General features: G+C 37.9%; 4 protein-coding genes across 5 annotated transcripts; 2 read left to right on the top strand and 2 right to left on the bottom strand.

Moving 5' to 3' along the window:
- Positions 1 to 8666: 8666 nt before the first annotated feature.
- LOC149156997 (uncharacterized) lies at positions 8667 to 14966 on the bottom strand. The gene is made up of 2 exons (XM_089444937.1): positions 14907 to 14966; positions 8667 to 9304 (listed from the first exon to the last, which is right to left on the bottom strand). The coding sequence occupies exons 1-2, from the start codon at positions 14926 to 14928 to the stop codon at positions 8667 to 8669; spliced, it is 660 nt and encodes a 219-aa protein (XP_089301063.1). The 5' UTR covers positions 14929 to 14966.
- Positions 14967 to 15435: 469 nt separating this feature from the next.
- On the top strand, positions 15436 to 18934 carry LOC149156996 (protein INAPERTURATE POLLEN 1 homolog). 2 transcript variants are annotated; one of them, XM_089445500.1, is made up of 2 exons: positions 15436 to 16725; positions 17200 to 18934. In XM_089445500.1, exon 1 carries the CDS (start codon positions 15888 to 15890, stop codon positions 16353 to 16355), a length of 468 nt encoding a protein of 155 aa, XP_089301626.1. In that variant the 5' UTR covers positions 15436 to 15887; the 3' UTR covers positions 16356 to 16725; positions 17200 to 18934. The 2 variants fall into 2 exon arrangements, with proteins under 2 accessions (XP_089301626.1, XP_089301625.1); XM_089445499.1 differs by having other exon boundaries at positions 17195 to 18934.
- Positions 18935 to 40799: 21865 nt separating this feature from the next.
- LOC149156995 (uncharacterized) lies at positions 40800 to 43139 on the bottom strand. Its single transcript, XM_089444936.1, has 3 exons — positions 42570 to 43139; positions 42005 to 42314; positions 40800 to 41614 (listed from the first exon to the last, which is right to left on the bottom strand). The coding sequence occupies exons 1-3, from the start codon at positions 43137 to 43139 to the stop codon at positions 40800 to 40802; spliced, it is 1695 nt and encodes a 564-aa protein (XP_089301062.1).
- An 18986-nt stretch (positions 43140 to 62125) lies between these two features.
- LOC149156994 (uncharacterized) lies at positions 62126 to 121598 on the top strand. The gene is made up of 5 exons (XM_089445498.1): positions 62126 to 62558; positions 120300 to 120401; positions 120591 to 120701; positions 120805 to 120918; positions 121034 to 121598. The coding sequence occupies exons 1-5, from the start codon at positions 62433 to 62435 to the stop codon at positions 121436 to 121438; spliced, it is 858 nt and encodes a 285-aa protein (XP_089301624.1). The 5' UTR covers positions 62126 to 62432; the 3' UTR covers positions 121439 to 121598.
- Positions 121599 to 144179: the final 22581 nt, after the last annotated feature.

Raw genomic sequence — 144179 nt, 5'->3', positions numbered from 1 at the left:
AAAATGTAGAACATCGAAAATTCAAAATATCAACCTTCTAATTTAAAAATGCAAAACAATAAAAACCTCACTACAAAAAAATTAAAATTAAAATAAAAAGAAGAAAATATGAAGAAAACGACCACTTCAAAAATTATTAAATTTACAAAATAATTATTTACATTTCATATATTAAAAAAAAAAAAATCTTTTAAAAAAGGGGCCTGGTGTAGAATTACCACTTTTTTAAATCAACATCAAAAACACTACCATTCTAAAACGCAATGTACATAAAAAAACTTATAGTGCCAAAAACTATGCTCTAAAAAACACGTGTGTTTTGCATCAACACTTTTCAAAATTGGGTCACTTTTTTGCTCTCTACAAAACGGGTAACAGTATGAGTTCCCGTTTCAAAGTTTACATTGTTTGAAAAACATCAGTAAAAAATTGGGCAAAAGAATGGATTGCCTAGAGACAGAAAGCAGTGGAATGGAAGGGGGCTTGGCCACTCTTTGGAATTCTTAGGTACTCCAGCTTATATCTGCTGAAGCTGGTAGATCTCACATCTCAATAGAATTCCAAATGGTAGGGAATCCAAACACCTATATCTGCACAAATGTCTATGGCCCTCAGAAACTAGAGGCAAAATTGCTAATGCTTAGAAGTCTATCCAACTTGCAACAGAGATATCCCCAAGCAAAAGCAATTTTCGGAGGAGATTTTAATATGATCACCTCGCTCACGGAAAAAAAGGAGGCATCAGAATGCTCAATCGGGATGCTAAAGCTTTCAAAGACTTTATCAAATCAGCCAAGCTTGTAGACATCTTCCCCAAGAGCGGGGCATTCACATGGAACAATAAAAGGGGAGGTGATAGGCAAATTGCCTCTAGACTGGACAGGTTCTTAGTGATAGAAACCATCCTTCTAGAAGGGATTACTGTGGACTCGAACATACTACCAAGTGGAGGTTCGGACCACTGGCCCATAATAATGAATGCGGCCATCCTTGGTACCCCAAGGAATAAACCCTTCAGATTTGAAAAGTTTTGGCTCAGTCATCCAGAGTTCACATCGAAAATAAAACAATGGTGGAGCGAACCAATTGATATAAGAGGAACCAAGATGTACATTCTCCAAGCTAAACTTAAACATATCAAAACCAGGTTAAAATCCTAGAATCAAGAAGTCTTTGGCAACATATTTAAAGAAAAGAAGGTGCTGGAGGAGAAATTGGAACAGATTCACAAGGAATGGATCCAGGGGAATATAAATCAAGAAACAATGAACACAGAACAGATACTTATGCAGAATTGGCAGGCTAGATGCCAACAGGAGAAAACTCTGTGGAAGCAAAAATCTAGAATTCAGTGGCTTAAGGAAGGTGAAAAGAACACAAAATTCTTTCATCGATCGGCCATTGATCACAGGAGTGCTAATAAAATATTAAGAATAAAGGATGAACAGGGGACCTCTTTTCAAACCCATCATGAAATATCAGCCCTCCTCATAAACCATTTTAGCCAAATTGCTTTGGAACCTAGCATTAACAGAGAGGATGCTATCAGGGATTTAATGACTTCTATTCCCAAGCTTATCACAGAGGATCAAAACAAGTCTCTAAATCGAGCGATCACCTTGGAAGAAGTGGAAGAAGCAGTGAGGGATATGCCCAATGGTAAGGCACTAGGACCGAATGGTTTCACCATCGACTTTTACAAAGCCTGTTGGGAAATAATCAAAACAGAGGTTTGGGAAGTGGTGGAAGACTCCCGACGCTCCTCATCCATCCTAAAATCCCTCAACTCCACCTTCATAACCCTTATACCAAAGGAGGAGGAAGAAAACACACCGTCGAAGTTTCGCCCAATTGCATTATGCAATGTTCTGTAAAAGATCATATCTAAAGTCATAGCTAACAGATTAAAGCCAATTCTTCCAGGGATCATTTCGGAAGAACAATCTAGCTATGTAGAAGGTAGACAGATTATGGATAACATATTGCTAGCTCAAGAGATGATTCATACTCTCCAAACTCAGAAAAAAGTTGGCATGCTAATGCAGCTGGACCTTTCAAAGGCTTATGATAGATTTAGCTGGAACTACTTGGAAGTTATTCTAGATTCCTTTGGCTTTGCGAAGAGATGGATAACATGGATCCTAGCCCTGATTAAGTCCACTAGATTCTCCATCCTGGTTAACGGAGCTCCCACAGCCTAGTTTACACCTACTAGAGGTATACGGCAAGGGGATCCCCTGTCCCCCTTTCTGTTTGTAATACTAATGGAAGGTCTAAGCTGGCTTATCAGAAAGGCTAAAGAGGATAGCTTAATTCAGGGACTCCAACCCTTGCCCTCATGCCCTGCAACCACTCATCAGCAGTTTGTCGATGATACTATGCTGCATGGCACGCCTTCAGTCAAATAAGCTCTTGGTTTCAAAAGCATTCTCAATCGCTTCAGCCTTGTTTCAGGTATGGAATTCAACCTCTCTAAATCTTCAATATTCTTTTTTAACATGCACCTAGTAGTCCAGAAAAATCTATCTAAGGTCCTCGGGTTCAAGAGGTGTAACCTCCCTTCTAGATACCTAAGTATTCCGCTAACAGACAAACCTTGGCAAAAAATTCATTGGGAGAAAATTCTTGCCAATCTAGAGAAGCGATGTCAACATTAGACCCGTAGAACTCTTAACTTTGTAGGCTGCCTAGTCCTTACCAAATCTGTCCTCCAGGCCATTCCTCAATTCATGCTTTCTATTCTCCAGGCACCTAAAGGTGTGCTTCAGAGAATTTGACTCATCCAAAAAGCTTTCTTGTGGTTAGGGAACTCAGTTAAACATAAGTGCTCCTTAATGGCATGGGAGAAAATTTGCAAACCCAAGCACCTTGGTGGGTTAAGCCATCAGTACCCTTATACCGTCAACCGAGCTTGTGGAGCCAAGTTATGGTGGAGATGGGTTAAAGAACCGAACATTCCCTAGGCCAAACATTGGAAAGCCAAGTATGCAGATCATTATAGCCCTCAGAATCTGATCAGGATGCAGGAACCTCCAGAAGGATCTCCAATCTGGAACCTAGCAAGAGCTAATCGAGGCATAATTCAGGAACAGAGTTTTTGGGAAGTTCGTAATGGACAGACTGCTCTGTTCTGGGAGGATGCTTGGCAGCAATTACCTAAGCTTGAAAGCCCAGATTTCCTCACCATTCAGAGAAGATACCAGGAACAAGGGAAGATAACCGTGAATCATTACTGGAAGCCTAACACTACTAATCAAGCATGGAAACAATGGATCTTCAACGACACATTGCAACCAGAAGAGAGGGACAACAATATGATGGCTTTGCAAACAGAGCTGGCTAAAAGGAAAATAAGAAACGCTCATGATGCAAATCAACTGCGTTGGGGCAAGCTCGAGGGGGGTACCTTCTCCCTCAAAGAAGCAAGAGCCTGTATAGAAGAAAGAGACCAAGGGGAAAAATTCAATTGGTATAACAGAGTATGGGATGCTGAACTATGGCCGAAGATTAAAACCTTTCTATGGCTCTTGATGCACCGAAGAACTCTTACCTGGGAAAACCTATGGAAAAAAGGGTTCATAGGCCCCTCACACTGCCCCCTGTGTGAAAATGAGGAGGAATCAATGAATCACCTCCTCAATATTTGTAACTGGACAGAAAGCCTTTGGAACTAGATGGAAACCATCTTCAAGAGTACGGACAGGAACAAAGACTCAATACAGGAAAGCATAACAAATTGGCGAAGTAATTTTTCCAAATCCCAAACAGTCAATACATTATGGAAATTGATCCCTGGTTTCATAGTGTGGTTGGTATGGAAAGAACGAAACAGAAGAGTGTTTCAAAATGAAGCTAAAACCATAGAGTTTATCAGAGCCACCATACTGCAAAACATGAGGGAAACGACTCTTACTAGATGGAAAGCAGAACAAAACAAGGATCTATCGGTGACTGACTTACAAATTTTGCAGACGTTTGGAATTGAGGCAGGTACCGACTCCAGTTCATCTGAACTGCGACAACAACAAGGCCCCTCCACGAATGCTTGGCTACTACCACCAATAGGCTTTCACAAACTGAACTTTGACGGGGCCTCTCGAGGCAATCCTGGACCGGCAGGTATAGGAGGTGTCCTCCGAAATTACAAAGGTGACATTCAACATATTTTCAGTCAATCTATGGGAGAAGCCACCAACAATGAGACGAAATTCGTGGCTTTAGAGCAAGGGCTCCGAATATTAATTTGCCTGGGAACAGGAGCTACAGTGGTAGAAGGGGATTCTCTTTTGGCAATCAATGCTGCAAGGAAACTGCAGATGGGTTCAAAATTGGATAAGGTAACAAAGCATTGGAGGTTGGCCAAGGTCACAGAGCTCATAGCAGAGCACCTCTCAAGCCTCGACGGAATCATTCTGCAAGCAGTAAGAAGAACGGCAAATGCAGTGGCTGATTGTCTGGCCAACTACGGGATCAATCACCACATTACTTACCCGGACACCTGTTGGCATGATGTCACATGCACAAAACTTCGGGATAAGTGTTTACATCTTTCGAGAAAAGACATTCGTTACAGGGAGGAGGGGTGTAGTAGTACGACAGGACACACCTTAATAACAAATGAAGATAGCCATTAAGGCTCACCTCCTAGATCATTATACCCCGAAATGGATTGGGGAGGGCAGGCACCATCACCCGCAGCGGAAGATGAAGGAAATCCTGCAAAAGAATGATTGTCAGAGAACTCTAGGCCCAGCGGATGACACGTGGCCCATGACAAGAAACCTCAAGCATGACAAATCCGTTGCTTCGGATCGTAGGCAGGGGAAGGCACGCCGGAAAAGAAAGAGGAGTAATGCTGCCAAAATCCGGAGATCCACGCAAACCTCGCTCAACCTATACGCTCATCCCTCCACTATAACTATAATGTCTTACCAAAGAGCTCTTGCATCTTATGCTCCTCGCCCGACTCTTCGTCCTGAGCGCTCTGCATTGTTCTTTGTCTGTTTCTCCGAATTGTTTCCATCACCCATTTTCACCTACAACAACACTATGTCAATTGGGGGTTGTCGCAATGAGTCAGCGAACAGAGAGCTGAAAAAAACTAGGGAGGCATATGAAACTTTAGTCTCGGCCAAAGGGAAGAAGATAATTGATGAGATGGAAGCCGAAGTAAATGAGGAACAGGAGAGGCTAGACATGCAATCAATTGAGGAGGAAATTGAGTGGATTTCAGATCCAGGAACCTTGGCCACTAGAGCCACACAGTTTGTTAGGACACAGAGTGAGGCTTGGCGAATGAAAACCATGCTGGCCAAAGCTCTCGTCAAGCAGGGGGAAGCCATGAAAGAAGCATACTATGCCACAACGCTGGCATTGGCTAAAAACTCTGCAAGACTTGATGCTTTGGAAATTTGCCTGAAGTCGCTTACAGAGGAAATCAAAATGTTGTCAGAGGATCTGGGGGCCTTCACCAGGCTCTTTAAACTCTCTATCCAACGAGGTATGAACATTGTTGTTGATATTCCAGCAGAAGATACCAACGCTCTTGTGGGGCAATGCCAGAATGCCCAGAAAGCTCCAAAATCGGAACATGTTAATGCAGCAGCTGGCCCTAGTGCCACCTTCAAAGATTATGTGGAACTTGAGCTGTAGAGATGTCTGCGCACTCTGCTCTGCGCCCGCCAGCCTATGAAGACTTCTTGTTTGAATTTTGATCCTGTTCTGAGTCTCAGGTCTTCCTAGTCACTCTTTAGTTTTGTCTTTTGGTTCAGGCAGCCCTGCGTGGTTAGCCCCTTCAAGTTTTTCGTACTATATGGAAAGTTCAGTTAGTGTTGTTTTGTCTGTGTCTTGGTCAAGCCTGTCTTCTCAGTTTGCAGGCCAGTTCTCTTATAGTGTTCAGTACAACTTTTGATCGACCAAGCGAAAAGCGGAATGGTCTGTCTGGTCATATAGACCTTTGTATTTTATGTAACTTTGTGAAATAATATACTTTTACTGACTTACAAAAAAAAAAAATACAATATAATTGTTATTATTTTTTTATAATTTTATATTATTAAATTTTTTAAATAATATATTGATAATCTAATATTATTATGAGCTATTGTTATTATTAATTAATATATATTAGGAGTTTATATAATTATTATAATATTTATACAGTGATATATATAAATAATCTAGTTGTTAATATTTATATAGTTATTAATAATCTTAAATACCGATAATAATTATTAATGTAGTTGAATATGTAGTTGTGTATATACTTAAGCCATATCAATGGCGGTGCTAGTAAATATAACTGCCTTTCATAAAATATTACTAGCATTTGCACCTGATGTTGCAAAGAAAACGCCGTAAGGCAAGCCAATAGAAAATGAACTAGTAGCTTGAAGTGTCTTGTAAAATCAATGCAATCTCTGCACAACATTATAATGTTTCAAAATGATATATTTACAATGTTCAAGATCATTTAGTCAACATTTATTACCACGAAAAATAACAATATAAAGGCCTGGAAAATAGGCTTTTGATCACCCTATGAGGACACAAATAATAATGTTGAAGGTACATTTGAGATAATTTCACAAAATGGCTACTTAAGATGCAATATCCACTTGCAAAAATTAAATTAACATGAATAAGCATAGAGGAAGAGTGGGTTATGTAGATGGACAAATTGAGAAGAAGCCCAAGATCATAAAATGAAGGAGAAATAAACTTCAAATAAAAATGTTAAATTGACCCTGATTTTCTAAATACGACCATGACCATAAACAACAATGGTGTGATACACTCCATTCCTAGATCTCAACTATAATATTCTATACAGAACCTTTGTGCCCATTTTCACTGAAGAAAAAACCATTACATATAATAAGGTGACAATAAGACAAAGATATGATAGATATGAAATGGGAAATAACCAATAATTGGCGACAAGACTGAAATAGCTATGATATTAAATTTGACAAATAAACTTCTAACTATAATAACAGTTCGATGAATGGAAAAGGAGCTCTACAAAATCTAGAAATAGATGTTGACTTATGAACTTCCATTTAATAAAAATATCCTATTTACGTTAAGAACTTGTAAAAGTACGGAATCAAGTTGTAGGTGGAAATTACCTGCATTGCTTCCCCCTCCTTATCACTAGATTTTGGGCCTTTCATTGGTCCTTCTTCACCAAAAATCTTTCCCTCATCCATAACAATTTTCTGATTTGTTTCTTTCTTTGTTCTCACTTTAGCCTTTGCTAATAGATACAAAACAACAGTTGGCATTTTTACTGTAGAAGTTGTTTTTGGAGGTGCTGTAGGATGAGGATACTCAAATAATGAGGGCACGCCGTGTGAAAGAAACTTAAATTTTGGCTAAAGAACCTTTGTGCCCATTTTCGTTGAAGAAAAAACCATTACATATAATAAGGTGGCAATAAGACAAAGATATCATAGATATGAAATGGGAAATAAGCAATAGGTTGTGACAAGACTAAAATAGCTATGATATGAAATTTGACAAATAACCTTCTAACTATAATAACAGGTCAATTAAAGTTAAAGAAGCTCTACAACAGGTAGAAAGAGATCTTGACTTACGAACAACCATTTAATAAAAAATTACCATTTATGTTAAGAACTTGTAAAAATATGGAATCAAGTTGCAGGTGGAAATTACCTGCATTGCTTCCCCTCCTTATCACGAGATTTTGGGCCACTTTTTTGGGATTTTTACCCCGAAAAACTTCATGTCCATTTGAATCTGTTCAAAAAATGTAAAAATACAGAAGATGATCTAAACATGATACTATCATTTAATATTCGGTGTGCACCCTGCATTTAATTTCAGTCTCCTTTTATAGTATGGGTATTAACCTATTTGTGATAACATAGTTTCTTGAGCTCTCCCAACCGCGTTTTAAATTTATTTCTTTTGTTTCCAAGCACGCATCTTGCTACCTGAGTTGTCTCATCTTCATGGGATTTCCCAATTGTTTATTGCAAAAAGTATGAATGACACAAAATTCTGGAGCAACTTTAAGAAGATATTTCATAACAGTAACATTATTACTTCAAAATGAATGTCTGTCAGTAGTTAGTGGCTTCTGAGATTTATTATATTTGACATGAAATACATCTACGATGTACAATAAGAATTCAAAAGGCTAGAATACCAACACTATGCGAGCCCTATTATGACCAGCGTTTGCAACAAATCTTTAGGGCACCTCGTAAAAGTAACAAAATTTGATCTCTATTATAGTAAGATTACAGGATTAATTTCCTTGATGATTTGATTGGTCTTAGCTGAGAACCATGGATGAAATTTTAAATGTTGACGATTTAGAAAACTGCGAATCGAGTTGGATAAACATATATTCTATATAATGAAAGCGATTTAACAACGGTAGTTCCCTTTTAGCATATTATATATAACACTTATATTTCATCTTCGGTAGTTCCCTTTTAGCACATTATATATAACACCTACATTTCATCTTTGTCATATGCTCGTCGGTCCTAGGTTAGTGGTCATTCAATACACTTCTTCAAGTATAACGATAAGTATTCTCTTACATTGAGAATGTCTGAAGATCGTTTGAGACGAAACGGTAATGGATCTCGCAATTATCAAAACATTCCTTTTTCTCCATCTTGGAATGATCATGAAAAGAAGTGGACGGAAATGGAGGGCGCGACCCCTCTTTTCCATTGTTCATAATCTGCATAAATGGAAAGGAAATCGCCACAAATAAGAACCAGATATGAGATAAATAAAAAAAACACCATCTCTTGTGGACTAAGACGTGTACCCACGTCACAAGTTGCCTCAAAATCAATCACAACTAAGTATTGAAAATCTTGGAGTTGAAGTTCTTGGGTATTCCCTTGAGGATGCAGTTTGAAAGGTAGTTGCAGTTCTGGGGCATTCCCTTGAGGTTGCAGTTTAAAAGGTACATTCTGAAGACTGCTTCCTGGTGGCACCATGTAGTCCCAATTCCTTTGACTAATAAGTCCCTGCTTCAATGTATGTGCTGGGTACGTATGAAAACTGAAAGCTTGTGGAAAGTACACAGGGGCATCTGGTACACTCAAAGATATTGCCTTTATATAACCTTCATTGAAAGGTAGTACATATCCATGGGGATTTAGTACACTGTCAGAATCTGGTATGCCACATGAAAACAAATCTCTCTCACTCTTTATTGCTGTGCAAACTCCAGCAGTGCCATAAAAGTTAAAACCTGCAATTCTATTTGGTGACCACATTATAGGAACCTCGTGGTTCCTTATAATTTGTTCTGCATTATCATGGAGAAAAAGTTAGAACACATCAGCCAGAAAAACAATTATTTAATATTGTATATTCCTAAGTCTAACCTAGTGACCTATCATATCTTTATGTTTAGGCTTGTAGATGGGAGTTTGGGTATCACATCCTTTTGATTTTTGTTAGTCTGCTTCTGTGGGCTGTTTTGCATTCTCAACTTTGGATTTTGAAGGTGTTTTTTTGGCAATTCTGGCTTTCCTCAGAGTGGTACTCGGTCTGGCAATTAGAGAACTCTGGGCTTGTCTCTTACTCAAGCCTGGAAAACTTTGACTTATCCTTTTATATTTGTTTTCTCAAGGGATTCCTTTTGGATGTTTGCCATGTATACTCCATTAGGGAAATTATGGGAGCTTTGGGATATGGATTACCAGGAAGTTCCGTAAATGCACAAAGAAGTTCCGTAAATGCATAAAGTTTTGTGAAGGCATGAAGACTTCATTAACAACAATAGGACATCTATATTCTTGGTAACATCTAAGGCCCATGAAAAATGAGCACCAATGAATTAGAATAAAATGGCTATTAGATAAAAATAAAAACAATACAATGCCAGAATCTCACAAAAGAAATAATAAAAAGAATTTGACTCTTGCAACACTTGCCAACTTCTGTTTGCCATTTTGACTGTAAATGAAGATTATAGAAGTGCTCAGAACCACTTATGTTGCATGCTTCAAGACATCCTAAATTAAAACCTAGGTTAACAAAGAAAATCCTCCATAAGCTGCATACATATGATAAGTCAGTGCTCCAAGTACTCTGGATGTAACAAATTTAAGGATGTTCAATTTGAACTGGTGATTTTTGGAAAATTTTTAAAGTCGTGAGTGATCTAATTATAAATTACAATTTACTTGCATCAAAGCAAAGCAAACAAATTAAACAAAACTGAAAACCTGCAGCATTGTACATTGGATGCAAAGAGGTACACCTTAAAAATCAAATAACTACAAAGCTTTAAACAGTCTACAGTAAAACGGCATGCATCTTAAGCTCCACTGGCCAGAGCTAGCCACAGACTTGACAATACAACCTACTATCCATCACGAGTTGACATAAGAAAATAAGTGATATAAATATACGTCGTGTGAAAAGCCTCCCATCAAAATTGGGAACAAAAACTGTAACTTAATTTGATAAAAATTAACTTCTGAAATATAGGCTCAATCTTAACAGTTATTGTCTCAAGCAGAGCAATCAATCTGCTAACTTATGCAAAAACAAGCAGAACTTTTGAGAGTGCACACCGTGAAAACTTTGGTTGGTAGAATGAGGGTATTAGCGCATAAGACACAAAATAGTCATTATTTGCAATTATTTACCCACCAGACATGATCATAATCAGGAATCTCTAAATTTGCTAAGGCTCCTCACCTGAAAAGCGATTATACATGACATAAAAATGACTTGAAGTATGAGATGATGGCACGAGTCCGGACACTACTAATAATGTTCAAGCAACCCTGTGGAAGTAAGTGTGATTGACAGTTTCAGAATAGGGCAATCACAGAAAGAAACAGCAGCAGCAGTACTAAAATCAAATTACCAAATGTGCCTCAAATTATGGACAAGGAGGCTGCTCTTTCACTCTATAGGGGACAGGGCAACTAGGGTAAAGTGCAATTTCAACTAAAGGAGGATCTGGTTATGATGGGTACCTGATACATTTGCTTTCTAATCCTAACGTACTCATCCTAGTCTACAATATATCATGTATTTTTTAAATGTATTATATTAAATTGCATTAGCAGATTTTGATGTTGAACAATGGATGTATGTCAAACCATGCACCAGGCCTCAACTTCTCCAATGGCAGGAAGCAGACTGGGCAAGGTGAAAGTCTGGGTGATTTTGACCAAAATATGCCCATGTCATAGCAGTAGCTTAGCCAAAGGAAGTGCATCAGGTTAATGGTTTGCCCTTGAGCAATGTTGCTCAAAGCAGGGATGAAGCGGGTCTGTTTTTTGGAAGCAAAGCGTCGGAAGTGTTATTTTCCAAAAATCGTCAGAAGCGAAGCGTCTTGTGTGTGTGTGTGTATATATATTATATATTTGCATTTATATTAAAAAAACATCCAAAATGCCAAATTAGTTGTAGAAGATATGAAAACATGCATATTTGTACATAAATCAAGATAAATATGGCATCCATTGTACATCAATGATTAATTATTTAAGAATCAACCATCTAGAATCTAGATTCCTCTCCTCTTGTCTAGTTTTTGCCTCTAGTTCAATTCTCTAGGGATATTAGTCAACACTGCCCAATTTTGATCAAACGTCTTAATCCAAGCCTTATAATATGGTAGAGAAAGCTTAACGTGCGTGATCAATGATTTTGACTTGAGTGAAGGGTACACTTTTGCTAAGGCCATGGCAAAGGGGTTCAACAATCAACACCAAACACTGGGATACATATAGGGCTTGGTGCTCTTGATTAAATGCCAATCACCTATCCTCATACATGATATAATCTAATGAAATGCCACAATCCCGTTGATCCTGAAATCCCGAAAACTGTTAAGTCTGCTAAATTTTGAATGGGTTATGAAATTCTATTTTCTCCATATGAAGTCTGATGAGGTTGGAAACACTCTCAAACATAGTGAGTCATTTCATGGTAATGTTAAAAATTTCTAATCAAGTTTAAAAGGAGGCAATTACAAAAAGAGCTATTATATTAGTAGACATGTATCTAATCCCATGTCAATAACACTATATCATGGGGCCAAATGCCTGGAAGAAAAACAACTACACTTTGGCAATGTACGAAGACCATACTAAGGCAGCAAACTGCACACCTATTTTTCAAGCATGTTTGAGTGAATTTCAAACTACTAACACCCACTGAATATGACAGAAACAACAAAATTCTATGACATCTTTGGAAATGCATTACGGCCATTAATAAACACCAATTTGAAAAGGGGCACAGCCTTCATCTTCTAAATTCCAACACATGAAAAAATATAAGTGGCCAATAGGACCTTATACGACTGTAGTGTGATTGCTAAGAATGTATGGCCATCAACATTTGACGATAGAAGATGATCAATTCTTATATTTTTAGCATAGAATAGACTCATCCATCGCTCCATTAATAAATTGTCCTTTCAGCTTTGAGGCATGCATGAGATTCCAGAGTAGAAAGTACTTTGGCTAGATGGTAGAAACAACAAAAGAAAGTTACTCAATGACAAGCTAAAAAGTTCATCAAGCATATCAACAAAATGCATCGATGGGTGGAAGTGGGCATTGCAGAAGACTCAGAAGTATAAGGAATCTCTTGATAAGCAACGAGTCAACCACAATATTAAGCCAAAGGAAAAGAATGGATGAAGGGATAGAATTTTAAATTGAAAACAAACTAATATGGACTATTTCAAATTCTGAAGCAAAGTGGTAAAAGTGCCTTCAAATTGGATCTATCACAATACATAGTCATTCTTCCATTTTGTTCAGTGTGGATAAACTAATTGTTTTGAACCATCAATGTTAGATGTATCAACCTTTCGAGAAAGACACCATTCTACAAGTCAAGGAGAATGAACCAAGAACAACATGCAATAAATACACTAGATTTGAAGACAAGGACAACTCCATTGAACTAGCAAGTGGTTTCTCGAAGACCAACTCAAGTCTCAAAAGCAATTCCCTCATTTGGTGGACCAGATGATGGAGGAACACTATCCTCAAAAACGAGAGGTTTGATCTCTACCTGATTGACGTGAACAAGTTCACCAGCTGACCTCAACAGTGAGCTGACATAACCATGCCTTCCTTCACCCCTCCCCTTTAAGAATAGACATTTGCAATTAGAAATTCCCATTGACCAATGAACATAATAGTAAGAAACATTGTCTACTATCTTCTCCCTCTTTTCGTATTTTTGGATTGAATGTTATCTATAACAGTGACGATAATCCCTTTGTACTCTTAATCGCAACTACTCTGATTAATCTTGATTGGAATATCTCACATCCGTTCAAAAGAGGCAGGGGAACTAAATGTGGTTGCATATTCTCTCATCTTCAACCTCCCTGTTCTCTTCACCCCCCGAAGATGTCATTATTAGGAATGATATCTAAAAAGCTCCATTCTAATTTTTAGGTTGCCCATTTTAGGCTTCTTGGTCTTATGTTGACTTCACACTTCGAGAAGATCCTTCAAATTCATGCTAGCCATATAGTTCATCTCGATGATCCTCAACGTCAGGGCATGTTCTCAAAAGCAGAAAGCAAAGACTGTCCATCACATTTCTTGTGAGGAATGGGTATGTAAGCTTTTGACCCTTATGGAAGGCAGAGACTGAAGAGAATTTTATCTTTTTTAAGTGCTCAATCTATTATATCAGGACGCAATATGATTTCCCTTCCAAGGATTTGAGGGAGTTTCCATCCATGTTTTACAAATACTTCGATTGGAGATGTTTCAATTTGCTCCTCAAAGAGGTGGTCACCTTGAAAACTCTCTTGAGTACAATGAAAACTGCATATATTATTTTTTTACTCCCTACAATGAACGATGATTGCATGGCCGCTGCTACTACAGATATTACACTGATATTCATGACAACAGTCGTAGAACCACTAGACATTGCCCTTTCACAATAATTACCCAGAAGTAAACCTGTATTTGGAGACCCAATCTGTAGAGAGGAATAGGCCCCACTCAGTTTCCATTCCGTCGTAGAGGACCATGCTGTGATCATATTACCTCCTCCGCGTCTTCTTGGAGGAATTTTCAATTGAGGCAATTCAACTCATTGGAAAAAACAGACTTCCTGTGGCCTTTATATGGTAAGAACTAGTTACCTAGCTCTAAATAGACATAGTGGTTCTAAAGAAGTTTCACTGTTTAAAGAAATCATGATGAAATTCCATGGCTACGCACAGTCATCCTAGAGCAATACTAAGAGGGCTGACCTCCTAGGAATGAGTGCTATTTTCTTTTCATTTGATTATGATTTTGCCCTGAGGGCTTAAACATAATACTATGTTTATTTTAGGCACACACATTCTCACCACGTCTTCGGACCCAACCACTTACAAATTTCAGATCATCACGCTGTAGAGTCTAGTGATGCTCAGCATACAACACAGCCAGTGGGATGCGGTCATTCTGGTTCCTCTGCAGACCATGATCCAGGCTACATATTTCGTCAATTTGTACCAAATTTTGATTTCTGATAAAACGACATGATGACTGAACTTGTGGGTGGCTGATACTCCCTCAGCATAAGAGGAAGCCTAATTATTTAAAATGCCCGTCAAACGAAAAAATAGCAAAAGCATTTCTGCATGATCTACAAGGGGCAAAATCAGAGAACATGACACTCCAAACATCAATCAGAGCCCATAAATTAAAAACAAGGGTTTTCAATATCTAGTCATTTCTTCTTGAATTGAATAGTAATAAAAACGCCTGCTCTGATTTTTCAGAACTGTAGACCCAACCCAGATTGTTTTATATTCAATTCAAGGCACCGCACCATTTTTCATGTATCAAACTTTAATTATGAGACTAACCCACTTGAAAAAAACGCATACTCAATTAATTGAGTAAATTACTGACCTCTCGGAGCTTGATCAATCATGGCTGCAGAAATTGTGATCGTTGATGCATTCGCTCCCTCGGTCTGCAACAATTTTTTGGTATTCGATTTTCCACAAATAACCTAATTGTAGTTCTTAAAAAAAAAAAACTATTAATAAAAAAAAACAACGAACCCAAATTTATTATTGATTGACATATCACATCCTAAGAATTAAAAAAACTATATAGCATATGATACATGATCACTGCGGATAGAAAGATTGTTGATTGATCATTGAGAAATTGGTATCACCACCCCAAGATATGCGATAATTTTTTGGTATTTAATTTTCCACAAATAACCTAATTGCAATTATAACCAAAAAACGATTATTATTATTATTAGATAGACATATCTCATCCTAAGTGTTTAGGCAGAATTGACGAGACATAATTACTAAGAGTACATCTATTCACATCAGAAGAATGCATTGTATTATAGTTCAAAAAAAAGCAGAAGAATGCATTGTATTATAGTTCAAAAAAAAGCAGGATACCAAACTTGAAAGCTTCGTAAACAGTAACTCCCAGGGAACCCCGGATAAGCCCCTTTTCCATATATTTCCGAACATGCAGATATGGTTTCCATAGGTGAAAAAGCATCTCCATATGTGAAAAAGCATCGTCTCGGAAGTAGCCATTCTTTAACGGATTGGTCACTGCTCCAACCAGAATAGTGGGGATGTTGAGCATCATCCCGTCGATGCGCACTACTCCGGACATTGAGTTTTGGAGTTCCCTACCCAGGCATAGGGTAAATGAACATTCTTCCTTCGCAAGAGATTGGTATGGAATCCACATCTCATACAGAAACCTTCCACGGTAACATCATCGCCTTAGATTCTTAAAGTGCAGAGATTTTTGGAGAAGAACCCCAACCAGAATCTTGCGTTTAACAGCCTTGAACTCAAACCCTACCCATAATTAACCCACTTGATCATTTTTAGATCCGTTTGCACCATGTTGTGCAGGGAAGGTTTGGAGGCGCAAGTGGAAGCACTACGTCTCCATTTCGAATCCCACTACGACGCCCTTGACCGCGCAGCAAGGCAGGACGTGCTGCAAGTCCTGACGCCCGCCTGGAGAACACCTCTGGAGAAACCCTACCTCTGGATTGGGGATTGGCACCCCGCGCTCTTCATCAATCTCTTCCACGGCCTCGTCGCGCATTACCTGGACCGCCTCAGTCTCGAACCTGCGACGTCGGAGAAGAATTATTACCGCAGGGCCGGGCTGGCTTACGCGTCGGAGGACTTGCTGAACAAGGTTGAGAACATCAAAATGGTGCTGCGCACCATGGTTCCTGCCCTTTTTCACAGAATGCGCCGCAGCTCGCCCTGGGAGGCCCCACTGCGAAAGACTGGTTGCTGGCCCTGCACCGAGACCGCCAAGAAAGTTCCCCGGGATCCAGAGTCCCCGGGAAATTGAATAAAATAGTGCAAAGAAAATGAATCATGGTCAAAGTCAAAATTACTGAGTTCATTGAGCGCCACTACAGATGAGGATTAATATGAGGGAAAGTTAATTGACTCTATACAAATAAAAAGCCATATGTTTTATCTAAGATGAGGAGACCTGTAAATATTTTTTTCCTCCTGATTCTCCGCCGGACTCTGATTCTGTAGTTTATCAATAAATAAAGTACATATATATCTGGCCATATATCGATCTAAAGATGATCTGTTTATTTTTTGAGAAGTAGCGACAGGATCTTTAGCGTCGGTAGCCTGATCAGCTTGAATTCTAGTCCAGATCTGCTCATCGACGGCCGCGGCGTGGGGCGTGGGGTTATTTTCGCGTAAGTTCCTTTGTTCCCCTTAAGATTTAGAATTTAACACATTGTATTTGGTCGATTTATATTGTAGAATATCAGATCAGGAGATGAAATCTGTTGTTTGATCTTGCTGATAAGGGCATCGGGTTAATTTATCTTTTTTTATTCAGCAAGCTTTTCTGGGTTTTAGGGATCTGCTCTTTTGAAGCTGTTGACCTTTGAAAGTGGAATTATGCGATTCCTGTGTGTTTCACGATCTAGTTTTATTGTCTTGAGTTGGCCGTGTAATTAAAAAAATAAACAGATCTTTAGATCGATATATGGCCAGGCCATGTGGGAGCCAGGATTGATTCCATCGGGGGTTTTCCACGGGAATTTTGCCGAGAAAAGTAGTTTGTAGGGAAATGTTAATGAATTCAGAATGATCTGTTTATTTTTTGAGAAGTAGCGAGAGGATCTTTAGCGTCGGTAGCCTGATCAGTTTGAATTCCAGCCCAGATCTGCTCATCGACGGCCGCGGCGTGGGGCGTGGGGCGTGGGGCGTGGGGTTATTTTCGCGTAAGTTCCTTTGTTCCCCTTAAGATTTAGAATTTAACACATTGTATTTGGTCGATTTATATTGTAGAATATCAGATCAGGAGATGAAATCTGTTGTTTGATCTTGCTGATAAGGGCATCGGGTTAATTTATCTTTTTTTATTCAGCAAGCTTTTCTGGGTTTTAGGGATCTGCTCTTTTGAAGCTGTTGATCTTTGAAAGTGGAATTATGCGATTCCTGTGTGTTTCACGATCTAGTTTTATTGTCTTGAGTTGGCCGTGTAATTAAAAAAATAAACAGATCTTTAGATCGATATATGGCCAGGCCGTGTAGGAGCCAGGATTGATTCCATCGGGGGTTTTCCACGGGAATTTTGCCGAGAAAAGTAGTTTGTAGGAAATGTTAATGAATTCAGAATTTATGAACCCAATTCATGAAAATTTTAAGACATAATGTCCCCCTTTTTTTAAATTTCATTTTAACTGTTGCGGAATTTCAAGTTGACATGATTTTGTATGTGCAATCAAGCAACATCATTTGATTGCAGGGGAATTTATGTCGGGACATCTAGCTTGGGAACATAAATAAATGAGATTAAGCTCTGCATTGTATGGTTTGTTATGGTTCATTTTTGATGTTGTGTGTGGTTTATTTATCCTAATTGCTATGTAGTTTATTGCCTAATAAGGGAAATGAGTCGATGTCTATACGGACAGCGCAAGGATGCCGTTTTAAAAAGGATTCTGATAAATAACTAGCATTATTTTTACAAACCTTAATGCAGACCAAGGCCTACTAATATGAGCCACTTATAAAATATTATTACAAAGCCATAAGGAGTCCAGTCCAGGTGAAGGAGATGCTCAACTTTCATGTCTAATACTGACTTGAGTTGAGTTTGGCCAAATATAATATTAAAAAAATTATAACAGAACACAAGCAATTACAATCAGATTTCTAGACCATGGCTTTTCCATTGGGCACATTTCGTCTAGCCTGAGACAGTATTTTATTATATCAATGAAATGGATTGCTCAATCTGTGAACTTGCCTACGAGCAGTCCAACCTGTGCCTTATATGAAAGGTCAGGACTATTGTCAAGAGTAGCCACAGTTTGGAAACTATAGGAAATTTTAAGGGAGTTTTGGGCATAGAGCATGAAATATTAATATGACTGAAGGACAGTTGTATCTTCTATGACCTGCCACATCTTTTTGCCATTGTTATTTTGCTGCATATTTTCTTGATTCCACGTGGTTGATTTTGACTTGGTTTGCTTCAGCTGTGTGTCTCAACAGGTTTCAAACTGTAGAGATACTACACTATCAAGGAGAGATGGCAATGAAGTTAAGGGAATGCTATACTCCTGACACACCATAGGGAATGAATAGTATAAAAGATGATCACCTCATTAGGTTTTATGGGTTCGTAGGGTTAATTTAGTCATATAAGCTGTACCAGGTTAGATCCATTTTAAACATGGATTTATCAAGTGTCAAGATGGATGAAATCTTTAGAGGTGTAACCTTTTTAAATTTAATGAAAAGTTTTGTAACTCAAGGGATTTGATCCTTCTGAACAGTGGAACACTTGACAAACTCAGCACTAAGATGGATATAGGCTAAAACATTGGTAGGATTATGTACAAATATGAAAGTAAAGAAATCAATTCAAAAGCTTTCAAGATTATCAGATATCAGATCAATATGTCGGAAATATGGCCTCTTTATAGATGATCCCGTAGTAAGGAAAAGGAAAGCTAAAAAGGTGCTCAAGAATTTGTCTAGGCATAAACAAGCACATTATAGTAAGCCAAATAAGGAAAAGGAAAGCTAAAAAGGTGCTCAAGAATTTGTCCAGCCATAAACGAGGAAGTTATAGTAAGTCAAATAAAGCATATAGGAGACAATTACCACACAAGACAGGAGAGTACAAAGAACTCACTATTTTTCATTTGCAAATATTCATCTACAATCCCATAAGAAACACATGAGATAGAGTTGTCTGGATATGTGGCCAAAAGGGTCATCTAGTGAATAAATGCCCCGAAGGAGAAGAATCCAAAATGCACAAAAGAAAGAAATCTCAAGAAAAAACTCAGAAAACACAATAGACATAACCACAGTCGTCACATCTAATTCATCATAATGCAACATATGCCAATCATCCTACCACAATACCAACCAATGTCCACATGCACCATTTCCAATTAAAGAAGTTCATCTTCTATACTGTGGGTGTTATAATGATAACGCTAAAACATCAAGTTTTAGTTCATAATTTTCCTTTGATCTTGAACAAGAAGTTCTATTTATTGAATGTGATTGCGAAGATCCTAATCTCTGTAATTGTAACAATGAAGATACAAAATTTCATTCTTCAAAATCCACAAACAAAGAAGAAGCAAAAGGTCCTCCAAAACTAAAAATATGTATGGCCCATGAAGATGATGATGACGAGGCAAAGCTTCTAGCAGGAATTAAATCTATACCTAAAGGGGAAATGAAGAAAAATCTTATGGATACTTCACTGAAGACAATGCTATAAAGTCCCATTCTATCACTTCTTCAAATTTAGGGAAACCAGATGACATAAAGCCTTTGTTTGCAGATGCCTCTTTTGAACGAAACACTAAGTCTTTTATTAGACAAAACATGGGAGAAAAAACGAGGACACTTAAAGTGATATATACAATGAACTCAATTTGCTGAAAAATGAAATTGTTGAGTTGAAAAAGATAATTTCAGAAAGAAAGGTAAAGAATGTTGAAGAAGTCTGAACTGCCAAAGACTTTGAAACATAATCTCTCTACTTAGACCAAAAATCCAAATGTTGAAATCTATGAGGCTAATGATTTATCAGGTTTAAACTCTATGAGAGTTCTCACCATCCAACATCAACAATTTCATGTTATGATTAATCTTGTCATTTAAGGGCATAAGTTTTCCTTGAAACATTAATTGATAGTGGATTTGACCCAAAAAAAAAGAAGAAATTGAACAAATAAGAAATACCTGCTAGGTCTTGGCAAAAGTCAAACAAGGGAATTATTGGGAGTGGAGATAAGCAGTTGAACCTCCAATATGAGGTACCAAAAGCAACCCTTTGCTTTAAGGATTACTACATAAATATGAAATTTGCAGTATCGAATGTCCCTATTGACTGCTTACTGGGAACACCATTCTTAGCGACCGTTGAGCCGCATGGATCTATTATATTGAAAAATGGAAAAGCAAGGTATTTCATAACAATCCTTGCAAACAATAATCAACCCCTCAGGATCACTCCTCCATTTATCTTTTCACCAATGATAAGACTCGAAAGTATATTTTAACTCCTAAATGACAATATCTCTACCCACCCATAATCAATAAGACTACAAAATAATCAACGAAATTCATAATAAAAAAGACTACAAAATAATCAACAAAACTACAAAATACCAACGGTATATAAGTTAAAATATAAAATCTTATCATAACAATAATAAAATAAAAACGTCCGCTTGGGGTAGCTCAAGTGATGATGGCCGTGGAAATGAAGTCTCATTGAACCAGAGATCTTGGGTTCGAATCTTGTGCTACCTTCTCCCCGTAGTGTGGTGAATAATGGACATGTAAACATGAAAATCGGAGAGTCCTCACAAACTTAACAAAAAAATTAATAAAATAAAAACGAGAAAATATAAAAAATGAGAAATTGATAATATTAATATCCTTCTTATATATGAAAATATGTGATAAATAATCAAATATTTACATTTGCATTCTTATTATTATATCTCTTTTACCATCCTTACATATCGACCTACATAACTCAAATCTTTTACAATTTTTAAGTGAATTCACATATATTTTATATATTTATACAATATATATACATCAAAGGTTCTTTTACTTATGGAAAACAAGTTATATTGTAATTGATTTATATATATATATATAAAATATGTGATAAATAATCAAATATTTACATTTGCATTCTTATTATTATATCTCTTTTACCATCCTTACACATCGACCTACATAACTCAAATCTTTTACAATTTTTAAGTGAATTCACATATATTTTATATATTTATACAATATATATACATCAAAGGTTTCTTTTACTTATGGAAAACAAGTTATATTGTAATTGATTTATATATATATATATATATAAAAGTATTTTTCACTTTTTGAGAACATGTTATATTGTAATTGATTACTAGTCGAATTGTATTTTTCTATTTTTGGAAGCTAGTTAAATTATAATTTTTCTATTTTTGGAAGCAAGTTAAATTATAATTGATTGCAATTCAAATTGAGTTGATTTCATTTAATAAAAAAATATTTTTTTTAAAGTAATTTAAATATTAAATGAAATAATTTGGAAATTAAAAATGATTTATTTTATTTTATTTTATTTATCCGTTAAGCTTGGAGGGTTTTCTTTTTTCCATTCATTTATAAGAAAATTTACACCACATAGATTAGCTAGGTGACCTCAACTTTCTCATTAGGAAACCAAGTTTGTTGGCCACCTATCCGCATTGTATGCCATCCAAAAACAAAAAGTTTCAGTCTTTCTATCCAAGCTATATATGTTTCTGTTTCATGACCATACTCTACATTTCTACTTATACATATTCTTTCATAAAGAAAAGTAAAAGTTATCTGCATTTAAAACAAAATTAAAAAAGTGAGATTATCTAGTCATTATGTTCCTTTGAGGCCAATTCCACTAGCGCAGGGTCTTTGACATTTGATCCAAGCATCTCAGACAGTTCCAAGATACATGGGATGTGTCTCTCAATTCTACCCAGCCTGATATCTTGCTTGTGGAGTTGAAACTAAACTTTCTGGAATTCTTGTTTGTAGCTTGGCATGCCTTGGACAAAAACAACCATGCCCACCAAGATCTGTTCCATAGCCTTGCCAGCAGGGTTTTCATCAACCAATAAAGGTATAAGGTCTGCTTAAATTGCGTTATCCTGCCTCTAGTGTTACCAGGGTCCGGGACAAGGGTCCTCCAGTCGTCCATGTCCTCCTCTGTCTCATTGCCCTGCTTAACTTCCTCTTCCCATTCCTCTAAAATTTTCCGAATACCTTCATCAGTGCCCTCGCGATATGCCTCGACAGCCTCACTGATAAGCCTTTCCATCGATTTTCTCCCCCTGCGAGGCTCAGACGTGCTCAGTTCCTTTTCGTTTCTGGGCACCTGGGCCTGTCTTCCATGACCACGGCTTTTCGCAGGTCGAGCCATGATGGAGATGCCCAAAACCTGTTCAGAGCAGCAATTCGTTAACCAAAAACAATTCAACATGGTATGACAATGCTCCCGTCCCTAAGTTGAATTACCATTGATAACCGCCCCACCTTGCTCCTCCCCTTTCCCTTTGGTATTGCTGCCAAGGCCTTCGTGGTCATAGGTCCATTTCTCAGGAGGGGCCGACCTACAGCCTCCAGCAATGAGCCCCCGTCGCCACACCCATCTCCTCACGACCACAGATAGGTTCTCTTCCCCTCCGAAGTCCAAGCTGGTGAGAACTGTCGCTTGGGAGCGTTAGGTCAGCCATGGTTTGCAGACCCTTTCCCTTCTGCTCAAGACAGAAGCGTATAGCCTTTGGTATTTTCTTTCCCGACTTACCACCTGTGAGTCCTAGCAGTTCCATCTCTGCAATAGTTATATCTATTTCCCAACAGCTTCATTAGCATCAACAGCAAGGGGGCGCTGCTATGCAGTAGATTAACTGACACCTGTGCCCCTCTTCACCAGGCTCACGACCTCTACCCGCAAGACCCCTACAGGCATCCCCGCTCAGCCCTTAGCTCACAGTTCCCAAGATCCCCATGCGAGACAGTAAGAGTTCGAAATAGAGGGAAATTGAAATAATACCCGACAGTAGCAGAATATAGACGCAGAACTGAGTCAACACAACCAGGGGCCAACCCCAATTCCACTAGTAATTCTCAACTTCACAATTAACATTCTTAATTTCCCCTCGCTCCCTCCAGTAGAAACCCAAACAGATCAACATTACAAGGGAAGAGAGGAACCAGAAAACGTACCCGTGGATACTTGCAGGCCGTCGACAAGCTTGAGGCTAAGAATGACGTCACCCGACCCTTGTAGTGCACTAGCTCCCCATCCATGAACAAACTTAACAAGATCACCCAGCTGTCTACCCTTTCTTCTGTTAAAACCTTCTCCTTCACCACTCTCGCTGCCACCTTTCCCACCTCCCTTGCTTGCAATCATGCCAAGTGCCACCGCACCCATCACCTCGAACGTTTGGGGGGTAATGGTACAGTACTCAAGCATACTCTGCATTAATCCCCATTTGTTGTCATTTCAATTAGTTTGTACATTTTTTAAAACAGTGTATAAAGTTTATTAAAGTTTCATTTCATTTTTTTAATATGTAAACCTTTATGTAATCAATAATCAATAATGATATGAACTATGAAACCAGATTCGTCCTATAGGCCCCACGAATCCCGAATCCATCGTGTCCGACACGATTGTCTCGAGATTCATGTCCAAAAACTACGACACGTCGTGTCCTATTTTGACACATCGAATCCGACTGCGTGTCACGATTTTGGCAGCGTGTCTTGTTTTCCAGGACTCGTTAGGCGGCAAAAGTGACCTGCGTGGGTATGAAAAGGCCGCATTTGGTCATTACCGCCACACATATTTTCATTTGGAAAGCGTTTTGGCAGCTTAATGATCAAGTCTAGGCCCTAGTATTGATATGCTATTCATGGTAATGTTAAATTTTTGAAGTAAAAGTGACATTCTCCTTAATCTTCATTTTCATCCTTTTACTTAAATTTTTAACATTACCATGAAATGACTCAGGATGTTTGAGAGTGGTTCCGGCCTCATTGGATTTCATATGGAGAAAGTAGAATTTTAGATTTCATTCAAAATCCAACAGACTTATCAGTTTTTTAGGATTTTAGGATTGGGGGATTGCAATGTTTCCATTGAATTTTGTCATGTATTAGGGTATGGAACTCGTATTTAATCAAGAGCATCAATCCCTCTATGTACCTTGATGTTAGTGACATTGGTTGTCGAACTCCTGTATCATGACCTTCCTAAAAATGTACGCATCACTCAAACAAAATCTTGACTTGACATGTTATGCTTGTTCTATCTTATGTTAATGCTTAAAGGGTGATATTAATGACAAAGATCCCTATACAGATACAGAGGTAATGACAAAGATACCTCTGGATATTAATGCTTAGAGGGTGATATTAATGACAAAGATCCTGATTTTCCAACAAGACTAAAAAATTAGACATTTCTCGTGGTGGCAAGAGGGCCAAGCATAAGAAATAGATAATAGATTGACAAGTATTTGAATTTTGTATGTACTATGCATGCTAATAGCTATAGATGAAGATCTATATTTGAAATCAATAAATTTGTATCATTAATTAAAATTTGTGTAAGAAATATCTAATTTTTAATATATATATATATATATATATATATATATATATTCTAATAAAATAATATATAACGAATCTTACGTGTCTTGTTCCGGGGGGTCAACGTGTCCGAATCCGACACCACGAATCTCGAATCCTACGAATCCCGAATCCCCGTGTCAGGTGACTTAGGATATGAAGGAAAAATATGCAAGACAACTTTATAAGCATAATTTGTTAATATAACAATTATAATTAATATAGCGACATTGTAATAATTATATTAAATTTAAAACAATTTCGAGTAATAATTAAATCAATAATACTCTATAATTAAGGAAACTCAAAAAATTTATGTAATTAATAATTATTTTTCCATGTAGGTCACCATTTTTTTTGCGTATTAGGTATTGTGAGTCTTGAGATGACTAGCACACATATCTTGTAACTTGAGTAACCAGGTCCAGAGGCTTCTAAGCCTTCAAAATCACAGATCACCACTGGCCTAGGCTACAACAATCCTTAACATGGCTGCATTTTTACCCATGGGGTTTCAAACCGGTAATCTTTTCACCAGGGAGTACCTTAACAAAACACCACATCACTATCTATTCTTCACCTATGAACTTGTAGGTGACAATTTTAATTAATTGAATGTTCCATGTTTTTTAATATAATAACTCTATATTAAACCACCCTATAATTATTTTCATATGGATTATTTTGTTATCAATTTCTTTTTGCATAAAAAAGAAGCTAGTTGTTTTTAGTGAAAATTTTTGGAGGTTTTTCTAGTCTAATTTCTCTAAAATCCAGCAAGACTTTATTGAAATCACAAGCTTGATGGGTAACCCCTGCACAATCGAAGTTCCCTAGGAATTTTTCAGGGTGTTGAATCCATATATACAATCCAAAAACCATTTTAAATAACACAAGTCAAGATTTCACTTCAAATTTTTCTGCCAAATTATAATACCAGAAAATCCAAAAATTCACACTAAAAACAAATATTAAACAACAATACAATATATTACACTTTATTATTTTTTCCAATATACATTTAACATATATTTAATATTTTAAAATACAAATAATATAAACCTAATAATAATTTTTTTTTTACTTAATTTGACATCAATTTAACATTTTAAAACTCAAACCAATGTAAATCTAATTGATTTTATTACTAATGATCTATATATATCATCTTATTAATATCAAAATTTATATATATCATCTTATTAATATCAAAATATCACCTATGGCTTTAGACCATTAAATTTTAATGTATAAGTTATAATTAGAAAGAATATATAATATTGATGTTTCACTTTTTATTTTTATTTTTTATAATTATAAAATCCATACTGTTTAAAATAGGTTCATTCTTTTGTATGTATAATATCATATGATCAACCTCAGCTCTTTAGAATCATTAATCCTTTTATTTTGTTTACCTTTGTACAACTTAAAATTTATTTGGTAGATTTACTGTGTCATTAATATCATGTCATCCACCTACATTGTCGTTAAATCCTGTTTTCAGATTTATTGCCATGTCATCCACTTACATAGTTGTTAATTCCTTCCTAAACTGTTTTATCTATTATTCTAATGTTTGAAATAAACCGTTAATTTTGTCTCTTCTTCAACATTAACTTGCGATTAAATTGTTAATTGTGATTTTTCTCATCTATTTGGTTTACACAAGCCACTGTGGATAAACTTGTTTAATGTTTATGTGCCGGGCTCATATATATTTAAATAATATGTCTAAGCCTTACATATATAATATATTCTAGTTCATCATAACTTTTATTATTTTAGTAATTTATGTTTGAGTAAGATATAGTTTACATTGTGAGTAATAAGTGTCGTATTTAGTGTAATTTTCATGAAATAATTTTAGATATAAAATTGTTTAAATGTGGGTTAATGATTTAAAAATGTTTATGAATTTATGGTTTGTATTAAACAAACAATACATATGGTTTGGTATTATATAAAGTTTTCTATGAGTTCACGGTCACTAAAATATAATTTTGGCTTTTTTAAACAACATTATTTTTACTCATGTATCAACATATTTCGTTAATCCGAAATACTAATCATAAAAAAGATATAGGCTGTTAATCTAAAAGATAATAATCATAAAAAGGTATAGAGTGTTAATGCAAAATAATGATCATAAAAGATATAGAGTGTTATGTATGGAAAACAAATATGAGACAAATAAAACAAGGATTCACTAAGGGTTATATTTAAGGAAATTGAAGCATGAATTTATGAGGGGCTTGTTGCTGCAAAATCAAGTAGGTCTTGGAGAGGGAAACACTAGAAGGTATAAAATAGACATATAAGCAACAATGGGGTAGTGGCGCACTACCCCCACAGCCAAAACCCTTTACTCTTTATGGACTTTCATCGATGGGAGGAGTTCTGGTAGGAAAGATATCACTTATAATAGGTAGGTATTCTGGGGTTGAATAGGGCCGAAGTTTGAGTCTATTTGTGGTTGGTTGTAGGGTTGAAATAGGGGAAAGTTGCGGCTGGTTGCAAGGCCAAACTGAGGTTCGTTGTGGCTTGTAACAGTGCCAAAATGTACCTAGATTAGGTTGAGAAAGATGTTGCAATAGGGGTGAGTTTCTTCCACTAATTCTCCAAAAAATTCTTCAAAGAATGATAAAAAATAAAGCTCCGAGAAAAGCCCTAACTTGAATAAGAAACACTTTTAGAGATTAATCCTTTCTCTTTCTTAACTCCTTGGTTCAAGAGATATGGATCTTTATTCTCTGATGCTTAACAAGTTTGAATTGCTCTGTCTTCCTTGACCAAATCCTGTGATAAAATCCATTGAAACCTCCTCCCAATGTTGACTTGGAATGGATAAAGGTTGTAACAGGCCAAGGGTCTTAATTGTCTCAACTTTATTTTATAGGCAAACCAAACATTCCATCACAAACTTTTGAATATTATATTTAAGGCCATCCCAAAAAAATTCCTTCTTAACCCTGTGGTAAGTTTTCAAAAATCCTGAGTGCGCTCCTACGAGAGAGGTGTGCAATTCTAGAAGAATCTTTTGTTTGAGTTGGGAATTCTTACATAGGTATAAGCGATATTTGTACCATAATGAATCATTATTCTAGCTAAATGTATCAGATATACTAGGATCTTGCTGCAACTGTTGAATGAGTGCCCACACTTCTTCGTCATTCTTCCATTCATCCCATGCTTCGATTATCCAATTTGGTTGGATAATAGAAATGGCACAAAGTAATGCTTCCACATCCTCATCCTTTATTGAGAGTTCATCTGCAACAACATTTTTCTTCCCTTTTTTGTATATGATTTCAAATTCATAACCCAACATCTTTGTGACCCATTTTTTCTGTTCTTTCTAAAGATAATATTTGTTTTAAAAACTATTTGAGACTATCATGATCTATTTTTACCTTGAAGTGCCTTCCCGTTACGTAAGGTCGCCATTTCTTAAGTGCATGTAGTATTGCCAACATTTCCTTCTAATAAATAACTTTGTGTAAATACTTTTCTTTGATTGGACGACTTTCAAAAGCAATGGGTCTTCCTTCTTGCATTAAAACAACATCAATTCCATTTCCTAAGGCATCACATTCCACAATAAAGGTTTTTGTGAAGTTTGGCGTAGCTAAGACCGGTTCTTGGCACATTTCCTCTTTAAGATGACCAAAGGCCTTAGTTGCTTATGGAGTCCAAGAAAATGCATCTTTCTTCAGTAATGTCGTTAGAGGTGTTTCTATTCTCCCATAATTCTTAGAAAACTTGCAATAATACTTTGTCAACTCGAGAAATCCTCACAGATGCTTTATGGATGTGGGGATTTTCATTCCTTAATGGCTATAACATTGTTAGAGTCGACCTTAATACCCTCATGAGATACAATATGACCCAGATATTCCACCTCCTATACTCCAAAGAAACATTTGAAGGATTTTGCATATAATTGTTTCTCCTCCAATAACTGGAGAACCTTGTCAACATATTGAACATGATATCATAAAAAAATACTAACATAAATTTTGTAAGGAAGGGTTTGAAAATGGAATTCATCAAACCTTGAAATGTAGAGGGTGCATTGATAAGGCCAAAATGCAAGACCAAAAATTCATAATGACCCTCATGAGTTCTAAATGTTGTTTTCAGAACGTCTTCGGTCTTCATTCTTATTTGATGATATCCTGAATGAAGATCTAACTTGGTGAAGTAAATTGCTCCATGTAATTCATCCCATAATTCATCAATGACAGGAATGGGAAATTTATCTTTAATAGTGAGCTTGTTGAGCTCTCAATAATATAGACACATGTGCTATGATCCATCCTTATTGTGCACCAATACTACTAGAGCAGAGAAAGAACTTCGACTAAGCTGAACTATACCAACCTATAGCATTTATGCAACCATATGTTCAATTTCACTCTTTTGGGCATATGGATATCTGTAAGGCCTAATGTTTGGAGGAATACTTCCTGGAATGAAATCAATAACATGATCATGATCACGAATAGGTAGGAGACCTTTCGAAGTCTCAAATACCTTGGAATGATTGTCCAAGAATTTTTTGAGGTGTGGAGAAATATATGATTTAGATGTGTGAACCTCTAGTGAACATAATTGTGCAATTACACCCCGTTGTTCTTTCTTTAGAAGCTTTGTCATGCCATTAGAGCTGATTATCTTTCATGTTTTCCCTGCGATACCCCTTAATTCAACTTCCTTTCCTTCCCAAAAAAATTTCATGAAAATTAAAAGCTATCGTACCTAAAGATTGTAACCATTGGACTCCTAGTACAACACTAGCACCACCCATTGGAATGGAAATCATTGGACTATTCAATACATATTCTCCCATGGATAACTTGATATTATGGCACTTTCTAGAGAAATTTATGGTTCCTCCATTTGCAATCATCACTTTACACTCTGGTGATGGATATAAGAAGCAATTTAATTCCTTGGCTATCTTACAATGAATAAAATTATGGGTACTACCCGAATCAATCAACGCTATTAGCTTTTTCTTCTTGATATGTCCTTCTATCTTGAGACTTTGAGGAGTGGTAATTCCTTCCAATGGATTACAAGATATGGATAGATTCATTTCTTCTTTCTCTGGGGTTGGTTTTTGGTGTATATCCTCTTCTTTTGACGTTTCTTATTAATTTTCTTCCTCCTCTTCACAATCGATGTAAAATAATTTCTTCTCAGCACACTTATGACCTTTAGTGTATTTTCTATTACAACTGTAACAAAGCCCTTCTGCTCTTTTTTCTTCGAATTGTTGTGGTGTCAACCTTGCAGGTTTTGGAAGGCTAGGAGCAATCACACTTCCATCTTTGTAGTTGTGAGTGGTAGGCTTCCTTGTTTCCGTCATTTTGCTTTCAACTTTTCTTGCCAACTTGAATGCCTTCTCTAATGAATCAGGTTTCCAAAAGCGAACCTCATGTTCGATGTTATCCTTTAGAATCCCTATGAAGACATCAATCCTATGCTCTTCTGGAATATCATTTACCCTTATATTCAATTTTTGGAATTCCTCAATGGGATCCACTATTGAACCCTTTTGTTTGAGATTTATCAATTGGCTAAATAAGGTGTTGTTCTTTGTATCCTCATAATGTTCTATCATTTCCTCCATAAAAATTGATCAAGTGACAATTTTTTTACGAGAGCAAAACCATCGATAACAAAAAACTGATTAGGTCCTAAATATAAAGTTGCAATGTGTACCTTTTGTGCATTTTGCACATTATGAATATCAACATATTGTTCTATCTCCAGTATCCATGTTACGTGATCCTTTCCATCAAACTTCTCATATCGATCTTTGGAATATGGTGGGTCTTCAATCCACCGTTAGATCCTATGAAATCTTGATTAACATTTCTTTTGTTCTCGTCATGGATTTCCTCTACTACCTTTTCGTGATTATGAAGCATTTCTTATAACAACTTTGCCAAACCTCCTTTCAAACCTTCCATGTCTTTCTTCAAATATTAAATGTTTCCTTTCATTTTTTCTTCTAAACCATCCATCTTAGCTTCCATGCCTTTCTTTAAACCATCCATCTTAGCTTATGTTACGTTTTGTGAGAAAAAAAATTGTGCCACTTGGTCTTGTAATTTTGATATATCATGTTTCATTTCTTCTTTTTCTTCAGGTGTTATAGTAGAGATTTCAGGTTGCTTACTAGGTGTTTCCATTTTCTTTCTTTGGTTCATCAATTAATGATAATTATGCTTCACTATGCCCTTTGAATCACTTCAAACTACTTTCTCAAACAAAACTTATGCAAATTTCAAAAACAACTACACACCTTTTTTTTTTTTTTTTTTTTTTTTTTTTTTTTTCCGCTTTGTAGGATCTCAATGTTGTATCTAATGTATTTGTGTAATTTCAGATCTCCAAGGTCTAAAATTACATCTTGTGGTCTCCCTTTGAATCCTCTTTCCAACCCCACAAGTCTGATCGAGATTGGATTCTCTAAGAAAGAGTTATGCCAAATGTCCCATGATGCCTTGATTATAGACTTGTTCAGTAGAGAAGACTTGTACGAAGTGCCATGTGCAACTGTTTCGACCTTCACAGTTCAAGTTCAAGTTCTAAGATTATTGGCATTATCTTAGAAGATCTTGGTTCAAGTTCACAGTTGCTTTTGGTTTCAGGTGGAACAGGGGCAGAGGGAGAACATGGTTGTTGGTTTGAATGATGATTGACAGATGCTGTTAATGATAGTTTTCGATGACTATCATAACCTTGTTGTAGATATTTCTTCTCTATGTCATGTATTTCTTTTCTTATCAAGGTCATGTAACGGCCTACTTTGGTTTCCCCACTATGCCTAGGATGAATGGTGTAATGTTCTTGTTTTATCATGTGTAAACCTTTGGTGTATCCCCACTTGGTTGGGTGGATGAGTCAATATTGGTATATCACCACTTGGGAGATGGATGTATGTACGAGTCTTTGGTGATAGGAAGGTCATATATGATGTATAAGGTCATGTTTCTTCTTGTAGAACATTTTCTTGCAGACCTTGCCTACAGTCAGGGGGAGCATGGACAGCACAGTAGAGCAAAGATTTCAGCATGTACTCAGGGGGAGCATAACCCTTCGCACTTGATGACAAAGGGGGAGAATGACTTTGAGTGAATTGGGGTTGCCATCAAGTCCAAAGGGAGAGATCGTTGGCATTATGCCATAGGTTCAGCGCTATGACACAGGTGTTGTCCTTGATGGCAACTCACTCAAATGACAAATCATAGTTCAGGCTCTTAGAATGAAAGAAAAAGAGATATACGCAAGTTCCTCTTAACCAAGTCGCATATACATGTGGGTTCAACGATCAAAATGCGCGTATACGTATGCACGCACTTTCATGCAAGGAAAAGCGCGTACATGTGGGAAAACTTATTTTTGGTCCATAGTATTTAGTCCTTGGTATTTGGACCTATGGTTTCAGACCATGGTATCTCGTCCAAAGTATTGAACCCAGGTATTGCACCCAAAGTATTGGTTCTAAGTGGTGTTGGACCATGGTATTGAGTAAGGCCTAAGAATATAAAAGGGGAAGGAGATCATTAAGCAAATGCATTTCACTCAAGCATTGAATATCTTATGAAAAGCAAGATCTAGAATTGGGTTATGGTGCATAGCTGGATCTGAACCAAGGAGGAACCTGAGCGCTAAAAGATGGATAAGTTCTATTGATGGGTCAAGATCTTAAGGCTTAAATAGTAGTATCTTTGTGTGATTTTGATCTGTTATATTTGGCGCATGACTTGATCTATAAATCTGATAATCTGGGTATAACTGATGTCTGAATAAGTGAAAAGGGTAAATTATCTTTTATAGATCTGTACACAGGTTCGGCACATCAGAGGCGCGTATACACGCTGGTTCAGTAAGTCAAAACAACGTATATGCTGGTTGGCCTTAATACAGCAGCGTATGCACGTAGGTTTCTACATATTGAAGTAGCGTATGTCTCATGAAATATGTTTTAGCTACTTCTGTTTGTTGCTGCAGTGTTCTAGGTTCAGGATTGGTTTCTGGTTACTGTTAATGTAGTCTGGTTACAGCGTTCAGAGAAGTAATTGTTTGATTCAGTTTTGATTGAAGCAAAGAAGATTGGTTGATGCAGATATATTTGATGTTTGATTAATGTTATTGATGGATCCAGTCTGAAAATTTATGAAACGTGGTCCCTGGAAGGAAGAGAAGGTATTAGCCTTCTGTAGGTCAACACCTACGTACTAGTACATCAGCTAATACAAGAGCTAAGGGGGTTGTAGCTCCCTTCCAGGAGAATCTGGAGAACGAGAGAAGGTTGTAGCCTTCTGCAGGTAGAAGCCTGTGTACTGGTATAAGACTGCACCAATACAGAAATATTGTAAAAAGAAGTTTCTTATTCAAAAGAAGATAGAAACGAATTGCAGCAGATGATTTTCAGCCACATTGGGTTTCCACCTTATATCTGGTGTCCATGTGTGTGATTTGTTTTGTTTTACTGCACCTGCTTACTATTCTTATGGTTAATGAAGTTCTGATGCACTGATTAAAAATCAACATTTAATGAATCATAAGTTTACTGATATACGCTGGTTGCTTTAGACACAGTAGCGTATATACGCAGTTTCCCATAACTAAAGTAGCGTATACAAATCTGATTATGAAATGAAAAATAATTGATTAGATAATACTAATTCACCCCCCGTCCCAATATTATTTCCTACAATTGGTATCAGAACCGGTCCTTCAGAAGAAGCTTGATCGCTTGAAGGAAGATCTATCATCATGAGCAACTATGAAAAAGAGGCATCTATCAGGCCACCAATCTTTGATGGGAGCAACTTCGTCTATTAGAAGGTAAGAATCACAACCTATCTTGAATCTCTTGGTACAGAAGTTTGGGATATTGTGGAAGCAGGATACACATTTCCATCAGCAACTCCTACAGATACGGCTAGTAAGAAGCAGTATGAAACAAATGCAAAGGTTGTCAATACTCTATTAGGGAGTATGTCTCAATCAGAATTCGTCAAGGTTATGCAACTCAAAACCGCAAAAGAAATATGGGACAAGATCGTTATGAGCTATGAAGGAGACGATCAGGTAAAACGTGCAAAACTTCAAACTCTCATAATTCAATATGAAAATCTCATAATGCACAATGATGAAAGTGTGGCTAATTATTTCTTACGTATAAATGAGATTGTTAATCATATGAAAAACTTGGGTGAAGAAATAAAAGAAGTTACCTTGGTTGAAAAGGTTCTAAGATCTTTGTCTTCTAAGTTTGAATCAAAAGTTTCTGCCATAGAAGAAAAGGAGAATCTACAGAGCATTACCATGTCACAGCTACACAGAATCCTAACTGCTTTCGAAATGAGAAAAGGGGGACCATCAGACAGGAGAGAAGCCGCATTCAAAGCTTCAAGAAAAGGAGATTACAATGAGTCAGGACATATGTCAGAAGGAGAGGTTCTGGAAGATTCAGAGGTAAGCTACCTTTCAAATGCTTTGCTTGTTGAAGAGTCGGTCATTATGTAGCCAAGTGTCCTCATAAAGATAAGCTTGACAAAGGTAAGGAACCAGTTAGATGGAACAGAAAACATAATGTAAGTAAGAAGAGCTATTATACTCATGAAGACAGTGATGGATTTTCAATTAGTGATGAAGATGAACAATGTAATGATTATAGACTTTTGATGGCTTATGAAGATGATGATTGCTTGGATGCTATAGATGAAGATGATCTCTATGAAGAAATTTCTAAGCTTAAAATATGTTTAGAAGAAAAAAGTATGATCATAGATACTCTGACATTCCAACTTGCTGAAAAGGAAAAACACAATGAAAAGTTAGAATGTGAAATTGTGGGACTTAGAAAAGATATTAAGAAAACAAAATCTCTTAATCTTAGATTTGCTAAAGGATCTGAAACTTTAAATGAGATTATCAACGTGCAGCGTTCTCCTCTGATCAAGACAGGCCTTGGATATTTTGAAGAAGCATCTCAAGCACAGAAGCCATCCACCTCCAAAAGTTATCTTGATGCAGCAAGGAGAAGTGAACAGGTTGACAAGCGACAGCAAAGGCATAAAGCAGATCACCAGGTAAATCAGGGTCAATCTACTTCAAGGATGAACATAGATCACCAAGTAAATCGGGGGCAATCTACTTCAAGGATGAACAGAAGCTACAACCAATCGTAGGTAAATCATTCTCAATTTGCCTCAAGAATGAATGTTTATGGAAACTACAATCACCTAGACAGTAGGTTTGATAATCGCAGGAATTTCTTCAATGGCCAATGTTTCTCTTGTCATAACTTTGGACACAAAGCAGCTCAATGTGTTGCCTACAAGACCATCATGACTAGAGAAGCACGAAATCAAAGGAGTGTGACTGGGATCATGAAAATGACCTACAATAACTTTTATGCTCTTGAAAATGAAATAGAATGTTCTATTTGTAACAACTTTAGTCATGAAGATTCTGAATGCAGGAGTAGGTTTTAGCAAACAACTCAGAAGGAGCAAGCTTCATTAAGTCCCAAAACATGGAGAAAGAAAGAATCGCAAACAGAAAGATGTGGTATAGCCTTATACACGGAAGGACAGGAAAACCAGTGGTACATCGACAGTGGATGCTTGAAACATATGACAGGTGATAAAGAAAAACTTCAGTCATATAGCGCTTTAGAAAAGGAAAGGAAGGTCTCATTTGGAAATGACACCTCTACACTCATAAAAGGTAAAGGTTCTGTTCTTTTGAAAGAAAAGGTCAAAGTTGGAAATGTTACGTATGTTGATGGTTTAAAGCATAATCTATTGAGTGTCAGTCAAATGTGTGATCAAGGAAATGAGGTAATATTTCGATCAAATGGATGTATTGTTCGTGAGCTTGATACAGGAGAAACAATGATCAAAGGCATAAGAACTCCAAATAATTTATACATACTCAAGGGAGGACAACAATAATGCTATCTAAGCAAGAATGATGAACACTGACTATGGCACAGAATATTGGGGCATCTAAGTTTCTCTCAGATAAGGAAAGCATGCAAATATCAATCGGTTCGTGATCTCCCTGACATCAGAATTCCAGACAATACAATATGCAAATCATGTCAGTTTGGCAAGCAAACCAGAACTAATTTCCCTGAGAAGGAAGGATCGGCTAGTAAGCCACTTGAAGTTGTCCATATTGATGTATATGGTCCATCCAGGAAAAGGTCACCTCGAGGAGAAGAATAATTCATATTATTCATTAACGACTTTTCCAAGATGTGTTGGCTAGGATTCCTGAAGCATAAAGACGAAGCTTTCGAAAAGTTCAAAGCATTCAAAGCCTTGGTTGAAAACAAATCAGATCGCAGAATCAAATGCCTCAGGTCTGATCGAGGAGGGGAATTTACCTCGGATGAATTTTTCGATTTTTGTGAAGAACATGGAATAAGAAGGGAATTCTCTACTACAAGGACTCCTCAGCAAAATGGAGTAGTAGAAAGGATGAACAGAACGGTTCAACAAATGGCTCGTGCTATGCTTGATGAGTTTGGAACGCCTGCAACATTTTTGGGGTGGAGTTGCATTTGCTGCCGTTACTATTCTCAACAAGACAAACGTCTGGGTGAACAACACTCAGACTCCTCATGAACTTTGGTATGGTAAGACTCCTACGGTAAAATACTTCAAAATTTTTGGAAGCAAATGTTACATCAAAAGGACTGATGAAAACCTTGGCAAGTTTGAACCTAGAGCAAATGAAGGCATTCTCCTTGGTTACTCTCCCCACAGTAAAGGATATAAGTGTTACAATAAAAGACTTGGAAAAATTGTTGAAAGTATTGATGTAGTGGTTGATGAAGAAGGAAACAATCCTAGGCAGATAAAATCTGAAGATTTCGAAGATGATGAGGACTATCCTTCAACATCAAATCAGACTTATGATGAAGAAGAAACATATGAGGCACCAGAAGAACAGATAAGGGTAGAAGAAAAGACTCCATCCAGGTATGTCTAGAAGAATCATCCAAAGACTCAAATTTTGGGGCAGAAAGAGGCAGGTGTACAAACAAGAACTATTTTAGAAGCTTCAAGCTATCTAGCATTGCTCTCCTCCACTGAACCACGAAATGTAAGTGAAGCATGCAAAGATGAATGCTGGGTCAAGGCCACGAATGAAGAACTTGAGCAGATTGAAAAGAATAACACATGGGAGTTGGTTCCAAGACCAAATGATAATAATGTCATAGGGACAAAATGGATATTCAAAAATAAGTTGAATGAAAATGGAGATGTTATTAGAAACAAGGCCAGACTTGTTTGTAAAGGGTATGCTCAACAAGAAGGCATAGACTTTGAAGAAACTTTTGCACAAGTTGCTAGACTTGATGCTATAAGAATGTTCCTTGCTATTTATAGCTTTCAGAAGTTCAAAGTATATCAAATGGATTGGAAATCTGCTTTTCTAAATGGAGACTTAGAATAAGAAGTGTATATTGAGCAATCAGATGGATTCATCCTTGGGAATGATCCAAAACTTGTATGCAGACTCAAAAAGGCTCTCTATGGTCTTAAACAGGCTCCAAGGGCTTGGTATTTTCGGTTGGACAAATATCTCCATCAACAAGGTTTTTCAAAAGGATCAACAGATAGCAATCTATATATAAAAATTGATAATGATAAATTGCTAATACTTGTTGTATATGTGGGCGATATCATCTTTGGTAGCAATGAAGAAACCATGAGTCAAAACTTTGCTTTGGTGATGCAGAAAGAATTTGAAATGTCCTTACTTGGTGAGCTCACATATTTTCTTGGTTTACAATTCCAACAAAACAAAGACGGTATTTTTCTATCACAAACCAAGTTCTTATTGTAATAATATTTTATAATAATATTGATTATATTATTATTATTATTATAATTATATTTGCATATTATTATAATAATATAATATTATAATAGAATATTATTAATAATTATATAAATATTAATAACTAGATTATTTCTATATATTATTATATAAATATTATATTAATATGATAATAATAATATAAACTCCTAATAATATTATAATAATATTGATTATATTATTATGATAATATGGTAATTATGTTTGTATATTATTATAATAATATAATATTATAATAAAATATTAATATTTTTATTATTATAATAATAATATAATATAATTGTTATTATTATTTTTTAATAATTTTGTATTATTAGATTTTTTAAATAATATATTGATAATCTAATATTAACATGAGCTATTGTTATTATTAATTAATATATATTAGGAGTTTATATAATTATTATAATATTAATATAATATCCATACAATAATATATATAAATAATCTGGTTGTTAATATTTATATAGTTATTAATAATCTTATATAGTTATTTATATAGTTATTAATAATTCTAAATACCAATAATTATACGCCTATCCACCTATATCAACCATATTTACCTTACCTTAATAAATATCGCTGTTAATATTAGATAAATTGAAATTGAATAAAATATTGCAAAGAAAATGGACCGAAATTTACGCCATGGCAAAAGTAAAAGAAGCTTCGGGATAAGAAAAAGTTAATGACTTTATAGAAAGAAAGATGAATAGCATTACTTTCATCTTTCCTCTCGCAGAGCTGACCGTTGTTAGAGTCCTGCACTTGAATTCTGGTTTGATTGAATCCTTGCTTAGACCTTCTCATCGACGGACGTTGCACGCTGCGTGGGGTTATTCGTAAGTCTCTTTGTTCTATTAACATCTTGATTTAGTCTATTCTTAGCAGTTAATGTAAGTTATCTGGGAAGCACATCCCCTTGTGGCGGTTGCGCTTGGTTTCGTAGGCATCTCCTTAAGATCCAAGAGTTACAATATTGCATTTGGCGATTTAGCTTGTAGAACATCAGATTCGCAATTGAAATCTCTTTGATTTTATTCATAAGGGGATCAAGTTATCTTTTCTTTTTAATTCAGCAAGCTTGTCTGGGTTTTAGGGTTTTTATAGCTATCTGCTATGTTGGAACACTTTAATCAGGGTCCAGTAAATGAGGATTAGGTCAATTTTTGTTTCCCTTATAACAACCATAGTTAACAAGTTCAGAACAGTATCAAAATTCGCTAATTCGGTTCATCCGCCGAGCATTTTGCAGAAATTCAATCCGATTCGTTGCATTAAAGATTAATTGTGGGTTCAATGCAGTTTGTTAATTATGTGCGCAAGACTTCTTCTTAACATATATGGAAAATCTGAAAATGACAAGGACTTAGGGTTAGTAAACAGTCATCCATTTCAAAGTCAGTCAAACTGTTACCTGTATATTTGGATAGAAGATGGTCGTAATCTCTGTAATTCTCTACGAGTAACAATAAATAAATAAATCGATGTAAATAATACCCATTCAAACCCCACATCGTCAATTGAGAGGATTTCAGTCTCAAGGTTTCCCTCCCAACACGTAAGGGACCGAATGAGGGATAGAGTTTAGATGACATATATAAAGAAGGAAAATAAAAAGTTGAAATGGCAGAATTTGGGATCCTATAGTATCTATCAAATGCAAATTTTCATTTCCTTATTTTTGCTCAAATGGCCACAACTATTCAATTTCTAGAGCGTTCGAATTTTGTATTGCACCCTGGTTCTTGGTTAGGGTGTGTATAGACATAGTATTTCCTTCTTTGCCCAGCCTTGCGAGGTTAATTGATTTCTCAATTTTTTTCCTTTCTTTAATACCTCTCAGATGAATATAATCTAGCATTATTATTTTTTTTTCTCGTTAAAACTAATCTATTATTTACAGTAGCAAGAAAAACAGGTACATTTACAATATCATTTTACCAGAGGCCACTTGTGGCACTTTGGAATAGGAGTGACCAAAAAGAACCGCCCTCGCAGGGGCACCACAGCTAAGAGAAACAGCCTTGCAGGGGCGCCATACAAAAAACGAATAGCCCTCGCAGGGGCGCTAAACCAAAACTAAACAGCCCTCGCAGGGGCGCCGGATCAAAACAATTCATCCCTCGCAGGGACACTAGCAGAATTTCAGCATTATCCCTCTCGGTTGAATAGACATAACATGAGCAAATTCTGAGCCAACATAACATAAACAGAAAAACCAAAACAAGACCTGAGCAGCGATGGAGGTCATGATTCCGAACAGATGGGCGACTATTCGTCCGGCTCCTCCTCGACCACCCTACACCATCCATACTTCTCAATTTCCTCAGCAGTGGGAAAGGAGTCCATGTTGACATTGTCCCCTTTGCTAGTCGATACCTCCTGAGCCTGGGGAAGATTCGATGCATTCTTTGGAGCGTCCGCTGGCTTCTCCATGACGTCCTCTGAGCTGCCACCAGGTTGCTTCCCCTTACTGAATTGAACATCGCCACCATCCGGAGAGTCTTCGAGGAAGAGAACCGAAACATGGGCACTGATTCGGGGTTTATTCAGTGAGCTGCTAAAGTTGAAAATGGCAGAACCGAAGGCAGGCGTGGGAGCTGGGTCAGAGTCAGGGGCGCTTGAGTCCAGAAATTGGCTAGTTTGAAGGGGGTTGGCCTCAGAGATTCGATGACAATGGCAATGACAGCAGTGGGGTTGGGATGCTTCAACTGGAGGACGCGAAGACCCACCCCGAGCAGAACCTCGACGGCTGAGCAATCGCTGTCGAGGCCTTACCATGTTTGCAGAAACACCAGGGGTATGGAGCAACGCGAAATAGAGAAACCGTTCAGCCTTAAGACTGCCCCCAACAGTCGGGGAAACGACTTTGACAACAAGAGAAATTTCTTGAAGGGACATAGACCAGGCAAGAGCGTGAACACCGAGAACCATGAACTGAGCGTGAACCAGCGCATGGAGAGCCGACCCACCCCCTCTTTTAACCTCCTCATCGCCACCTCGAATCCCGTTCGCCATTACTGCTTGCTCCATTCGACCCAGTGAGCCGGACATAGCATTGAATTGCTTCTTCAGAACTCTCATTCTTTTATTCCTTGGCGTCCATCGATATAACAGCCCGCATGCTTGATCCTTGAGGTAGCACATGGCCTGCATGTGTCCCTCCTTAAACACGCGTCCCGTCCGTCTTGTCACCCGCATCCGGGGAAGCAACATCACTTTGGACCAGTCTAGCGCATTCCTGTGCCTGGACATTATCTGGAATAATACTCATGTTTCCTGTGAGAAGGGTATTCTCGTTTTCCACCCCTATGTTGGCCAGGAGGTCAGCGACCTTGTTGCCTTCCCTTTTTATATGATTGAAGGTAATGGCTCTGTTACTGTGGAGCGCTTGTTCGATGGCTTCCAGCCTTGCTTCGAGCCTCCAACTGGTAGCAATTTTCCTTGCTTGAGATCCATTCAGGAGGTGCTTGGCCATATTTATAAGGATCTGGGAGTCTCCTTCCACTACCAGGGGTTGAAAGTTAAGTTTCCAGGCTAGAAGGAGCCCTTGCCAAAGTCCTTCTAGCTCGGCTGAATTATTAGTATCCCATCCAATGTTCCCAAAGTATAGCTGCAGGGGGGTGCCTTCATGATTCCTTAGAATTCCACCAAAACCGGCCATTCCAGGATTGCCTTTGGAGGCACCATCGAAATTGAGCTTATAGGAATGCTTAGGGGGAGCAGTCCAGGTGTCCTTGATTATGATGCTGCTTTTAGAAGGGCCGTTATTGTGTAGTCCCTGAGGTGGATGCAGTTGCCAATTATCTAGAATGGCTTTCTCATTGTTTAGAGTTGGAAAATCCTCCTGTATCCAAGCTCGGAGCAACAACGTTTCTTTGAGATTCCCACAGAGTCTATTCCAAATATTTTCTATCGGAGATCGTTGGTTTTTGAATATGCGTTTGTTCCTTTCCTTCCAGATGCTCCAGAGGATGAGCCCTGGGATTATGTTCCACAAGTAGTTGAGAAGCTCACTTTTGTAAGGATTCTGCGGCCAGTGTCTTAAAGAGTTGGTGATGTCGTTCTCCATTCTGCACCTTCTTTGACATCTAAAGCTCACCTTTTCCCATAGCTGATTGGCTAGGGGGCATGTGTCCAGGAGGTGTTGGAGAGTTTCTTCATGATGATTGCAATTATAACAGATGGAGGGACCGTGAAAGTTTCTGCTCCTAAGTTTGTCCCATGTGAGGATTCTTTGATGTCCAACCAGCCATAGGAAGTATGAGACTTTGGGCCAGGATCCGAGACCCCATATTTTGCTCCAGATTGGGTCAGGGGGGGTAGGGTTGTTGCATATGATTTTATAGGCCTCAGATGTGGTAAAGGCACCTTTTGGTTGATACCCCCATCGAAGAATGTCTCTGCCTTCGTCACGTCTAATGCTTCTTTTCCTTAACTCCTTCTCCAACTCCTCAGCAGTCCGGTGATTTGTATTGTTGATTAACTGATTACCCTGTTTCCATTTCCTGAATCCATTCTCCGTCTCCTGCGTCCAATACTGTCGGATCTTTTCTTGCTGCTGCTCCTCCCCATTGAATTCCAGAGGTGGATGAAGAATGCTGCTGAGCTTTGGCATTTGATTCCATGCATCTGTCCAGAATCTAGCAGTTCTGCCGTCTCTCACTTCCCAAAAACTATGCTGCTGAATTAACTAGAAGTGTTGTTTGGCTGCATTCCAGATTAGCGAGCCTTTGTCATTGGGAGTGAATCTGATGAGTTCTTCCTGAGGTCTGTTATTGGCATATTTGGCTGTCCAGATTTTGACCCAAGGTTTTTCTGGGTTAGTGAGCCATTGCCACCAAATTTTGGCGCTCATGATGGAGTTGCTATGCATTGGGTCTCTCAACCCAATGCCCCCTTTATCTTTGGGCATGCAGACGGTGGTCCATTTTACAAGAGCCCATTTGCGATTAGTTGCCGTGCTGCCCCATAGAAATCCACGCTGAAGATTCCTGATTCTTTTTAGAACCCATTTCGGCGCTGCTAGGATTGAGAACAGGTAAAGCGACATTGCCTGAAGGACTGACTTTATGAGCACTACACGACTGGCCAAATTCAGAGTTCTGTGCGTCCAAAGGTTAAGACGGGATTCGAGCTTCTCAATGAGAGTTCGCCATGAGGAATGCTTTATGGCTGAAGCAGTAAGGGGGGCTCCAAGGTATTTAGAGGGGAGAGTGGCAGTGGGGAATCCCAGGATACGTGCAACAGCTGTCTTAACAACTGGAGGAGTGTGAAAGAAGAAGATCTGCAATTTGAAGCTATTGACGCTAGTTCCAGAGGCCTCAGAGAAGTCATTGAGAAGGGCTTTGAAGCAGGAGGCTTCCTGGACTGAAGGGTAGCCAAATAGCATGGTGTCATCAACAAACTGCTGATGAGAAGTTGCAGGGGTGTTGTGAACGGAAAGACCCTTGAGCTGTTGAGAGTGGAGGGCGTGTTTAATATGACGACCCAGACCTTCTGCCATTAGAACAAAGAGGAAGGGAGATAGGGGATCACCTTGCCTGATTCCACGGGATGGCTTGAAAGGGCGGGAGGGGATTCCATTCACAAGGATGGAGAAGTGTGTGGATGTAATAAGACTCATTATCCAGCGGATCCACATAGAACAGAATCCAAAGGCGGTTAGCATTTGCTGAATGTAAGTCCAACTGAGTTTATCAAAAGCCTTAGAAAGATCCAGCTTAAGAATCATACCTGCCTGCTTGGATTGCTTGAGGGAGTGTATGATCTCGTGCGTGAGAAGAATACCATCCATGATCTGTCTTCCTTCCACGTACCCAGACTGTTCCAGAGAGATGAGCAGTGGCAAGAGGGGCTTTAACCTGTTGGCGATAACTTTGGATATGACTTTGTAAATAACGTTGCAAAGAGCAATCGGCCTATATTTGTCAGGGGTAATTGAATCCTCCTCTTTTGGTATAAGGGCAATGAAGGTTGAATTGAGAGAGGGAAGCAGCCAATGGAGAGCTCTTGATTCTTCTACTATTTGCCATACCTCCAGTTTTATCAGCTCCCAAAAGGTGTGAAAGAAAGTAGTGGTAAATCCGTCCGGGCCAGGGGCTTTTCCTTCCTTAAGCTAGGACATGGCCGCATCCACCTCCTGTGTCAGAATAGGGCGAAGGAGAAGCTCATTATGTTCCTCCGTGATGAGCTTTGGCACATTATTAGTGATTCTTTCAATTGCAGGTCGCCTGTCTCCCTCGGGCTCTTGATGAACATGTTTGAAGTGATTAAGGAACTCCTCCTCAATTTCCTCATGCTTCTCTACTTTTGCCCCCCCTTGTTTTTGGATGAAAGGGATGTTGTTATGCATTCTTCGTTGAACAGTGGTTCTGTGGAAGAATTTGGTATTTCGCTCACCTTCCTTCAGCCATCTGATCCTGGATTTTTGCTTCCAATATATTTCCTCCTGCTTCCTTCGTTCCTCCAGTTGGTTGTGGATGCGCTGCTCCTGCTCCAGAGTTCCCTCAGAGTGACCCTCTGTGATTATTTTTTGCTGGAGTTCCGTCAGTTCCTTATTTAGGTCCTGTTGCGCCTTAAAGATGTTTCCAAAGGTCTCCCTATTCCAACGCTTTAGATGATTTTTCAAATACCTGAGCTTCTGTTGGAACTGGTACATCTTGGAGCCTTCTGGCGGAATGAAGGATGTCCAAGTTGATTTGACAAAGTCTTTGAACGATGGATGTGAGAGCCAGAACGCTTCGAAGCGGAAGGGTCTTCTGGTTAGGTCGCCTGGTCTTTGCCATTGGAGGGCAATAGGCCAATGATCCGAACCTGTATGTGGAAGAATAGCAGCTGAAATATCTCCTCTGAGGTGAACCGCATTATCTGATATGAGGAAACGATCCAGTTTGGAGGCAATTTGATGTTTGCCTGCTCTGCGGTTGCTCCAGGTAAAAGTGCCGTTACAAAAAGGCATGTCTATGAGAGAGGTGTTCTGAATGAAATCCTTGAAATGGGTGTTTTCTTGTTCCATTCTATTTCTCCCCCCAATCTTTTCCTCCAGCTTGGTGATCATGTTAAAATCCCCTCCAATAATCCAGAGCGGATGCCTCCTGTTGTTATTCAAAGCTTCTATGGTGTTGAGAAGAGCGATTTTGCTTCCTGTATCCTGTGGGAAATATACATTTGATAGGTTTCCATGAATGTTCATGCCTAGAATATGGAAGGCAGCTTGGATGAGGTGATGAGAAGCGTGAAAATCAGAGAGAGTTAACGCTTGTGTGTTCCATGCAATGGCGAGCCCCCCCGAGGCTCCAGATGCATCCACCGCCACTGATTGACAGCCTGGCCATGCTTTGGAGAGGATGCTGCCTAATGTAGCGCTGTTACACTTTGTTTCCTGGAGAAAGCATAATTGCGGCTTTTCCATTTTAATCATGTTTTTTAACATTCTGAGTTTTCCTGGGCTATTGAGCCCCCTTAGGTTCCATGATACAAGCTTCATGGTTCAACTATTAATAGAGGGTTTATAGTACTTCGTCAATTTAGCATACCTGCCTGAGTCTACCAGGATTTTCCCAATCTCGATTGTCCGCTGAAGATCCGTTCTTCTGCCTCTCTTTTTGGTATCTTTTGGGGGAAGGCTTCCGTCCCAATGGCTTCCTGGCTGGATACCTAACTATTGCTGTTGATAGGCCCTTGAAATGACCACTTCCAATTTGTTGAGCTGAATCTCTGGGATACTGTCGTATGCCTTTTTTTTGCATGCTAGTTCTAGTTCCAGAATGTCTAGACCGTTCAGATCTATGCTTTCTGGTTCTTCGTCCATCTGTTGCACTTGGCTGCTTCCTTCCATATTCATCTCTGAGCTTTGAAGGGGATCTAGATTTCCATCAACTTCCATATCATTGTTTTTTCCTGCCGACTCTTTTCGTCCTTCTTTGGGGTTTGCTAGAATGACATTGGGGATTTGAAGTTTAGAGGGGGAGGCTGTTGGGGGGGGTTGGGAGGAGGAAGAAGGAGGAGCAGGGCTAGGCTTGGAGATCGGGGGTTGCTCTTCCGAGGTCTGAGCAAGAATTTCAAAACTGTTCTTTGTAGCCGGGCCATGGGCATTGTCTTGCTGGGGCTTATTCCCATTTGATGGTTTTTTGTGCGCTCGCTTTCGGCTAGGGGCTTTGGTGAAGCCATCCTGGGTTAGGGTTTCTGAGGGATCAGGAGCATTGGCCTTGGCATTCAGGGGACAGTCCCTGAATAGATGCCCGAGAGCATGACATTTTCGGCAACGAAAAGGGACGTGCTCATAATCCAGAGGTTGAATCCATTCTTCGTCACGGTGAGAGAGACTTACCGATTCTGGCAAAGCTTCGTCCAGGCGCATGAAGACACAGATGCGGGCGTAGGAAGTATATCTGCGCATTTTTGTTTCTTCTGCCGCTCTGATGTATTCCCCCAATCCATTTCCTATATCTTTGAGAATGTCTTCGTCCCAATATTCATCTGGAAGTGAGTACATTCTGATCCAGACTGGCGCCCAGGTGAGATCTTCCTTATCCGGGTTAAATCTTGGTATCCATTCCCTCAAATACAGACCCGCTGAGTTAAAAAAGTAGGGCCCTGCTCCCAGAATTCTGTATTTGTCCTCCAGACAGAAGAAAATCGCAGTAAAGAAGCCTTTCGGCCCTAGCTGCAAAGTAACATCTCCTTTGGGTTTCCACTTCGCCGCAATCCAGCCATATAAGGCTTTTTCTGTCGGCCAGAACCCTATAAATTTCCCAATAAGGGCATGATCCCTCATGTACTCGATTCGTTTGTCAATCTTGTGCCCCGACAGCTCTATTCTGGGCCGTTCTGTGGCTATAGGCTTGCATGTAGTCGAAGAGACTTTCGGAACTTCTTCTGGTTTTTCCTTTCTACCTTGTGTGACGCTGGCCTTGTCCTTCTGACCTCCTACCTCCTTGTGCCCTTGTTGTTGCCTGTTCTTTTTGTTTATTACTTCCTCATCAACAGACCCAAAAACGATTGTCTGCTCAGGTCCGTGCTGCGAGGTGTTTGCTTTGGGGGAGGGCTCTGACGCCCCCCCCTGGGGAGATTCCATTGTACTGCACTAGAACCCTGCAACGCTGTTTCGAAACAGGGTTTTTGGTCAGGCCTGTAAGTGGATCCTGAACTGTGCAGGCTGTGCCGTCGATGCTGCGATCAGAACCCTAGCAGTCGCGCTCTCCGTCCCGAAATTATTTTTCCGATATCTAATCTAGCATTATTATTAGATCACGTTCTCTGCTTAATTTTTTTTTTTTTTCATAAACGAGTTTATATCTATCTTAATTTTGGATCTATCAAGCATCAAGAGGGATCAAATCTCTCGAGGTGCAAATCTATTTTTTGAGTGCAAACTTGAGGAAATGTCTGCACCTTGAGAGAATTGATCCCTCTCATAGCTTGATAGATCCGGGGTTAAGATGGATTTAGGTCGGTTTCAGTCATGTGTGGTTATACAAAATTTGTTGAACATCTAATTATTTTGATAATTTTAAATATGCTAAATATATCTAAGATTAATTTGGTAAATTTAATTTTAAATTTGCTTAGTTACCTCAATTTGTTGAGATGAAAGAGACTATTAGTAACTTGAATAATGAAAAATGATGAAATACAAATTTTGAGTGCAAAGTGACAATGTAACAATGTTGAAAGATAGAAAATGTGAATAATAAAAATATAGTCAATTACAAACAATCTTCATTGTTTGAAACTATTTTCTTCTACTGTTCTTATTGTCACACCTATTAGTTTTGCCATTTTCTCATATTGATCATATGAAAAGGGCAGTTGAAATCATAGACCATTCAAATATTTAACACAAACTACTGTAGTAAACATGATACCTTGTCTCTCTTGCTCTCCAATATTAATAGTAATTTTCTCCAAAGTCAATCCTTCTCACTTATGGAGTGTTAAACCCCAAATAATTTTCAATGGTGGTTATTTTCTATTACTGTGTTTGAATGCGAAGTGATTAACAATGTTGAATAATGGAAAATGGGAATAATAAGAATGTAGCCAATTACAAATAGTTTACTATTTCAGGAAGCAAACATTTTAGGTAAGTGAACATTTTACTTAGGATGAAAATTCAAGTATTGTATTTATGGTTGAATTACTGTAGCACAGAACTCAATGGATGCCATGAATAATTTTTATGTGATTACATTGAGAGAGAGTGTGTATGTTTTGAGGTGAGAAGGAGAGACAAAGGGATATAAGGATATAGATGGAGGGGGGAGAGAGGGAAGAAGAGAGAGGCAAAGACAGTAAGGGAGGAAGAGATATAGATATGGAGAGAGAAGTGTTAGAGAGAGAGAGAGAGAAGGGGAAGAGAGAGAGAGAGAGGGAGGGGAAAAGGAAGGGAGAGAGAGAGATAGATAGATAGATAGATAGATATGGAGAGAGAGTGTGTATGTTTGGGGGGTGAGACAAAGAGATAAAGAAGGAGAGACAATGGGAGATAAATATATAAATGGAAGGGGCATAGATGTGCTTACACTGAAATCAATGCACATTATTAATCTAGTTACTTTGAAATTAATGTACGTCATACATCTAGTTGCATCAAACCATAAATCAACATCTACATTGAAATCAATGCATCTAGTGCAAACAATCAAATAGGATTAGAAAACAACATCTACGTTGAAATTAATGCCATATAGTGCAAGCAATCAAATAGTATTAAAAATCAATATCTACACTGAAATCAATGCATTTAGTGCAAACAAGCAAGTAGGAGTAGAAATCAACATCTACAATGAAATTAATGCATCTAGTGTAAGGTATTAAATAGGTTAGAAATCGATGTTTACACTGAAATCAATGCATCTAGTGTAAGGTATTAAATAGGATTGTAAATCGACATCTACACTGAGATCAATGCATCTAGTGTAAGCGATCAAATAGGATTAGAAATCAATATCTACATTGAAACCAATGCATCTAGTGCAAGCAATCAAATAGGAGTATAAATCAACATCTACATTGAAATCAATGCATCTAATGCAAGCAATCAAATAGGATTAGAAATCAACAACTACACTGAAATCAAAACATCTATTTCAGTGAAAAACCAAAATATTCATGACTTTCTAGATCTAAATTCTATGTCTATATTTGTCTATGTGTGTCTCTTTATTCTTCCCTCTCTCCACCTTCCATTCTGTGTCTATCTCCCTCCCTCTCTCCTCTCTCTCGCTCTCCATCTCTCTCTTTGCCTCTCCCTCCCTCTCTCCTCTCTCTCGCTCTCCATCTCTCTCTTTGCCTCTCCCTCCCTTTCTCTTTCTTTCTCTCCTTCTCTTTCTCCCTCCATCTCTCCTTATTTGTCTCTTTATCTCATCCCCCTAAACCATGTCACTCTCTCTCTCTCTCTCCATATCTATCTCTCTTCCTCCCTCCCTCTCTTTGTCTCTCTCTTATTTCCTCTCGCCCCCTCCATCTATATCTCTATCTCCCTCTGTCTCTCCTTCTTTATCTCTCTATATCAACCCACAAACATATACTCTTTCTCTCCATATCTATCTATCTATCTCTCCCTCTTCCTCTTCTCTCTCTATCTCCCCCCCCCTTCTCTCTCTCTCTATTTATACCCCCTCCATCTATATCTCTATCTCCCATTGCCTATCTATCTCAACCCTCAAACACACACACACACACTCTCTCTCTTCCCCTTTGTTGAGAAATGTAGGGCCTCATATTTCTTTTAGATATTTGACATTTGTGAAAATTCTTATGTCATTGTTATTTCTTATTTATATTTTTTTCTTTCATCAAGATAAATGCCAAACAATAAACAAAAAGGGGACACAAGATGTAGGCACACGACAAGGGAAAAACCAAGTGAAGAACTCTTCCTTCAATAGATTCATATCAAAGTGAGACAAATAAGACCTTAACCTAAACTTATCTCCATCCATCAAATTAGCCTTTGAAGTATTCTTCTTCCATAATAGATCTTCAAGTTTTGATCCTTCTTGACATCTCCTGCAATTCCAAAAATTTCGACTTCCTGCAATCATAGGGACTTCAGCTTCCTGCAATTATAAACTTCAAACTTCGACTTTCTATAATAAATTTTAGTTCTTATACTATCATCTTAGCTGTCAAAATCACCCGAGGATCACACCCGACCTAAGCCACACTAGGCCTTAACATGGTTGGACTTTTGCCCACGAAGTTTCGAATCGACGACCTTCACATCACAAAGTGACCTAATGGTACACCCCATCACCGGCTATTCTACACCCCATGGGCTTAGAATGACTATATATTAATGCAATGTATTATCCTTATTTTCCTTAATGTGGTTTTTAATGTGTTATGGGTCCCTTAAGCCCATTTTGTCTTCTTCGTTCCCATCCTACAAGAATTGCTGGGTTTATCGCCTCTTTAATCTAATGTTACCATGCATTTTGTAGTCATCAAAATGACCTTCATCATTATCATGATCATGTAAATTCATTGGTGATTGGAAATATCTTCTTGCCAATAGACATAATCCTTATTTAGACATTATAGTGATCCTTAACATGTTATATGGATATACTTCCATGATTACACACCCATTTGTCACAAGATTATTCATTCTCAAGATACCCTAGGAGCAAGACAACTTGGAAATGGGATCAAGAGCGACTATTTTCAAAAGCTTTAGTGTCGGGAGTGTTTTCTATATAATATATAATTTGATGTATACATGTCAACAAAAGCACGTAGAATGATGAATCAGTTATAAACAGCATCAAAACATGGTTTGAACCATATACCATCAATCATCTAGTGGTTATAATTTTCATCAACCACAGGCCTGCAACATCTCGATTCTCATAAACCTTAAACTTTCAAAGTTTCAAAATTCAATATATAACATTTGTCATCACTAAAGTTGTACTTGTTACCAATTATAACAAAGAACATAAAAAATTAAATGAAATGTTTCATGAAGCATAATATTTATAATTCATTACCAATGAGTTATAATTGCAAACTTCATACGTCAAACTTAAATTCTCATATATTATCTGAATGGAGGCTTTTTAGAGTAGGATCATTTAAATATTCGTCTTTCAGATCCATCATATAAATAAATTGATTTTTGATGCATTTTGAACCATCAAATGTTGATCATCATCAAGACCATTAGATTGAGATAATCTAATCCAACAAGGGTATAAAAAGAGGAAGGAATCAAAGAACTAAAGAACTAGGTTACTTTTACAACTTCTTGACCTAGTTCTTTAGTCCTTTCATTCCTTCCTCTTTTTATACCCTGTTGGATTAGATTCTCTTCATCTAATCATCTTGATGATGAACCATATTGGTTGGTTTGAAATGCGTCGGCAATCAATTTATTTATGTGATGGATTCAAAAGACAAATATTCAATTTGTCATATATTGTTTACAAAAAATACCATAATAAATATGAAAGAATCAATAGTTATAAAAGCACTAGCAAGTAAATCTAGTATATACTAAAATTTCTTCTTGCCACAAGAAACTTATTATTTATTTTCTCTTAATCTATGAATAATGGGAGTCTCCTCTCGCATAGTCTTACTCTGCAATGGTCGTGAACCACATCCAAAACCAGAAGGCACATGACCTCCACACAATGCTGCAGATGGAGGTGGTAGCAAAGCTAGTGCAACTTGAGCCCTACTACTCGATGTGAGTGGCATTATTGTTGATGTTGTTGTTACTGCTTGACTACCGTCATCCTCACCATCCAAAATTCCTGCTTCCATTTGTTCTAAATGTAAGGTTGCATCCTCCAAATTATCCTCGTCCAAGTTGTTGTCCCAAGTGATATATGCTCTATCAAATCAAGCCAACTCATAATAATGTGTGAAGAACCTCAAGTTGTAGTGTACATAAGCCAACTTTTCTGCTCGAGTTTCATTGAGGCAATTTCTTTTAACATTGTGGATGAAGCTATAGGTTCTCCAACACCTCTTTGCAGAAGAAGTATTAACCACCTATGAAAGTAATTTAATTGCCAATTTCGCCAAAGGTTCCCAAGAGCCATACATGTTCCACCATTCAACAAGATTCAACCTATCTCTATTATTAATTTCCTGCAAAGTACCAAACATTCCAGTTTGACTGATGTATTTGCTTATTTCTCCACACAATCTAGAACACTCATCCCTGTCAGGGACCAACTCGTCTAATGCTAGCATGTACCCATTTTGTACCTCTGAATCTTTATGGGGTTTAACCCCACCCCTAGGTGCAGGTTTGGCCAACCAAGATGGAGAGTAGTATTTTGGCATAAGAACATATGCCAAGGCATGGAGTGGAACATTAATATTATCCCACCTTTTGATCACATGTTTTTGATATGATCATACAAGATTTCATCTTTTTGTTGAATAATATCTTTGATCCTTAGCATGTTATCCATATGCTCATACACCTCCCTAATCACCGACACATCTATATCTACAAAACAAATCATGCTATAAATGAGCTTGGTGAACTACAAACATACTTCACACTTGTCCAAGAATGACCATCAAGAGTGATGTCCTCCAACTCTTGAAAATATTCCTTGTCAGATGTGGTTGCAACCTTGTTCTTTAATACCTGCCATGATTCACTTGATACCTGTTGTTTTTTATAGTAGCAAACAAGACAAGAAATTTTCAAACTGATAATTACTTCCAAGGATACAATTTTGACTTTTGGATCATTCCAATCATTAAGTAGTTACACATGAAAATTTCAACCATTAACTTCAGTAGAAAAATAGAGATCACACTAAGAGCAATGAAACAAGAGACACCGAAATTTCTTGGGAAAAAACCCCACAAGGGGGGAAACCATAATATTTCCTTATGAGAGAGAGAGTTTAGTTCATTAAAGTGTTCGTTAGAATATTCTAGTCAAAATTCCAACCTTTGACCTCAATAAGTGCCAACTAAAAACCAGTGAAAGGAGAGAGAAAATGTTAATGAAATGCAGACAAAGTCTGAACAAGGGGTTGAATTTAAACCTAAGGCTGTTGGCCAAAGGGATGAAATTTAGTCTTGTAATTTCTACTAAAAGATCAATCAAACTTCATAGTTTGACTTGCTGTCAAACCTCAGTCAATGACCTAGAACAAAGAGAGATATTTGGTAAATGAGCAGTCAAATAACCACAGAGAATTGAACCTCCAAACTTTAGTCAACAACTTAGTCAAACAAGAGAGAAACGAATGAAGTCAACGTTGGTCAACAACAATCAAATAAGCTTATTAACACAGAGGCAATTACTCCTCTTCTTGTTCACACATGTGAACAAATCTTCTTGTGATTGGTCGAATGAGTGAGTTGATGTGATGCAAAATGAGGTCCAATGAATGCAAATTTATATTTGTGTTAAGAGGTGGGTTTTGACCTTGGGGCCAAACCCCTTCAAGTGGTGGGGCTGATTTGTTTAGCTGAGACCAACTTGGACAATTGGAAAATATATGACTTCTCCTTTGAATTTGACAATGAAAATATCGACCACAACGACCATTTTTCAACATTCACTCTTAGCTAAGGATGTTCTTTACATTCTCTTGCAAGATCAATCTCTTTGACCAATCCACTGGCTTCTTGGTAATGACCTAAGGGAGAGATAAGTATCATAATAAAGAAAGATATCATAATAAAGAAAGATACGTAGCATCAAGCTTATTCCACAAGCTAAAACAAATGGCATCAAGGTCATAACGCAACTGACCATGGGATAAATTAATATTGTTCATGAGGCCAAACTCTCCAACCATATGAAATGGTTTATCAGTCATGCATAATGACCCACGAGATAACACAAAATCAATCTTCTCGACTAAGTCCACTTGGCTTCTTAGTAAAACACAATGACTCAAGGACGAGAACTCAAAATATGGTATCCCTGAGAAAACTCATTGGTTTCTCAATCAAACACAATGACTTAAGGGATCACTCCATGCCTAAGAACCAAAGTCCCCAATCATAATTGTTTCTTAGTCAATATAGATGACCCAAGTGAGCAACCAGGACAATCTTCCCAACCATAAACCATGATCTCTCAGCTAATCCCAAGGAATATTTTCAATCTCATGATGTTATACAATCAATGCTCCCTCTCTCCAAGAGAGGGATTTTTAGCCACTCCAAGCATTTATTTAAAATGAGAAAACTTCCTCTGGGACAATGGGTTCCTCAAAACATTAGCAACCTCCTCATCAGTAGGGAAGTATTCAAGCCTTACATCTCCTCTATGAACAACATTCCAGATGTAATGATATTTGATCTCAATGTGCTTCGACCTATCATGAAAAAATGGATTCTCAGAAAGCTTCACACAACTTTGATTATCACAATATACCACGATCAATCCAACATGACCAAACAAACTGACAAATTGCTTTCAAAGCCAAATTGCTTCACAACAGGCTAAACATATAGCTATATACTCAGCCTTAGTCATACTAAGAGTAACATAAGTATGCTTCTCACTCATCCATTATATCATAACGTATCCCATGCTCAAACATAACTAGAAGTGCTCTTTTTATCTGTAGTGCATCTAGCACAATCAGAATATGTAAAACCATGCAGTTCCAATTCTCCATTAGAAACATATTTGAAACCATAATCAATGGTGCCACATAGATATCCCAATATATGTTTCACTACAACCCAATGCATACGTCGAGGCTCAACCAAGAGTTGGCTCAACGTGTTCATAACATAGCAGATATCAAGTTTGGTGTCAACCAGATAGTTCAATGAGAAAATCAATTTATGATACATATAGGGATTATTCAGATCATAATTAGAATCTCGCAACTTCTACAAACTCATCACCATTGGAGTATCCATGGACTTCCAATCCATTATGCCAAATTTCTAAAGGATCTTAATGATGTACTTTCCTTGCCCAACAAATATTTCACTAGGATTTTGCCATATTTCGAATCCCAAATAGTAATACATAATACTAAGATCCTTCATTTCAAATTCAAAAATTAGCTCCCTCTTTTACTAGACAATGAGATTCTCAACACTTTTCAGAAATATATCATCGACATACAATAACAAAATCAAGGGCTCACCTTCAACAACTTTGAAGTACAAATTTGGATCAACATCACTCTTTGTGAAACCAAGACTCAATAAATAACCATCAATATGAGAGTACCATGCATGAGGAGCCTGCTTAAGCCCATACAAGACTTTCTTCAATTTGCAAACATGTGTCTCTCTATTATGAATCTCAAAGCCTCGAGGTTGTTTAATATATACTTCCTCTTCAATGACTCCATTAAGAAAAGTAGTTTTAGCATCCATTTGATGTAGTTTCCAACCTGTAATGGAAGCAAGAGCAACGATAGAACTAATAGAAGAGTACTTCGCAACGGGAGCAGATGTGTCTTCATAATATTCTCCATCTTTCTGGGAGAATCCATGTGCCACAAATATTGCCTTGAATTTCTCAATGCTTCCATCATTTGCATGCTTGATTTTGTAGATCCATTTGGAAGACACAACATATTTTCCTTTAGGTCTTGGAATGCTTTTCCATACATCATTATTCAATATGGACTGGTACTCCTCAATCATAACATCTTTCCAATTTGGATGTTCAATTGCCTCCACATAGGTGGATGGCTCAGATGCAATGATATTACACATCAATGCTGCATAACCTGAATACTTCTTAGGCCTCTTTCTTTCTCTAAAGGTGCCACAATTTGTTTCATTTCGTTAAGCTTCCTTTGAATTTCTTTGAAGCCAAGCCAGTCTCTTTCTAGTCTCAGGTACAATGACTATTGGTGAATCAACAAATTCATGTGGTTCATCTGACTCTTCTTGAGGATATTGTTCCATATGTTTAGGCTCTTTAGGTTTTGATTTCACATTCTTAGGAACCACTTTCATCTCCTCATTAGAGTCCAAGTGTGATCATTTGGACTTCAGAAAGCAGCATTCTCATAAAAAATGACATCCCTGCAAGTTTCAATTGATCGTTGTCCTGGTATATACATCTTGAAAGCTTTTGAACTTCATTGTAGCCAACAAAAGTTCCCTTCTTCCTAGAAGGTTCAAACTTTGTCCTTTTATCCTTGGGCACTTGAACATAAACAAGACAACCAAGGATTATAAAATGTTCAACATTGGGCTTCTCACCTATGAAGACTTCTTCAGGAGTCTTGTATTCCAAGATTTTGTGTGGACATCTATTTTGAATACAAACAATTGTCTTTGAAGTTGTTTGGCAGCGCTCGATCATGAAGCATGGATTTGGCAAATTCCATAATAGTTCTATTCTTCATTTTGAGAATTCCATTCTTTTGAGGATTATAGGAAACTATCAACTCCCTCTTAATTCTAGCATCCTTGTAGAAATAAACAAGCTCCTTGGATACATATTCTCCTCCATTGTCAAATCTTAAAGTTTTGATCCCATTTCCTGTAACATTTTCAACTTGTTCCTTGAATTCCTGAAACTTTTGAAACACTTCATCTTTGGTCTTTAAGAAATAAATCCATGCTTTACAAGTAATTATTAATGAAAGTGACATAGTACAAATGGCCACCCAAGGATTTATTAGACATAGGTCCACAAACATCAGAACATACAAGATCCAAGATTCCTTTGGACCTACTATCACTGCTAGTAAATCATCCTTTTACATTTTTCCCAAGAGCACATCCTTTGCAAACTCCATCATGTTCAATCTTGATTTTAGGTACACGTTTAACAAAATCCTTCATTGTAGACAAAGATTTGTAATGAACATGATCGTACATTTGATGTTGTAGTTCACAAAGATCAAAGATGTTATGTATCAAGGCTTGAATTGAGCGTCCAAGGAGATGACATAGGCCTCCTATTCGTACACCAATGACCTCGGAATATTGAGAGGAGTCTTTCTTCCATACTAGAACTTGACCGTCAACGAATGTAATTCTATATCCTTTGTTTTCAAGAGATGAAATGGATAACAAATTTTTCTTCAAACTAGGAACATATCAAATATTGTTAATAGATACATTACCTTTTGATTCCAATTGGAAGGATGATGAACCAATGCCTTTGAAATCATACTTGCCATTGTCCACAAGCTCCACCCTTTGAGTTATCTTCTTTTCAACTAGTTCAGAGAGATTATCACGACTTCCAGTCATGTTCCTAGAGATACCACTATCCACAAACCAAATTTCATCATGGCCTACAATAGAACCTATGAAAGCAGAATAATAAGAATAATTATCATCATGAAAATATTTCTTCCCAGGCCTCCTCTTGTATGAAGGTTCATTAAGATCAACTGCAGAAGCATGATGCATCCCTTTCCTTTTTTGATCATCATTTCTTTGAGGACACCTATTTTGATAGGGACCATATGCTTGGAAACGATAACATTGAACAATTGACATGTCTCTTATTTCTTGAGAGGGAGGAGGAGGTCTTCTTCCTGTACTTCTTTGAAATCTTCCATAATTTATTATTCCCTTGCTATTCTTTGAGTGGGTTGCAAAGGCTTGAGAATCTTCACTTGGATTTGGAATCTTGCCTTTAGACATGAGATTAGATTCTTCTTGAGTGCAAGCAACCCATAGTTTATCAAAGTTAGGTGCAGTCTCTCTGCCACTGATACTTGATGTAAAACAATCCCAAGAGTCAGGTAGACCATTGAGTGTTGTAGCTACAAGTTCCTTATCAGGTACATTTTCATCAATAACTTTGACTTGATCTCTCAATTGAAACATCCTTACGAAGTATGGTGCCACTATATCATTATTTGTTATCTTGATGTTACGAAGCTGATTCCTTAGACTTATAGATTGAGTAATTTTGTTGATGGTATATAATCCAATGAGAGCATCATTCATTTCCTTAGAAGATTGAAGATCAACAACATAAGGAATTACAACATAAGAGATCCCTAAGAGATTCCACAATGATGGTCATGGAAATCATGTCATCTTATTGAAACTTTTCTTTTCCTTCCTGATCAACTGATGAATAGTAACTTTTCCTTTCAATACCCGAAGACCTTATGCCTTGCAAGAATAAGGTCTATTCTAGTTTTCAATGGCATGAAGATTGAAGCTTCTTCAAGCTTGTTTTTTGTCTTCATGAAGGAATTAATGGTGGAGATGATCATTCGAGACAAAATATGTAGGATCTCAATGCTCTTGAAGGTGATCACAATGGTCTTCTCCTTCACCAATGCTCTGATATCATGTTGATTTTCTAGTAGCAAAGAAGACTAGAGAAATTTTCAAACTGATAACTACTTTCAATGATACAATTTTGAATTCTTTAGAGCATTCCAATCATTAAACAGTTACATAAAAAAAATCAACCATTAACTTTAGTAGAGCAATAAAGATCACATTAAGAACAATGAAACAATAGACACCAAAATTTCTTGGGACAAAACCCCATAAGGGTGAAAACCTAATAATCTTTCCTTCTCAGTGAGAGTTCAATTTATTAAAATGTTCATTAGAATATTCTAGTCAAAATTCCAACCTTTGACCTCAATAAGTGCCAAGTCAAAACTAGTCAAAGGAGAGAGAAAAAGTCAATGAATTGCTCATCGTCAAACTCTGAACAAGGGGCCAAATTTCAGCGCGAGGTTGCTGGTCAAAGCATTGGAATTCGGTCGTACAATTTCCACAAAAAGTTTTGTCAAAATTCAGAGTTTGACTTGAAGTCAAACCTTAGTTACTAACCCATAACATAGATAGATGTTCGATTAATGAACAATTAACGAACCACAGATAATTTGACCTTCAAACCTCAGTCAACAACTCAGTCAGACAAGAGAGAAACAAATCAAGTTATCATTGGTCAGCAAAAGTCAAATAAGTTGGTTAACAAAAAGATAAATCCTCCTCTTCTTCTTCGCACATGTGAAAAAATCTTCTTGTGATTGCTCAAATGAGTGATTTGACGTGATCCTAAATGAGGTCCAACGAATGCCAATTTATGTGTGGGAAGAGGTGGATTTTGACCTTGGGGTCAAACGCCTTCAAGTGGTGCGGACAACTTGTCCAATTGAGGTTGACTTGGACAGTTGAAAAATACATAATTTCTCCTTAGAATTTGACAATGAAAATACCAACTGCAACTATAATTTTTCAACAATATCATGCTAACTAATGTCTCTCTTACCTTTAAAAGGTGCCTGAAGGTGAGGTAATAGCCAGGAAATCAAGTCTTTGCAATCTTCACTAGCTCCCTTTGAATGAAATCAAGTCTATTCATATTCCTTTATCTTAATAATGTCATGCATGAAAAGGTTCATTGTGTGAACCAAACACCTAGACTAAAGTATTTATAGGTATTTGTCCTTAGTGATTGCTCACATTACCTTACAGTTAGAAGCATTATGAATATTGACTTGGATGACATTGTATGGTCCAATAGTTTCAATTGTTTGAATTAATTTTTTTTGTAATGTTGATGCTGGTCTTGAACTTATCTGAGTAGTCATGAGATGAGAGGAAGACTACACTAGTAGCAGACACACCAAGAACACTTATCAATGGCTTTCCTTTTACATTTTTGCAACCATAAGATACAATGGATACCCCATATTGATTCCAAGCATATGTGAATTTTCCTAAATCATTTTTTATTTTGGGTTTTTCCCAATCAAGTCCCACAGTTTTAGCTTTGTCATACCCAAGGCTCTTGTATCCTTTAGGGGCATCGTTGATGTCTATAACCATTTCAAACCAATAAGGTGAGCAAAGAACATTGAATGGTATGCCACATGCAAAGAGAAGTTGGTAAAATTTTGCATCCATGTCATCCCTACAACCTTGATCAAGGAATTATGATATTGTTCTATGCCTTAAAGGATGTTTATGCCTATGGCTGTGAATCCACTACCATGGTTGGATGTTGATGTAGTTCTTGTTGAACCACTGAATGCTCTATGTGTGCTAGTGGCCTCATGTTTAACCTTTGATATTTTTTATCTGTATTGTGCTTCCTCCTCTTCCCCCCTTATATATTTGGATCTTTGTTGTGTTGGTACATTTGCACGGATTTTGATTCCTATTGGCTTATTTCCATCCCATGGCCTTTTCCTAGAAATTCTTTCTCGCACGGGTATATGAACTTGTCTAAGTAGATTTGGAATGGGGGCATATATATTTAGTGGTTCCACCCCCTTTTTCTCCTCCAAGCCTTGTAACATATTTCCAAAATGGTGTTTGGTCTATTTTGGTTTCCTTTCCATCATCATCTTCACTCCCATTATCCTCTTCCTCTTCTCCTTGGTATCCTAATCCAACACTACCCACTTCATCATCTTCATCACTTATTCTTTTGTTTCCCAAGACCATCATCATAGCAAAAAATGGAACCAACAAGATAAGGCTAAGCCATATACCCTCATGTTTTTTCAAGCTTGAGATTCTTGTCTGCAATAAAATGAGGGAGGAATGGGAAAGAATAGGAAAAGAGAACATCTGGATTCTAGTAACTAGTTTCTACTTCTAGATTTGATACATTCATTCAACATATAAAAACACAAATGTTACATGGAAAAAAAACAAGAATGGGATTAGACCCTATCTCTTTGGCTCTCCAATGGTGGTGTTAGCCTTCAATCTCCCAAGCTCTCACAAATGACAACCGTCAATCTCCCTTTAAAGCTCCCACAATATTATCTTCTCAATCCTCTCAAATATTCTCCTCAAGGATCAAACCCTCTCAATCTCTCTCACAAACTCATAAAATTATATTAAGAGGGAGGGGAGGAGGCCTTTTATTCCCCCTTGGCCCTCCCATTTCCCTCAAAAATAAAACATAAATCCCAATATGGGTCACACATCCTAAAGGGTTGGGAGTGATTTTTTTTGGCTAGGGAGTGTACTCTTGGAGTGCTCCCATGAGGGTTTTGGATGCTTTAGGAGCGATATTGTTAGAGATTCTAGGGAGCATTTTTTGGGTTGTAGGAGTGCGCTCTCATTCCCTCACAGAGTGTTTTTTGGGCTATGGGAACGCAGTGCGTGAAAGATCCCATTCGAAGTATGCTCCAAGAGAGGGTACATAAAGGGAGGGGAGGGGGGAAGAGTCCTCCGTAACCCTGCCCAAGAGTGCTACATTATTTCGTCATGATTATTCTCTAAATCCATAATTTTCCATCATGCTCTAGGATAAGTTATTTCTTCTTGTTGATTGCTTACTTTCATTTGTGAAATTTCTACCTTTTTACATCTAGCAAATACTCCTATGTTCATCTTATATTCAGTTTTTGGAATTCCTCAATGGGATCGACTATTGAACCCTTTTGTTTGAGATTTATCAATTGGCTAAATAAAGTGTTGTTCTTTGTATTCTCATAATGTTCTATCATTTCCTCCATAAAAATTGATCAAGTGACAATTTTTTTACGAGAGCAAAACCATCGATACCAAAAAACTATTTAGGTCCTAAATATAAAGTTGCAATGTGTACCTTTTGTGCGTTTTGCACATTATGAATATCAACATATTGTTTCATCTCCAGTATCCATGTTACGTAATCCTTTCCATCAAACTTCCTCATATCGATCTTTGGAATATGGTGGGTCTTCAATCCACCGTTAGATTCTATGAAATCTTGACGCATTTCGAACCACAAGTCTTCAATCCACCGTTAGATTCTATGAAATCTTGACGCATTTCGAACCAACTAGTGTGGTTTTCCCTAAAATAATTATAATGTTTTTATAAAATGTTTTGTGTTTTATAAAATATTTATTCTAATAAAATAATTATCAAATTTTCTTTTCAAGCAATAAACATATATGTAAGTAAATTTAAAATTTAATTCAAACAAAATGAAAAGCCAAAGAGAATAGTTATTAACAGGAGGAGTGAAATTTATAAACATGAAATTACACTCGTAAAAGTAACCACGAAACGGACAGTTGCGGCTTCACCGTTATGAGTATGGCTGAATTGCGATTTGGGATTCTGCTTCACCAACGAAACACACGGTCGAATTGGCGTCAGTCTAATGTGTCCACAAAACATCCTCGACGAACTACAACACTAGGAATTCGAGTATTTTTTTAACTTTTTACATGAAATTATATTAGGTCATACAGCACAACTAATTAAACATGCATAGCATATTCATTTTTTTATTATTATAAAAGACATTACTTTTCTATTGAAAAAATATTTTATTTTTAATTTAAAAGAACAGGTGTTAACTCTGAAATTTAAAATAACACAACATTCACAGTAAAATGAATCTAGCTCAATAATTACGATTCAAAAGATATATTTTATTTTTTGATTTTATTCAGATATTATTTGTTAAAATTGTAGATTTTTTTGTTAATCAATTGTAGATTTTTTTGTTAATGAATTTAAATTACAAAAAATTATTAAAGATAAATTTATTGACTCTCGTTTCCCGTTAGCTGGACAACCTGATCTTGTTTCCTTTCCTGTCGATTTGAGGCGCTAACAGGACACATTGCTGTTGCAGGAGGGCAATTTACTTATCTTCATCGTGAAGTAGAAGAGACAACATTGACAGGATTTCTTCATCGCGACAATGGTACTTGCCGAGATAACCGCCTTAATTGCATTATTTAAAGGAATCCGAAGCACTTACGACTGGTGAAGGGAAGTGCTGTCAATTGAATGGAAGAATGAGTACAGAAAGTATGTCGACTATCTAGAGGAAGTGGAGCGAGCAGTGACGCCTTATGAGAATTCAAACAAAGGCGGTCTGAAGCTGCTGGAAGGAGAACTAAAAGAGGCTTGGTCTTTTGTCGATGAATGGATGAAGAAAACTGGTCCGCACAAACAACTGACGTCAGATGCTTTTCTAAAGAAATTGCAGACGTCAAGAGCTACTATTGCTCAAAATCTCCAATTGTTTTGGTTCCAATTGTTTGGCACAGAGCAAGTTAGTATATTCTTGCGTCCTATTCTGCTACTTTGTGTCGTAGTACTAATTATCTGAATTTAAATCAATGGCCTATTCTGAGAAATTTCTACTAAGATATACAGTATTTCTGTTTTGTTCAAATACGAGATTGCCACATATACACGATAATCAAGACCAAGAAGCAGACATTTATTCGGATTAATACTCCCCACTATTACTTCCCGTCTCACCGACTCTCCCATCGAGTCCAATTCATTTATGCACAGGGATACCTCTCTCATTTCTTACCAAATTGCACGTTACTGACACATATTTACTGACAGGGACTGTACTATATCTATAACATAATAGATAACTTCACTTTTGAGGCTACAATGGTCTCTTAGTTGGAATTTGGATTTCTTTTTATCTATTATATAGATTTTTATATTTTTGAGTTTTTATGTTTCTGGTCCCAAATGTTTTGTTCAAAATTTTGTTTTTCAAAAATAATATTATTGTAATCAATTAACCTTTCACTAATAATCACTCAATTAAAAAATTGCCTTTAATTATGTTGAAAATTTTCATATATTTATCATAGAAAAATACAAAATAATCATATCACACAAATAATATATTAAAAATCTTAATTTAAAATTAAATATAACATAAATTTTGTTTCAGTTTTATTTCCAAACTACTAGTCTACTATATTAACATCATTAACATCTTTTATGTATCATGTTTCCTAACTTCTTTTATGTATCATGTTTCCTATGTTCCATGCCCACACTAGTGTAGACTGCACCCACAAGTATCTCCCTGAGGTCAATCTGTCCGCCAATCTCGTGTGATAGCTGTATTGATGCTCTTGCGGGCATGCACCCAACACCCAACATTTAATTATTGAATAAACACCTAGCTAAGTTCTTAACAAAAATATTTAGTGAAGGGAAACAATGATTTGAATCACATTAATCACAAATAGATTTATGTTGAACAAATTAGTTCATTATTAATACAACTTAGAACCTATTTGGACTCTAGTCCTCGATAATTGCCCAACTGTGAAAATACAGATACTTTGATCCAGTAGATCTGCCCCTGGATTGATGCTCGATTTCCTTGCATATTAGAAAGGATTGATGCTCGATGTCCTTGCATATTTTGATCTCTACACTCTCTACACTACTTTGATCCAGTAGATCTGCCCCTGGATTGATGCTCGATTTCCTTGCATATTAGAAAGGATTGATGCTCGATGTCCTTGCATATTTTGATCTCTACACTCTCTACACTACTTTGATCCAGTAGATCTGCCCCTGGATTGATGCTTGATTTCCTTGCATATTAGAAAGGATTGATGCTCGATGTCCTTGCATATTTTGATCTCTACACTCTCTACACTTCCTTGGACTTAGCACGGCCTCATTGATATATTGCTCTTAATCTTCTCCCTCTCCCTAGCCTTGCTTTTATAACTTTACATTGAGCCAAAACCCTAACCCTAACTTTAATTGCAAAATTATTAATGACAAAGATTAAGATTAAAACTTATTCACTAAAGTAAATCACTTTACTTTTCTTAAGTTTTATTAGCTCAATAAGCCAACATATGAATATGTGCATTTTCCTTAAGTTAAACTTAGGCTACGTACATTAGCAACTCACTCAACCTAAAGCAAGTCGAGTCTCTTTCAAAGAGGCTAAACTCCACATAAGTGATGATGATCAAGTGAGAGAGGTGATCCTCTATTATATGAGGTCTACCACCTCTAATCTATGACTAAAAGCCCTTACTTGACTTTGAATTTTGAGTAGACATAAAGTAAATCCATGTTACAAGCATACCCATTAGCTCAACAACATAATGTGCCAAAATAAACCCACACATGAGCTGTAAGCCTCAAAATGGGATGACATCATTCCCTCTGGGGCTCCAAACACTCCATAAGGCAATGGAAGGGTTGCAAATGTCTCTAAGCATCATGATCATTTTCCATTTGAGGAAAAACCCTCAAATCAAGCCTCAGAGCAGCTCCATGTGTCCAAAATTTAGTTGTGGGCACCATACACCCTCTCCATGGGTGCCAAGTATATAACTTGGTGACCTCTCTCTCCAACATTGGGGCTCCATTAAGAGCAATAAGTCCTCCTCAATCGTCCTGGTAATGACCATCCTCATCTGGCCTCTAGATCAAGGCATGCCCATCAAGTAGTGTTAAGGGTAGCCTAGGGGCATGCTAGATCCATTGGTATATCATCACAAATCCTCTGTGCCAAGCAAGAGAATATCAATGTTCTGACATCTAGGGGTGCTCTAGGGTATCCATCAGCTGCTCATGTCATCAAAGTGCCCAACGCTATACTATAATGTTGGTCAAAGTTGTCATTGATGTCAATATGGCATTGATGAAGATGGATAAAACCCTAATCCTAACCCCAATTTATTGATGGAGTCTTGTAACCCTAATCCTAAAAGACAAATGGAGTACTATCCTTGTCCTATGTGTCATTAATATGGAAAACCCTAGAATTGGCAAATGCTTGGTTGCCACATGTTGCCCTAACTTGTGTGATGTATGGAAAGCCTTTGTAAAAACCCCAAGTGCCCTAATCTTATTGAAGTTTCCCTAAAATGATGAATCCTTATATCCTAGAAGCCTTAGCACCTTAATGTGGTTAAAGATATGCTATTCCTATATAGCCCTTGTTGAAGATAATGAAACCCTAGCTCTTGTCCTAATACCTTAGACCAAAAAGTATCAAAATACACAACATCCATAATTACTGTGAAAGGTCTTTAGGACTTCGAACTTTTGAGAAGTAAATAGCTTGGAGAAGTCTCGTCGAAGAGGATAGTGGCAACTATAGATTCTATTTTTGTCATCAGCCCTAGTTACCCAAGTTTTTTTTGAGACAGAGTTGCCCTGCAATGATGCTCGGGAGGACATCTGGCTAGCCTGTATGATGATGTCTAGATCCTGGAGTAGGGAGGGTATCGTTGATCTTATGGAGCTCCAACCTTAGATACGATACCTAGATCCCTGGGATGGTGTTAGAGCTAAAGCGTGATGGTACATTAGAGGAAATTTCAGCCTAAAAGTGCCCATGAAATTTTCACGTAATTTCCATATCATAATATGTAAATCAATCAAAATCCTTTAAATTTAAAAAAGAGGTGCATGTCCTAAATAATTTTAAATTATTTAATTTTGGTATCTGTGAAATATTTTATTATTAATTTTGGTATTGGTGAAATATTTTAATATTAATTTGGGTATTCACTAAATATTTTATTAATATTATTTACCTACCTAACCCATATGAATGAAAATATCGAAAAAGTTATTAATGCAATGTAAATCTTGGTATTAGAGAAAAAATATAAATTAAAAATGTGGCCCCATTTGACTTTAATAACTATGCCCATAAAAACACAACAACAAAAAAATAGTTAAATATAAATTATAATGAATTTTGATGTGATTATGGCCGAAAGCCTTCTCAATAAACTTGATATCAATAAACTTGATATGGATCACATAAGCCTAAATTCAATAGTTAAAAAGTAATTAAATATAAAATATAAAATACAAAGTAGTTAATAATAATAATAATAATAATATCCATTTTTAAGGTCACAGCCAAGCCAGACACCAAATTGGTGTATGAGACCCCCTTGTTTGTGGGACAAGGGACCCACCTCCGCACAGCGATTTGACTGCTAAGTCTACGAAGGCATACATACTCTACCCCCCTCTGGTTTTTGAACCTGTGACCTCTTAGGAGGAAACACATGCTCTTAACCATTAGGCCCACTCAGTTAAATAGTTAAAACTAAAATATAGTTATACTTAAATAGTAAAAAAAAGATATTCTATAAAAGACAAAAATAGTTAAAAAAAGGTTAAATATAAAATAGACAAAAAAACATATTCTAGAAAGTACAAATTACCAAATTACATCTGAAAATATAGAATATATAGTTTAATATAAAATAGTTAAAAAATGTATTCTAAGAAGACAAATTACCAGATTCTAACAAAAAAATATAGAATATATAGTTAAATATAAAATAATTAAATATAATTAAATATCAAAAATAGTAAAATATAGTTAAATATAAAACAATTAAATGGTTTTAAAAAATGTCTCCTGGAAAGGACAAACTACCAAAATCAAGCCAAAAAATATATTTCAGGTGAAATTATGGCTTTAGTAGACAATGTCATTAAAAATACACCAAAAAAATAGTGAAATATAACATATATATACAAAGTCAAATATAACATATAAATATAGAGTTAAATTTAAATATAAAATATATACAAATGGTTATTTTAATAAAAGTGTCATATATTTAGGGATTTTGATAAAAGTAAACAATTAGAAATAATATATGATTTTTTTATTTATTTATTAAATATCATGCTAATAAATATTGTGGAACATAGATTCCCCGATGGGGGTGAGGAACCTGACGCACGGAGAAATTGGCATAAGGATGGATAGTCGACCTCCCCGCCCTTTCAAATCACCTGGTGTACGGGGGAGAGTTATGGCGTCCATGTTAAATACCTCAACTAGCGCGAGAGGCAATGATCTAAGACACTGGATGGGTTATGGAGAGTTCATTTGCGTTGGAGTTTCAATACAGTTTCACATTCCCTGTTGGTATTCTGCTTGCTCGTGAAGGAAGCGTCGCCATTTTTTTGTGCATGGTGGCAACCCAAGAGTTTTTTCCCAGACTCGGCTCTACAGGTTAATATCCTTCCTATTCCAGGGGTGGTATCCTGTGTTTTTTTGCGCATGCACAGTGTGGCTTTCGGAGGTGTCTACTAGTTTGTATTTCTAGTTCATTTGGAAATTGGAAGTTGTGGGTTATTGGTTTCTTAGAGGTTGGTGGAGGCGGTATATTTGGCAATGCTTCTGGGGGTGGTGGTGGCTTTGTGCGTGGTGCTCATTCGTAGGTTGTTGGGCCTATAATTGGGTTGCTCTTTTTCTCAATGTATGGCTTTTTGTCTGTTTTGGGGCGAAGGGAGTCAAGTCCTTGAAGATCGTTGTGGTTGCCTATTGTTGGTGCAGTTGGGGAGGCGCTCCTCGGAGTGCTTCGAGCAAGCTTGGGTATTGCTCGACCCTTCTTCTTTTGAATTTTCAAAATTATAGTGAGTTTATGTGCCAGAGCCTAGGGTGGCAAGATTGGTGGGGTGGCAAAAGTCTGGTAGGTGTGTGTCGTTGCTTCGGGGAGGGAAGTGCTAGCTCTCAGCCCTGCCTGGGTGGCTGGCAGTTTCAGCCTTGGGTGAGGCGGGCCTTGTGGGTAGGGGTTGGGTGTGTTTGGAAGGCTGTCAGTGGTTCTTGCGTTCTTGACTTTGGTATCGACAGTGTCGTTGCTGGTCTAGCCAGTATGTGCCCATATACACGGCGAGGGCGGTCCTCCATCCTAGCAAAGCCTAACTCGGTTAGACACGAGGATCCAGAAACACAAATACAATCTTTGGACCAAGGAGTGAAGGCAGCAAGGGCTCGTCGGGGTGGTAAGACAGCGGGGTGCTCCCGACGGAGGGTGGTTTTTGTGTGAGGTGGTCGTGGAGGTGGTGACTCGGTGATGCAGAGTGGGTGCTGGTCGCAGCAACCACATCGAAGCGATGGTGTGCGTCATGGTGGCATGGGAAGGCATGGATCTATAGGGAGTTTGGTACCTAGAGTGAGGGAAATTCAACATTTTTGTCTGGAGAATTGTCGCGAGCTGATACAATCCATGCTGGAGTGGTTCGAAACGACCAAACAGATCTAAGGAGAGGAGCATGCTGAACTGGTAGCCACCTTGGAGAGAATGCACTACTTCAGTGCCAAGTTCAAGAATGAGTGGTGGTGGTCTGGCATGGATAGAACCTGCTATCAGAGAAGCTGGAGAAGCTAGAGTCCTGGATGGCTGACTTCGAAGGGCATGTCAAATGATCCTTTCATTCTCCGCCTCCTCTTGGGACAACCCTAGAAAACCCAACTTCCATCACATCGGATGAATAGCATGACTACAGGTGTTCTCTTTGTGTTACTTGTCTTCTGGCGTCTCTAGCCTTCCCAGTTATGGACGATGTCCTTAGTCTCCTTATTGTTTTTTTGTCATATGCTATAAACGGTGATCAACAAACCTGGTCTGGGTGAGATCACATGTTTTTTGTTACTCCTAATGTACATCTTTTTTGACGAATGAATATAATTTAGACTTACAATTTTTTTATTATTGTGGAACATAGATAAAAGTAAAATAATATTCAAAATTTGTCTAAATACATTTTTTATTAACTTGTTGATTTTTCCTTAAGAGGCCACTTTCAGGCTGAAATTCCCCTAATGCTTTTAGGCTGAAATTTCCCCTAATGCCTATAGTGGATAAAGCTTGGAACACACCTTAGTCCCACCTGGTTAGATACCTTGCTCAAGTATCTAATTTTTAGCACTGCGTGTGTTGGGACTCTTTGCAAATCATTTGATCTTGAGTTCATTCATGTATATGTATGTGTCATTATGAACGTAGTTCTAAAAATCGGTCGGCTTGAACCATAAACTGTTCAAATTGGCCAGTTCATTGGGTGACCACTTCAAACTAGCAAGAAAACCTGGTTGAAGGGTCCATTTCGCCCAAAGTTCACAAAAACCAGACCAAACCGACCAGTTTATGATGGAATCGTCCGGTTTCTGGTCTTCCATCATAAATCGGTCGGTTTATTGCCAGGGCAGCTATAGAACCCACATGAAGCAGTTTTGAAGTTGCTTTGAGAGAAATTTGGGGTTGTTTTTTTTCCAAAAATAGCCCCTCCAAGAAAATCATGCCTACCCTCTAATTTGTTTGACACATCTCAACCCTAACAATGTTGGCAATTAATGGTAATGTTAAATTCTTAAAATAAAAGTTACATTTCCTTTACTTTTCATTTTCATCATTTTACTTAAATTTTTAACATTACCATGAAATGACTCAGGATGTTTGAGAGCGGTTTCGACCTCATTGGATTTCATATGAAAAAACTAGAATTTTAGATTTCACTCAAAATTCAATAGACTTAATGGGTTTCAGGATTTCATGGTTTGGGGATTTGCAATGTTTCCATTTGATTCTATCATGTGTGAGGGTATGCGATTGACATTTGATCAAGAGAATGAAGCCCTCTAAGAAACTTGATGTTGGTGGCATTGATTGTTGAACTTTGTTGATGCTAGTGGTATTGATTATTGAACTCCTCTACCAAGGCCTTAACAAGAATGTACTCTTCACTCAAAGGAAAACAATTGGTTAGGCATGCTAATCTTTTCCTACCACATTATAAGGTTGAGGAGATGAACCCTTCACTCAAACAAAAATCATTGGTTAGGCATGTTAAACCTTTTCAATTTCTATCATGTTATAAGGTTGAGCAATCCAAATCTCAAGAATTTGAGGTATATGATATTTTTGTATCTCTTGTTGATGATCCCATTTCTAGTAGCATTGAATCAATGATGACTTTCATGAGTGACCATGTTGATCAACGATTTGTTTTAATGTCTGTTTTTTCTACTACTATTACTAAAGTTGTAGAGGAGTTTTAAGAGTCCTCAAACTTTGAGCCATATTATTTATGTAGCTCATGTTGATGATCTATTTTCTAGTAGTGGTGATGAGTTTGATCATGATGAGGAGTGATCATGTTGTTGATCACTTATATGTAGACTTGTAGTAGGTCAGTGGCCCCATAGCTTAGAGCATTGTTTTCGGACTTTAGAGGCCATTTAGAGCCTCATTGATTATGTATATTGTTGCTGATATGTATTGCACTCGGTGCCATTTTAATATATTCACCTTTACATGGTATATAGATGAGAAAACCTTTCATATTTTGTCTCTATTGGTTTGGAATCATGGTTTTAAATCTTAAAAACGATTTTTTTAGTATTGAAAAATAATTATTTCATGTATTATTTTAAATATCGGTTCATTGAGATCTGACCAGTCTCAGGTTGATAGGTTCTGGTTAAAAACCCGATTTATTAGGTGGATCGGTCCAGTCACTGGTTCCGATTTTTAAAACTATGATTATGAATACCTCCCTAGCTGAGAGGGAGTGTTGAAGAATTTAACTAGTGTAAGTCTTCATAATTGTATTTGAGTCATTTATTTGTCAAAAGAACGAAAAAGGAATTTTATTATAAATGAAATTTATTTATTAGCAAGGGTTTCATGCTTTATTTGTTTTATTTCTAGGTCAAAGCCTCCATTGTAGGCTTCTAGGGTTTGTGGCATGGGTCCTAGTCATTGTCATCATGTAATAGACCCTTCTTGGGCTATGTTTATACATAATTTTTTTTTTGATGTAAATTGATTCAAACAAGCCTCCTCCATTGAAAATGTCGCAAGAAATTCCTAATTTAATTTTCCCTTTCCAATTTCATAAAAATACTTGGAGGAATCTAACTGAAGTGATATGGCACTTATCATTTAGTTAAATCAGTTAGTTCAAGTAGGAGACACTTGATCTATATTTAGTTATGATTGACTGCTAATTCCTAGCAATCTTGGGCTCAGATTCAGGTATAGGAGGCAGAGGGGAAGGCAGCGGAGGAGGCGAAGGTGGAGACGAACCAATAGACTCAGAGCCGGAACCGTCAAATTATGAAGAAGAGGAGGAGGATGAAGAAGAAGAAGACATGACTGACCAAAACTTAGAATGGATGACTCAGGGACCATTGGCTCTCCTGGGTGGTTTCCATAGGATGCCAAAGCGTTCGGAGAGAATGCTGACAATGTATGACACCAACAACATAGTGAAGGCAGAAAACCACTTGGACAACTTCTACCTACAACTGTAGACACTCGAGGTAAGATACGGCGATGTTGCATGCAGATAGTTTTCGTGTACCTTGGATGGTCGCGCAACAGTATGGTATCACAACCTTCCTGTCAACTCCATCCATAACTGGGTCATGTTCAAATGGATATTTTTGGAAAAATTTGCTGATGACAAGACCCTGACCATGTTGCTCAAATAATTGGGAAGTTTAAAGATGAAGTCGAAATAAAAGGTAAAGACTTCAATCAGAGGTTTTTACTCATATTGAATAAGTTTACAGTAGACACGAAGCCTCATGACTCCATCACTATCGACTACTATACAACTGCACTGCCAACCTGTATTGCGCAGTTCGTTAAGTGAGCTGTGAAACCAACATTACTAGAGAACTGCGAAGAGGCAATCGCTGTGGAGAAAGACTTGCGCACGATTAGAGTCATCAAGGATGATGAACCATTAAATGACTCCATAGATGCGAGTAGGAAGCCCTAGGTTGTGGCAAGCAAGGGTAAAGACAAGGAAGCAAGTGACATTGAAACCCTTACTCGTCTTGTCAAGAAATTGACAACAGAGATGTCTGAGCTAAAGCAACGAACTATCAAAACATCTGCTAGCAACTGGCCTCCAAGACAATAGAAGGGAAGCATTTCATCAGGTAGCAACCACTTCCTGGATAAAATTGTGCAGAGCTCCAACTCAGTGTTCCATGCAAACATGTTCGCGAACTCCAAGTTTTTCTCATTCCATGTAGACTGTCACCCAGAAGGGACTTGTCCAGAATGGAAACGAGTTGCAAATTTGATGTGTGTCAATATGAAAAACACAGTAAACAATGTGTAGTGTCAAACAAAAGACGAAGATGATGAGGAAGATGTTGCATCGTATGAGGCACCAATCACGGGGCAGGTGATCAACATGTATCAATGCTCACAAGCAACACAAAAAATGAACACCGAGGAGCAGTCCCCAAAGAAAAATGGTTGATACAATCTTACAAATCAAGGGGCTCCCCCCATTACTGAGGAGGAGCGAGAAAGACTGAAATTGCCGATGAGGGCTTGATCCACCAGCCGTCCCAAAGCAGAAAACACAAAGCAAGCCGGGGAAGACAATTGCAAACAAGAGTACATCCATGACCAATAAACTGCAAAACACTCCGCCGGACAATACAAACACGAGTCTAACCCCAAAATTCTTAGTGAGTCTACCTGCTCTTGATTACAACATTGTGGAATATATGAAGAAAACTTGTGCAAACATCTCTTTGTTCAAGTTAGCCAAGATTCAAAGTCAGAGGGATATTCTGCTGCACGCACTGGGGCAAACATCTGCAGATAACATAGCCTCTACTAGCAAGGGAGCAAGCACATCTCCCGATTCACTCACAACTGTGCTTAACACAATCCGGATGGAAGAAGCAAACTCTGCTTTTGCTCCATTCCTGCTTTCATTTGAAATCTTTAACTGCAATGTTCACAACAGTTTGGTTCATTCTGATGCATTAGCCAATATCATGCCACTCTCCACTGCCAAGCAGATCAATGCGCAATGGAGTAAGACATCTACGAAGATCATCCAACTAGACTAAACGTGTGTACCATCCATTGGTGAACTTCGAGACATGATCATCCGATTATCTCATGGTGGTCAAGTTCACCAGTGCATCAACATTGTCATTGTCGACATATCGTAAGCTTATGGCTTACTGGTTAGCAGAGACTAGTCCAACAAGTTTAAGGGGTACTTTGCTACATACTGGTCACACTTGTGGCTTCTGTATCAGGGCAAAAACAATCATATTTGGGTGTTATAAGAGAGATACATGAAACACAATGTCACTCCCATTAATGGTGAGAATGAACTGTTGGATTTCGCGGAACTCACGTTTGACAACTGCCTCTTGCAAACAAAATTGAGGTGTTATCTCGCACAACCGGCTCCAACCCCACCATACACACAGTTGGCTCTCCTTCCTTTCCCAACTGATGGAAATGAAACTTGTACACATTGTAACACTATTAGCAGTAGCAGTAGTACAAGCGCGTCGAACAGTCTGTGTAAAGATGAGCTATGGACCATGTATTTTGACGAATCAAAGACACAAGATGGCTCTGGAGCCGAGTTTGTCTTGATTGACCCAAACCACAGCAAACACTTCATCTCAAGTTGGTTGGAGTCTGAGTGCATGAACAACATTCCTGAATACGAAGCACTCATGTTGGGCTTGCAAAAGGCCATTAGCCTCAACATTTTTGCGCTCAAAGTGGTAGGTGATGCAGAAATCATGATATGGCAGGTACATAACACCATACATTGTTTAATACCTCATCTCAAAAGTTACCAACAAGAGGTATGGTGACTAATATCTAACTTCCAAGCATTCAATATCATTGTTGTGCCAAGAACACGTAATGCAATTGTGGATACCTTACCAAACACAACTACTAGCATGTCACCAATTAGGGATAGATTTACTGTTGAAATTTTGTACAAGCCACTTATCCCTAATAACATAACTAATCTATGCGTTCAAGGATGCAACAGTTGATGAATATGAGCACGAGTAGTTCCTGCAAGCTGCAGCTCATGAAAAGAAAGGAAACCTCATCCCCAAGGGTGTGGTTTCTCTCCAAAGGCTCTATGACTTGTAGAACCGCTTTAAAGGGTCAAGAAATAGAAAAACCCACAGTTCCACCATGATGAGTGAACAAATCAATCTGGGAACAGACCATGATACAAAGTTCATTAGTCTCAGTACGTACTACACACCGTAGGAGCGACAAGTTTTTGTCCGCTTGTTCAACCAATACCAAGATGTGTCCGCATGGGCATATGATGGCCTGAGTACATACGACACGCGAATAATCCAACACATGATTCAAATCAAAGAAGGGGTCAAGCCATTACAACAAAAACTGAGGAAAGTACATCTGTCACTTGAACCCCTTATACAGAAAGAACTGACTAAGTTGTTGGATGCTCAGATCACTTACAAAGTTTGTTATTTTACATGGGTTTCTAATTTAAGTTCTGTACGTAAGAAATCTGGGGGAATCCTCTTATGCATTGATTTCTGAAACTTGAACCACTCCTGGAACTGAAACTTCTGACAGATTCTGACAAACTTATATAAATTGTCAGGCCAGGTAGTAACTCCACGAATTCAATTCATATTATTCCTTCAGGTTGGTCTTTATTATATACATGAGGGAGACTGTTCACTTCATCTCCCGATGACTGTTCATATTTCTTATTATTTATTTACATCAATTATATTTATTCACCCAATCCTGATGATTAGGTGTCAACATTCCCCCCCTTAATCTGAAGGGATGTTGGTGAGTCCAAGCATCATTCTGAATCGTTCAAGCTTTTCTCTTCCAAGCGCTTTGGTGAAGATGTCTGCAATTTGCTCATTAGTGGAACAATGACGGAGACGAATTGTTTTGGCCTCAACATGATGTTGAATCAGATGATATTTAGTATTGATGTGCTTCGTTCGATCATGAAACTTTGGGTTCTTGGCCAACTTTATTGCAGAGGTATTGTCAATCATGAGTGGAGTTGATTGTACTTGTTTTACCTGCAAATCTTCAAGAATTTTCCTGAGCCACACAATTTCTTTTGTAGCCTCAGCTGCTGCCACGTATTCTGCTTCTATTGTGGAATCTGTTGGAACTGATTGTTTGCATGATATCCAGGAGACAACTCCTAATCCAAGACTCATGGCATATCCTGAAGTAGATACCCCAGTTTCTTTGTCTCCATCGAAGTCTGAATCAGAGTATCCAATCAAAATGAATTCGTTCACCTGCGTATACTTTATTCCAAAGTATTGAGTTCCCTTCAAGTACCTTAGAACTCTTTTTGCAGCAAACCAATGTCCTTCACAAGGCTTTTGCATAAACCTGGAGAGGATTCCAACAACAAACGAAATGTCTGGTCTGGTAGTAGTTAGGTAGTTAATACTTCTTACAAGCTGTCTACTAAAATAACAAATAATCATTGAATTAACAAATAATTAGTTAAAATGAAGAGACATTAGTCCCAAGGGACATGTCTCTCTGTTCAGGCGTGGCTAGTCAATTCCTATTTAAGGAGCATCGCCTTAGCCTTGTAAACATCATTCATTTTTTATCAAATATATATATATATATATATATTACATTCAGAATTCTATCTGGTGTCTTATTTACAATTCACAACAATTAGTCATTTTATTGCTAACAGTGGTATCAGAGCTAGTTTTAGACTGGTGACACCCACAAATTTTGTTGGCCATCAGGCGCCCACGAGTCTTCCATAAAACAGCAAGCGCGTGGGCTCTGCAGGATACGGTTCAGAAAGTTCAGTCAATTGTCTGCGGTGACATACGTAGAAATTTTCGTTTTTTTATTATCTGCGGTTATTATCCCTGTCCAACTGCGTGGGCTCTGCGGGATACGGTTCAGAAAGTCCCGTCATTTGTTTGGGCTGAACCAACGAAATTCTGGCGTTTTTTATATTTGCATTGAGTTGTGACAACGCTGAAAGCCGTATGCGGGATACGCTGAATTCTCGTTTTTCTTCCAGTGTTATTTCTGGTGATTACTATCCGTCCGCTCGAAAAAGGTTTTTGAATAGTCATGGTGATATTTCTGGTTGGACGTGACTATCCATTCCATTAATTAAAAAAAAAGGGATTACGTATCACATTATATGTAATTAATTTAATTATATAGAATTAAAACTATATAATAATAAAAAAAATTGTTACATATATGTGAATAATATTAATTAATTAAAATAATATTTTAATTAATTAATTTAAAAAAATATTATTATTAATTTAACAATTTTTTGATTAAAAAAAAAATTGTTTTCGAAAAAAAACGGAAGAAAATGACGAACAATAACAATGACATTATGAAGAAAATCCAAGAAGACCTCAGTAAGCTATGCAAACGCATGGATAACATCGAAAAGTCAGTTAATAAGCAGGATCAGATGGCCGACGAGATTTCCTTCATAAAAAGCATGATAAACCGACACCTTGAAGAGATCGATCCACCTTCAGCTACACAAAGCCCTAAGACTCCAGAAGGGGAAACTTCCCTAGGGCAAGGCTTCATGGGACGTGAGAAGCAACAAATACCCCAAATTCACTTTGAAGGAAGCCAATATTATACGCATTCCCCCGAAAGGAACCATCTTAAAATAAAAAATGAATTACCAAGGTATGATGGAAAAAACTTTAAAGGCGTCGTAGTATGGGTAAATAAGATGGATGCAATTTTCTTAGCAAACCCTCCGCTCGGTGAATAGGAAAAAGTCGTCACTGCATCTACTTACTTAGAAGCAGAAGCATACGATTGGTTTTTGTGGTGGTCATCTAAATGCACAGGTTGCTCATTCAATATGCAAAACCTTAAAAGCTCTCTGTTAAAAAGGTTTCATGATGAAGAGGAGGATGATGTCTATGAGAGATTTGTTCACCTGAAGCAAAAAGGATCAGTGAGTGAATACACCCACGAGTGGGAAGTATTAGCAGTAAGGTAGAGAGGGTTTTCAGATGAGGAGCTGCTAAAAATGTACCGTTGTGGCTTTAAAGATTATATTCGCAAAGAATTAAAATTGCATAAAACTAAAACTATTGAGGAGGTCAGACATGCAGCGATAATTATTGAGCGAAAATATAAACTGCACAAAACACCATATGTTACTAATGACAGGACGAACAACCAATTCAAAGGAAAGGCAAGTAAAACCGCGTCAGAGAATACTAGTAAGTACGTTCCACCACCCTTACGAAGTGAAGGAAAACAACAAATTAATGTCGAAAGAAAAAAAGATGGCAAATGCTGGAAGTGCGGAGACAAGTATCATCCAGGACACAAATGCGCAACACAAAAATTGTACAATTGTGAAGCTAAGCAAGAAGAGGAATCCTCAGAAGATAGCTCCAACGAAGAGGAAAATGAAGAAAATGAAAACCCTAGTCCAAAATCAGAAGATGAGATGCCACAAATTTCCATAGCAGCCATCACGGGGATAGCTCAACCACAAACACTGAAGCTTAAAGGTTACATCAAGAAGCAAAGCGTTATTGTGATGGTAGACTCAGGAAGTACGCACAACTTTGTAGATGTCAATGTTGCAAAAAGATTGAACATCTTTGCTTACCCAGTAGCAGACTTAAAAGTTATGGTAGTAGATGGGAAACAAATAGATGGAGTTGGCAAGTGCCATAAAGTTAAGTTGCAATTAAGCGACTATGCAATGGAGTCCAGTTTTTATACGGTTCCCCTAGGAGGAGTAGATGTTGTTTTAGGTGTACAATGGTTAAGAACACTAGGCACTTATTCAACAAATCACATAAAACAATTCATTAAATTCAAATGGGATGGACGGAAATATCAGTTGTTCGATTTTCAGGCACCACCAACACAAGTCATCTCTGCTCAACAAATGAAGAAGCTCATTCGCAAGGGGGCACCAACATTTGTTGCACAATGTCAGTACTTGGAATTATTATCAACAGAAGGGACTCATCAAACATCAGAGATTTCATCCTTGATCCAGAGATATGAGAAGGTTTTCCAAGATCTACCAATGAAGTTACCCCCAGAAAGGAAAATAGAACACATTATTGAAGTCAAAATTGATTCAACTCCAGTTAATGTCAAGCCATACCGTTATCCCCATCACCACAAGATAGAAATAGAGCGCTTAATTCAAGACCTGCTGAAGCATGGAATCATTACGAAGAGTAGAAGTCCATACGCTGCACCCGTAGTATTGGTCAGGAAGAAGGACGGATCCTTCCGATTATGTATAGATTACAGAGGCTTAAATAAAATCACTATTAAGCATAAGTTTCTGATTCTGTTCATTGATGAAATGTTAGATGAGTTACACGGTGCAGAATATTTTTCCAAGTTAGATCTAAGATCAGGTTACTACCAAATACGAGTAAGGTTAGAAGATATCGAAAAGACAGCATTCAAGACTCATGAAGGGCATTATGAGTTCAAGGTCATGCCATTTGGATTAACAAATGCACCAGCCACCTTCCAAGCCACCATGAATGAGCTCTTCCATCCTTACCTTAGGAAGTTCATATTAGTTTTCTTCGATGATATTTTAGTGTACAGTAAGACGTGGAAGGAACATCTCAAACATCTAGAAGAAGTGTTGTCTGTTTTGGAAAAGAACCAGTTTTACGCCAAGCTATCAAAATGTACGTTTGGGCAAAAGGAAGTTGAATACCTAGGTCATATTATATCAAGGGAAGGAGTCCAAGTAGACCCCAACAAAATCAAGGCAATCAAAGAGTGGCCGAAACCCAAGAACATATCTAAGCTAAGGGGATTTTTGGGTTTAACAGGGTATTACAGAAGATTTATAAAAAATTATGCACACCTGACAGCAGCCCTTATGAATTTGTTAAAGAAAAATGCTTTCAAATGGGATGACCAAACAGACAAATGTTTTGAGAAATTAAAAGAAGTGGTGTCAACCACACTAGACAAATGTTTTGATTTCTCCAAACCATTCGTGGTCGAATGTGATGCTTCTGGGTTTGGAATTGGCGCTGTGCTGATGCAGGACAACCACCCTATAGCATTTGAGAGCAGGAAACTTAATAAACAAGAAGGCTTAAAATCAACATACCAAAAGGAGATGCTCGCCATCATACATGCTTTGACAAAATGGCGCCAGTATTTGCTTGGAAGTAAATTCTCAATCCGAACTGATCACAATAGTCTTCAATACTTACTTCAGCAAAAGACATTATCAACAGAACAACAGAAGTGGATGGAGAAGTTGTCAGCGTTCGATTTAGAGATATTACACAAAAAGGGAAAGGAGAATGTCGTAGCTGATGCACTCTCACGTAAGGATGATGATCACACTACATGTGCTGCCATGATAGTTGTTCCAGAATGGTTGGATGAAATACGAGCCGAATATGCGAAGGATAAGGATTGTGACTCCATGATCAACAATATCAGTTAATATACAAACTTCGAGTGGAAAAATGATATCTTATGGTACAAGGGGAGAATTTATCTAACACCTGCATCCAAATTTAAAATAAAAATACTAAAGGAGTTTCACAATTCACCAACAGCTGGACATGTAGGATTCTACAAAACTTACTACAATGTCTGACAGTCATTCTATTGGAAGGGTATGAGCAAGGAAATTCAGAAATATGTTTCAGAATGTGATATTTGTCAAAGAAACAAGAGCGAAAATGTTCTAACTCCAGGGTTGCTACATCCACTTCACATTCCAAATCAGGAGTGGGAAGAGGTTTCGATGGATTTTATTGAAGGACTACTTACATCTGACGGGAAGGATAAAATATTTGTAGTAGTCGACATGCTCACTAAATATACCCACTTTATGGCTATTAAAAAGACTGACACAACCAAACCGATCGCTGATGTGTTTTGTAAAAACATTTACAAGCTACACGGGTTCCTTAAGGTCATAGTCAGTGATAGAGATGTAAGGTTTAAAGGGAAATTTTGGAAGGATTTCTGCCAACAAGCAGGAATATCACTAAATATGAGTTCAGCCTATCACCCCCAAACTGATGGGAAAACCGAAATTGTTAATAAATGCTTGGAATATCTTCGTTGTTTCGTTACAGATAAACAAAACAGGTGGACACAGTGGCTACCCCTAGCCGAATGGTGGTACAATACCGCATACCATACGTCAGCTAAGATGACACCCTTCCAAGCCCTATATGGTTACGAACCACCCAAGTGGAAGGACTTTGCATCCCTTGACTCTAGGGTACTAGCCGTTAAAGACCACTTAGGAGAAAGGCAAAGGATCATCAACTTACTAAAACAAAATCTAACCATGGCCCAAAATAGAATGAAGCAACAAGCCGACCAACATCGTTCTGAAAGAGAGTTCGAGGAGGGCGATTGGGTCTTTGTTAGACTCCAACCTTATAAGCAACTATCACTAAAACAACAAGGGAAGAATAAATTGTCTCCTAGGTATTATGGACCATACCAAATAATTAAAAAGATAAGTAGTGTAGCTTATGGGTTAAAGTTACCAGACAATTGCCGAATCCATAATACCTTTCATGTATCAAGTCTCAAAAAAGTATTAGGTCAAAATCAAACAGCACAGACAGAAATACCAGAGACCGATGAAGAAGGAAGAATAATCCTTGAACCTGAGGGTATACTTGCTACTCGAGAGAAAGTTCTACAATCTAAGACAATTAAGGAATACCTCATCAAGTGGAAGAGGTTACCAGACGAAGATTCATCTTGGGAATCAGAACGTTTCATGCGTCAACACCCAGGCCTGCCTATGCTTTGAGGACAAAGCATCTTAAGGGGAAGGCAATGTTATGAACTAAAAAAGTTCATAACAAATTAAATAAAATATTAAAATATTAAAGTATTATTTAATAAATTAATTAATTATTACAATCAGTTAATTAACAAATAATTAGTTAAAATGAAGAGATATTAGTCCCAAGGGACATGTCTCTCTGTTTAGGCATCGCCAATCAACTCCTATTTAAGGAGCACCGCCTCAGCCTTGTAAACATCATTCATTTTTTACCAAATATACATACATACATACATACATACATACATACATACATACATATATATATATATATATATATATTACATTCAGAATTCTATCTGGTGTCTTATTTATAGTTCACATCAATTAGTCATTTTATTGCTAACACTATACTTTGTTGCATCCTCAAATTCTTTTCCTTCAATAGATGTGAGCTTTAAGTTTTGTTCCATTGGAGTAGTAAGAGGATTGCATTCTATCATGCCAAACCTGTTCAACAGATCTCCAATGTATTTCTTTTGAGAAAGAAATATGGACTTCGGATGTTGAGTTACTTCAATACGAAGATAGTAATGAGCATAGCCCAAATCAGTCATTTCAAAACTTTTCCCCAATTCCTTCTTTATGGATGCAATGTAGGCTTTCATAGTTCCTTTTCATCAAAAGATCATCTACATATACCACAAGATATACAACTGTTTTGCCAACTTTCTTGACAAATAAAGTTGCATCATCAAGATCATAATGTTTGAAATTGAGTTTCACAAGATGCTCAGTTAGTTTTTCATACCAGGCTCGTGGTGCTTGTTTGAGGCCATACAAGGATTTCACAAGTTTGCATACTTTATGTTCATGTCCTTTCACTGCAAATCCTTCAGGCTGCGACATAAAAACATTCTCTTTTAGATCTCCATTCAAGAAATCAATTTTCACATCCATTTGATGGACTTTCCAACCATTTTGAGCTGCTAAGGCAAAGAGTGTCCGGATGGTAGCCTATTTTGCTGTGGGGCCAAAAGTATCCTCATAATCGACCCCTTCCTTCTGTGCAAAACCTTTTGCCACAAGCCTGGCTTTGTGCTTGTCAAGTGAGCCATCAGCTTTATACTTGTTCTTGTAGACCCACTTGTAGACAATTAGTTTGGTTCCTAATGGAGGATCAACCAGCTTCCAAGTGCCATTCTTTATGAGAGCATCATATTCCTTTTGCATCACTGCTTTCCATTCATCATGAGAAGCAGCTTCTTTGAAGGAAGTTGGTTCAAAATCTGTAGACAAGTTCAATTCACAATCATAAGAAACATCCATACCAACAGGTGAATTAGAGTCATCTACATCACCTCCATTTTGCCGATTTGAATTTCTAGTTCCTGACTTTCCAACCTCATCAAGATGAACACTTTCAAGTGTCTTTGTCAACCACTTTGGGGGACCTTTCTCAGATGGTCCAGGCTGCTCCATTGATTGATTTGGGACTGAATCAAGATTGAGTCTCCCAATTCTATCAATAACATCACTTAAAGCATCATCCATTGTTGGATTTTCATGCGGGGGAGAGAGTTCTTCAGAAGAAGATTCAACATGTTGATCTAGTATAGGAATCCCCCCTTCTAGATGTGGAATCTGATTATCAAATTCTTGAAATGATTTTGCATTTGCGAATCTATCCAAGCGATCAAATTGCCACTCAACAACATTGTCAGTTTTGGATGATTAAAGAAAAATTACATCTCTAGATAGAACAAACTTTTTATTGACTTCATCATAGAGACGATATGCTTTGGAGGTGTTTGAATACCCCAGGAAGATACACTTACGACTTCTTGAACCAAGTTTGTTTCTATGTACCTTTGGTATCAAGGCATAATAGATGGAACCAAAGACCCTGAGATGTTTTACCGAAGGAATGTGCCCATACCACATTTCATAGGGAGTCTTGTTTCTGATAGCATTAGATGGACATCTATTCTTTATATATGTAGCACATAGAACAGCATCAGCCCAAAACATTATTTTTACATATTTGAAAAAAAGCATGGAGCGTACCATATTTAAGATTGTCCTATTCATTCTTTCAGCTACATCATTTTGTTGGGGATTATAAGGTACAGTTGTTTGATGTTTGATCCCATGTTGGCGAAGATAGTTTTCAAATTCATTTGATGTGTATTCTTTTCCATTGTCAATGCGAATAGACCCAATATGAGATTGTGCATCATTTTCAATCCATTTATGAAAGTTCTTGATTGTTTGAAAAGCATCGGATTTGTTCTTCAATAAATAAACCCAACACATTTTCGTGTAGTCATCAATAAATGTCATTATATATTTATTTCCATTTGCAGAAGGAACAGACATTGGACCACATAAATCTGAATGAATGAGTTCAAGTTTTCTATGTGCTCTTGAATGTGAATCATGAAAATACTGTTTGCTATGCTTTCCTAGAATGCAAGCATCACATTGCTTAAATATCCTAGGAATTGTAGGCAAACTAGCAACACCATTTTTCTTCAACAAGCGGAGGCTATCATATTTCAAATGTCCAAATCTAGCATGCCATAATAAACTTAATGGAAGAGTACCTTCTTTGTAATGAGAATTTTATGAGAAATGTTGTGCACGAGCAGAAGTACCTTGCAGCTTGAGAAGTCTTTCTTCTTCTATTCCCCTCATGACAAGTGAGTGGTCAGATGCTTTTCTCACCTCACGCTTGCCATCAAATATATGAATGGAGTGACCTTGCTGGTGGATGTGGACCAAGGACAACAAGTTTCTCTTCAGCTGTGGGAGATATAGAACATGATGCAGAAGAAAGTCTGGAAGACCAGGCAATTTAAGCCTGATTGTGCCAAGCCCTGATGGCTTGATTTTTGATTGGTCTGCAAAGTATACTGCTCCATCAACATTATCAGTAAATTCTTCAAAAAAATCTTTTCTATGAGTCATGTAGCAAGTTTCTCCTGAATCAAGCAACCAATCATTTTTCCAAGAAGCAAGTGAAGCATTAAATAAATCTTCATTTACTCCAATATTACATTGTGCCACCACATAATGAGCAGATTCAGGTGCTTTACCTTTTTCTGTGTCATTAGTTTTACCTTTGGGTTGATTTCTTTGCTGCTCAATTTTGTCCCAAGGTATTTTGCATGTAGAGGCATCATGTGATCCATTTCTTTTGCAACGTATGCAGTGCAAATCTACCTTTTCTCCTTGAGATTGTTTGCCCCCCCTGCCTCTAAAGTATCTTCCTCTTCCTCTTCGACCACCTCTTCCTTTGGAAGAATCTTGAGCAAGATTCTTTTCTTTATGAGCAAGGCACACAGCCTCTTCAGAAGACACAGCCTCTTCAGAAGATTCAGGGGCTGTCTTCTTTCCAAAAGCTTTCTCTCTTTCAACAATTTTTTTCACAAGAGAGTCAAAGGTAATATCTTTGAAATTTCCATTTGCTTGCAATGACTCAAGATAATTGGAGTAAGTAGGATAAAGTGCCTTGAGAAAAGCGATAAGAGGAATATCCAATTCAAACTTAGTGGATTTGATATCATGCATTATAGATTTTACTTCGGATGCAAGAGCAATAGGATCATTGTTTTTTAATTCAAGAGTGAAGAGTTTAATCATGAGTTGAACAACTTCAAGTGCAGAATGTGAGTCATAGAGTTCTTTCAGCTTTTGTAAGACTTCGAAAGCAATTGAAAATGGTGAAATATGGCAACTCACCTCTTCATTTACAGATGTTGCGATTAATGCATAAGCTTTGCTGTTCTTATTTTCCCAAATGGCGAGCTCTTTGTCTAAGTTAGGCTGTTCTGGCTCTTTGTCTCTGTCTCCAATGCACACTACTTTCCACAACTCATTGAAAATGAGGGTGTGTTTTATCATCCGGAACCACTCAGGATAGTTCTCCTTCCCAGTGAGAACTATTCCCACAATGGATATGATTGAATGCATACTATAACAAAAACTTCTGCTGCAAAATTTTACTCCTAATGGGAAAAAATATAATTCTGATATGATGGGACAACAAATTCAAATGTCAATACGCATTCAACTGGACAACATTAAAGTATAGAATATATATGGGTGGGGCAGCGTAAATATATGGTGAGTAACTGTGTATATATATGATAGGCAGCGTAACAGACTATTAAGGTAATACACAAAACTGTGTATCAAAATGTGTATCAACGTAATACCACAGCGCTCGTAATACCACAAAACTGTGTATCAACGTAATACCACAACGCTCCAAGCCGAGGTATGGAGCAGCGCCACCACGTTTCCACTCCCGCAGCACTTCAACAACACACTCACAACAAGCTGCGCTGACGCAACGATGGGCGATTTGGCAACCCCGAAATACAAATGCATTACCCATGTTATCTTCGATATGGATGGTTTATTGCTCAATACACTTCGATTGGTTTCTGAAGTCCAAAATGATTGGCATGAAAGCATCAGAAGTAGCACAAGTATTTGTAAAGGAGACCAGGCTTGAAGGAATTTTAACACCTGAGGAGTTTCTCAGACAAAGAGAAGACTTTGACAGAAGTATTTTCACGCTTCCGCTGCGCCGACAAGGGGTTTTGGCTTTGTCAATTTCGCCAACAGGGAGGATGCACAGAGGGCTATTAATAAGCTCAATGGCTATGGCTACGACAACCTCATTCTCAGAGTCGAATGGGTGACTCCTAGACAGACATAGACAAATGAATAAGCCTAAATCCTAAACACAAATCCCCTTTGCATGAATACCAGACTAGATTAGTGTAAACGGACAACGTTAAAGATAACAGGTATGGTAATGGCGCACCATCAAAAATACAAGGAATCCCTTCGACTGTAATCGAAGTAACTTGAGAAAAAATGTAAACGCAGACCCCAACCTGCTCCACTTCTGGAAAACCGAGAGACGGAAGTGGGTAAAGAAAACGTTACGACCATACAGAAAAACCGTGCCAACTGTTAGGAGGGAAGATGGTGCAGACAATGATTATGGCAGAGAGCGCAGAAAGGACAATTATGCACAACCCAGGGAGCACAGAGGGCACAGCCAAGGAGTTACAACTAATTTTAGGAACTTGGCTCTGATACCATGTCAGGCCAGGTAGTAACTCCACGAATTCAATTCATATTATTCCTTTAGGTTGGTCTTTATTATATACATGAGGGAGACTGTTCACCTCATCTCCCGATGACTGTTCATATTTCTTATTATTTATTTACATCAATTATATTTATTCACCCAATCCTGATGATTAGGTGTCAACATTCTCCCCCTTAATCTGAAGGGATGTTGGTGAGTCCAAGCATCATTCTGAATCATTCAAGTTTTTCTCTTCCAAGTGCTTTGGTGAAGATGTCTGCAATTTGCTCATTAGTGGAAGAATGACGGAGACGGATTGTTTTGGCCTCAACATGATGTTGAATCAGATGATATTTAGTATTGATGTGCTTCGTTCGATCATGGAACTTTGGGTTCTTGGCCAACTTTAATGCAGAGGTATTGTCAATCATGAGTGGAGTTGATTGTACTTGTTTTACCTGCAAATCTTCAAGAATTTTCCCGAGCCACACAATTTCTTTTGTAGCCTCAGCTGTTGCCACGTGTTCTGCTTCTATTGTGGAATCTGCTGGAACTGATTGTTTGTGTGATATCCAGGAGATAGCTCCTAATCCAAGACTCATAGCATATCCTGAAGTAGATACCCCAGTTTCTTTGTCTCCATCGAACTCTGAATCAGAGTATCCAATCAAAATGAAGTCGTTCACCTGCGTATACTTGATTCCAAAGTCTTGAGTTCCCTTCAAGTACCTTAGAACTCTTTTTGCAGCAGACCAATGTCCTTCACAAGGCTTTTGCATAAACCTGGAGAGGATTCCAACAACAAACGAAATGTCTGGTCTGGTAGTAGTTAGGTAGTTAATACTTCCTACAAGCTATCTATATGTTATGAACTAAAAAAGGTCATCACAAATTAAATAAAATATTAAAGTATTATTTAATAAATTAATTAATTATTACAATCAGTTAATTAACAAATAATTAGTTAAAATGAAGAGACATTAGTCCCAAGGGACATGTCTCTCTGTTCAGGCGTGGCCAGTCAACTCCTATTTAAGGAGCACCGCCTCAGCCTTGTAAACATCATTCATTTTTTATCAAATATCTTTATATATATATATATATATATATATATATATATATATATATATATATATTACATTCAGAATTCTATCTGGTGTCTTATTTACAGTTCACAGCAATTAGTCATTTTATTGCTAACAGTGGTATCAGAGCCAGTTTTAGACTGGTGACACCCACAAATTTTGCTGGCCATCAGGCCCCCACGGGTCTTCCATAAAACAACAAGCGCGTGGGCTCTGCGGGATACGGTTCAGAAAGTTCCGTCAATTGTCTGCGGTGACATACGCTGAAATTTTCGTTTTTTTATTATCTGCGGTTATTATCCCTGTCCGACTGCGTGGGCTCTGCGGGATACGGTTCAGAAAGTCCCGTCATTTGTCTGGGCTGAACCAACGAAATTCTGGCGTTTTTTATATCTGCGGTGAGTCGTGACAACGCTGAAAGCCGTCTGCGGGATACGCTGAATTCTCGTTTTTCTTCCGGTGTTATTTCTGGCGATTACTATCCGTCCGCTCGAAAAAGGTTTTTGAATAGTCACGGTGATATTTCCGGTTGGACGTGACTGTCCATTCCATTAATTAAAAAAAAAGAGTATTACGTATCACATTATATGTAATTAATTTAATTATATAGAATTAAAACTATATAATAATAATAAAAAAATTATTACATATATGTGAATAATATAAATTAATTAAAATAATATTTTAATTAATTAATTAAAAAAATTGATATTATTAATTTAATAATATTTTTTGATTTAAAAAAAAAATTTGTGTCTTCAAAAAAAATCGGAAGAAAATGATGAACGATAACAATGAGATTATGAAGAAGATCTAAGAAGACCTCAGTAAGCTATGCAAATGCATGGACAGCATCAAAAAGTTAGTTAATAAGCAGGATCAGATGGCGACGAGATTTCCTTCATAAAGAGCATGATAAACTGGCACCCTGAAGAGATTGATCCACCTTCAACTACACAAAGCCCTAAGACTCCAGAAGGGGAAACTTCCCTAGGGCAAGGCTTCATGGAACGTGAGAAGCTACAAATACCCCAAATTCACTTTGAGAGAAGCCAATATTATGAGCATTCCCCCGGAAGGAACCATCTTAAAATCAAAAATGAATTACCAAGGTATGATGGAAAAAATTTTAAAGGCACCGTAGTATGGGTACATAAGATGGATGCAATTTTCTTAGCAAACCCTCCGCTCGGTGAATAGGAAAAAGTCGTCACTGCATCTACTTGGAAGCAGAAGCATACGATTGGTTTTTGTGGTGGTCATCTAAATGCACAGGTTGCTCATTCAATTGGCAAAACCTTAAAAGCTCTCTGTTAAAAAGATTTCATGATGAAGAGGAGGATGATGTCTATGAGAGATTTGTTCACTTGAAGCAAAAAGGATCAGTGAGTGAATACACCCACGAGTGGGAAGTATTAGCAGTAAGGCAGAGAGGGTTTTCAGATGAGGAGCTGCTAAAAATGTACCGTTGTGGCTTTAAAGATTATATTCGCGAAGAATTAAAATTGCATAAACCTAAAACTATTGAGGAGGCCAGACATGCAGCGATAATTATTGAGCGAAAATATAAACTGCACAAAACACCATATGTTACTAACGACAGGACGAACAACCAATTCAAAGGAAAGGCGAGTAAAACCGCGTCAGAAAATACTAGTAAGTACGTTCCACCACCCTTACGAAGTGAAGGAAAACAACAAATTAATGTCGAAAGAAAAAAAGACGGCAAATGCTGGAAGTGCGGAGACAAGTATCATCCAGGACACAAATGTGCAACACAAAAATTGTACAATTGTGAAGCTAAGCAAGAAGAGGAATCCTCAGAAGATAGCTCTGACGAAGAGGAAAATGAAGAAAATGAAAACCCTAGTCCAAAATCAGAAGATGAGATGCCACGAATTTCCATAGCAGCCATCACGGGGATAGCTCAACCACAAACACTGAAGCTTAAAGGTTACATCAAGAAGCAAAGCGTTATTGTGATGGTAGACTCAAGAAGTACACACAACTTTGTAGATGTCAATGTTGCAAAAAGATTGAACATCTTTGCTTACCCAGTAGCAGACTTAAAAGTTATGGTAGTAGATGGGAAACAAATAGATGGAGTTGGCAAGTGCCATAAAGTTAAGTTGAAATTAAGTGACTATGCAATGGAGTCCAGTTTTTATACAGTTCCCCTAGGAGGAGTAGATGTTGCTTTAGGTGTACAATGGTTAAGAACACTAGGCACTTATTCAACAAATCACATAAAACAATCCATTAAATTCAAATGGGATGGACGGAAATATCAGTTGTTCGATTTTCAGGCACCACCAACACAAGTCATCTCTGCTCAACAAATGAAGAAGCTCATTTGCAAGGGGGCACCAACATTTGTTGCGCAATGTCAGTACTTGGAATTATTATCAATAGAAGGGACTCATCAAACATCAGAGATTTCATCCTTGATCCAGAGATATGAGAAGGTTTTCCAAGATCTACCAATGAAGTTACCCCCAAAAAGGAAAATAGAACACATTATTGAAGTCAAAACTGATTCAACTCCAGTTAATGTCAAGCCATACTGTTATCCCCATCACCACAAGACAGAAATAGAGCGCTTAATTCAAGACCTGCTAAAGCATGGAATCATTACGAAGAGTAGAAGTCCATACGCTGCACCCGTAGTGTTGGTCAGGAAGAAGGACGGATCCTTCCGATTATGTATAGATTACAGAGGCTTAAATAAGTTTCTGATTCCGTTCATTGATGAAATGTTAGATGAGTTACACGGTGCAGAATATTTTTCCAAGTTAGATCTAAGATCAGGTTACTACCAAATACGAGTAAGGTTAGAAGATATCGAGAAGACAGCGTTCAAGACTCATGAAGGGCATTATGAGTTCAAGGTCATGCCATTTGGATTAACAAATGCACCAGCCACCTTCCAAGCCACCATGAATGAGCTCTTCCATCCTTACCTTAGGAAGTTCGTATTAGTTTTCTTCGATGATATTTTAGTGTACAGTAAGACGTGGAAGGAACATCTCAAACATATAGAAGAAGTGTTGTCTGTTTTGGAAAAGAACCAGTTTTACGCCAAGCTATCAAAATGTACGTTTGGGCAAAAGGAAGTTGACTACCTAGGTCATATTATATCAAGGGAAGGAGTTCAAGTAGACCCCAACAAAATCAAGGCAATCAAAGAGTGGCCGAAACCCAAGAACATATCTAAGCTAAGGGGATTTTTGGGTTTAACAGGGTATTACAGAAGATTTATAAAAAATTATGCACACCTGACAGCACCCCTTACGAATTTGTTAAAGAAAAATGCTTTCAAATGGGATGACCAAACAAACAAATGTTTTGAGAAATTAAAAAAAGTGGTGTCAACCACACCAGAGAAATGTTTTGATTTCTCCAAACCATTCGTGGTCGAATGTGATGCTTCTGGGTTTGGAATTGGCGCTGTGCTGATGCAAGACAACCACCCTATAGCATTTGAGAGCAGGAAACTTAATAAACAAGAAGGCTTAAAATCAACATACCAAAAGGAGATGCTCGCCATCATACATGCCTTGACAAAATGGCGCCAGTATTTGCTTGGAAGTAAATTCTCAATCCGAACTGATCACAATAGTCTTCAATACTTACTTCAGCAAAATACATTATCAACAGAACAATAGAAGTGGATGGAGAAGTTGTTAGCATTCGATTTAGAGATATCACACAAAAAGGGAAAGGAGAATGTTGTAGCTGATGCACTCTCACGTAAGGATGATGATCACACTACATGTGCTGCCATGATAGTTGTTCCAGAATGGTTGGACGAAATACGAGCCGAATATGCCAAGGATAAGGATTGTGACTCCATGATCAACAATATCAGTCAATATACCAACTTCGAGTGGAAAAATGATATCTTATGGTACAAGGGGAGAATTTATCTAACCCCTTCATCCAAATTTAAAATAAAAATACTAAAGGAGTTTCACAATTCACCAGCAGCTGGACATGTAGGATTCTACAAAACTTACTACAATGTCTGACAGTCATTCTATTGGAAGGGTATGAGCAAGGAAATTCAGAAATATGTTTCAGAATGTGATATTTGTCAAAGAAACAAGAGCGAAAATGTTCCAACTCCAGGGTTGCTACATCCACTTCACATTCCAAATCAGAAGTGGGAAGAGATTTCGATGGATTTTATTGAAGGACTACCTACATCTGACGGGAAGGATAAAATATTTGTAGTAGTCGACAGGCTCACTAAATATGCCCACTTTATGGCTATTAAAAACACTGACACAACCAAACAAATCGCTGATGTGTTTTGTAAAAACATTTACAAGCTACACGGGTTCCCTAAGGTCATAGTCAGTGATAGAGATGTAAGGTTTAAAGGGAAATTTTGGAAGGATTTCTGCCAACAAGCAGGAATATCACTAAATATGAGTTCAGCCTATCACCCCCAAACTGATGGGCAAACCGAAATTGTTAATAAATGCTTGGAAACATATCTTCGTTGTTTCGTTACAGATAAACAAAACAGGTGGACACAGTGGCTACACCTGGCCGAATGGTGGTATAATACCGCATACCATACGTCAGCTAAGATGACACCCTTCCAAGCCCTATATGGTTACGAACCACCCAAGTGGAAGGACTTTGCATCCCTTGACTCTAGGGTACCAGCCGTTAAAGACCACTTAGGAGAAAGTCAAAGGATCATCAACTTACTAAAAGAAAATCTAACCATGGCCCAAAATAGAATGAAGCAACAAGCCGACCAACACCGTTCTGAAAGAGAGTTCGAGGAGGGCGATTGGGTCTTTGTTAGACTCCAACCTTATAAGCAACTATCACTAAAACAACAAGGGAAGAATAAATTGTCTCCTAGGTATTATGGACCATACCAAATAATTAAAAAGATAAGTAGTGTAGCTTATGGGTTAAAGTTACCAGACAATTGCCGAATCCATAATACCTTTCATGTATCAAGTCTCAAAAAAGTATTAGGTCAAAATCAAACAACACAGACAGAAATACCAGAGACCGATGAAGAAGGAAGAATAATCCTTGAACCTGAGGGTATACTTGCTACCCGAGAGAAAGTTCTACGATCTAAGACAATTAAGGAATACCTCATCAAGTGGAAGAGGTTACCAGACGAAGATTCATCTTGGGAATCAAAACGTTTCATGCGTCAACACCCAGGCCTGCCTATGCTTTGAGGACAAAGCATCTTAAGGGGAAGGCAATGTTATGAACTAAAAAAGGTCATAACAAATTAAATAAAATATTAAAATATTAAAGTATTATTTAATAAATTAATTAATTATTACAATCAGTTAATTAACAAATAATTAGTTAAAATGAAGAGACATTAGTCCCAAGGGACATGTCTCTCTATTCAGGCGTGGCCAGTCAACTCCTATTTAAGGAGCACCGCCTCAGCCTTGTAAACATCATTCATTTTTTATGAAATATATATATAGATATATATATATATATATATATATATATATATATATATATATATATATATATATATATATATATATATATATATATATATATATATATATATATATATATATATATATATATATATATTACATTCAGAATTCTATTTGGTGTCTTATTTATAGTTCACATCAATTAGTCATTTTATTGCTAACACTATACTTTGTTGCATCCTCAAATTCTTTTCCTTCAATAGATGTGAGCTTTAAGTTTTGTTCCATTGGAGTAGTAAGAGGATTGCATTCTGTCATGCCAAACCTGTTCAACAGATCTCCAATGTATTTCTTTTGAGAAAGAAATATGGACTTCAGATGTAGAGTTACTTCAATACAAAGATAGTAATGAGCATAGCCCAAATCAGTCATTTCAAAACTTTTCGCCAATTCCTTCTTTATGGATGCAATGTAGCTTTCATTGTTCCTTTTCATCAAAAGATCATCTACATATACCACAAGATATACAACTGTTTTGCCAACTTTCTTGACAAATAAAGTTGCATCATCAAGATCATAATGTTTGAAATTGAGTTTCAGAAGATGCTCAGTTAGTTTTTCATACCAGGCTCGCGGTGCTTGTTTGAGGCCATACAAGGATTTCACAAGTTTGCATACTTTATGTTCATGTCCTTTCACAGCAAATCCTTCAGGCTGCGACATAAAAACATTCTCTTTTAGATCTCCATTCAAGAAAGCAATTTTTACATCCATTTGATGGACTTTCCAACCATTTTGAGTTGCTAAGGCAAAGAGTGTCCGGATGGTAGCCTATTTTGCTGTGGGGCCAAAAGTATCCTCATAATCGACCCCTTCCTTCTGTGCAAAACCTTTTGCCACAAGCCTGGCTTTGTGCTTGTCAAGTGAGCCATCAGCTTTATACTTGTTCTTGTAGACCTACTTGCAGCCAATTGGTTTGGTTCCTAATGGAGGATCAACCAGCTTCCAAGTGCCATTCTTTATGAGAGCATCATACTCCTTTTGCATCACTGCTTTCCATTCATCATGAGAAGCAGCTTCTTTGAAGGAAGTTGGTTCAAAATCTGTAGACAAGTTCAATTCACAATCATAAGAAACATCCATATCAACAGGTGAATTAGAGTCATCTACATCACCTCCATTTTGTCGGTTTGAATTTCTAGTTCCTGTCTTTCCGACCTCATCAAGATGAACACTTTCTAGTGTCTTTGTCAACCACTTTGGGGGACCTTTCTCAGATGGTCCAGGCTGCTCCGTTGATTGAGTTGGGACTGAATCAAGATTGAGTCTCCCAATTCTATCAATCACATCACTTAAAGCATCATCCATTGTTGGAGTTTCATGCGGGGGAGAGAGTTCTTCAGAAGAAGATTCCACATGTTGATCTAGTATATGAATCCCCCCTTCTAGATGTGGAATCTGATTATCAAATTCTTGAAATGATTTTGCATTTGCGAATCTATCCAAGCGATCAAGTTGCCGCTCAACAACATTGTCAGTTTTGGATGATTCAAAAAAAATTACATCTCTAGATACAACAAACTTTTTATTGACTTCATCATAGAGACAGTATGCTTTGGAGGTGTTTGAATACCCCAGGAAGATACGCTTACGACTTTTGAACCAAGTTTGTTTCTATGTACCTTTGGTATCAAGGCATAATAGATGGAACCAAAGACCCTGAGATGTTTTACCGAAGGAATGTGCCCATACCACATTTCATAGGGAGTCTTGTTTCTGATAGCATTAGATGGACATCTATTCTTTATATATGCAACACATAGAACAACATCAGCCCAAAACATTATTTTTACATTTTTGAAAAAGAGCATGGAGCGTACCATATTTAAGATTGTCCTATTCATTGTTATGCTCTTAACCTGCAAAGCGATACCCAAACATAGAATTTGCGAAGAAAAGATACCAAGAACACAAAATATGCGAAGAAAATATACCCATAGCACAGAATAGCAATGATTTTATTATCCAGAGAGAAATGTTCACAGGCCTCTTCGAGGGGGCAACCTCCAATAGAGCAGAGCTCGATTACAAAACAAGACACAATACTCCTCGCAGGGAGTCTCTATCCTTTATATATGACTCATACATGCAATACCACGAGCCAATATCGTGGATTTTATTAATACCATCTATCTAATACTACCGCCCATTTACCATCTAACTAATACTACCGCCCATTTGCAACTAACTGTGGTCCAGTCATTAATTGCGGGTTAACCACTTACAATTATTAATATGGGCTTTATTGACTCTTGACTATGACGTGATCCCATGACATAAATAAGGGGGTTAGGGTGGGACCCTAACATGCCCTCCCCCTTAAGACTAGCCTTGTCCTCAAGGCTGAAGCTGCGGAAACTGCTGAAGAATAGCGGCTAGTTCCCAAGTTGCATCTTCCGGCGAGGTGTCTTTCCATTTGACTAGGACCTCCTTAATCATGCGGCCACGCAGGTGCTTGTCTCGTGTGTCTAGAACCTGTTCAGGTTGAAGCCAGATTGATCCTTCTTCATCCAATTCAGGTAGACTGGTTTGAACTCGGCAATTGTTCCCAATCACTTTCTTGAGGCACGATACATGGAAAACTGGGTGGATTTTTGCTGTAGGTGGCAAAGCCAGCTTGTAAGCCACTTCTCCAATACGCTGAAGTACTTGATAAGGTCCGTAGAATTTTGGAGAGAGCTTTTGACAGCCCTTGTCTTTGAGTGATGTTTGCTTGTATGGTTGCAACTTCAAAAAGACCTGATCCCCTTCTTGAAATTGGCGCTTTGAGCGATGTTGGTCAGCCTGTTGCTTCATACGGTTCTAAGCTTGATGAAGATTCTCGCGCAAGTGGGCCAGCATGGTTGCACGGTGTTGTAAGAGTTGATCCACTGCTTGTACTTTGGAGCACCCCGTGAGATAAGAAGTAGGGGATGGCGGAAGTTGTCCATAGACTGCTTCATAGGGAGTCATTTTGGTGGTGGCATGATAGTTGGTGTTATACCACCATTCCGCCAGAGGTAACCACTGTGCCCAAAGGTTTTGTTTTTCTGAAGTGAAACACCTAAGGTAGGTTTCTAGACATTTGTTGACGGCTTCGGTTTGACCATCTGTTTGCGGATGATATGAAGTACTGAGTTTGAGTTGAGTGCCTTGTATTCTGAAGAGCTCCTGCCAAAAATTACTGGTGAAGATTGGGTCGCGGTCGGACACAATCGAAGTGGGCATGCCATGCAATTTGAAGATTTGATTCATGAAAGTTTGAGCAACCAAAGTAGGTGTGAATGGTTGGGGTAGAGCGCAGAAATGAGCATACTTCGATAGTCGGTCCACAACCACCATGATGACTGATTTGTTCCCAGACTTTGGAAGACCTGTAATGAAATCCATGGAGACCTCCATCCAAATTGACGCCGGAATGGGCAATGGTTGTAATGTGCCTGGTGTGTTGACGGTTTCCCCCTTGTGGCGTTGACAGACGTCACATTCTGCTACAAAAGTAAGGATGTCCTGTTTCATGCCGGTCCAAAAAAATGATCTTCTGGTGCGAGCGTATGTCTTCTGAAAGCCCGAATGTCCTGCAATGGGAGAGGAGTGCAATTCTGCCAAAATGGGACTTTTGAGGGTGGATGTTGGTGATATGACGACTCTGTCCTTGTAGCGAAGAATATCATTCTGCCACGAGTAGCCCTTGATGGAATTAGGATCTGCCTGTAATTGAGAAATGAGTTGGGAGAGCTCAAGATGTGAAAACCATTCCCCGCGAGCCTCTTCAATCCAGTCTGGAATGGGGAGGGATATTGCGAGCAGAGTACTTTCCTCCTCAAATTGGCGTGACAATGCATCTGCTACCCTGTTGTCTTTCCCTTTCTTGTAAATGATCTCATAATCATAACCCAGCATTTTGGCTAACCATTTATTTTGTTGGGGGGAAGATAGGCGTTGCTCCAAAAAATATTTAAGACTGTGATGATCTGTGCGGATTTGGAAACGTCGCCCCAACAAGTAAGGTCGCCAGGTCTCAACTGCATGTAAGATGGCCATCATTTCCTTCTCATAGGTAGATTGGCCCAAGTTCTTCCCACTTAGTTGTTGGCTGGTGAAGGCCAATGGTCGCCCTTCCTGCATTAAGACTGCTCCAATACCTGTTCCCGAAGCATCAGATTCAATGACAAATGTTTTGGTGAAGTCCGGTAGTGCTAAGACCGGAGTGGAACACATGGCGGTTTTGAGAGCGGTAAATGCCTGTTGTGCTTCTTCGTTCCAGAAGAAGGAATTTTTCTTGAGAAGTTGCGTCAGGGGCTTCGCTATGCGGCCATAGTTGCGGACAAATTTACGATAATAGCCTGTGAGACCCAAAAATCCTCTCAAGCTTTTCAAGGTCTTAGGTTGAGGCCATTCTTGCATTGCCTGGATCTTTTTGGGATCAACCTTGACACCTTCACGGCCCACAATGTGGCCTAAATACTCAACTTCTTCCATGCCAAACGCACACTTAGACATTTTGACAAATAGTTTATGCTTGCGGAGCAGTTGCAAGAGGATATCTACATGCTTAAGATGTGCTGCCCAAGTGCCACTATAGATGAGGATGTCATCGAAGAAGACCAGGACAAATTTTCTGAGATATGGTCTGAGGAGGTGATTCATAAGGCTCTGAAAAGTAGAGGGGGCATTACAGAGACCAAATGGCATGACCAAGAACTCATAATGGCCTTCATGAGTTCTGAAAGCTGTCTTGGGAATGTCAACTTCCTTCATGCGAATTTGGTGGTAGCCTGAGTGAAGATCCAATTTAGTGAAGAATTGAGCCCCATTGAGTTCGTCCAGCAAATCGTCAACCACTGGGATGGGAAATTTATCTTTGAATGTTAACTTATTGAGGGCCCTGAAGTCTGGACACATCCGCCACTCCCCATCTTTCTTGAGGACCATGATGACTGGAGATGAGTAAGGACTAATACTAGGACGAATGACACCTGCTTCCAACAATTCCTTGATGATTTTTTCTATTTCATTCTTTTGGGTGAACGAATGTCTGTATGGCCGCACATTTGGGGGTTGGGCCCCTGGGACCAATGTGATGCTATGATCATGTTCCCCTCGCGAGGGTGGAAGTTCATGAGGTTTGTCAAAGACCGTCCGATGTTTATTCAAAATCTGTTGCATCTCAGGATGAATTGGCGAAGACATGGTATCTACTACCTGGATGGCATTAAATTGAGCTACTACTCCATGATGGCCCTTTTTTAACAATTTTTCCATACGATGCGAACTTATGATAGAAGGGGCTCCCGCTTATAACCCACGGAGGGTATGTGTGTAGTCGTTCTGCTTAAAACTCATATATAACTCCTGGAAATCCATTGTGATTGGCCCAAGAGTGCGGAGCCATTCCGCACCTAGGACAATGTCGCAACCCCCCATGTGTATTGCAAACATGTGGGTTTTCAATTGATAATCCCCCATTTGAATTTTGACATTTTCACAGCGACCTTCACATTTCATTGTGCCTCCATCTGCAATCTGGACTTGGAAGTTAGAAACTGCTCGGACATAACAATGTGCTGCTTCAGCGATCTTTTGGTGGATGAAATTATGGGTACTTCCACTATCAATCAAAACTATTACTGGCCGATGTTTAAGAAAACCCCTGATTTTGAGAGTTTGAGGTGAAGAAATTCCTACCAATGCATGTAGCGAAATCATTGGTTCATCAGATACCATCTCCTGTTGGTTATCTTCTTCGGTCGCCTCTGGTTCCTCAAGTGGTGGATCTTACTCGGTGGAGCTGTAGTCAGTGGCATCTATTTGAAAAAACTTGTGCTCTTTGCATTTATGACCCGGGGAATATTTTTCATCACAGTAGTAACATAGTCCTTGCTTCCTTCTTTCGGCCATTTCTGCAGGTGACACCTTTTGAATCTTAAGTGTTTGGGTCATATTGGGAGCCTGTGAGGGACGACCTTTAGCGGGAAAGTTGGGGCGGCTGGATTGAGCTGTTAATGCCCGTTCCACCTTACGGGCTACCTGGCAAGCCTCGTTCCATGTGGGGGGGTGGTGGAGTAGAACCTGAGCTTTGATGGCTTCTTTAAGACCGCTGATAAAGCATTCCATGTAGAATTCATCTGTGAGACCCTTAGTGCGGAAGGCTAAGGCTTCAAAAGCGGTAATATATTCATCCACTGTACCCATCTGTCGGAGCTTAGTGAGACGCCCCAAAAAAGAGTCTTCCTGTTCAAAGCGATTTCGAAGAGCTTTGGTAAATTGGCCCCAATTCTTAAATTGTCCATTGCAACGCTGATACCATTCCTTCCATTGCCATCGTTCACTGTCCAAGTACATGGTGCCCACCATAAGCTTAGTCCCCTCATCTATGATATGATTCAATTGAAAATACTGCTCCATTTGTGCTAGCCATGCGGACGTGTGAGAACCGTCAAATTTATGCATATCCAACTTGGGAGGTCTCTGATTGGGTGGTGGATGGGTGTGCCAGACGTGAGGAGAGTGGCTAGACTCCCCCTCATGGTATTCATGACCCTTATACGCCTCCTCGTGGGCTGGCTCCTTGCCCTTGTCCTGTATTAGGCATTCTAATCCTTTAAGATGATTTTCGATCCTTTCCATCGTAGAGTGGAGGGAGTGCACTTCTTCTTCTATTTTTTCTATCCTTTCATTGGCCATTGCTTGAGCGCGAGTTTCTACCATACACCCGTCTGACGAAAATTTGGGACCGCCGAAATTTTTTTTACTAAGAATTGAATGGTACCACCTTGCTCAGCTCGTCGTCCTGATTCTGATTTTTTTTTTTTTTTTGAAAACTCCTAGCGGAGTTTTACTCCTTTCTGATCAATACTGCAGTCGCCAAATCCTCAAAATGTCAATGCCACCAAAAGTCCTGCGAAAATTATATCCAGGTACAGGAACCCTTTCCAACTACTCCGATCTGGCGAATCTGGGAGATCTGAATGGTGGAACAACTGCTGCTGCTGATCTGGAATATCCGATCTGGTGGATCTGAGAGATCTGAATGGTGGAACAACTGCTGCTGCTGATCTGGAATAGATGATGTGTGATCCCTCGAGAGAAAGGGAACTATGGTCTTGGGGAGTGTCAGGTGCTACAGATCGCAATATACATAAGGGTCTGACAGTAGTACTCGGCCCAATGTTTCAGGGCTCTAACTAAGGAGGATCGACCGTACCCTTAGCCGTACAACCCGACTACCCTATCGTACGGGCGAGTAATCTCTCCGAGTGCTGTTCTCGGTGTACTGTAGCCACAAGACGGCCGAAGTTTTATCTATGGCGAGGTTTCAGGGGAGCTAGGGGGCTTCCTATATACCCAGAGGGTACGTGGAAGACAGTCCGTGCGCGGTTCTGTCTAATGCGCTACTACTCGAAGGGGTACCCACAGGGGTTACAAGGGAGTCCAACAGACGTGACCACCTCTTGTATTTCCTGCGTGCATGCCTCCCCAAATCCGCAGGTTTATGCGCTTAACGACAGATCCCGTGGTTTAAAGACGTTGGAACACGTCTCTAGCCTAAAATTTTTTTTGCTAAAATTTGGAGATCCCACCGAGCCCTGGAAAGTGCTCTGATACCACTTGTTATGCTCTTAACCTGCAAAGCGATACCCAAACATAAAATTTGCGAAGAAAAGATACCGAGAACACAAAATATGCGAAGAAAATATACCCAGAGCACAAAATAGCAATGATTTTATTATCCAGAGAGAAATGTTCACAGGCCTCTTCGAGGGGGCAACCTCCAATAGAACAGAGCTCGATTACAAAACAAGACACAATACTCCTCGCAGGGAGTCTCTATCCTTTATATATGACTCATACATGCAATACCACGAGCCAATATCGTGGATTTTATTAATACCATCTATCTAATACTACCGCCCATTTACCATCTAACTAATACTACCGCCCATTTGCAACTAACTGTGGTCCTGTCATTAATTGTGGGTTAACCACTTACAATTATTAATATGGGCTTTATTGACTCTTGACTATGACGTGATCCCATAAATAAGGGGGTTAGGGTGGGACCCTAACATTCATTCTTTCAGCTACACCATTTTGTTGGGGATTATAAGGTACAGTCGTTTGATGTTTGATCCCATGTTGGCGAAGATATTTTTCAAATTCATTTGATGTGTATTCTTTTCCATTGTCAGTGCGAATAGACCCAATATGAGATTGTGCATCATTTTCAATCCATTTATGAAAGTTCTTGATTGTTTGAAAAAGATCAGATTTGTTCTTCAATAAATAAACCCAACACATTTTCGTGTAGTCATCAATAAATGTCATTATATATTTATTTCCATTTGCAGAAGGAACAGGAATTGGACCACATAAATCTGAATGAATGAGTTCAAGTTTTCTATGTGCTCTTGAATGTGAATCATGAAAATACTGTTTGCTATGCTTTCCTAGAATGCAAGCATCACATTGCTTAAATTTCCTAGGAATTGTAGGCAAACAAGCAACACCATTTTTCTTCAACAAGCGGAGGCTGTCATAGTTCAAATGTCCAAATCTAGCATGCCATAATAAACTTAATGGAAGAGTACCTTCTTTGTAATGAGAATTGTATGAGAAATGGTGTGCACGAGCAGAAGTACCTTGCAGCTTGAGAAGTCTTTCTTCTTCTATTCCCCTCATGACAAGTGAGTGGTCAGATGCTTTTCTCACCTCAAGCTTGCCATCAAATATATGAATGGAGTGACCTTGCTGGTGGATGTGGACCAAGGACAGCAAGTTTCTCTTCAGCTGTGGGAGATATAGAACATGATGCAGAAGAAAGTCTAGAAGACTAGGCAATTTAAGCCTGATTGTGCCAAGCCCTGATGGCTTTGATTTTTGATTGGTCTGCAAAGTATACTGATCCATCAAAATTATCAGTAAATTCTTCAAAAAAATCTTTTCTATGAGTCATGTGGCAAGTTGCTCCTGAATCAAGCAACCAATCATTTTTCCAAGAAGCAAGTGAAGCATTAAATAAATCTTCATTTACTCCAATATTACATTGTGCCACCACATAATGAGAGACGGAAGTGGGTAAAGAAAACGTTACGTCCATACAGAAAAACCGTGCCAACTGTTAGGAGGGAAGATGGTGCATACAATGATTATGGCAGAGAACGCAGAAAGGACAATTATTCACAGCCCAGGGAGCACAGAGGGCACAACCAAGGAGTTACAGCTAATTTTAGGAACTTGGCTTCGATACCATGTCAGGCCAGGTAATAACTCCACGAATTCAATTCATATTATTCCTTCAGGTTGGTCTTTATTATATACATGAGGGAGACTGTTCACTTCATCTCTCGATGACTGTTCATATTTCTTATTATTTATTTACATCAATTATATTTATTCACCCAATCTTGATGATTAGGTGTCAACATCACCAAATAAGGTGGGACAATAAAAGCCTGTCTGGAGGATTTTGTGTGCACCAACCTTCTAGCTGTAATGTCCACCACATAACTTCTCATGATAATCTTTAATTGTCTCTGTAGATTCATCTTCTGTCAAACATAATAATAAAATTCCCACAGGATCCCTCCAATACAATCTTCCTTCCACAATCACATATGGTTGTGCCTTGGTTTTTAATGCTCTATATCTTGTTCTATCTAATGACTGGGGACAAGAGAGAAAACATAAATAATTAACATGTGCTTGTACCATTCTGAACATAAAAATTTATATCGGATCTTCATACCTGGATTTGATTTTTATTCATCCTCTTCAATTATTTCTTCATTTACATGTGTTAGCAAGTTGATTCCCATTGCCTGAAAATTTGACTCTGTCAACATCTTTGCCAATCCCTTCCCTTTCACCAGCTTTGTGGGCTTTATGTCCAGGTCATACTCTTGGATCTTAGCTATCCATTTTCCTCTTTTACCTTCCACATCACTCTGGACTAAGACATCCTTTACTGCAACATTTGGCACATAAGCAATGATTTGTGACTATAGCACATAAGTCTTGAAGGCCTTTAGGGCTTTTACCAAGGCATATACCTATTTTTCAAGAATATTGTATTTGAGTTCAGCATCTCTGAGAATCTTGCTAAAGAAAGCAACTGGCTGCTCTTTTCCTTCATCATTTTTCTGTAACAAAACAACAGCTATTGAATTGAGTGATGCAAATGAAAATATTTGAAAGGGCTTTTGATAATCAGGGCTAATCAAAATTGGAGTTGCTTGTAATGCTTCTTTGATCCTGGAAAATGACTCTCTGGCTTCCTTGGTCCAATGTACTTCATTCTCTTTCTTCAACATATTGGTAATCTCTTTTACAATTTCAGCATAATTAGACACAAACCTCCTTAAAAAAAAAAAATCACAGAAATTTTAGAATGTTTTTCTTACTCCTAGGCAGGAGTATTTTTTGCACAACTTGCACCCTTGCTGGATCTATCTTTACTCCATTTCTAGAAACAATGTGCCCCAGCAATTTGCCTTATTATAGAGAAAAAATAGACTTCTTAGGATTCAAAGAAAGCCCAAATTTTCTAAATTTCTCAAAAGTCTTTTTAAGATGGCCCAGATGCTCCTCATCTGACTTAGAGAAAACAGTGATATCATCCAAGTATATCACTACAAACTTATCACCCACAAATGCAATGTCCATAGCCCTCTGAAATGTTGCACCTGCATTCATCAACCCAAAGGGCATTCGAGCATACATGAAGGTTCCCCAAGGAGTTGTGAATGTAGTCTTTTTCTGATCTTCTTTATCAACAACCACCTGGTTATACCCAGAGAACCCATCCAGAATTGACATTCTAAATGATCCAGTTACCTTCTGCAACACATGATCCATTTTAGGTAATGGACAATTATCTTTTAGGGAAGCCCTATTCAAATTTCTAAAATCCACACAAAACCTTATTTCTCCATTTTTCTTCCTTACAAGTACTAAATTGGCCACCCAGTCAGAGTATCAGAGTGGAACTATTATCTTGGCATCAGGAAGCTTCTTGACTTATTTCTCAATCAATGGAAAAAGCAAAGGATTGATCTACTTGAGTTTTTTCTTAAATGGTTTAATCCCTTCTCTCAAGGGAAACTTGTGTTGAATAATGCTTACATCATATGTATTGAGATCCTCATATGACCATGAAAAAACATCAGTGTACTTCCTAAAAAGCTCAATATATCTCTCCTTATAATTAAGTGGAACTCCCTTAAACAATTTGACTAACTTGGGCTCCTTATGGGTTCCAATATTGTGATCTTGAATCTGTTCATCTTGTGAGACTTTCTCTGGACTAACAACTACATCTTTGGAGCTAAAAAGTCTTTCAAGAGGGACAAGTCCCCTTGGCAGAATATAATCTTTCAATTGAATAATGTTTTGAGTAACTATGGAATTTTTAAAACCAGTCATTTCTGCACCTTCTGTTGTTTCATCTCCATCCTAATCAATTTCGGTGCCTTGAAAATCTTCAATCATAGTCAAGAATTCCATAATCTGCTGATCATCCTCAAAAACCTGCCAATGTATTATGTTATCTGGAATAGAAGGCCTGTGCCTCATTTCAACGTCATATCTCATCTCTGGATTTATAGGAGGCCTAAAGGTACTGGTAGCCACAGCCAAGGAGTTTGCTAACCTGTTCCCATCTCTTGGTATGAACTGTATGTTGAAAGCCTCAAAGAAATTCTCAACTAAATCCCGCACTTCATTTCTATATGCCCTAAGCCTAGGGTGTTTTGTGTGACAATGGTTCTTAATTTTCTTTATAATCAACTCTGAATCTCCAAAAAACAGAAATGGACTCGACTCCCATTTCTTTTGCTGTTTGAAGAGCAATGATCAAGGATTCATATTCTGCCACATTATTAGTTGTTTCAATCTCCAATTTAAAAGAAAGACGTAATCCTTGACCCTAGGTTGACCCATGTGTTATTTTTTGGTAGCATCAGAAGTTCTCTAGCCTTGAAAATTGGTGGATAGGCTAAGGCACATGCGTTCTAAAGAACCCAAAACCGTTTGGTGAAATTCCACCTAGATTGTATTTTATTAAAATAATTAATATTTTTAATGGAGTTCTTAAGTCTAAACTTAGGGAAATTAAAATATTAATGGGTATTAATCAAAATATGTGTGAGAATGATCTAGAAGGAAGATCAAGTCATGTTTTAATCTAAGTCATTGATTAGAAACTTAATCTCGGTCGTTGAAGACTCAACTGGAAAAGTATAAAATGGAGGCTTGGGGTTCATTTGGAAACAGAGAGAGAGAGAGAGAGAGAGAGAGAGAGAGAGAGAGAATTGATCTAGGGTTCGATTTTTGGGGCTACAAAGCTGAGAAATTTGAACTAAGTGATCATTCAGCAGCAGAGGGGCAGTGAGAATCCAGGAGAAGGACTTTCCCAAGAATACTGACAAAGAGGTGGAGAGAGCTTGCAGAGAGGCATCACAATAGTCGGGAGAGCTGACATTGGGCTAGGCTGGGCCCACGCAGTCCTAACGCAGAGCCAGAACGGCCAATGAAGAGCAGAAAAGTTGTCTGTCACGCAGAAGCTGGAACTGTTGAAACAACCGGAATTGCGATGAACTGTCGGAATAGACGGGATAGCTGACACAGAGGGTAGAAGAGGTAATGCAGAGCCTGAAAGGCTAACGCAGGGCCAACGTTGAAATAGTCGGGGTTAGCTAGTCTTGTGCTGGATTAGACGGAATTCTGCTGGGTGAAGTGAGGTAAAACACACTCAGATTTTCCGCTAGTATTTTCTCTTTAAAGGATTGCTAGATGAGCATCCTAGATTTGTATTCAGATATTTCTCTTGCATAATAATAAACCCTCAGAACTGCTACACCGGTTTTCCCGCATTGGTTTTTTTCGAGGACTATTGTGTCCAAAAATAAGTGTGTCCTATGTATCTTGTTCTTTGCTCTGTTTTCTTTTTCACGAGATCAAATATTTAATTAGTGTAGGCTACAGAAGTAATTTTCTTCAGCGTTCAGAATAATAACTTGATGAATGTAATTTAAAAATCAAGTAGGTGACGTAGATTTAGATTTGCTGCAGTAGGGGCTCCTTCGAGTGTAGGAATTTTCACACCATGTACATTACATAAATGCTCAAGAGGAGCTCTTTAACATAATTTTGACTCTTTGACTTTCCTAGACCTATAGAATGAGCAAGAAACTCATTCGTATAATTTATAAAAATAATATTTCTTTTTCTTGACAAGTACAAAGATCAAAATTACATTGACAAATATTGAACCTAGTTACACTTTTCTTCAACACCCTTGTCATACTATCTCTTACCATTTGTTCTTTTTTATGAAACCCTAACCTCTAGAGTTCACTGTAAAATGCTTACGGTATGTTGACAATAATAATGAAACCCTAGTCTATTTAGGGTTTGTTGATAAATTCTAGAATGTATAATGATATCCTACTCTTTTGATGTTTAGGATTTTGGCAATATTATGTAGAAACCTTAGAATTTTAAGGTTATTCAATGATATATAGGTTATATGATGAAACCCTAGTTTTTTAGGGTTTGATGAATTAAGGTTTATGACAAATCTCTTGCGATAGTCAAATTCCTAGGAATGAAAACCCTAGGTGTATGAGCTTCTGCATAATTGAAACCCTCTAGTCAAAACGTGTTGAATATCTAATTTTGGAGTTTGATAAAGGAAAATAATAATGAAACCCTAGATATGAAATGCTAGAATACTAACTTGATTGTTGATATACGTGATTTAGTTGTGTTGATGAATTCTAAGGTTTGTAACAAAACCTTAGTAGAGTTTGACATGAATTCTAGGGTATAATGTTGAAGTCCCTGATGTAAAATGCTAGGATTGGATTAGTTGTTGATAGCTAAGGCTTTAAGTCTCGAAGATGGAGTCTAGGGTTTGTGACAAAAACCCTAGCATAGTTGGATGTGAAAACATAGGGTATGAAAGACGTAATCCTTGTTGATTATGGACCTATCTAGGTTTAGGTTTTGAATATCTAAATCTTGACTATTCTCATGCTTTCATTAATTTTGATAAAGTTAACTTCATGCTTCTATATATTTGTACTTGGTTATACTTGTTAAAGATTGGAAGGTACATAATCTTCAAATATATTGAAGATGTACCCCTACCTCATAATTGAAGATGACTTGATAATACTGATGAGCATGATGGAAAGAGGGAGTTGTAAAAAGAATGATGATCTTGTTGACATAAATAGAATGATGAAATGAAGCTTTGAAAGGTTGAAATTTCTCCGATGATATGATGATACAAATAAAAGAGTTTGTGTGGCTAAAAGAAATAAGTTTTTGAAGAAACTTGAATAAAGAAAGAGTATATCTCCCCAGTTGGGAGGGAGGGCGTATTGTGACCAATATAATAAATGCCTTGAAGAAAGGAATAAAGATCGTAGAATGACCGAAGCACTACTGATAGACATTTGTGATTGACAAAGTTGTGAACAAGACTTGGATGTTTCTAGAAAAAGTGTTGAGGCTGAGATTGGCGCCATTGAAGAAATTGAAAAAGGAAGCTTCTGACGTGACATATTAAAGAACACTGAGGTTTGTGCTAAACACACATATATATTGAAAGTTTGTTACTAATTAGGGTTGTGATTGTGCAGGATCTCTCCATAAAAGAATTGAATATTTTTTAAAGCATGCTTGGATTGGTGGACATTACAAATTTAGTTTATAGGGAGAGATGAAGCATCTTGGGATGACAAGATGCTTGGGAGGAAATTTGCTCGGCTTGTATGATGATGTCTAGATCTCGAAGTAGGGAAGGTATCGTCGGTCTTGTGGAGCTTCGACCTTGGATACGATACCTAGATCCTTAGGTTGGTGTTAAAGCTAAAGCTTTATGGTAACTATAGTGGCTAAAGCTTGGAACACACCTTAGTCCCACCCAATTATATACCTTGGTCAAGTATCTAATTTGTAGCATTGTGTGTGCTATGACTCTTCATAGATCCTTTCATTTTGAGTTCATTCATCTACATGTATGTGTCATTATGAATACCTCCCTAGTGAAGAGGGAATGTTGAAGAATGTAGCTAGTGTCAGTCTTCATAATTGTATTTGAGTCATGTATTTGTCAAAAGAACGAGAAAGGAATTTTATTATAAAATAAAATTATTTATTAGCATGGGTTTCACTTTATTTATTTTATTTCTAGGTCAAAGCCTCCATTGTAGGCTTCTAGGGTTTTTGTCTTAAGTCCTAGTCATTGTCATCATGTAATAGACCCTTCTTAGGCTACTTTTATCAAGAAAGAAAGAAATTTTGATGTAAATTGAGTCAAACAAGCCTCCTACACGTTAGCCTCAAAGAAGACAAGTCATCCTCATAAGGAGCCAGAAACCACTATATATAGGCAACAAATAGACCTCATTTGGAGCAAAAGACGAGCAAGTTCGATCTGTAGTTGTTGGAGAAGAAAAGGAGAGCGAAATACCTAAGGAGAAGGAGAAAACCCTAGCGAAGAAAAAGTAGACACTTTTCAAGAAAAAAAAAGCTGAATTTCTATCTCTTTTGCCACACGTGCGAGTTTTTGGATTGCCGGAGGACTGAAGTTTCAGATCTGTAGTAGGGCCAAAATTTTGGGAGCAGGAGGGTTGAAATTCTGTGTTGTAGCTGGGTTGAAGTTGTTTGACTGGAAGAGACTACTGAAGTTTGGATAATTATTTTGGAAGGCTGACTTGGTTGAGTAAGGAAGGTCTTTTGGTCTGGGCTTTGGTCTTGGATTGTCTCAATTGATTTGAATCTACTAGTGGAAGAGTTTGAAGGGGTTTTTACGCTTCATAGGGGTTTTAGCCTTGGCTGAGTGCCTATATCTGGTGTCATTGATCTTCATGTTTTTTATTTGATGATTGCTTTATGAAAAAAAGATAAAATAAGAACATAAATAAAGTTAATAAGAATACAACAATATCACAAGTAATTGTCAAGACAAGAAAATATTTCTGCCTTTCTGATTTTCTAACAAAAGGTACCTCATTCCTTGGTGAAACTGTTGAGAGCTATATGCACCAGCTCACTATCTAGAGGTGTCTCTCCAATTGTGGCAAGCTTGTTTTAGACATCCTGAATCTTGGTAAGGTAAGGAGTAACTCCTTCACCCTTCTACATCTTGGTGGTTCTTAGCTTCTCCTTTGTGAACATCTTCTAATTCTTGAAAGGATTTTGATAGGGAGATGTGAGAGCATGCCACATTTATTTTGTTGTATATTTGGCCGCTATATGTGAGACAACATGATCTTGAACCAAGTCGAGAATCAATCTCTTCGCCTTGGCCATCTCCTTATTGTAGTTCGCTAGATGATCAAGATCTGTAGTTATGGCTACAACATTTTCTACGTACATCTTCAAACCATGCTCGTCTAGTAGGAAAGTCATCATGGATTTCCAGATACAATAATTATATGCCTCCTCTAACCTATTGTGGTCTTCGACTCCTGCTGAGGCCATTTTCTACAAAACTCACTACTGCAAAATAAACAAGAATCTTCTCCTTTTCCTACTAGGTTTCTTGCTCTGCTATGTTGATTTTGGGTAGCATCAGATGTGCTCTAGTTCCAAAATTTTGTGGAGGGGCTAGAACACATGAGATCTCCAAGACCCAGAAATTCTTTGGAGAAATTCCACCTGGATGAGGAGTTATTAAATTAATTAATATTTTTAATGGGTTCCTAAGTCTAAACTTAGGAAAATAAAAATATTAATGTGTATTAATAAGAATATGGGTGAGAAACTTCTAAGTGATGAGGATCAAGTCTGTTTTAATCTTAGCCGTTGATGAGGGACTTAATCTCGGTCGTTGATTCATCAACAGGAAAAGTATAAGAGGAGGCTTGAGGGTTAGTTGGAGATACACCGAGTGATCAAATCAGTTCGATTTTTCTAGGGCATGGTTTGCTGAGATAATCGAACTAGTGATCTTAGTTGCAGTGACAGGGGAAAAAGAAATCTTTGGATTGGAAAGGAGTTATGAGCCAAAGAGCATGTGGCAGAAACGCAACAGTAGCATCAGAGAGGTAGCGCAAAGGCCTATGCAGCCCAGGAAGGGGCTCACATAGTGCCGATGCAGGCCAGGAGGGTCTCTTGTAGTGGAAGTGAGAAGTATTCATTAGAAGTCCTAGATTTTTCTGGAGAAGCAAGGTTCTGAGCTGGGAGGGCTAAAAAGCAGTCTTCCTCCAGCAAATCAATCCAGCAGAAGGGGTGACGTAGTCTTCTGAAGGCAAGACGTTGGCCCAAGCAATGATTGCGTTGGGATTTCACAGTGTTTGTCGAAGTGAGGCCACTCAATGGATCAGTTGTGACATGGAGAATGAGGTAAACCCTCCTCGTATGTATTTCTTGTTGTTGTTATTTCTCTGAAAGGTTAGCCGGTGTGAGAGGCAACCTGTTGTACTCAAATTCTTCTTGCTTAATAATACAAACCCTCTATTTGTTGCATTGATTTTCCCACATTGGGTTTTTCCAGGGATGTGTTGTCCAAAAATAACGGTGTCCCTTGTGTATTTGTCTCATATATTGTTTCATATTATGATCTGTATGTCAGTGTAGTCTGCAGTAGTGTTTTTCATCATTGTTTACAATTAAATAACTTGTTCAATGAAATAACAAGTAGGAGATGATAAACCAGTGACTACAGTAGGATTTCTGTCTGTATAGATTCAGAAATTTTCAGATGGTATCAGAGAATTGTAGATCATAGGACACTGAAGACATCAGTCGGGAGATCCAGTGAATTTGCTACAAAGGAGCAGTTGTCCCAAGTGACAGCATTGTTTCAGAGGTAGAGGAGTAGTTGAAGGAGTGACGCAGAGGCTCACGCAGTGCTTGCGTCAACATTTTGAGCCTGTATAGGGTGACACAATATCCGAGAGGAGCTCACGCAGTGACTGCTTCAGCTCTCTAGGCCAATGTAGAGCCTGAGAGGCTCAAATCAGTCAGTTGTTGGGGCTAGAGGAGCAGAGAAGATTCGATCAGTGGAGCTGGTGGGACGTTGTTGCTTTTGGTGCATAATAGTGTCTGTGGAGACAAAGACGAGGTAGAAGAGTCACTGCCTTGACAAATTTCTAGGAAAAGAAATATAGATCTGGGTTGCGGCAACAAATGAGGATTGGAGAGGAGTGATTCGACATTTGGCTAGAGGATTTTTGTGAAGGAAATCAGGACTCAGAGGGAGTCTAGAGGAGCTTGTTCCTTAGAGGATTTCTAGCACCGAAGAAATCCAAATCCGAGTCTTGTTGGATTAACAACAGGAGAGGGAGAAGAGAACCAGTCTTATATTTGTTGAGCAGAGATGACGGTCATTGGACTGGGTGATCAGGACAGATTGGATGGAGCATCCAATTTTGTCATCTGGAAGGCCAGGATCCTGGCAGTCTTAGACAAGAATCACATCAATGAAGGACTATGCCTTGAAGGTAGATGTTGTTCTGGTCGATGTTGATCCGCTGCAGAAGTACGAGGAGGCCCAGGCGAAGGCTAAATGCATGATTATAGATGGGTTCAAAGATCATGTGATCCCACATATTGCTGAGAAGGAAACATCAAGGGAGATGTGGGAGACACTAACCACTTTGTACATGGGAACTTCTGTTCAACAAAAGATGCTATTGGAGAATCAGCCGAGATAGTACCAGATGCAGAAGGGAGGAGAGATCGATCCCTTCCTTCTCAGGTTGCAAGGGATTCGAGACCAACAGACTTCCATGGGGTCTACACTGGATCTTGAGTTCATGGTTAGGACTACCCTAAATGTAGTCACCAAAGACTGGGAGACATTTGTCTAGAGTATATTGGGCAGAGCTTCTCTCCCCAGTTGGGAGCCTGGGTCAAGAAGGAGGAGGAGGAGGATGCAACTCTTACAACATCGAGACAACATGGGTAGCATAAAAGGAAGAAAAGGCATATATCCAAGGTCAGATGCTTCAGGTGTGGTGAACTAGGAAATTTCACGACTCAGTGCCCCCAGAAGAAGGGCAAGGAAGAGGCTTCTGACTCGAAGGCTGCTCCAGCAAAAGCCGACAAGGAGGATGATGATGAGGATTGTGCCATGAGTGCTCATGCACCTTTGGAGAAGAGGTGGGGCAACATCGAGTTGTAGTCGAGATGACTACACGAAAGTGGGCAGGATCCTTGAGGTGCCCATACTCTTGGATCACATACAGATACGAGATCCCTTAATGACAGTAGCAGATTGATGGGAGTCGGTTGGTGTGAGGGATGATGGAGCGACAGTGGCACATATAGAGTGCCAAAGTCTGAAGCAACATAGGATACAACAACAACGCAACAACATCAGAGGGTCAGCACAGATTAGCAGAAGAGGTAGCTTCAGCATCACGGGGCATCTAGACTGACCAACATGTCAGCTTTTTGGTGAATTTTTCAGTTGCTTACTTCTCAACAACTGAGTTGCAATGCAGTGGTTAGCAGTGGCAGTGCTATGGGCAGAGGGAGCTGCAGTACAGATGTAGCAGTGATAGTGGCAGTGTCATGGGCAGCAGTATAGGTTGCAGCAGCGCAGTGGATGAAGGGCAGCAAGCCAAGCATCAGCAGGGCAGAGGAGCAATGCAGTGGATCAGTGTAATACTTCTATTGAGAAGTATTGTTAGAGCACATTCCTCGCTAAGAGGGAGTGTTGATTTTGGGTAGCATCAAATGTGCTCTAGCCCCAAAATTTTGTGGAGGGGCTAGAACACATGAGATCTCCAAGACCGATAAATTGTTTGGAGAAATTCCACTCAGATGAGGAGTTATTAAAATAATTAATATTTGTAATGGGTTCCTAAGTCTAAACTTGGGAAAATAAAAATATTAATGGGTATTAATAAGAATATGGGTGAGAAAATTCTAACTGACGAGGATCAAGTTTGTTTTAATCTTAGTTGTTGATTAGGGACTTAATATCGGTCGTTGATTCATCAACAAGAAAAGTATAAGAGGAGGCTTGGGGGTTAGTTGGAGATACACTAAGTGATCAAATTAGTTCGATTTTTCTGGGGCATGGTTTGCTGAGATAATCAAACTAGTGATCTGAGTTGCAGTGAGAGGGGAAAAAGTAAGATTTGGATCAGAAAGGAGTTTTGAGACAAAGAGTACGTGGGAGAGAGGAAACAGTAGCATCAGAGAGGCAACACAGAGGCCTACACAGCCTAGGAAGGGCTCACGCAATGCCGATGCAGGCTAGGAGGGTCTCTTGTAGTGGCAGTGCAGAGTATTCGTCAGAAGTCCGAGATTTCGCTGGAGAAGCAAGGTTCTGAGCGGCGAGGGCTGAACAATAGTCTTCCTCTAGCAAATCAATCCAGCAGAATGGGTGACGCAGTCTTCTGAAGGCAAGACGTTGGCCCAAGCAGTGATTGCGCTGGGATTTCGCAGTGTTTTCCGAAGTCAGGCCACTCAGTGGATCAGTTGTGACTTGGAGAACGAGGTAAAACCCTATATGTATTTCTTGTTTCCGTTATTTCTCTGAAAGGTTAGCTGGTGTGAGATGTTGTACTCAGATTCTGCTTGCTTGATAATACAAACCCTCTATCTGCTGCATTGATTTTCCTGCATTGGGTTTTTCCGGGGATGCGTTGTCCAAAAATAACGGTGTCCCTTGTGTATTTGTCTCATCTATTGTTTCAGATTATGATCTGTATGTGAGTGTAGTTTGTAGTAGTGTTTTTCATCATTGTTTACAATTAAATAACTTGTTGAATGAAATAACAAGTAGGAGATGATAAACTAGTGATTGCAATAGGATTTCTGTTTGTATAGATTTAGAAATTTTCAAATGCTACACACACTTCCTTCTACACATGCATAGATTTGCTCTGTTGATGCATATTGCTACTGAAAATTAGGATTTCCTCCAATAACTCGGATCTGTAAACCCTTTGAAAAAATTCCCTTTGTGTGTGCTTTTCTCTTCCACCCAACACGGATCCGCTACTACAAATACTATTGCAAACCCTCTGCACCCAAATCAAATCAATGATTTTCCTGATTTTCTCACTGGAACTGCTTCCTAGCAACACTACTGCCTGCTGGACCTACTAATGAGCAAGTTCGAACTTTTTCTACCACCTGCAATTGAAAATCAAACTTTTTCTCTGCCACTTGAACTACTTAGCCAACTTCTGCGCAGATCTGAAAAAATTTGGTCAGAATCTCTATGAACTGGAAAATTTCTCCCTCTTCGTCTCTGAGCCTCTGATCTGTCAAACTCCCTCTGACACCATTTGAAAATATTAAGTCTATTGTAGCAATTGGAAATTATTTTACTAAATGATTATTATTAAGTGCAGTTTATTTGCTACGACAAATAACAAATAAAATCACAACTTCAATTTTCACCATAAAAATGCTACGGAAATAAAATGTTAGAAACTAAGAAAATACTAGCACACACAATAAAAATGACATCGTTATTTTGGACAATTGTCCCTGGAAAAACCCAATGTGGAAAAATTGGTGCAACAGATGAGGGTTTTATTATTATGCAGCAGTGAATAATCTGAATACAATTTGGATTCCCAAAACTGGCAATCCTCAGTAAGAAAATCTGGCTACAAAAATTAGCGAGACAAATCTTGTCTCACCCAATAGTGATCTAGATCCACAATTGGCTCAAATAGGCCACACAAAGGCCCCTGCGTTAGCCTCATCGCAGATGTTGTGTAGTCCATCACACACACTTCCTGGAAGCTGCTCTGATCAAGACGTCTAATCCAACTCAACCTCTGAGAATGACTCACTAGCCCTTTCGAAATTTATCCCAGCCTCTAGCAACTAAATCGACCCTCACTCAAGGTGAATCAAACTACTCCTTTGAAGCTGCTTGCGTAGTCCCTGCATAGCCTAATTGAGGAAAACTCGACCCTCTTGTAACTGGCTCTCCAGAACTGGAATCTCCTCTGGAATCACTGTCTCTACCCCTCACTGACTATGCCTCCCCTTTGCCTCAAACTTTTATTCCCTGCTTAGCTACTGCAACTAGATAGCTCGATCTGCCAAGGAAAATTGATCTCTAGATTGTCTTGCTCCAATCCCATTGACCTCCTCTTATAATCTCTTGTTGGCTCACCAACAACCATTATTAAATCCTCGTCAATGGCGAAGATCATTTCTGAGTTGAACCATGTGAGTTTCTAGAGAAATCTCACCTATCTGAATTAATTACTGTTAATTAATCACTTTTCGTAAGTTAGACTTAGGAAAATTTTAATTATTGACTAATTAACTTAATTGAGCTATTTTTAGGTGTTTTCTCCCGAAACGTTTTTTGGGTTTTAGAGTTCTTGTATTTCTTAGCCTCTCTAACCAAATTCAAGACTAGAACACATGTCTGATGCTACAAAACTAACATATAAAAATTTGCTCTCGACCGGGGAGCTTTTGAAAATGTCGCTCCCGCTCCTGCTTCCCGCTTTTGCTCTAGCTCCCAAGTAGCCTTGGGATTGTGAGACCACTCCTCTCCATGGAGAGTAATGGAACTATCTTTACTGGGGCATTGTTGGTGTCAAAGGCTTATCTATGTGGTTAATGTTTTTGACTTAGAAGTTGTTCTTTCTTGTTTATTTCTTCTACATCATTAAACGCATCATTGTGATTTCTCAAGACTACCACAAGGCTACTAAGGTTGATCCATTTGAAGGGCAACTTGGTCACTTGGAGGGAGGACGACTAGAGGTTATTCTCATGTGCTTTCCTTTGTTGGTTTGGGCTAAGTTTTAATCCTCCTTTGTAAGCCATACTCTAAAGTTCCTTAGTAAGGGTTTTGATTATATTTCATGCCATAGTCGATCTTGTGGTTGAAGGCTTTTTGTTTGGAGGGATCCTTTCTAGTGGAGCCATGGTTTCATGATTTTCAATGATTAGCTAAGGGATTAATTTAGTTAATGGGTTCTAATCTCTTGCCCAAACCCACAAGTACACCATAACCGACTTAAGAGGGTTTTCTTCTTGATCTCATCTTGCCACTTGATTTCTCTTGACTCCATAGCTGTAGTAGGATATTGGCATTGACCTTCATATCTCTCCATCACCTGTTTTTCAAAAAAAAAAAAAAAAAAACCCTAAAAATTCTAAAAACCTGTTTCATTGAGACTACTATTAACATCACCTTGTGCTTATCTGACTAAGTCTTAGTGATCCTACTAGGGAAACCCCCTTTAAGTCGAAGGAGAGCTAGCCTAAAGTGAGAGGACAGGTTGCTGAGGTGACCTTCTTAAGAGGTCCCCGTTGGATTGTGCATTGTGGATTGGAGTTTTTATCACAGATGTAGAATTTGGGTGGTAACAGGCTGAAAATGGGCATGGGCACCTGGAAATAAAAAATACCATCCAGCTTATGCAAAGGTTGACATAGATTGATACATGATCTCTCTATCCAACACCGGATAGGGCTGTTATAGCTTCTGCTAAGCCATAAGATACATGCTTGCCTTGTTACCAGTTCTAAAACTTCTCTGTTTCTGCCACCCGAAGTTTCACCATTCTGTCCAAATGCTTCTTGTTGGAGGTATGATTTGAGGACTGTGTTAATTGCAGGAGTATTTGCAATAGGGAGAATTTAATTTGCAGCTATATCCTTAGTGAGATATTGGTTCCACAGGTTGTAAATAAATATCATATTTTTAACCTTGAAGTCGTCCTTTTGCTTTAGAAAGAAAGTGTTGTGCTCACCAAGCAAGTTTGTTGCCCTTCCAGTAACATATAGGGCATACTCAAAAAATATTTCAGAAATGTAAAATTCAATGTTTCCAATTTTTGTTTTCTTCTGGTTTATAGTGGAATTGATTTCATCTTCTGAAGCACCTGATCCACTGCATAGAGCTTGTCTTCTGCCATTTGAGTTTTGTAGCCCTTGAGCCAATATTGAATAATTGATAATAACGTCCTTTCTCCATGTAGATGGTCACTCCCCTGTCTAGTTCCCCAAGCTTTATCTTGAAGCAAGGATGGGAGCATAAGATTCACTCCTTGTCCACGCAATGAGACCTCATAGCATTCAGAACATTCACCAGCCTCTCGAATTGCAATAGAGAGGCATGCCAAGGGCAGAACTTGCTTTATAAATGGTCCAAACAACTATGGCAAGTCTGCATTAAAGTCAATTAATGGAGCAAGACAACCTGTTTTGGCTGCAGAATTTATTTTGAAAGACTGCATCCCTACTTCTGCAATCCACCCTGCATAGATTTGTTGTCAATAGGATATATCGAGGACAGATACAGTAAACTCAAAATGTATCAAAACGTATCAGCCCAGTAAGGGATCCCTCTCCAATTTCCAAGCAGACAAGACTACTTTCTCCAGTGGCCCAAAATACCAAAGGAGCATTAGCTGCTGCTACAATTGTAGAAAATCCATGGAGTACTTGCCAATCAATCAATGCATCTCAAGATAGCACATTTACCAGTTTTATAGAACCGATCGCTGCGCAAACGAGCTGGTTATGGAAAAATGACAGATGCGCATAAAAGACAAATCTTTGCATTTCTGTTTCTTCATCATTGAGTTCATTGCAAGTGTACGAGCTTCAATAGCAAAGCTCACAACTAAAAGGATATCAAACATTTCGAGAGTTGAAAATGTGAGCCAGATGCTGAGCCGAGTCCTTGTCATTGATTTTAATCCCATGCGGCCTGTGTGAAGAGAGCCATCATTGAGTGCTCTGGAAGTAGCTACTGTTTGATCTCGATCCTGCATTTCACGGTCAACAACTCAGTGATTCTTTATGGGCCTAGGTTTTTCACATATTTTCAAAAGCGCTACACATGAACTGCTAGCTTCTGGAAGTTTTATTTGTGGTGGATCTGCATAGCTCGACCCAATGATGATAACCTCTCTCACAGGAATGGATAGAACAGCAACAAAGAAGTCCTTTTCTTTAAAGAAAGCCCATACGTCCTTTTCTTTAAAGAAAGCTCATACATCTTGACATGGTGCATCTTTGTCATTGATTCCATCTGACACTCTCTTTTCCCTTATTTTCCCTTTAAATGGATTGTGAACCACAGCGAGCCTTATTTACAGGGCTATCCAGCGTTTAATACACCCGGCTGACGCACCTATCCTGTCAACCAGATGGGTATGGGACGAAGATTAGTCGATGACCATAGCCCTGCATCCAAATACCGACGAGGCACAGTTCGGTGGTGGAAATTATTTTCCGTGGTGGAATGAACGAATGATTTTTTTTAATGACTTCTAGGAGACTTCGTGGTCCAAGGGACCATCCACTATCACTTAATCTATATTCAGATTTTTTTCTATGCTGATTATGCTGTTATGGATCTTGAGTAATAAATTTGTTGTTTTGTGAAGTCTTGTTTCCTCGAAAAGCTTACTGAGACTGTTCACTTTTAGTCTGTCATCAAACTGACAATGAATAACTTCATACACTGCACATTCTTTGATAAAATGTCATTCTGTTTCTACCACCGCTCTGCTGCAGAGAATGCAAGTTCGTTCTTCTCACTCTTCTTTAGGGACCGCCCATCTACCAGTTTCACATCTTAGATGATGAGAGCTAGTTCTCAGGTGTGCAATTAACATCTTGTTTTCTTTGCTTGGCATTTCTTTGAGGGTTCTTTTCACATCCTTGCACTCCTTATCATACCAAGGATTAGTTGGAAGGTATTTGAGATCCTCTTCAAAGGCCTAGTTCTCTTACATTCCTTTAAATATTTGTGTATTAAGGGAATCAACATATTACTGCAAGTATATCTTTTATCTCTTTCGTTATCCTTGCAACCCCTATTGTTTTTTTTTGGCTAGCTGGAGTTGTTCTTTAAGCGCAGACTTGAAGAGCTCTTGATTTTCTTGGTTTAAGATAATTCTCCCATGTTCATAAACTTTCTTGTGTGAGTGTTGTGAATGTGAATGTTCCCCCTTTTGATCTTTTGTATTTATACCAAGCTTAATAAGAAAAGACAAATGGTAAAAGTCTAGCTCTATAGGGTACCACTCAATACTAAAATTCAACAACTTGGAAATAGACCTTTGAGAAAATATGACATAATCTACTGTGTTTTGCCTATTCCATTTTTTTACAGGAGATATTATTGGACTTCAACCAATTTTTCATGCCATTACATATAACCATGTCATTTAGGCTACAAAGGCCTAATGATTCTGCTTCAAGTGTGAAACCTTCCCTTTCCCATCTTGTGATGTCCTCCTCCAAGGGTGTTCTTCATTTTCTCTAAGCCATAGCAGATTGTTATCCTCTCCCATATCGTTGCCCAACTGAATAGACTGATTGTTTGATGTTTTAGCATTAAAATCACAAATTAGGAATATTTATCCCTTAGTGCTGAAGTTTCAAAGAGGGTTATCAAACTTGAAGATGTCAATTTAGACCATGGTTCTGCTTTACTGTAACTTTCTTGGTAGGTGTCATAAAGAGGGCTATCACCAAAATATGTGAGGTAAGGACCTTCCCAAGAGTTGAACAAGATATACTCAAGGTGTTTGACTAGGGATTCATTTCTTTGCTAAGACTGGAAAGATGTGATGGCTGCTCCTTCTCTTGATAGTCCCTGTCTATATGGTAGGCCTTATTTTTTAGTTCACATGGCTTAGATATGGTGATATATTGTTTACCTTAATTCTGGAAGATTAGAAAGATGTGATGGTTGCTCCTTTTGTTGACAATCCTTGCCTAGATGGTAGGCCTTCTTTTCTTGTGCACATGGCTCAAATATGGGGATATCATTGTTTACCTTAATTCTGGAATCCAAGGTGTGGGTGTGAAAGATACTTTGTTCATTTGCAAAGCATGGATATGCCTTTTCTTCAACCAAATGAAAAGTAACATTGTCTTCAAGATGAATGTCCACAATAAAAGGGAAGAACCTCTCTGCTTGCATTTCAAGTGCCTTTTCTCGAATTAGACTTATGGGGTCAAGAAATATGTCTGACTGCTCGCTCCTTTTTTAACCATTAAGGCAAGAAAGTTTAACTTAAGGTAGAACAATCTCCTATCTAATCAAGATTAGATATGAAGAAGAAGGCCTTACAAGAAGGGATTCCTAAAAGACAAAAACCTTCATTGACAAGATCAATTATGACTTGAATGAAATTCTTGAAGCTCTTGTCAAGGATTCAATAAAAAGACAAAATAAGGGTTTGAGCACTTACCAAACTAACTAGAAAAGATGGAAGAGATAAAACCGTAGACATCTTCCTTCCCTGTAATAGACTTGTCAAATAGATTGATCTTACAAACTAGTAAAAGTGTTGAACTAGTAAAACAAATCCTTAATATCCTAATAAAATAATAAAAAAGAAAAACTCCAAAATTGAGCACCAAAACGTTCAATAGTAGATCTTCAACAAATTGTGTTCGCAAATATCCAACAATTTGATTGAAAGACAAACCTCTATTTATAGAAGAGGCTTCTATAAGGGTGTCAAAGCCTATGTCATTACCATTACCATTACCATTACAGACGTCGAGTGATAGTGTTTGTGTTTGCACAACTCTACAAATACCAACCATACCAACCATAAGAAACAATTATAATGGAGAACCAGAACCAGAATATGGGCATCCAAAATATATCTTAATGTAGTGGCATTTCCCTTTGTTGGTATTTCGTTCTATATTAATACTCATTTCTTCAGTGTGTGTTTTTTAACTTCAATATAAGCGTGAAGTTTGAATAATAAGTTGAAGTTATATCATGTAGATGTTTATTTTGTATTACAGTAGGAGCTGTCTGTCTCTGAAGATAGGAGGTTAAGTGTTCGCCAGAAAGGTGGGCCACCTTCACCATTTTAAATAATATTCCAAAAGAATTTTTCAACAAATTGAAATTGAAGTTTAATGATATATTTTTTTCGGGGGAGTGCATCCTCCTGAAGAAGTAACATATACAATATATACATCATCTGTATATCAGAATTATAACCAACATCTGTTGCATGCAGGCAACACAGCGTACCGACAAAGCAGCAAAACGCACTGCAAGGCAACCATACAATGAGAATCGATCACCGATGGAGGGCGGGAAAGTCCGCCCCCCCGACCACGTGAGCTGTGCTTGATTTATATTTTCATCTAACCTACTAATTGAATTGTCATGCATGCATTAATTTATAATATTTTATATTATTTACTTTATCAATTTAACACTAGTAAGTAATGTTTACTTCATCTATTTAACCCTAGCTAGTAGTGTACAAGTTGTGGCGTTTCTTGATTTACAATCTGTCCCGCAGGAAGGAAATCATGGAAAGCCCCAGCTAAGAAAGCCATTAGAGAGCGAATTGAAAGAGCAAGAAAAGTCTAGATATAAAACTTGGCTTCTTTACAACGTCACAAAATGGACGGTGATTTTCTTTCGAATAACTTGCTTACAAGTAGTGATCAATTATTTAAATTTCAGACAAACCCTGTTTCATTCTGAAAATTAACGTTTTCGTTGCTGGCCAGGATTCGTGGGACACGTATAAAAATTTGGAAGGTCCTACATTATTTGGAAGGTCCAGGCTAGATCTGGCAGAGAAGGAAACATTATTTGGAGAACATATGAATATGATCCGTGAGGTGAATTTTTTATATTTGAACTAATTCATTCCTCAAATATGATATCAAACAAATTATCAGATTGCCAAATATTGACCTGATTTGTTTTTTCTCCTTTTTTTCTGTTTATGTTTAGCATTGTCTGAGCGATTATAGGCGGCTGCTGAAGAGCGATATTAAATGGCATTCAAGCAAGTATTTGACATCATGGAGCGACGCAGAAGGTTATCTGAAGCGGCGTCCAATGTTTTATCGGGTTCCAGAAACAATGAGAGAAGTAGAATGGCGCAAACATGTTGACTGGATGTTAGAACGGGTTGACAAGATTTTAGAGGTACGAGGGGAAAACAACAGAGATGTGTTAGAACAGGTTGACAAGATTTTAGAGGCACGAGAGGCACGAGGGGAAAACAACAGATGTGTGTCAGAACAGGTTGACAAGATGTTAAAGGCACTACGGGTACTCCAGGAGAAGGAAAAACAACAGGAGTCTTTTGGAGTACGACCGGTACTCCTGAGACCGGTACTCGTGGAAAACTAAAGAAGTGGTTTTGTAATGTAAAATGCTTGTTAAGTGTTTATAACAATGATTAGTCTAGGTTTATAGTGGCAACCAGTTGGATTTGATTCTGGCCTTGTTTAGGATAACTCTCATCAGTGACCGATTATCCTAGATTATTTAAAAAAAAACCAAAACAAAACAGAACAAAATAAAACAAAAAAAGAAAGAATGATTAGGTTCCATGATAAAATTTGACTATGTTGAATGAATATGGACAAAAAACATTCACAAAAATCCTAAGCACTAATTTCAATTGTGTGCTAAGTGAATTTAGGTAATGTAAAAGATGAAAAGTGTTTTGTGTTTATGACAATGATTATGTTTTATGAACAAATTTGACTATGTTGAATGAAGATGGACTAGTTAATTAGTTATGAATTTGACTATGTTGAATGAAGATGGACTAGCTAATTAGTTGTTTTTCTTGAGTGAATTGAGGTAATGCAAACAGCTTTTTGTCTTTATGACAATGATTAGGTTACATGATCCCATTTGACTACGTTGAATGAAGATGGACTAGCTCATTAGTTACTTTTTAGAGTGAATTGAGGTAATGTAATGATGAAAAGTGTTTTGTATTTACGACAATCGTTGGGTTCCATGATAACATTTGACTATGTTGAATGAAGATGGACTAGTTAATTAGTTGTTTCATAGTGAATTGAGGTAATGTAAAGATGAAAAATGTTTTTTCTCCACAAGAATGATTGAGTTTTGAGTAGTGGTTGAGTCCTCTTTAGAATGATATGCTAGAGATTAAAACAGGTGTGAGTAGTATGAGATATGATTTATTGACAATAAATGTAATTGTCACATTTGTGGTTATTTGATGGAACAATAATATGAAGGTAGTTGTGGATAGAACAATTTGCATGTTTTTTTATAAAAGATTTGAGAGATTAAAGATAACATTTGACATTGCATTTTCTTTTAGCATTTAAGTTCTCACTATAAATCAGGGTGTTCAAGAGATGTTTACAGTTTCTTATTGTCGTTGTTGTGTTAAATGAATTGCGTTAGGTGAAAGCTGATGTTATCACATTTTAAGTCTTATCCTTGAGGGGCATTGTGAATGTCTTGTGGACATTGATTGTTGGTGACTAAGTTATGATATATCTAGTGTAAATTCATAAAAAACAAGGAATGAGGAGTGTTCCTAAGGATGATGGATGAGGTTAGACAAGCCTACCATTTCCCACAAATCTAAAACATAAAAGGATTAGGAGGTTTGCTTTGCATCTACACATAAATCAAACATGACAACTTTAAAATATTTAAGAAAATAAATGTTTTGGACAAAGGAAAAAGGAGTAAGCAAATTGTCTTGGGGTTGTATGATTGAGTATGAAAGGAATGACAATTCCCAAGTACAAGAATACATGCCAAAACGAGATAGGAAAAGATAGAGGGTCAAAAACTCTACCAAGGAAAAGATATGACAAGGGCACAAATGATGATGAGGGGTGGGATGGTTAAATATGGTTTTTTCCTTTGTGTTATTTAACTTTCGTATGTGTATGGATTAACATTGATGGTTATGGATTAAAATGTTGATGAATGTGGTTAACTAATTTTTTTTTAATTTTTGTCTACGAGCATGCATAACAATCTATATGGGTCGAATAGAGATGGGAGTCTATATCCAAGGCATCAACCTGCTTTATAATAGGGGTTGGATACACTAAACAAAGCTAGAGGGTAAGTCCTAGCTAGTTTAGATGTTTGCTTGGAGTGAGATGGTTAAATCTTTGAACTAGGAATAAAGACAATTTGAAGGACTCAAACATGACATGACTAGGAGGGTGGCTAGTAGGTAGTGTTAAGAAATCTAGAGCAACATATAGATTAGGTTTCTTAAAAATATTTCTCTTTCATTTGAAAAATTCTTATGATCAACCATATTAGTTTTGCATTATTATTATTTGTGTTTCCTTTATCATCAAGACAAATGCCAAACAAGAAGATTAAATAGGACACCGGAGATAGGCTCCAAGCTATGGAAAAACCCCTATAAAGGGGAAACCCATGTCAAACTCTTCCACTAGTAGATTCAAATCAAAGTGAGATAACCAAGAGCAAGACAATGACCTACTCTACTCCATCAAGTTAGCCTCTTCAAGCTTCAATCGACATCAAAGAAATTCAAAATCAAAGTCTTCATGGTAGAGATCTTATCCTTCCTTCTACTTCAAAAATTTTCGACATGTAATGGTTTGGTACTGTAATTTTTCTTCTACTTCGCATGAGTAACATAAGAATAGATAGAAAATTGCTCTTCTTTTCCTCGACATGGATCTCTCTTTCTTTTTTCAGGCTTCTTATTCTCTTAATCAAATTCTTCTAAGTTTTCAAATCTTACTCATTGCTTGGATGGTCGAGTAGGACTCCTCTATATATAGTCAATGAAGCTTCTTTGAAAGGTAGACTAAATGGATCCATTTGGGGGCCGACTTGATGCATTTGGAGGTCGACTTGATGGAGACTAGACGGAGGGGAAAGACACAATAAAAACATTTTCTTTCTTTGATATAATGAGCCCAAGGAGGATCTTTTACATAATGATTTTGACTTTGACTTAATACAAAAATCCTAGGACACACAATGGGTGATTTTGACCTATTGACCATTGACCCAAGCATGAAAACCATGCTTTAATAAGTGAATTTCTTATAATAGAAAGTTTCTTTTTCAATTATGAAGGCCGACACTAGTTACATTCTTCAACACTCCCTCTTAACTAGGCAGGTAGTCATAATTACAAATATATAGAGGTACATGGAAGATCTCAAAATGAAATGTTCTACGAAGAGTCACAACATATGCAGTGCTACAAACTAGATACTTGACTAGAGTATCTAATCAGGTGGGACTAAGGTGTGTTCTAAGCTTTAGCCATTCTAGGTACCATCAAGATTTCACTCTAACATCAACCTAGGGATCTAGGTGCGTATCCAAGGTCAGAGCTACAAGACCAACATCACCCTCCCTACTTCGGGATTAGGACATCAACAAATAGGTCGATCAAATGTCCTCCCAAGTATCTTGTCGCCCTAAGATGCTTCATCTCTCCTTATCAAAAAAATCAGATATATCCACCAGTCCAAGCATTCTTCAAATGTTCAACCTTCTTATGGAGAGATCCTGCACAATCACAACCCCAATTAATTAACTTTATCTATCTATCTATATATATATATATATATATATAGGGTCCTCAAATATATTGGCGTTGCTTAAGTCATCATCATATTATTCAAACACATCTAGGAAGCTTTCTTCTTTAACTTCTATAGCAACACTAAACTCAACTTCAACACTTCTTCCAGATTGTCCAAGTCTTGTTTACAACTTTGCCACTCACAAATATATCTATCTGTAATGTTTCAACCATGATCTTTATTCTTTCTTCAAGGTCTTTATTACATTTGTCACATTATGCCCTCCCTCTCAACTAGAGAGATATCCCAAAAGCAAAATGATTTCCTTTACATGCAATGCATAATGGTATATGATCTGAAGGGAGCCCCATAAAATACTACAAAGCAACCCCACGTCACCCCGTAAAAAGCAAGGAAATAATATCGATGATAGAGGATGATAAGGTTGCGTCCATCATATATTCACTAGGTAATTTTTCAAATAACCAAAGAGTTATAATTCCCCAATGGGGTTGGGGCGATGGAGGGAATGATGTTTTGTTGGATATAGTGTGAGGTTTACAACCCTTTTTTTTGTTTGCAATGGTGTGGCATTAGATAGGTAATGGGATTTGGGTTTTACACCTGATTTCCATTTATTATAAATGCAGAGTGGGTGTTATAGGGTGGCAGAGGTATGTTAAGCAGAGAAGTGGAGGTGAGGGCTCTTTCCTCAACCTCCTATATAGGATCTTGATATTTGAGTATTGTAATATACTATTTGGTTGATGAGGGTTTGGATTCTATATCTCTGTATATGATCTTGATATTTGAGTATTGTAATGTATTGTTTGGTTGATGAGGGTTTGGACTCTATATGTGAGGAGAGAATTTTATTGGTTTTTTTTTTTTGGTTATGTTGGTTTTAGTGAGGTATTGACATTTTTTGTTTTCTATTTGCATTCTACAAAGTTCAGGCTTGTTTTCGAATTGGTGGTTATATACTCTAATTCGCCTCTTGTGGATAACAAGTTTAGAGGTATTTCTTATCCCTGTCTTTTTTTGGTTTGAGGATGTTGGTATCCAAGCCATTTCTCATTCTGGTTTTGAAGTAGAGGTTTTTCTAGCTTTATTTGTAAAGGGTTGGCTTTTATTTTTGGTTTTGTGTCGACTTATCTCAAAATAGGGTTATCATGTAAAGGAAGCATCAAAACAATCAAATACTTAACACCTAGTTAGGTCATAATAAACAAGACGTACACATTTTATATTTTTCACTTGAACAACTTACTAGGGTTTTATTACAAACCCTAGATTACATCATCGAAAATTAAAGCCTAAGATATCAACAACTAAATCAAGTTAGCAATCCAATCATGACATTTTACATCTAAGGCTTCAATATTGTGCCCTAGAATTTCATGTCAAACTATACTAGGGTTTTGTTACAAACACTAGATTTCATCAGTAAAAGGATATCAACAAACATACTAGCATTTCATATCTAGGGTTTCATTATTATTTCCTTATATCAATCTCTTACTAGGGCTTTTATCGTAAACCCTAGATACACACATCTAACTTCAAGATTAGATATACAACAATTTGGCCAGGCTAGGGTTCCAAACATACGGAAGCACATGCTCCTAGGGTTTCATTCCTTTTGGACCTTACTTTGATTATTACAAGGGTTTTGGTAATAAACCTTAAAACCTAATTCATGAAACCCTCAAAATATAAGGTTTCATTATATGTTCTAAATATCATAGAAAACCCTAAAATACTAGGGTTTTACACAATCAAAACCTTAAACATGATGATAGTAGAATTTCATCATGAATTCTATTCTTTAATATCAAACCCTAAATAGGTTAGGGTTTCATTGTCAACATACCCTAAGGATCAAGAGCTTAGGGTTTTACAATGAACCCTAAACGTTAGAGTTTCAGCAAAAAGGATCAAATAAGAGATAGTATGAAAAGGGTAGATTTAATATAATGATTAATCACCCTAACAAGAATCCTTATGATTCAAAACCTTAAACATAATAAAACTAGTAATACAAGGAAAATTTCAAAATGATTGTATCTTTTAATGAAGAACTTTAGCTACAAAATCTTATGGTCTTAGACATACCTTGAGTTGCTCCTTTTACAAACCTTGTAGGGTTTCCTTGAAGTGCTCCCTCTAAATTTAGCCGTAATATTTATACTTGCAATACTTACTGAAAAATACAACCAAGCAAAATATGTGATACCAAAAGCATGATGTCAATTTATCAATCTAGGGTTTCTATGCAACAATGGAGGATGGAATCCTAGGGTTTTCAAGTACAAACCCTAGATCTAGCAAAAATCAAATCATCCTCTTCTTCAATCAATACTAGGGGTTACCATACACCCTAGATTACCTACAAACCCTAGAAGTCAAGAGTAATGAGGGAAGATGCAGATATGACTAAGGCTTTCATGTGCCATGTAGGCTTTTTTTCAATCCTAGATAACAATTTTCAATATAATGGAAACTACAAACCCTAGATCCATATGAGCCATTAAACCCTAAGACAATTTATGTTAGATCCGTATTAAATGAATATGCCATACATAAGTGTTTTACATGGATTGTATGAGTAGAATAGTGAAGATTGAGACATCAAAAGGTTTGCAATATTCTAGTAAGGTGTATGCTTCATACTTCAACGATTTCATTTATAAGGACAAGGGAATGGGCCATGTCATTTATAAGGATAAAGGAATGTCATATTCTAGTAAGGTGTATGTTTCATGGTCATGTTATATATTGGATAAGGGTAAGGATCCAAAGGAAAAATGAAAGAAAAATGATTAAGCTGTAAAGTTTATTTATTTATTGAAGGAGTTAAAGAGAACTGATTGAGGCGTAAGGTTTTTTTATTAGGTTAAATAAAGGTTAGATGGATAATTCAACTTCATTCCTCAGCAAAAGATGATTAACTTAAAACATAATAAAGATTATATGGTAATGGAGTGTTATTTTAATGTATAATAATTTTAAATTTACTAAGTTATAATAAATAATAATTTTAAATTCATTAAATTATAATGATAAGATTAATGGTGAGCTTATTATGTATATATGTTATTAAGCAAATTTTTGATGGGAAATCGATACACAAGGTTAAGGTAGAGAAAAAGGCATAAGAGGAACATTAGAAGAGAGTAATCATTGAATATAAAAAATGAACACTAGTCGGGACTATGTGGACAAATGTAATCAAGTGATTGGAAAGAGGCACTAAAATATTTGCATCAAAATTGTCCTTGTAAAAAATGGTGTAAATATGGTTTCAAGCATTAAAATTGACCTTGTAAAAAATGGCATAAATATGGTTTCAAGGGTAGATGAGAAGATTTTAGAGGGACGTTAGGGGAGAGTAAACATAGGACATAAGAAAGTGGACACTAGTTAAAATCATGTCGACAAATGTAATTAAGTGATTAGAAAGAGACACTAAAACATTTGTGTCAAGATTGTTCTTGGAAAACATGGTGTGAGATATGTGGCAATGGATCCAAGGTGACAAAAGAATAGAAGTAATAAAAGGAAATGGAAGAGTGTAAATCAAAGGGGACATGGCACCCTGAGAAAAAATTAGTCTAGGACAAGGTGTCTTGAGGGTTGTGAAGTGGACTACTTCTAATAGACATGTTGGGGAACAAATTAGGGAAGGTGAACATGGAACAATTGAGAAGGTCATTAAGAGGTCATGATAGGACCTAAATGGACTCTTACTAAGGGACCATGAAGAACTCATATCGCTAACATAATTAGGAAAGTTAGTGGATGGGGTTATGATATCGAAATTGAGAGACATGCACGGAAATAGTCACATCTAGAATTTCATCAAGGACTTTTGGAGGGTCTCATAAGAGGGGCAATGCCAAAAATGGAAGATGAAGGGACAAGACATAATAAATGTCAAACCGGATGCACTCAAGAAAAGGACTTAAAACATTGAAAGCATCTAAAGTGCACAATTTACCATCATATTTACAATGAAGGAAGCACTTAGAATGCATAAGTTACCATAACAGGTACCACTAAGGACTTCACAGAGTAATGTACAACTCTTCCACTTGATAATAAAAACATTGTTTGATCTAATTTATTTTATGCGCATTTATTTTCATTATTTACTTCAATTTTAATTATGATTTTGGTTATTCTAATTTAATTAGCCCTAGACTATAAAATTGTCCCTTGATTACATCCTATAATTTGGGCTAAAACTTGCCAGTATTTATAAGTTTAAATTGATTAACCAACAACTTGAAAAACTTAAGTGCCCTCGGATGTCACATAAATTTTATATGGATTGTAAATTGTAAATATTAATTGCCCATTAAATTCATTCTAAATATGAAGGGCCAAATATCTGCCTCTAATTTAGAACCCTCAAGGCAATGAAATGTCCAAGGACTTGCAACAAAAACCAAAGAAGAACATTATAGGTTCATGGACATTACTTGTTACTGCAGAGGAGTATTATTTCTCCAAACCTTATAATTCATTTGTGGGTTTGGTGGGTGTTGTGGTCACCAACAACCCCCCCTCTTTGTTTGGTATTAGCAATAACATCAAGCAAAGGGGGACCCTTAACAAAAAATCCCAAAAAGTATTTTTATCAAAATTTTTGTATTTAACTCCCTAAAAGCTATATCGCATCGCAAAGAGAGAGTGAAGCGTTTTCCTATGCACATAAATAAGCTGCAAAGAAGCGATGCGAAATTCATCGCATCGCATATTTTGAAAGCGCCCTTAAAAGAAAAACCTAAGGAATTGCCGACGGCCGATATGCGACGTCGCATATCGCAACGTTGCATAAGAAACGCACAGTGATCAAATGAAAAATGCGATCTTGCGATTTGCGATCTGCGATCTTACAAACTGTGATCTTGCGATTTGTGATCTGCGATGAATGAGACTATCAATTGCTGCGATGACACCTCTCGACATCGCAATCCTCGATGCTGCGATGCGAATCGCAGAAACCACTCATCGCAAAGTTTCCTCGGCACGATCTGTAAACCCAAAATTGAGTGCGCACCTTAAGGGAAATTAATGATTGTACGCCTGAGTATCCAAGGATGATCATGTTGCGTTTTTCGAAGAGTCAAGTCATTATGAGTGTCATGATTATGCATTCATTAGAAATTAAAGCTTTCATGTCAATCTTTTCGTCATTTCTCTTTTCCTTTGCGTAAACTGTAAGGCAGCAACTAATATAAATCTATATGCAGGAAACATCTAAGGAAAAGGGGAAAGCGCCAATACTAGAAGAACAGAGAGGAGATGCCTTCGCAAATGGATGTCGCACGCAGCAGGACCGCGGATTCCAGAGTATCACTCAACAGACACTGATGAAAATAGACTATCCAAGACTCAGAGTCAAAGGCGCACAAAAGCAGCATGTTTGCAAAAGATCCTGAAGCTCAGACTGGGTAAAGCAAAAAGAAAAACGCTAAAGAGGGAGGACGCTCCAGAAAAGCCTGGAACAAAGAACGGAAGAAATTTTCAATACGGAAGATTGTTCAGGCAACGAAATCCCTAACTCATTGAGTCATTCGCACGGCCGGAAACCGAAATAGCAACAGCACAATCAGTTTGAAAGAAATCTAGGTTATACTAAGTATACACACAACAAATACACCTAGCCAGAGGAAGATTTTCGAAAATATCTTCTAGTTTGTCAGAAAGAGGTGCCAACTTTTGTTATTTCTACTTTTATCGCTCGAACAAAAGAAAAAGACAACCAGCCGACTCTTTCCAGGCGAACCTTGCATTTCTTACAGCACTAATGAGCAGATACAGAAACGGTTAGAAATTAGATTCAACTTTTAGAAATAAATTTGTTTTAGTAAAAGGGCGGTCATTTGAAGCTGTTTCCTAAATTTGTGTAATTAAGATTAGTTAGTTAGTAGTATTTAACCCTTCTCATGGCATTTGGAGAAGGGTCCGGAAATTTGTCAAAAAACTTGTCCTCAGAACATGCACTTTTGCACCCTCGGAGGGGGTTTTTAATGAATGGATGGATCGAGATTTATTTATGTTTGCATTTTAATGTCTGCTACTGATGTTGCACTTCTGTACTCTTAGTAGATGTTAGAAGTAAGTAGAGATAAATCGTTATTGCTTGAAGTTTGTGAGTGAAATCAGTCATAAATGGTACTTTTATCTTTTGATTAATTTCTGCTTATATTCTTAGAGTGATATACAGCTGAGTTATTTATATGTTAATGTATGAATGTGTGGGTTACCATTTGGCACTTTTGTACGGTGGAGTCATTTATTTGTGCTTGACATATGAATAACTTATTATGCGATATGCTGTTCACGACTGTTTTGCCTAACTTCTTATGCAGAATGGTTTATCTTAATTGATTTATATTCTTATAATAGCTGAATGATCTTTATTACCAGTTATTGTATGAAATCTTTTTAGATCGCATGATGAAATAATTCTACCCCGGGTTAGTATAGATTAGATGTGTTGTTTTTGTTAGATTACAGTAGCATAGAGTCAGTTTAGAGTTTAGAATTAAATTAGCTTAAAATTACCTCTAGATTAGCATCATCAAAATCTACACACACACACATCCTTTAGATTGGGAAGCTGGTCCCATTATCCCCAGTCGGACCCGCTACACCAAACGGGCAAGGAGCCGCCAACCAGGTTCCGGACCGGGTGGGTATCCCCCTTGTTGTTGACCCGATTTTAGGGCCCTCAACATATTTGGCGCTAGAAGGAGGGCACGAACTATGAATGGCAACTAAGTCAAAATCTAAATACCATTCTGAGAGTAAATCACCCTCATCAACTCCCCCGACTTCTCCAGTACGGTTAAACCCGGAGTTAGAAGTCGCTCGAGTATCCACTGCTGCTACCTACCCTAATATATCAGACCAACTCATCATTGAACCCCCTGAAATTCAAACTTTGATTCGTAAACTCCAGGGATTCTCTATTTTTTCTCAGAGGTCTGATAAATCTCACAGCAGCGTGACTTCGCAGTACAATCCTGCTCATCCCCTGACCAGATTGAAGAGTGAAAAATTTGGTATTCAACCAAGTGAACTCCCTCTCCCTACTAGGAAAAGAGCAAGGAAAACACCACCAGAGTCTGACAGTGAGACTCTTTCATCTACTCCGTCCATTTCAACCCCCTCACCGCGAAGTCAACCACCCACATCCTCATCCCAAATCACTCATCCATCTTCCACAACCCTTCCTCTTCAATCATCAAAGATCATAATATCTTCACCTTCTCAGCATCAGGGACCATCCTCTGCACTTTCATTAACTAGCGGCTCAACGATGGCCCAGTCTCCATGGAACAATCCTGGGGCGGTTTTAATGCCTCCACCCCTGAGCCCAATACCGGCCCATCCTGAGAAATGGCTACCTAAATTCAATCCAGAAATAGGCATGCTAGCTGAAGAGCATATCAATAATTTCATGCTTTCTGTTAATCTCAATGGAGTTACCAACGAGGATGCTGTTGTCCGGCTTTTTCCTTATACAATGCAAGGAACAGCCGGGTCATGGTACTTTTCGTTACCTTCCGGGTCCATCACAAGTTGGGACATTTTTCAAAGTCAATTCCTCACCAAGTTTGGTGATGACAGATCAACAGCGACATTGATCAATGACCTATCTAATATTAAAGCTGAGGCTAGAGAACCCATTAAAGATTTCAATTTACGGTTCAATAAGATCCTCAACAAAATTCCCGCTGCTTCTCAACCCAGCGAGGAAGTAAAATGTGAATGGTATATCACGGCCTTACCATAAAACTTGGCTATCTTCGTAGATAGGGCAAACAAGACGACCTTAGTTGAAAACTTGACAGAGGCGTTAGCAGTAGAAAAGCGCGTAGTTGCCCTAGAAAAGAGATCTGCAATAGAAGAACGCAAATCTAAGAAAATCTCTTTCAAAGAAGACACCAAGAAGAAACAAACGAAAGATCCTTTCGATATGGAAGGATTACAAAAAGTGTTAAAGGCCATGTCCAATGAGATGATTGACATAAGGAAACAAGTAGCAGAGACTTCTTCGAAAAAGCCCTACAGAGCTTTTAAAAGAAATCCTCCCATGGAGGTGAAACCACCCAATGCTGTCTCAAACGTCGAATCTGAAGAAGAAGAAGAAGAAGAGAATACCACTGAAGGGCAGACCAATGATGAAGAAGTTGTGGAACTACAAGGAATGTGGGATTTCATCCTCCCACAAGAAGAGGATCAAGAAGCATTTCCGGTTAGCACACGAAGCAAAAATCAACTTGATCCTCCCCAAACTACCCCTAAACAGAAGGGCGCAAGCCCTGCAACAAAAGATAAGGTCGCAACAAAGAAAACAACCGCTAGAGCGACCCAATTTAGCCCAGTCCAATCAGATCAAGCACCTCCATCAAGAACACTGATAGTGTCGGATGAAATGGAGTATAACATTATCGATGACATGAAAAAGACTAGGGCTAATATCACTCTTTACGAATTTAGCAAATTGAAACATCAACAGAAAATAATGATGAAAGAATTACATGCCGTGCCTACTACATCTTTACCTACAGCTGTAGCTTCCCACAACATGGGAAGACCTCCAACCAACATGATCAATAAGATTGATCCAAATGACATTGCCTTGATTGGAGGAAGATCAAGATCCCATACTCCTCCTTTTCTTCTCACTTATGAAATTTTCAATAAAAACGTGCACAATTGCTTGGTTGATTCTGGTGCTTCAACGAATATTTTACCCAGATCAATATGTGCCAAATTGACACAAAAATCCCCAGTGCGCATAGTTCAACTTGATCGATCTCAAGTCGAAGTGATTGGTGAACTTAACCAGGTGACCATAAGATTGTCGTCTAACCCGAAAGTATGTCAGGTTATAGACATTCTAGTAGCTGATATCCCTGAATTCTATGGTTTAATTCTTAGCAGGGATTGGTCCGAAAAACTCCACGGATATTTCTCAACCGACTGGTCGCACATGTGGTTACCCTACAACGGTAAACCGAATCAAATAAAGGTTGAACGAGAGTTGCACCAAAAGTACATAGTGACTGAATTGGAAGGAGAGAATGAAGCAATAGCATACAACAGCAGTATCATAGGCAATTACTCGGTAGATTCTTTCCTCGGCAATTTCAATGCTCACACCTCGCCTTACTTAGAAAATTTAGTTTTGTCCCAAGTTGAAAATTTTTCCCAAACTGATGATTCAAAGTGTTTTAATTTTTTAGATAACTCTGTAAATACATCTTTGTTTTGGAAATTATATTTTGATGGCTCTAAATCTAACGAGGGAGCAGGAGCAGGATGCGTTTTGATTAGCCCAGACAGAAACAAGATCATGCTTACATGCAGACTTGAGTTCTATTGCACAAACAATACAGCGGAGTACGAAGCCTTGGTGCAAGGCCTATACAAAGCAATCGGGTTGAATGTTAAGTATCTTCAAGTCTTTGGAGATTCTGAGATTGTCGTCAAACAGGTACGTAACACCATACATTGCCTGTCAAGTCATTTAAAGCACTATCAATCTTTAGTACAAGATCTGACTTCACATTTCATAGCATTCAATATTTTGTCAATCCCAAGACTCCAAAATGCGAGCGCAGACCTGTTAGCTAACGTAGCCTCTAGACTTATTCCCTCCAAAGATTTTAGTCCAGATAGGTTCTCAATAGAATTAATCTTTAGACCATCCATCCCTGACAACATCACCAACTGGAGAGTATTCAACGACGATCCTGACATTGTAAATTTCCTCACTTCTGAAGGATCCTACTCAAATCAAATAATTGACGAAGACCATCATGATCACCAAATACAGCAAAATAGCACTGATAATGCTATACCTAAATCGGTGGTTAAGTTAGAAGATTTATATGATTTTAAAAGTCGGTTTAAAAGGTCTGCCAATTCTAAACTCTACAGTTCAACTCTGAATTATGAATTAGTGAACCTAGGAACCGATCAGAAGCCGCAAAACGTTAATCTGGGCCACGGCCTAGCCCCTGAAGAAAAATCAGCATATATCCGTCTTCTGAGACAATACAAAAACGTTTTTGCATGGAATTACGATGAGCTGAAGACATACAACACTTCTATCATTCAACACACTATCCCTATGATTGACAATGAAAAACCTGTCCAGCAGAAGCTCAGAAAAATCCACCCTAACTTAGAAAATCAGATAAAGACTGAGCTAAATAAGTTGTTGAGAGCCAGAATAATTTTCCCCGTCAAACATTCCAAATGGGTATCCAATATGGTGCCCGTTAGAAAGAAAAACGGAGATATCAGGATCTGTATTGATTTCCGGAATCTCAACAAAGCCTGTCAGAAAGACAATTTTCCCCTCCCACCTATGGAGCAAATACTACAGGCAGTAGCGGGCTCAGAATTAATGTCTTTCCTGGATGGATTTTCAGGATACAATCAAGTGCTGGTACATCCCGATGATCAGTTGAAAACCACATTCCGAACAAAATGGGGCACATACGCATATCGGAAGATGCCATTTGGTCTGATCAATGCCGGTGCTACCTTTCAGAGAGCCATGGACATCGCGTTTAAAGGTTTAGTCAATAAATCGGTAGTGATTTACCTGGATGATATAACAGTGTACTCCAAGAAGCGAAGCGACCATCTCAAAGATTTGAAACAAATCTTTCAAAGATGTTTAAGGTATGGGATTTCACTTAACCCAAAGAAATCTTTTTTCGCATTAAGTGAAGGGAAATTGCTAGGATTCATAGTGTCGAAATCTGGTATTCACATTGAACCTGACAAAATCAAATAAATTTCCGAAATATCCATGCCCCATAACAAAAAGGCCATGCAATCTTTCCTTGGACAAATCAATTTTGTAAAACGGTTTGTCCCGGATTTTTCACGTATTATTTCTCCTTTACAAAATATGATAAAAAAGAATTCAAATTTTAAATGGGGTCAAGATGAGCACGAAGCATTCAACTTGATCAAACAAGCTATCATCAACGCTCCATCTTTAGCTACCCCAAATTTTTCAGAATCTTTTATCTTATACACTTTTGCCTCAGAGAAATCTTATGCCGCTATTTTAACTCAAGCAAATCAAGAGAAGGCGGAAGCTCCAATCGCATTCTTTAGCTCGAACTTACAAGGTGCTGAGCTCAATTATTCAGACGTGGAGAAACAGGCATATGTTGTTTTCAAAGCGATCAAATATTTCAGACCTTTCTTACTTAAAGCCCATACCAAAGTCGTAGTACCGTTTCCAGCGGTAAGAAACCTGCTGGTACAGAAGGATGTGGGCAAAAAGAGAGCAAATTGGATTACCGCTTTACAAGAATACGATCTTGAGATCAAGCCAGCAAACATCGTAAGAGGTCAAGGCTTCTGCAAGATGTTAGCTGGAGCATCGCAAATTCCTGAGAACTCATCTGAAGAGGTACATACATATGAGGTAAGCCTAAACGACGCAGAATCATTATATGCGGACACCATTTAATATCTTAAGAACGGGTATGCTCCATCACACCTGGATCACACAAAGAAAAGAGCTCTGAGATTGAAAGCTAAACAATACCAGCTCATAAATGATGTTCTGTTTAAAAGGAATTATGATTCTGTACTTTTTAGGTGTCTTGAGAAAACTGAAGCCGAAAAGGTTTTGCAGGAACTCCACGATGGACCAGCAGGTGGACACTATGCTGGAGAAGCTACTGCACATAAGATCTTACGTGCAGGATATTATTGGCCCACGCTGTTCAAAGACTCATACAATTACGTAAGGAAATGCCAAATCTGCCAGACTGCTGCAGGGAAACAAAAGAAATCGTCCATGCCACTACAGCCGGTTAACATCGAGCAACCATTCAACCAATGGAACTTGGACATAATAGGTGAGATCGTTCCTCACTCTTCTAAGCAGCATAGGTATATCCTCACGACAACAGATTATTTTACTAAATGGGTAGAAGCAGTTCCTCTCAAGACAGTTAATTCTGAAAACATTATTGAATTCATAGATCAATTTATCATCACTAGGTTTGGATTGCCAACGGCCTTAATGTTTGATAATGCATCATACTTTTCTGGAAATACAATGACTGAGTTTGCACTTAAAAGAGGGTTCAAACTGAAGTATTCTGCCAACTACTATCCGCAAGGTAATGGGTTGGCTGAATCAACAAACAAGAACCTAATCAGGATTATTAAAAGAACAGTCGACCAAAACCAAAAGAATTGGCACAAAGCGCTGGTAAATGCTTTATGGGCAGATAGAATTACGAAGAAAGCTTCAATCGGCACTTCTCCCTTTAATTTAGTTTATGGGAAAGAAGCGGTTCTTCCAACTCACTTAGTCATTCCCTCTTTGTCTTTAGTACAACACATCGATGAAGTATCTACTTCCTCCTTACAATTGAGACAAATGGAGATAATCAAACTAGAAGAACGACGAGAACAAGCTAAGAAAACCCATGCTCACCACCAAGCGCTAATAAAATCCTCTTTTGACTCAAGCATAATGACCAGAAAAAGCTTTCAGATGGGAGATTTAGTTTTGAAATGGGATAAGGCTCATGAAGAAAAGGGAAAACATACGAAATTTCAGAAACTGTGGCTTGGTCCTTTTCAGATTGTAGAAGTCATAGGCCCATCGACGTTTGTGTTGCAGGATTTGGCAGGTAGAAGAGATTCTTTGCCTGTGAATGGACAGATTCTTAAAATGTATTTTCCATAGAAGATCATTCTTCTATTTTTGTAGGATAGTTTTAGTTTTTTTTTTTTTTATTCGTTTTTTTTTCTTTCTTTCTTATAAATAAAACCGGTTGTAAATGATCATCAAAAAAGATTCATGAAAGTGCACACCAATTCTCTATCAGATTTTGATTTCGCTTGTACAAATAGCAAAACTTTTCGAAAAATCTGATTTTTATTATTGACAAATAGAGTTAACTTTTGCCTGAATGTGATATTAGTTTCAACCTCTCAAAAAACTTTGATGAAAGCAACCTTTGGTAAAAAATTGTTTTATGTCAGCACAATGAAAGGTATCATCAATAATAAAATAAATATTCTCTGTAAAGCTGTTGTTTTCAAACTCTATTATTGTCGTCCAGAGCTTTCTTAAGGAAAAACAATGACTTCCTCCCTGCTAAAGGAAACCGCAGCATTCAGAGAAACAATCCGAGAAAACACTATATCTCAAAGAATAAGAGGTCTCATCACGATCCGGCTTATCATGATCACAGATATTATAACTTGCTGACTTTGCCAATACTGTCTATCAAAACAGGGCAACGACTCAAGATTGTCGCAATCAAAAGACAAGGGGTCTCATCACGAGCCAACTTGCTCAGCAAAAGTGTAAATCAAGTAAATGACTGTGTCATAATTTGGCCACCAAACCAAGACATTGTTCTTTAGAGAATCAAAAAGGAAAAAGTGTCAAAAAGGATTTTTCTCTGAAATGTTGTAAATAACCTCAAGCAGGAAAAAGGATCATTGCTGGATAACATGGTAACCCTGTCGAGGCTATGGACGCTTGCGGGCAGCAGAGGCGCTACCTACGACAAATGAGCATATTTTAAAGCCATTACGCAGAGAAGACCTTATTTTCTCTTTAAAAAGGACCGAGTAATGTCTGGTGTGAATGCAAGAACTAAACCTAAGGAAGGAGACAATTGGAATAAAAGAAAGGTTGAGACAAAGTATCATTGACAGGATAAGGGGTAATCTACTCTATCTGTCCATAACAAAATTTAGACATATGAAAATTTTTCTGTTTCGGAAGTGGAAATGTCAATAGAAAAGCAGAGATAACTGGTTCTTCACAGTGAATCGCCATTGTTGTGGTCACCAACAACCCCCCTCTTTGTTTGGTATTAGCAATAACATCAAGCAAAGGGGGACCCTTAACAAAAAATCCCAAAAAATATTTTTATCAAAATTTTTGTATTTAACTCCCTAAAAGCTATATCGCATCGCAAAGAGAGAGTGAAGTGTTTTCCTATGCGCATAAATAAGCTGCAAAGAAGCGATGCGAAATTCATCGCATCGCATATTTTGAAAGCGCCCTTAAAAGAAAAACCTAAGGAATCACCGACGGCCGATATGCGACGTCGCATATCGCAACGTCGCATAAGCAGCGCACAGTGATCAAATGAAAAATGTGATCTTGCGATTTGCGATCTGCGATCTTACAAACTGCGATCTTGCGATTTGCGATCTGCGATGAATGAGACTATCAATTGCTGCGATGACACCTCTCGACATCGCAATCCTCGATGCTGCGATGCGAATCACAGAAACCACTCATCGCAAAGTTTCCTCGGCACGATCTGTAAACCCAAAATTGAGCGCGCACCTTAAGGGAAATTAATGATTGTACACCTGAGTATCCAAGGATGATCATGTTGCGTTTTTCGAAGAGTCAAGTCATTATGAGTGTCATGATTATGCATTCATTAGAACTTAAAGCTTTCATGTCAATCTTTTCGTCATTTCTCTTTTCCTTTGCGTAAACTGTAAGGCAGCAACTAATATAAATCTATATGCAGGAAACATCTAAGGAAAAGGGGAAAGCACCAATACTAGAAGAACAGAGAGGAGATGCCTTCGCAAATGGATGCCGCATGCAGCAGGACCGCGGATTCTAGAGTATCACTCAACAGACACTAATGAAAATAGACTATCCAAGACTCAGAGTCAAAGGCGCACAAAAGCAGCATGTTTGCAAAAGATCCTGAAGCTTAGACTGGGTAAAGCAAAAAGAAAAACGCTAAAGAGGGAGGACGCTCCAGAAAAGCCTGGAACAAAGAACGGAAGCAATTTTCAATACGGAAGATTGTTCAGGCAACGAAATCCCTAACTCATTGAGTCATTCGCACGGCCGGAAACCGAAATAGCAACAACACAATCAGTTTGAAAGAAATCTGGGTTATACTAAGTATACACACAGCAAATACACCCAGTCAGAGGAAGATTTTCGAAAATATCTTCTAGTTTGTCAGAAAGAGGTGCCAGCTTTTGTTATTTCTACTTTTATCGCTCGAACAAAAGAAAAAGACAACCAGCCGACTCTTTCCAGGCGAACCTTGCATTGCTTACAGCACTAAGGAGCAGATACAGAAACGGTTAGAAATTAGATTCAATTTTTAGAAATAAATTTGTTTTAGTAAAAGGGCGGTCATTTGAAGCCGTTTCCTAAATTTGTGCAATTAAGATTAGTTAGTTAGTAGTATTTAACCCTTCTCATGGCATTTGGAGAAGGGTCCGGAAATTTGTCAAAAAACTTGTCCTCAGAACATGCACTTTTGCACCCTCGGAGGGGGTTTTTGATGAATGGATGGATCGAGATTTATTTATGTTTGCATTTTAATGTCTGCTATTGATGTTGCACTTCTGTACTCTTAGTAGATGTTAGAAGTAAGTAGAGATAAATCGTTATTGCTTGAAGTTTGTGAGTGAAATCAGTCATAAATGGTACTTTTATCTCTTGATTAATTTATGTTTATATTCTTAGAGTGATATACAGCTGAGTTGTTTATATGTTAATGTATGAATGTGTGGGTTACCATTTGGCACTTTTGTACGGTGGAGTCATTTATTTGTGCTTGACATATAAATAACTTATTATGCGATATGCTGTTCACAACTGTTTTTCCTAACTTCTTATGCAGAATGGTTTATCTTAATTGATTTATATTCTTATGATAGTTGAATGATCTTTATTACCAGTTATTATATGAAATCTTTTTAGATCGCATGATGAAAGAATTCTACCCCGGGTTAGTATAGATTAGATGTGTTGTTTTTGTTAGATTACAGTAGCATAGAGTCAGTTTAGAGTTTAGAATTAAATTAGCTTAAAATTACCTCTAGATTAGCATCATCAAAATATACACACACACACATCCTTTAGATTGGGAAGCTGGTCCCATTATCCCCAGTCGGACCCGCTACACCAAACGGGCAAGGAGCCGCCAACCAGGTTTCGGACCGGGTGGGTATCCCCCTTGTTGTTGACCCGATTTTAGGGCCCTCAACAGTGGGTTAGGAGATGGATTTCCATTTTTGAGGTTTTCTTGGAGTGTGCAACATTAAATGTTTGAGGTCTTCTAGACATTGTTAGGAAGACAATGGTCCTAAAAATTCATTCAATAGTTTTCTATTTAAACATCATTTGTTAGTAGGAAGTTAAAGTAGCTAGTATTTTTTGAAGCACAACATTGCACTCTATCTATCTTAATGTTATTATTTTTAACTCTATCAAGGAAGAGTGGGTACTCTTATCTTGCCAAATCTTTGCACATCTAATAGGTACTATATGGGTTGGACCCCTCACACAATGATGAAGTTTGTTGGCATGGACACTTACTTGAGTTTTTAGGCTTTTTTCTCCCATGTATCTATAAGACCTTATATTCAAGTACGTTGTTAGCGTAATGGTTGTGAGCTAAGTGGATATCTTATAAATGATATAGTAAATTAGTTGGCACAAGATTTTCCAAGTTAGATTTGTAAAATGAACCACTTGAACTAATAAAATAATGTAGCTAGTACCTTTTTCAGAGCTTAATCGGGATCATGAATAAAAGTGCAAAATTTTTAAGATCTTTAATTACAGAGTGTTGGAGATGATTCAATCTTAGAGTGAATGTATGTGAGGTGAGTTCGTGATCAAAATATTGCATAATTATAGAGAGTTGATGAACAATGTACTAGAAAGGACTTCCTATTGGGATGGCCATTAAAACAACCAATTACTCATGTAACTCGGTGGATGGTGATACTTTTATATGGCCATCACAAATTGATGACCAATGTATGTGATGTAGATGCCCAAGTGAACTACTGTAGACTTTGTGTGTGAGAGAGAGAGATGACAACGATGCAATAAGTTTATAGTATGGGGGAGTATTCGAATATAAATCCTACTTGTGGTTATGTGACAATGCATGTCTTATTGCATATTACATCTTAGTAGGTTAAAACATGATAAACTAATCCATATGATATAGGTGTGAGTAAAATGCATTAAATATATCACAACTTAGTGTATGTGCATCCATATCAATATATGAATGTAGACATATGCATTCTAATGCACCAATCCTTTATTTGGTCATGATGTTCTTTGGATAAAATTAACTTGGTTAATTGTGAGGCTAATATTTATGGAAGGTTGGTTCATTATTAAATGCCCATATAAACAACCAACATCTTTTATATGTGTGTTTAGAGTGGAACATGAGAAGTGTAATTGGGGATACTCTTTCTCTCACTTCCATTTTATAACAATTTTCTTACAAAATATATATATATATATAATCATTTTTGTAACAATTATTCACAAGAAAATGTATAGAGGAATGAATATTGGCTCAAAATACAAATTTAAGGTGATTGTTATATGCCAAAAATTAGCTCTAGGCTCATTATTGCCATGCCACAAATTTCAATAAAAATACAGTTGATGTTCTTATCAATTGGGAGACATGAAAATCCTGGAGGCACTGCTCAGACAACTTGGCTCAAAGCCATTATAAGAAATGTTCATTATGAGCTCAACCTGCCATATGCAAAAATTGAACCTAAGTGGGAGTGTAACAACCCTGGTGAAATTCCATGTAATAAAAGTTAAAAAAAAAAAAAAAAACCATAACCACGGATGATGGGACACTTGTTCCAAGCTGAATGTTGGGCAAGACATCTTAGGGAGTGTTCATTTGGTTGTTTATGGCTAAGGAAAGTGGCAAGGGCAATGGCTAAGTCATTAAAAGGAAAAAATGAATTTTTGGCATATTTATTTATGAAAATAATGGAAATTAGGAGAAAAGGGAGGTGAAAGGTCACAAGTTGCATGTGAGGAGGAAAATGAAGAAAATAGAGACCACATCCATAAAAAGGCTTTTGAGGATCAATTGGTAACATTTTGTCAGTTCAGTGTTGGAGCTCTCTCTAAGTTGGCCTATCCTACAACCTCAAGATCAAGGGAAATACTCCCTATCCTATCCTCTTGATCGAAGTTGGCGTGTCCCCCATTGAAAGTACAATTATGTTTAGGTTTCTAAAGTATAAGAAGAAGCTTTACAGCATGGAACCCAATAGGCTCCCAAAATTGCTTCTAACTTTAGTCAAAGCCCAGACCTTCGCCTTAAGCGCGGGTGGCATAAAGATGCCCAATCTTGGCTCAACCATTGGGGGATTAAGGAGGAGATCATCATGGGAAGCAAAGATAGTGTCAAAGATACTATTACCTCCAATTTTAAGGACAAGTTGTGGGATGATAAGGAGCTGGAGGGTAAAAGGAAGCTAAGATACTATAAGGAGGTGATCAACCCCACCCTCGATAACCCAAACTATCTCTCTGTGTTGATTAGCACTAAGAAAAAAATGAACATTGCTAGGATAAGAACTAATTCTCATGAGCTTCAAAGTGAAACCGGGCGGTGGTCTACTCCTAAGATTCCCTGGGATGATAGAATCTATCATATTTGCGATACTAAGAAGGTGGAAGATGAAAAAAGCTCCTTTTAGACTACTCAACTCTTACTCACATCCGCTCTCAATTCCCTAACATCTGCCACACTTCCAATCTTCTTGACTTATTAAGCCAACCCAACTATAGCGATCTTGGAGCCCTTCTTTCCCTTCTTTTTTATCATAGAAACAAGATTTTGAAGAATCACATTTAGATTCTTTTTCTTTTCTTGAGGTTTGATAGACCACATTGATATTAGTGGATGTTAATCATCATCATTTTTATTTTATTAACTATTTATTGTTTTGATTATTTAAACTTGACCTAAATATTATTTTTATTTTAGATATTCATTTCATTAAATTTTTACTTTTGATCAATTATTTTCCTTAATTCAATAGTAACAACTATATTCTAACAATTATTTCTTTATATTAAAATATTATTTATTAATAAATACTATTTATTTAGTCAAATCTCACTGTTATATTATAACGACTAATTTTTTTCTCTTCATCTATTTAACTTGATGCCAAGATTTGGTTCTTCATCTTGTCCTAACGATGAACCACATTGGATGGTTCGAAATGCATCGGAAAGCTCCAATGATGTGTTTTTTACCGAAAGTTTTCTTGCTTTTCAAAATATTTCAAGATCAAATATATCTTCTTATTCCATTGATGAGCGTTTTCTAATTCAATGTACTCGAGATATTTAACAATTTCTTCAATTGAATCAGTTACTGGAGAATCCACAGTATGAACATTTTTATGCCAACGTTTCAAATCCAAAATGGGATCCATCATCAGGACTTATGAATGATGATAAAAGAAGAGCTGCTTAGAAAGAAATAAATAATAATGAGGATAAATTTAAGGATTAGCATAATGTCGGCTGGAATATTTATTTATTTATTAATTTTATTAATTTAATTTTAATAAATTACTTTTATTTTTATTCTTACTGTTGAGTTTTATATATTAATATTTATTAAAGAGTTAATATATTAATTCATAACCTTAATGATTAAATTTTTTATTATTATTTATTTCTAAATAAA

The sequence above is a fragment of the Pinus tabuliformis genome, chromosome 9 (assembly GCF_031772625.1).
Source record: "Pinus tabuliformis cultivar Carrire ecotype Pingquan chromosome 9, CPIR1, whole genome shotgun sequence".
Taxonomy (NCBI): domain Eukaryota; kingdom Viridiplantae; phylum Streptophyta; class Pinopsida; order Pinales; family Pinaceae; genus Pinus; species Pinus tabuliformis.
This window is presented reverse-complemented; position numbering and strand designations above follow the sequence as displayed.

Excerpts from the sequence above, each read along its gene's own strand:
- LOC149156997 (XM_089444937.1), bottom strand. The coding sequence starts at position 14,928 with ATGATTGATCAAGCTCCGAGAG. Across the intron at positions 9,305-14,906 it reads GATTGATCAAGCTCCGAGAG|AACAAATTATAAGGAACCAC; the intron begins GTCAGTAATTTA and ends ATGATAATGCAG.
- LOC149156996 (XM_089445500.1), top strand. The coding sequence starts at position 15,888 with ATGTTGTGCAGGGAAGGTTTGGAGGCGCAAGTGGAAGCACTACGTCTC.
- LOC149156995 (XM_089444936.1), bottom strand. The coding sequence starts at position 43,139 with ATGGCAGAAGGTCTGGGTCGTCATATTAAACACGCCCTCCACTCTCAA. Across the intron at positions 42,315-42,569 it reads CTAATCGCAAATGGGCTCTT|CATAGTTTTTGGGAAGTGAG; the intron begins GTAAAATGGACC and ends TTAATTCAGCAG. Across the intron at positions 41,615-42,004 it reads ATGGGGGTATCAACCAAAAG|GGCTCATCCTCTGGAGCATC; the intron begins GTGCCTTTACCA and ends ACATAATCCCAG.
- LOC149156994 (XM_089445498.1), top strand. The coding sequence starts at position 62,433 with ATGAAGAAAACTGGTCCGCACAAACAACTGACGTCAGATGCTTTTCTA. Across the intron at positions 120,702-120,804 it reads ACAACGTCACAAAATGGACG|GATTCGTGGGACACGTATAA; the intron begins GTGATTTTCTTT and ends GTTGCTGGCCAG. Across the intron at positions 120,919-121,033 it reads ATATGAATATGATCCGTGAG|CATTGTCTGAGCGATTATAG; the intron begins GTGAATTTTTTA and ends GTTTATGTTTAG.